Source organism: Oculina patagonica, chromosome 10 (genome assembly GCF_052425735.1).
Source record: "Oculina patagonica isolate OP01 chromosome 10, crgOcupat, whole genome shotgun sequence".
NCBI classification, from domain to species: Eukaryota; Metazoa; Cnidaria; class Anthozoa; order Scleractinia; family Oculinidae; genus Oculina; species Oculina patagonica.
The window spans coordinates 2,824,784-2,965,788 of NC_135767.1; the positions used below are offsets into that span (position 1 = coordinate 2,824,784).

The 141,005-nt window shown below is 38.6% G+C and overlaps 8 protein-coding genes across 21 annotated transcripts; 6 read left to right on the forward strand and 2 right to left on the reverse strand.

Annotated features, from left to right (window-relative positions):
* Positions 1-4,100: 4,100 nt before the first annotated feature.
* LOC144628035 (ras-related protein Rab-43-like) lies at positions 4,101-7,098 on the forward strand. Its single transcript, XM_078486088.1, has 3 exons — positions 4,101-4,335; positions 5,661-5,948; positions 6,930-7,098. The coding sequence occupies exons 1-3, from the start codon at positions 4,147-4,149 to the stop codon at positions 7,080-7,082; spliced, it is 630 nt and encodes a 209-aa protein (XP_078342214.1). The 5' UTR covers positions 4,101-4,146; the 3' UTR covers positions 7,083-7,098.
* Positions 7,099-10,129: 3,031 nt separating this feature from the next.
* On the reverse strand, positions 10,130-26,040 carry LOC144628590 (uncharacterized). The gene is made up of 12 exons (XM_078486707.1): positions 25,674-26,040; positions 23,812-23,906; positions 23,010-23,181; positions 22,355-22,466; positions 22,098-22,240; positions 15,857-15,921; positions 15,144-15,217; positions 13,717-13,775; positions 13,344-13,426; positions 12,954-13,059; positions 12,390-12,491; positions 10,130-11,779 (listed from the first exon to the last, which is right to left on the reverse strand). The coding sequence occupies exons 1-12, from the start codon at positions 25,861-25,863 to the stop codon at positions 10,131-10,133; spliced, it is 2,850 nt and encodes a 949-aa protein (XP_078342833.1). The 5' UTR covers positions 25,864-26,040; the 3' UTR covers position 10,130.
* Positions 26,041-27,672: 1,632 nt separating this feature from the next.
* On the forward strand, positions 27,673-44,057 carry LOC144628155 (potassium voltage-gated channel protein Shal-like). 4 transcript variants are annotated; one of them, XM_078486217.1, is made up of 4 exons: positions 27,673-27,726; positions 38,056-38,121; positions 41,609-42,790; positions 43,666-44,057. In XM_078486217.1, the coding sequence occupies exons 3-4, from the start codon at positions 41,658-41,660 to the stop codon at positions 43,886-43,888; spliced, it is 1,356 nt and encodes a 451-aa protein (XP_078342343.1). In that variant the 5' UTR covers positions 27,673-27,726; positions 38,056-38,121; positions 41,609-41,657; the 3' UTR covers positions 43,889-44,057. The 4 variants fall into 4 exon arrangements, with proteins under 4 accessions (XP_078342343.1, XP_078342340.1, XP_078342342.1 ...); XM_078486214.1 differs by lacking the exon at positions 27,673-27,726 and adding an exon at positions 28,537-28,750; XM_078486216.1 differs by lacking the exon at positions 27,673-27,726 and adding an exon at positions 30,712-31,019.
* A 3,622-nt stretch (positions 44,058-47,679) lies between these two features.
* On the forward strand, positions 47,680-90,479 carry LOC144628167 (potassium voltage-gated channel protein Shal-like). Of its 5 annotated transcripts, XM_078486231.1 has the most exons (4): positions 47,689-47,720; positions 50,336-50,455; positions 84,954-86,533; positions 88,871-90,479. In XM_078486231.1, the coding sequence occupies exons 3-4, from the start codon at positions 85,365-85,367 to the stop codon at positions 89,148-89,150; spliced, it is 1,449 nt and encodes a 482-aa protein (XP_078342357.1). In that variant the 5' UTR covers positions 47,689-47,720; positions 50,336-50,455; positions 84,954-85,364; the 3' UTR covers positions 89,151-90,479. The 5 variants fall into 5 exon arrangements, with proteins under 5 accessions (XP_078342360.1, XP_078342357.1, XP_078342361.1 ...); XM_078486234.1 differs by lacking the exon at positions 50,336-50,455 and having other exon boundaries at positions 47,680-47,720; XM_078486235.1 differs by lacking the exons at positions 47,689-47,720; positions 50,336-50,455 and adding an exon at positions 71,166-71,434.
* A 2,764-nt stretch (positions 90,480-93,243) lies between these two features.
* Positions 93,244-99,218, forward strand: LOC144667368 (potassium voltage-gated channel protein Shal-like). Of its 2 annotated transcripts, XM_078528755.1 has the most exons (3): positions 93,244-95,547; positions 97,852-98,029; positions 98,064-99,218. In XM_078528755.1, the coding sequence occupies exons 1-2, from the start codon at positions 94,292-94,294 to the stop codon at positions 97,979-97,981; spliced, it is 1,386 nt and encodes a 461-aa protein (XP_078384881.1). In that variant the 5' UTR covers positions 93,244-94,291; the 3' UTR covers positions 97,982-98,029; positions 98,064-99,218. The 2 variants fall into 2 exon arrangements, with proteins under 2 accessions (XP_078384881.1, XP_078384879.1); XM_078528753.1 differs by having other exon boundaries at positions 97,852-99,218.
* A 1,084-nt stretch (positions 99,219-100,302) lies between these two features.
* Positions 100,303-114,946, forward strand: LOC144667369 (A-type voltage-gated potassium channel KCND3-like). Of its 6 annotated transcripts, none has more exons than XM_078528761.1 (3): positions 100,303-100,388; positions 112,443-113,572; positions 114,745-114,946. In XM_078528761.1, exons 2-3 carry the CDS (start codon positions 112,518-112,520, stop codon positions 114,875-114,877), a joined length of 1,188 nt encoding a protein of 395 aa, XP_078384887.1. In that variant the 5' UTR covers positions 100,303-100,388; positions 112,443-112,517; the 3' UTR covers positions 114,878-114,946. The 6 variants fall into 6 exon arrangements, with proteins under 6 accessions (XP_078384887.1, XP_078384884.1, XP_078384882.1 ...); XM_078528758.1 differs by lacking the exon at positions 100,303-100,388 and adding an exon at positions 103,476-103,548; XM_078528756.1 differs by lacking the exon at positions 100,303-100,388 and adding an exon at positions 105,522-105,712.
* A 9,305-nt stretch (positions 114,947-124,251) lies between these two features.
* On the forward strand, positions 124,252-130,450 carry LOC144627929 (uncharacterized). The gene is made up of 3 exons (XM_078485953.1): positions 124,252-124,503; positions 124,610-124,791; positions 128,633-130,450. Exons 2-3 carry the CDS (start codon positions 124,655-124,657, stop codon positions 130,365-130,367), a joined length of 1,872 nt encoding a protein of 623 aa, XP_078342079.1. The 5' UTR covers positions 124,252-124,503; positions 124,610-124,654; the 3' UTR covers positions 130,368-130,450.
* Positions 130,451-132,761: 2,311 nt separating this feature from the next.
* LOC144628123 (uncharacterized) lies at positions 132,762-136,267 on the reverse strand. The gene is made up of 2 exons (XM_078486182.1): positions 135,587-136,267; positions 132,762-133,090 (listed from the first exon to the last, which is right to left on the reverse strand). Exons 1-2 carry the CDS (start codon positions 135,935-135,937, stop codon positions 133,016-133,018), a joined length of 426 nt encoding a protein of 141 aa, XP_078342308.1. The 5' UTR covers positions 135,938-136,267; the 3' UTR covers positions 132,762-133,015.
* Positions 136,268-141,005: the final 4,738 nt, after the last annotated feature.

The following is a 141,005-nucleotide window of genomic DNA, read 5'->3' on the forward strand; positions in this document are numbered from 1 at the left end:
TTTGGGGTCTGCGTTCCCTCCGCCACAACGTACCGGGGTCTTGGGTCACCTTTAGTGCCCCAGACTAGCTTCATGGCGCAATGTAATAGCCATCGCATGCGGATGTCAATAAGGTCAAGCTGGCGAACTTGGTCCTCAATATCATCCGGGGAACGTGTAACGCGTTCAAAATGCCTTAAAGCGGCACCGAGAATACCCTGGCTGCATCTCTTAAAGGCAGACTTTTTAGCCCGATCGTGGTCCTGTTTAGGGGTCACGAACGGAAAGTCTGCTAATGTACGTCCCTTCATGGCTAGACGATTGTACTTACCCATGGGTACCAAGTTTCGGGGTTGTGACTGTCCCCTGGTGGTTTCAGTCTGAGTGGAGATCGCTTGTTCTACGTATTGCGAATCGAAAGTAATGTTTGGTGAGGATTTTAAGTCCTGAGATCCTCAACTCAGTCGTTGTGCCATCTAAAAACAGATCCACATTCCGGTCCAGTCAAATTCCTTCCATGTAAATTCCTTCATAATCGTAGCCATTATCAGTCCAAGTCCGTTCCAAGTCACATTCTCAGTATCTAATCTAGGGGTTTGTCAGTAGTCATTACACGTCTAGTCGCTTTTGTGCTGGTTACTTTGCAGAGGGTGTTTACCATCCCCAGGTCCCGGATAACACCACGTGGAGGTGACCAGCAACCCATGGCAGGAACACGGTAAGCCAACGGAGCCTTGCACTTTATTCGATATCACTCAACTGGGATAGATTCCTCTTGCGTAAGATATTCCGACATTCATCATTGGGAAGAACTCCCTTAGATAACTCAGTTGACTCATAGTCACCTACAAGAGGGTCTAAACCCAGCTCACCCTATTGTCTTTGCAATGATAGGAAGAGCCGACATCGAAGGATCAAAAAGCAACGTCGCTATGAACGCTTGGCTGCCACAAGCCAGTTATCCCTGTGGTAACTTTTCTGACACCTCTAGCTTAAAACTCCCAAAGACTAAATGATCGATAGGCCACGCTTTCACGGTTTGTATTCGTACTGAAAATCAAAATCAAGTGAGCTTTTACCATTTTGTTCTACATGAGATTTCTGTTCTCATTGAGCTCACCTTATGACACCTGCGTTATCATTTGACAGATGTGCCGTCCCAGCCAAACTCCCAACCTGACGGTGTCTTGGACTCGGATCGCCACCCACGAGGGGCGGCTTAAGTCCAGAAAGTGAACCTTGCGGTTCGCCTCTGCTCCATCCAATAAGTAAAAAAAACGATAAGGGTAGTGGTATTTCACCGGCGCAGCGAACTGCCGGGGACCGGGGACTTCACTTGCTTTCACTTGCGAAAAAGGTGATTGCCCGGCCGCGGTCATGCCCGAGGGGTTGGGGAGGGGGAGGGGGATGCGGGTCTGGGGTTTCAAATAAAAGGTGCATATAATTTGACGGTAGGTAGATTATTAGGTCCCGATTGAACTTATCGGTCCAAAACTTGATTTTCCCTGGACAAAACTTTATTAGCCAAAGTTTATTAATTACAGTATTATAGTTTCGATCAGCTGAGAATTATATTGCTGCTTGCATGTCAATGTGAAATGGTATGTAATGTTAGCCGTGGGAACGGCCGAATGTCATTGGCTGCTCGATTTAATTTGATTACATCTGCTGATTTACAAGCAAGGTTGATCGTTTGAAGTCGATGGAAAACAGTAAAAGTTTACAGTATTGTATTTCCGATCAGCTGAGACAGTATTATATTTTCGATCAGTTTTCTGGGCAAAACTTGATTTGTCAAAGTTTACCGCAGTATTATATTTTCCATCAGCTGAGAATGGGAAACATTTGGTATGAAATGTTAGCCGTGGGAACAGCGGAATTTCATTGGCTGCTCGATTTAAATTGCTTCACAAGCTATTTTGTTGAAATCGACGGGAAACAGTACTCTATAACCAAGAAACGGCAATGCGGTAAACTGTCAGCGAAGGAAAAATATTTTTTTTAATCGAGCGGCGTGTGAAAAAGAAACACCTGAATAAAGGAAGACAGAGCTCCGATTTGGGATCCTTCTCGAGTGAAACTTGACTCGAAGTTGCCCTCACGAAATCAAGAGCAAAACTAGAATTTCCTCGAACAAGCCAGGTAAGTCACGTAGAAACTGCGACAAATTATTTTATTTTCGTAAAATGAGATTTAACTTTCAGTTTCAAGCGGGTATTTATAGTCACGATCATCGCAATCGACGCATTTTAACCGAGAAATATGAACATATAAACGGAGTGTGTTAAAGGGAGACTCGTACACGAAATGCGCCTAGAACATCAAGATAAAGAGATATAAAGTAAACTGAAGGAAGTGTTAGTTTTTAGCTGTTTTTCCAGGTCACAAGGGCAGAACTTGAAAAAGTCAGCCTAACGTTTTTAAGTTGAGATCTAAAGTTCCTGATGAAAGCACAACTATATATCACTTGTTTATAGCTTCAGTACACTGGCGGTAATTTTTTACAAAACTGTACCACTATTTATAGGTTTCCATCAGGTGTAAATAATAAGAAGTTGCATGTATATTCGTTCTTGAAAGTTGTTCCATACGTCTTTAGGCTCTTGAATTCTTGAAGTGAAGCTCGTGACGGTGTCCCTTTAACATGTGTGCATTGACGAAGTCTCCCGGGGGGGGGGGCACTCAAAAAAGTTTTATACGGGGAGGCTCCGCCCCAAGTTCTAACCCCTTACCCTTTTATATACCATTTTTGACAGAAATTGTACCCCTTTCGTATACCTTTAACTGAAAACAGGTACCCCTTTCATATACCTAAGAGACATGGCGTGGACTTAAAAATAGGACGTTTTCTTGTCATTTTGATGTAGCGCTTAATAAATGAAAATAATACAGCCATAAATTGCGTCTGTTCGAATTATTTTAATTAAAGGCCCTTTTAAAAAGCCAAATGACAGATTTCCCTACCCTTTCATATACTTAAACTCGTGAAATCCCTACCCTTTTATATACCTGAAGCGTGAAAAAGGTACCCCTTTCGGGTGGAGCCTCCCCGTATAGGCCATTATAGGGAGTACCCCCCCCCGGGGGGGGGTTGTTTGAACATTAACGGTGTGTGTTTTGTGAATTTCATTTCTGGGACTACAAACGCACTTGTTTCTAGTTTGACACAATGTTTGTACAACCGTTTTACTTCTGGTCGCTTTCTCAGTCGTTAGCAGTGAAAACATTTTCAGGAAGTTTGAATGCAATATTAGAAACTTTATGACTTGTGAGTTATTGGAAATAGAGAGGGGTCAATCAACGGCTGAACAATAGTCGATCGGCATTATCAATGTAAAATCGGATTTGAGTAGTATTTGTCATTTTAGGGCAGTCCAATGATTTGGGTAGTCTATGGACTAGGGGTTACCAATAACTGAAGGAGTCTTATAACGCACTCCTCTAATCTTTATGAGGTTTGAATTCCTAAACGGGGGAGGGGGAGTATAAAATCCCATGCATTTCCCAGCCCAAGGTTTACCCAAGTCCCATTTCCCAGCCTATTGTTTTCCCGATCGATTTTCCAAACCCCTGCCCAAGTACAGAATCTAATAGCTTCTATTGTTTATTTGTTTGTGGTTCCCAGTCCCAGTGACCCAAATCCCTCTTTCCCAGCAAAAATTTGCCCAAATCCCAGTTCCAATTTTACCTCTTCAGGCCCCTCTTTAATAACTGCTGTTAAATAAAATTATAAAAAAAGCTGGGACAGCTATAGTGAGAACTGTTAAAGTAGTATAATTGAATAGTGATTCTGTCAAAAAACAACTTTCTTCCTTCAGTGAACTGAAACACTTGAACAAAATACAAAAAAAAAAACGTGTTCATCGTGATAACGGGACAAAGTAGTCAAAAAGCAGTCAAAAGGTGCTGAAATACGCGCCAATTTTTTAACGCAACGTAGTTGCGTAAAAAAAATCATTACTGTGTTACGTTACGTGGTGAAATAAAGGCCATCTGCCCTTGGTGCTCAAGTCGTCCCTCAAGTCCCTTCCATTCCAGAGAGTTCCAAAGCACTTCCTTGCGTGGAGTCTGGGCACCAACAAAATATGTAAATCTGACGGTTTGTCGTCGATCGAGTTGTTCTTGTAGTCTAAAGCAGTTTTCTGCAAAAGAAATTCATCTCATGTGATGAAATCAGCCGAACTGGATGACTCATTCGACTATCTCTTCAAAATAGTTTTAATCGGCGACCCAGGAGTAGGAAAGACATGCATTGTACAGCGCTTCAAGAAAGGAACTTTCGTCGAGCGACATGGGAGTACAATCGGTGTTGATTTTACGATGAAAACACTGGTCGTCGACTCGAAAAAAATTAAGGTAAGGCCATGAGTGTATGAGTTTACAATCGCAGTTGTTGTGGGTTGAAAAAATTTGCAAAGCTGGAGGCTAAAAAACAGTGAATTTGGCGTTTGCAGTTTTATCATTTATTCATGATTCCTGGGCATAATTGAGACGTAAATTTCGTCGTTCGGTCGAGTCGTTTTCCATGAAAGACAATTAAACTTAAGCTTTTAAGCTCACTTATTGGTGCTACATTTGTTTCACGTTTTTGTTAATTAAAACCTGTTTACGTAATTCTGCGCCTTTGTTTTAAGTGAGTATTTTTTGCAAACTTGGATACTATTTTTAGTCAATCAATCGGTTTCCCGCCGCTCAAAAATGAACTTTAAAAGCTTGACTCAGCAACTGTTCCGGTTTGCTGCATTCAAGTGACAAATTTCTGTATAAAATTCAAGACAGCTTTTTGCATTTGATCGAAGTCAAAAAATTTACATGTAAGCTGATGAAAGCCCTACATGTAACAGTCATCACTTTTGTGTATGACGGTAATAAGTGGATTCGATTATTCGTCTTGTTTGTTTGTTTGTTGTTTCTGTTATTGTCGAATACAAAACTAGAACAAGAGGTTTATTTACAAAATGAGTCGTTCAGATACAAATAACAATACCTGTAGGTTACGTAACCATTTGTATACGACGTATTTTGAGACAATTGTGTTACTTTTGAATTCCCAAACAATATTTTGTGAACAGAACATGCAATAAAGCATGCATACAATATTATATAAGAATTGAAAAAAAAAAAAGAAATTTATACCTCTCAGCAAATTATTAACTAGTACAACTTTTGATAGAAAGGACCAGAACGGCTTAGCGTGAATATTTATGAACACTGTATGTGGAACGTAGCTCATTTGAAAAATGCCATCTGGAACATTTTAGTCTGCATTTCAGTAGTCTCTTCTGGTTGCTAAGTGAGCTCACTGTATGGTTTGGCAGCTATATAATTATTTGAATAAGACATCTTTTTCGAGAGTAAATTAGGATTTTTTGGCAACAATTTAATGTGTTGTTCCAGAAATTTTCTATACCCACCCCATGGAAGGTCATTGGAAATTCAGAGGGGGTGGGGTGTCTCGAAGGGGTGGGGGGTTTCAACCAAAAAACCTTCCGATGGAGGGGTATTGATATTTTCTGGAATTTTTAACCTTCATTTATTCATGTTATGGCAATATTTCACAAGTCAATTTTTAGCACAAAGTTTAAACCTCTCTCCCAAATTACAATATATGGCTTGGGCAAAAAAAAATCACCAGCAATAATATTAATGTTAAAATAGTACAATGTTATGTTTTATTCTAGTTACAAGTTTGGGACACAGCTGGACAAGAACGCTTTAGAACCATTACTCAGAGTTACTACAGAAGTGCTAATGCCGTGGTAATAACATATGATATTACAAAGAAAGACACTTTTAAGAATGTTGTAAGATGGACAGAAGATGTTAAAAAATATGCTCCTCCTAATGTAATTAAATTACTTGTTGGAAACAAGACTGATATTGCTGAAAACCGAGAAGTCAGTATTGAAGAGGCAAGGTCTTGTGCCGCACATTATGGTATGATTGATGCCTTGGAAGCTTCAGCTAAGGTGAGATATATGTTTCATAATAATAATAATAATAACAACTTTATTTAATGAGGGTTACACATTACAGTTAAAAACTGAAAAACCTGTGGCCCTCCCCTAGAATAAAAGTTAATACTACTACAAATATATTATCAATAAAAAAAAAAAAAAAAAAAAAATAAAAAAAAAGAAAACAGATAAAATAGATAAAAACTAGATAAAAATACAAACAATAATTTGGGTGTGACAGTATAAAAATTTAAAAATTATGACATGGGAAAGCTATCTAAGTCGGCATAACCTTCCTTAATAAAATTACTATAATTATGTTTAAAGGCCTTAATGCTAGTGCTAGTGTTCTTAATTAAGATACTCTGTAAAGCATTTTTTTAACTTTGGGAAAGCACAGGGGCACCCAAAGGCTTGAGCCGGAAAGGAAGGGGGAGGGGGGCACTCTGCAAAATGTTTAGCTAGGGGTTTGCTGCTGGGACACTGTGACCCTTAGCTTCTACTAGACCATGTTCAGCTGCAGTTCTCTATTTTCGAGAGCTAAACACCAAAATCCCTACCCTATCCTAGAGCCATTTAGCAGTGCTTTCTTTGTCATTAAATGTTAGGGGCCAGGGGTCAGTAAAGGTGGCATTTTTTAAATGCCATTTGCTGGCCAGGGATACTTAGTCTAGATTCAATTCTTCAAGTAACTGATTTGTTTCACAGAAAATGATACCACATTCGGACCAAAACTCTCTGATTACCATATCCCATATTCCAGACTAAACTGCCTAAAAATCATACCCTTCACAGCAGTGCCTACCTATATAGCTCATACATGTGACTTACAGTGTAAGCCCCCTTGGATCAAAAGAAAGTTAGCACAGTTCTGCACGCAATTTGTGCCTATTATGCTTAAGTTAATGTACTTTACTGAACAAATCATTGTTGAACCATACATACCACAGGCTTTGTAACAATTGAACAATTTCCTTTTTGTAAATTTAACAGGATGCAACAAATATCGAAAGTGCATTCATCCGTGTTGCAAGAGAATTGAAAAGTCGCTATGAGAATGGATCACATCTTCAAGCAAGCATCATGGATGGAGATCTAATTTTAGAGTCAAAAAGTGTACAGACTAAGTGGTGTGGTTGTGGATAGGCAAACACCAAAGTTACACAGACTGATTAGAAATGATTTAAGGTACATCATAGTTAAGGCATGGATAGTCGTACATCAGAGTACTGTTGAAAATGAGTCAGTCTTCAGTCTAACATTCAGTTTTCCGTGGAAATTCTCTTAGCAGAGGCCCTGCCAGGGGGCTGCCGGGGATCTATCCCGTGTCGCTTGTCTAAATTTAAAAATGTCCTGTGTCGCTGTTTTATGGTACTTCCCATTGCTGTCGGTAGTTGAATTGAAGGGAAATTACTTGTCCTTGTCGGAATTTAAGTTTTTCCAAAAGGGTAGTCGATTGTCGCGATTTTATTTTATGTGCTGTCGCTACTTTTTGCGCTGTGTCGCTTGTCGGAATTTATCCTGGCAGGGCCTCTTAGCAGGCTAAAATGGGTTAAAACATTTCCATAATAATTATTATTGGTGGATATGGGTCATACCCTTGGGACTAGGGTAGACAGTATGGTTGCGTAAGGTGGTAGAAAATGTCACATTGTAAACTAATACAGTAACGGTGCAAAACAATATTAATGGATAGATGCATAGACTACAAGCAGCTCCTATTTTTTCTTAGTCTGTTGAGCATGGAGCAATAAAAAGCACAAGCAGAAAAATGGCTGTGCCAAACCAAGGGTGTAGACTGCATCGATCCCTCAGATTTCTTGCAGTCATATTTCCATACTTGACGAACTAAGTAAAAAGAGGGACTGCTCTCGGTCTATTATGGACAGTGTTTATAAAATAATAATTATTAATACTGCGAAACATAAATCTGGTGTCAATCTTTTTACCCTATACCACACACAGAATTCACTGTTGCATTACAAAATTAAAGGCATAACCACCTTATGTTGTCTTGACAATGGTGATCATCATGATGAGTAAACATTAAAATTCCTGAGGACATTGCCTAACTGGCATTATAAGATTAAATTTTACCTGTAAAATTAAATCCTTTATCGTTTGTTGCTATTGATTTCTACATTGTAAAAATAGTAATTTATCCTCTAGTTGGAGTTGTACAAACTGGAGTTTTTTATTTAGGAATCCAAATTGCTTGGATTTTCATGTGCGCTGGAACAAAACTCTGAAGGAGCTAAATCTACCTTTAGTTGTTTAGTAAACAGGAAAAATAATTAGTTTTTAGACTTTGGGTTTTACATTTAGTAGTTTATTACAATTTATTTATTAATTCATAGTTATAAGCACCAAAGACTAGTCTTTGACTGTATGAAGGCAAATTTGCCGATTGGTTGCAAAGTTGCAGTTGAGATCAAGTTACAGTAACCGGTTTACTGTATTTGCTATAAATAATTCTAATAAATATTTATTCGAAAGAGGCCTTGATACATGTTAATTGATATCAAGGCATTGACACATGTGATCTGACCTGAGTGTGATTACAGTGCTATATACAGTCGAAGCTCTTGTAAGCGGACACCCTCGGGACGCGAAAAGTGTCTGTAACTGGAGCTGGCCGCTTACGAGAATGGTTCTTGTAAGCGGCCACTAGAGGTGTAGGGGATAAATGGCCGCTTAAGGGAGCTTGCCCAGCTAACAATAACCGGACGTAAAAAAAAGCACTGAAATGTGGTACTGTAATTACTGTAAAATCATTGTGACGAACAGCAATGTGAAGTTGATTGATAAAAACAAGATACAGAGGTTGTTAATAAGATTTTCTTTGGGGTTTCCGCTTACGGGAGCTTAAAAAGTCTAAGTTGTAATCTCTGAAAGTGTCCGCGGCCGCTGAGGGGAATGCCCGCTTACGAGAATGTAAAAATACAGAGTTTGTATGGGAGTTTAAACGGGGTTTTCAAACAAGGCGGCCGTAAGTAGAGCTGTCCGCTGACGAGAGTGTCCGTAAAGAGAGCTTCGACTGTAATAATTATTTTAAACTGTTGAAATGAAGAATTACAAGAATAATTCTTATTGATAGTTGTTGAACTGTTGTTGTTGTTGATGATGATTATGATCCACAAGGAGTTTTCTCAACAACATTAAAATGTTAGTTTTGAAAACTACTGGTACATCAATTCAATAGACAATCCAATAGACATCCTATCCCCTAGGCTCAAGTTGCGGGTTCTCTCATGCCTACAGTTCGCTTTTTTCCCCAAGGATTTGAGCACTTGTTTATTTCCCCAGGCATACCATAAATTAAAGCTCTTTTGAGCTTATTTCTTTTCAAGACTTTTTGAGGGGGTTTAAAATACAGTTTTGGGGGGGGGGGCTTATTAGAGACAGGGGGTGGGGCTTATTTCAAATCAAACACGTACAGCTGTGTATCAGTTAGGTACAGTAAGGTAAAGTCAGCGTTCGAGCCTGGTGGCCCATCAGGCCACCCCCTCCCCCCCTGGATGGGATGCTAGTCCATTGCAGGGTTACTCCCAGCAGTAAATTCGCCAGTACCCAATTATACACCTGCGTGGAGAGGTGCACTATGAGAGTACAGTGTCTTGCCCAAGAACACAATGTAGTGCCCCAGCCAGGGCTCAAACCTGGACCGCTTGATCCAGAGTACAGCCCACTAACCATTAGGCAACTGCACCTCCCACTGTATATCAGTTAGGGTACATATGAAAGAAATGAAGTGGATGTTTTCATGTTTAAGTACTGTTTGGTAACACATTTTCAGGAAATGTGGCAGATGAATACCTTTAAAGCTAAGTTGCCTTGTTTGTTTTTTTTGGTCATAAATTGTCATGATTTACCATCTAGTTTAAAACAGTGGGGCAGAGGGAGGGGGAGGGCTAATTAAAAAATGGAACTTCCAGATGGAAGGCTTATTTAGAGAAAGGGATTTAAAAGAGAGGGAGTTAGATTGTTTATGGTAGTTTCTGATCTCCAAATTGATGATCAAAATTTGTTATCTAATTCTTATCATTTCTTAGTACTTGACAATGCATTATTTATTGTATTTAGATGTGGAAAAATTAGGTGTTGACTACAACAGCTGGGTTTATCATATCATGGGTAATTACAGTGTATTTAACATTTTTAATTATTATTGTCACAGTGTTGTTATAATCGTAGTTATAATCTTGAAGACCTACTAAATGACACAAACTGCCTAATACAACTGGTTTGCCTCTGATAAGCATTATACCAGCTTGTATTCCATTGGTATTCCTGGTAACTTCCAATATCTCCATAGAATTGCCCCACACATTGTTGTGAACTTACAGAATCTGCTTGTCCTTGGGTATTAGTTGGCCAGTTAGCTGCGTAATTTCCATGATAAGGAGAATAATAATTATTATAGCCTTGATCACTGTAGTAGTTACAATAAGGGTTGTTATTTAATAAATAGTATCCATCCCAAAAGCCATTATAGAGATGATGGTTATCCCAGCTTCCATCAAAAAAAATATTATCATGATAATCAGCATCACATATTAAATTATCAGTTTGATTTTGTCCTTCATTGCACTGCCCATTGTAGTAACCAATACTGCGATCTTGGTGTGATATTTGATAGTATGTATCATGGAAGGTGTTAGGGTGTTGTGAGACCACATATGTTTCTGTAGGTGTTCCATCAAAGTCATCGTCTTTGGTATTGATACAATGTGATCTACGCTCAGAGTGGACGCTGTCATCATCTACTAAATCATCATCCGATAATTCACTTGTATGTGGAAGGTTTTCAACAAAATTGTCTTGAACATTAGAAACATTTGCCAAGAACTCCTCAAAGTCTTTTTCAAATTCTTCAACTGGCGGTAGAAAATGTCCTGTTCCAGTGGCTCTTTCAGAAGTGTCATGCCCATCGAAGTCCAGACCAGCAGAACTTTCTTCACTCTCGCTACTACTGTCAGAAGTACTCTCGTCTTCTGATTGAGATCCAGAGGAATTTGCTTCATCTGCAGATGTTGTAGCCAATTTGTGATCAACAGTTTTATCCTTGTTACTTGGCTGGGTATCATGTCTTCTTTCACAGGCTTCATTTACTAGGTCATTTGTTGTCTCCTTGAAGGAATGTGTTGATTCTGAGTGTGGACCTGCATGTAATCTACATAAACTGTCTTTGTGTACTGAGGAACTTTCTTCAGATGCAGCAAATAGAAGAGATGGTTTGTGATCTGTTTTTAATTCATTTTCTTTCACATCATGGCACAGTGAGTCCTCATGTGTATCTTTGAAATTTGGTGCAGCTATAACATCAGTTTCATTCTTTTGAGGTTGGCTTACTGTTACATCACAGTTCCTCCCAACATTTTGGAGTACTTTCTTTCCATTGATGTTCTCCTCTTCACAGTTTTGGCCAAGATGCAAGGAGGTTTGCAACCTTTCTTGAATGTTGGCCACTATTTCTTGCATTTCTGAATCAGCATTTTTTGGCGGACCAGCATTGCCTTCCATCAATAACTTCTTTGGCAGCTCCTTGTTTGACAGGAACTCAACATCAGCCTTTGGATATTCCTCTTCCGCCACGTCGGCAGTGCCACTTCTTTGATCTTCCATACAAACTATTTCACCAGTGTCATTTACTTCTTCTGAATTTCCTGTACAGTTTTGAATTGCATTCAAATGAGCGCTGGTTTGGTTCACATTGCCATTTGATTCTCTCTTGCTGTCACCTTTAAGTATATCAACTTCAATGGATGTTGTTTTGGGTTGCACTTTTGTAGAGTCCAGTTCAGCAGGTGTTCCACTTGTACATAAGGACTGAGGAATGGGATCTGAAAGAAATATCACACTTTATCATGTAATAATGGACCTAAAATGTTTCAGATGCAAATTAAATTCCCTCTTTGTCGATGTACTTTCTTAGCAAATACCTATTGTTAACAAAATTCCAAATTTCACTAAACAAAATCAGCCCCCTCCCAATCTCAAAACCAAATTCCTTAACCCCTTCCTACCTGCCTTTAGCTATCACCCACTCTCCATCCAACTGGAAAGCTGATTTTATGTTCACAGGGCCGTGCCTAGCTAAAGATTTTTTGTCTGCGGGGTCAAACTCCGCAAAACTCCGCTGCGGGGACAAACTCCGATATAGCTACAAGAAATAGCCCAGCAAAATCAAACACTATCAATGTTAGAAATTTAGTTTTCCTGGCGGGAGCAACTGCACCCCCCCCCCCCCCCTGCCCCTCCGCTAGGTACGGCCCTGGTTCATTTCACTGTGCTTAAAGTTAGAGAAGATTTTCTCTTGATGAACACTTTATCATATAATTTCCTCAGTACACTGTATATGTACCAAAATTTAATGTTTAGGAGCAAATTAAATTCCCCTTATCTTAGTAGCGATTACCTTTTGTAACAAAATTTGAAGAATGTTATTTCTACCTGGTAATACATGTATTGTTGTACCAATATTCTCTTCCATTCTCTTGAATAACTTTTCTTCTTCACCTTTGGCCACAAAGGTTACTGCAACTCCTTGCGTACCTACACGATGTAACAAAAAGATAAAGTCAATTTTATCCATCCTACACCATAACATTATTAATAACAAAATAAAATTTTATTAATGGCTTAATATTGGGCATGTGAAAGTTTGAACGTGGTCATATCCACATTATACATGACTGTAAGAACATGTGGTCAGCAGAATATCTCTAAATTTCTCTGTCTCAATTTCTGACCTTTTATGAAATGGTAATCTTACCATCTGCGGCAATGGGCAAACTCACATCTGTAGTAGGTGGCATGGTGGCTGAATGAAGGTCTGAAATTTCTTGGTTCACCATGCTGTATTTTTGGGCAAGATACTTTAAAACTCTTGCACCTTACTAGTGAGCTCCAAGTGGCTTAATAAAATCTTTACCAGTATGTCACAAAAAGCCCACACAGTCCTTTCTGAAAAAGCTTTACACTTTGACATCTACATGTATACCAAGTGTAGCTCACCAAATCTGCCAGCTCGCCCAATTCGGTGAAGATAAGTTTCTGAGTCTCTTGGTACATCCATGTTCACCACAAGATTGACGTTCTCTGCATCTATTCCACGAGATGTCTAGAAAATAAGAATGAAAAGGTTAAGCTGCTTACTCATTTAATCACCCTTTAATACTCTGTTTTGTGTCTGTAGGCTATGCTTATATTTGTATGACCTGCTAAAATTTTTAGCAGCTGCAACAATTCCTAAAATCTCCTTATTTTTGAGCAAAAAATCCAGGATAGTCTGCTTCTCTTAGAACCTGGTCATTGATCAGAAACAAAATTCTCTCAAAGCAAATATTGAAAATGTATCAAAACAGTGAGGGGAATTTTGATTTATCAAGAACATAGTTATCTTACCAGGTCAGTTGAAATGAGCACTCTACACTTGAACTGCTTGAGCCTCTCCATAGCCTTCAGTCGCTGGGACTGAGTTTGACTTCCTGAAAGAAGAAATTTAATATTTTCAGTAATCGGTGAACTCTGAAGTTGAAATCCCAAATTGCATTTTACACTCCAGACAATTAATTAAAAATATACATATCTAATGATAACCGACTGACCCTGAAAAACAAATGAAACAAAAGAAATAATACCTGCAACAAAAGTTTACACCCATACTATCAAAACAACAACTTGTTATCTGAAGTAAAAGGCTTGAGATTAAACAATAAACAATTTAAAATTAAAATATTATTAAAATTAAAAAGTATTGATACAATGTTGCACAGACCTGCAATGAAGACAGATGGCCATCCCTTTAAACGGAGGGTATCACAAAGACTCTGTGCTCTAAAGCGACGATAAAAAATGATAATAATCAGTTAAATAATATGGTTAGGCTTATTAATAAAATCTATTACTTCAGACAGTCCCAGAGATGTCAATCTAAAGAAAAACATGACATCCAGGGGATTGCCAATTTTACATTAAGGTAGCTCTGCTCAACCCTGAAAATCAGGAGTAGAACAATAGAGCTCTGCCAATTCAACCACAGAACACATCAAAAATTGCCCTCAATCTGCCAAAAATAATAAGTCTGAAAACCTGCATCTCAAGCACTTTCCTTCATGACAAAATAGATGAAATTATTTACTGGTAGCATGGCCAATAAAATAATAATTTTATTTACCTGTCATCTATTCCTTTATGGGAAAGATAGAACCCACACAAATGACCTGGCTCCCAATGTGTGGCTTCACAGCTCAGTTGGTAGAGCATTGCATGGAGTATCATGTATCATGGAGGTCAAAGGATTGAATCCCCTTGAAGCACTGAATTTTTTTCAGGCTTCTTTTCCCCAAATTCCTTTGCAATTTTGAAAAGGGTATTTACTATGATGCTGAAGCTTTTGGAAGCTTATTATGCCCCCCTCACAGAAATGCCTCGGAGGGAGGACATACCTTCGCCGTCAGAACTATTAAAGATTGGAACAGTTTACCCCGGTCTTTAAAAACAGAGAAGTCCGTTAAATCGTTTAAGGCTAAATTGTGTAATACTATTTTTAACTCTCAGAAAACTAATGGAATTTTTTAATTTTTTTTTTTTTTTTAATTTACTCTTATTATTCGTAGTATGTTTGTATTTGTAAGTCCAGTTTTATTATTTGTAACCATTTTTAATAGGAACTTAATTAAGTATTTTATTGTAAATAATATCGTATTTTTAGCATTTTATTGTAAATAATATATTTTTAGCATTCTAATTATTTTAAGCTGAGGGCCCCAAGTTTATCAGTAACTTAAGTTACTGTCACGGGTCACCCTCATAAAATAAAGTCTTTCACTTCACTTCACTTCACTTCAAATATTGCTCACTTTCCTTCATGTTCAGGAGATTTTGTGACCCATATGAGAGACCAGGAGATTTGGTAAACTTGTAGACCGGTGACTCCCAGATTATCTGGGAAAGATGGCATAGGTGCAGTCTATTCTCTCTCTAAACTTTTACATGGATTATCTTTAGATCTGCTTCCGGACTACTAGTGGATATGGCATGGATTTCTTACTAGTTTTCAGTGTGAAACAACAGTCAGTCTCTATTTTTTGGCAGATCTTTTAAATCCTTACACTCTGTTTCCATAATATGACACTGTATGACTGATAAACCTTGTAAAGATAATGATTTATAATTTTAATACAAAATTAAAGGACATCTGACCTGATCTGGTAGTTTGAGAACACAAGACATTGGTGAAATGGTACGCTTGAAAGAAGCTTCAACAGCTCAGTGACCTAAAGGAATGAATCCTAAGTCTAATTTAATATGAAATAACCTGCCACTATTGATTTCAAACTTAATGCTGCCTACTTCATGTACCAGGCTACAATCAAACTTACATTCATGTACTCATTGAACTGAACTGATTTTGTCACAGTAGAAGGAACAGTACGTGAAGTACAGAAGTTCAAAACAGGTCAATTCAGGTCAGGTCAATTGCTTGCCACCAGACAAATTCAGTGTTCAAAATTCCCTGACTTTTCCTGACTTCTAAATTTCCCTGCCAGAGAAACAGTGGCCTCCAGCCTCCACTTCCAATACAAAAACGTTGCTGAGATCACACTGACTTAAAATGTTACTTGCAGCCTTCAATGATGTTTTAATTTTTTTAACCCTGACTCGAAATAAAACTCTCTGACTTCCCAGACCTTCAAGAATTTTATTGTTCCCTGACTATTTCCTGACCTGTGGCAACGTTAACCCAGCTATTACAAAGTCTTGTGAATTGCTTTCTGAGCAACTTGATATTTGATAATCAAACAATCTGATCTAAATATTAATTTTTGAAAATTACTTGTAGATTATTAACTTATCATTGCAGTTTCATAACTGTCCTGTTACTAAACTAAATTAAAAATTTTACCATTACTTACCTTTTCCTGAAATGTTTTGTGTGGTAAAGGATGAAAAGGAACTGTTCGATAAAACTGCCTGATACCTAAAGGCAATAAATTAAAAATATCTAATAAATTATAAATCTGCTCCAAATGGGGTCACCACCTTATCGTGGTGGAGCGGTTTGTGTGTCTCAATGACCCCTAGAGCTATGTCGGCTGGAGTCTTGTACTCCTGGTAGGGCCACCCATGCCGAACAGGTCGAAGGGTAGAGACCAGACAAAGAGTGACCCCCTGGTCCTCCAGGTTGGGGGTTGGGCGTAGGGTTAACAACCCTACCCCATAAAAAAAACAGAAGTGTTACAGAAACCAGAAACGTGGACAATGATACAACACTAGCTGGGGGTATCACTGCTGGGGCTGCAATGATGCTCTTGGGTCAAAGCCAGCGGGAAGCCCAAAGGCCGATGGGCCCCATGGTAGCCCCCAAGCGACAGATGACCATTGGTTGCTGGAATGTGAGGACCATGGCAGAAACAACACGGGCAGGGCAGGTAGCCAAGGAGATGTTGGACTATGGAATTGAAGTGTTAGGGAAAAGTGAGGCCAGATGAAAAGGGATGGGATCAGTAACACTGCAGAGTGGTGAGACAGTGGTATACTCAGGAGATGACAAGGTGCACCTGGGAGGAGTAGTCATCATGATGAGTGCGAGAGCAAAGAGAGCCTTGATGGAATGGACGCCGATTAGCAAAAGAATCATCACAGCACGATTCTACTCAAAATAAAAAAAGCTGACAGTGATACAAGCTTATGTACCAACAAATGATGCGGTGGACGAGGAAAAAGATGAATTTTACAATCAGCTGCAGGACACTGTTTCAAGCTGAAATAGACATGATATGATTGTGGTGATGGGCGATATGAATGCTAAGGTGGGAGACAACAACACTAACAGGGAGGAGGTTATGGGGAAGTTTGGCATTGGAGTCATGAATGACTATGGGGAGAGGTTATGTGACTTTGGTAGTGCAAACGGATTAGTCATCACCGGTACAATATTCCCACACAAAGAGATCCATAAGTTGACCTGGAGGTCACCAGATGGGAAGACAGTAAACCAGATTGACCATGTCTTAGTGAATGGACGCATGAGAACATCAATCCTGGACACCAGAGTTAGGAGAGGAGCAGACGTATACAGTGACCACTACCTTGTGAGAACCAGAATAAGATTGAAGTTGGCAAGGATTAAAGGGAAAAAGATAGCAAGGGAAAGGTTTGACGTATGCAAGCTGCAGAGTGAAGAGATCAGGAGGAGATATAACATTGAGGTTTGAAGCCCTAGGAGATATAGAGGATCTGGAGGAAGAGCACGATCTGGTATTGGCAACGTATAGGGATGCTGCAAAGAAAAGCAGAGCAAACCATGGATAGGTGACAAAACGTGGGAAAAGATCAAGGAGAGGAAAGAGGCGAAACTGAAAATGGAGGGTGCTAGATCGGAACGACTAAAACAGAGAAGGAGAGAGGAATATGATGCAAAGAACAAGGAAGTGAAAAAGAATGCTAGGGAGGATAAGAGGAATTGGATAGAGAAGAGGGCTGCAGCAGCAGAAAAGGCCGCTGAGAATGGTAGAAATAAGGAACTATACAGCATAACCAAGACAATAGCTGGGGAACGGAGGAGACAAGAAGTAGGCGTGAAAGACAAACAGGGAGTGCTTAAGACAGAAATGCAAGAGAGGCTGCAGAGATGGGTAGAGCACTTTAGTGAAATATTAAACAGAGATGACCCAGTGAATCCTGTGGAAGAGGATGAGATAGAAGAACCGGAAGAGATCGGGGAAATAGATGTAGGAAGTTGGCGATTACAAGAGGTTAAGGACGCACTAAAGGGGACAAAGCCAGGGAAGGCGCCTGGTGTAGATGGAGTGAGCCCAGAGTTATTGAGAGCGGACATGGAAGTCACTGCACATAGGTTGACTAGATGTTATAACCGGCTTTGGGAGACCGACAGGTGGCTGGAAATCTGGAAGAAGGGACTGGTTGTTAAGATATTTAAGAAAGGTGATTTGCGGGACTGTAACAACTGGAGAGGAGTGACTTTACTACCCGTTATTAGTAAGATATTCGGTAGGATGCTGCTAGAGAGGATCAAGAGAGGTGTAGACAAGAAGCTTCGAAAGGAGCAGGCTGGGTTTAGATCAAAGAGAAGTACAACTGAACCGATCTTTATACTAAGAAACATCTTGGAGCAGACAAATGAGTGGAGGACGGGTCTGTACGTGCACTTTGTGGATTTTGAAAAAGCCTTTGATTCGGTGCACAGAGAAAGCCTATGGAACATCATGAAAAGCTATGGGATACCACGCAAGATGGTGAGAGTGATCGCAGGCATATACCAGGGCTTCGAGTGTGCAGTTGTTGATGGAAGTGAGGCATCAGAATGGTTTAAGATCAAGTCTGGAGTAAAGAAGGGGTGTGTGATGCCAGGATTCTTATTCTTACTGGCCTTAGATTGGACCATGAGAAAGGTAACAGTAGACAAGAGAAGAGGAATACGGTGGAATTTCACAACAGTGCTGGAGGACCTTGACTTTGCAGATGATATTGCACTACTGTCATCCAAGATTAGCGATTTGCAAGAAAAGACTGGGAGATTGGCAGAGGAAGCAGCCAGAGTAGGCCTCAAACTTAATGTAAGAAAGTGTAAGACACTGAGGACTGAGTTTGCTCATAGTTCAGAGGGCGTTGTGGTTAACGGTGAGGAGGTAGAAGATGTTGAGGAGTTTGTATACCTACACTGTAGGTGCTACGGCAAACAAAGAAGGAGGAGGCAGTAAAGATATTACGAACCGACTGCAGAAGGCACGTGGTGCATTTCAGAGACTAGGGAAGGTATGGGCAGCCAGAGGAATAGGAAGGAGAACCAAGATACGCCTATTCAAGACTTTAGTTCGACCAGTCCTACTATATGGCTGTGAAACATGGAAGATCACTAAAGCTGATGAACGAAAACTGAACAGTTTCCAATGCCAATGCCTGAGACGGATACTGAGAATTAGATAATAATAATAATAATAATAATAACAGTTCTTAGCACGCACTTTACAAACGTCTCAGTGCGTTTACATTTGAAAATTTAAAAGTAAAAATAAAAAAACCCGATTTAAATTACAATCAGATAAAAATACGCTAAGGATAACCTAATTTAATTACAATTGATAAAAAATAAAAATAAAAATGACAATAAAAACGTGGCGAACTTGTTAAAAATATATCGACCTAAATAAATATGTCTTTAAAAGTGTTTTAAAAGTGGAGACTAAAGGGGCAGTCTTTACTGTTGTTGGTAGTGTGTTCCAAAGTCTCGGCGCAGCAATGGAAAAGGCCCGATCTCCGTATGTAGAGGTGGCCGATCTTGGAAATTTAAGCAAATTTTGCGAGGCCGAGCATAGACAACGTGATGGCACGTATTGGTCAAGAAGATCTACAATGTATGACGGAGCATAGCCATTCATAGCTTTATAGGTAAACAACAAGATCTTAAACGAAATGCGTTCGCTAACAGGCAGCCAGTGTAATTGTTGTAGAATAGGGCTTATGTGATCCGTGCGCTTTGCCTTAACCACCAATCTCGCAGCAGTGTTCTGAATGCGTTGTAACTTTTGAAGTTCAGTAGAGGGCAAGCCGTACAATAGACTATTGCAATAGTCCAACTTGGATGTTATGAAAGCATGTACTAAGCGCTCGGTGCTGCTCTGGCTTATGTATTTCCTTACTCTACCAATGTTACGAAGCGCCAGGGATGCGTGACGGCAGATGTTGTTAATGTGGCTGGTCATGGTGAGGTGGCGATCAAAAACACAACCCAGATTACGAGCTTTGTTTGCGCAGGATACAATGTTTACGCCAAAAGAAATATTCGATAATGGAGGATGCCGAGTAAAGCGAGATGTAAGATGAAGAACTTCTGTCTTAGTCGGGTTGCAGACTAGCTTATTAGTAAGAAAGAATGCTTGGATATCATTAATACACAGCTCCAAATTGAGAAGCGCAGGCTGTCTTGCTGCAGGGTTCAAAATAATGTAGAGTTGTGAATCATCAGCGTACATCATACAGTCCAGTCCGTGAGCCTTGATGACGTCTTGTAGGGGTCCGAAGTATAGGGCAAATAACAGAGGACCCAAAACTGATCCCTGTGGGACACCCGGTGTGAGAGGCTGCGGTTTGGACTCAGTATTACCAATGACAACCTTTTGTGAACGATCATTAAGGTAGGACCTGAACCAATCGAGCATCGTCCCTGTGAAGCCGTACTGTGTTGAAAGCCTATTGATGAGAATGTCATGATCTAATGTATCGAATGCAGCTGAAAGGTCCAGCAACACCAATAGTACCTCATTTCCATTATCGATAGCACGTAAGATGTCATTTTGAACTCGTAAGAGCGCAGTTTCTGTGCTATGGAATTTACGATAAGCTGATTGTAGGCTGGGGTAGAGGTCATTCTCAGTGAGATAATCACGTATCTGGCTTGCAACAATCCTTTCCAAAGCTTTCGAAAGAAAAGGAAGATTAGTGATGGGACGATAGTTCGAGTATACCTCGGGATCGAGTGAGTGAAAGGAAGAACACGACCTTCCTTGAAGGCATTAGGAAAAACACCTCTACTCAGCGATGAGTTGATAATGTTGGTAACTGTCGGGAGCGTCTCATTAAGAGAAGCTTTCAATGTCCGTGTGGGGATAGGATCAGATGGACATGACTTGGAAGGTGCTTTCTGGATGGTCTTTGACACATATTCTAGTGATACCTCATTGAACTCGGCCATGGAGCAAGCGCAGAATGTGTCAATAGTAACTGACATTGTGGGAATCGTTGCTCTAGCTATACCTTGTCGCAGACCCTCTATCTTGTCGATGAAGTAGCAGCTGAACTTCTCAGTAAGTTGTTCAACATTATCATGGGAAGGGAAAATAGGTACCGGTTTTAAATGAAACATTCCGTCAATCAGACGGAACAGGTCCTTCTGATCTGCTTCCTCAATCTTTGACTTATAGTACTGAGCCTTCGTGTTTTCAAGTAACGTCGCGTAGCTGCGGCATTGTTCACGGTATATTTGCTCATGAACAACAAGACGAGATTTCCGATAAGCCCGTTCACATCGACGTCTCTTTCGCTTAGCATCTCGAAGTTCCGCGGTGAACCACGGAGCATGTGGGCGAAGGGTGATTGAGCGTGAAACCTCTGGAGCATGTTTGTCTATAGTAACACGTAGCACGTTGTTGTAAAGATCCACGAGTGTATTGGGATCAGATTCTTGCAAGTCATGCGTCTTAAGTAATTTGGCAATATCGTTTTTAAAGGCATCAATGTCCAAATCCCGCAGTCGGCGCTGACGAAAATGAGATTTGGAGGCTTTAGGTCTTGCAAAAGCGACAGAGCATATTACTGCACTGTGGTCAGATGGCAACTCCGATGATAGCGAAAAACATGATAAAACTCGATCTTCTTGGCGGTCAATTACGAGGTCTAAGGTGTGTCCGCTTCGGTGTGTAGGGCCTGTAACGTGCTGTTTCAAGCCAGATGATTCTAACAGGTCTCTGAAAGTAGCTGCATGACAGTTGTCGGGGGACTCAATGTGAAAATTAAAATCCCCAGCAAGCAGCAGGTAACCAGGAGACAAGGACACAAGTTCGAGGAGAGATGAAAATTCCCTGAAAAATGTGTCTGGTGTCGCGCGATTCTTTTTAGAATTAGGTGGTCTATAGATAGTAACGTTACTTGAAAACACGAAGGCTCAGTACTATAAGTCAAAGATGGCAGCAAAGAATTACAAACAAGAGAGTGGTTGAAATGGCAGAGGTCAATGACATAAGCTGCGAGGTACGACGAAGAAGGTGGAACTGGTTGGGACACATACTCAGGAGAGAAGGTGCGAATGACTGCTTCACAGCATTGGGATGGACACCAGAAGGCCGAAGAGCGAGAGGGAGGCCAAAGACAACTTGGAGAAGGACAGTGGAGAAGGAAAGAAACAAGGCAGGGTGGGCAAGCTGGGAAGTAGCCAAAGCAGTGGCACAAAACAGGGAGTGTTAAACAAAAAGCGTGATGGCCTTATGCGCCTACTGGCGTGAGGAGAATTGATGATGAATAAATTATAAATAAATGATATTTTTTGACAATGCTATTCAAAACAAAAATCAATTTCAATTTTTTTAACCTTAGTCCTGAGCCTTCAGGCGGTATTATCCTCTAAAGTAAAAAACTTACCTTGTAGGGTGGGGTCAGTGGCATTAAGTCGGACAAATGTTGGTTCTCTCATGTATCTTGTCAAATGCTTTGCAAGGTATTCTGGGTAGGTAGCGGAAAATGCCATCATTTGCTTGTTTGATGGTAATGATGAAAAAATCCAACTGCGAAGTGAGACAAAATACCGGTAAGTTAAGAATCATATAAGCAATCTGCAAGGGGTCTGCTTACAGAAAGTTAAACTGTATTAAATTTGATAATCTCAGCAGAATGCTTACTTGATTTGCTCTTGAAAATTGTCCTCCAGGAGTTTGTCTGCCTCATCCAGAATAAACAGCCTCACAGACTCAGTCTTCAAGAAATGGTTTTCGATCAGATACTTGACTCTTCCTAAAAATATAACCAGCAGAGCAAGTCAACATAAAAATTTACAAGTTTGTCTGGGGTGATCACCAAGGGGATCTACATGTAGTAGTCCTAAAATGGATGTTTTTTTGCTGACTGACATTTCAACAAGCTAAATAAAAGTGCGGTAATCTTCAGAGTCTAGTTAAAAGTTGCTTAATATCTGTTGCTGGAATTCTCCTGGTATTCAGTTTTCAGTGTTTTAAAAGAAATGTATGAAAATCAGTACTAAAGGACTAATTGCAAAATTATTTTACATTTTAAAACTGCTTTTAATAGTACAAACAGTGGTACCAAGACTTGCATGCACTTGCGTTGACTAGAATTCATGATGATGACGATGATGATGAAGTTAAAGATGATTGATGATGATGATGATAATGAAATTGATGATGATGATGATGATGATGATGGTGAAAGAAGGAAGGGAGAAGGAGGAAGAGGAGGACAACAATGATAGCAGACTGGTACATTTTCATAGTTTGCATTCTTGTCAGCAGGGCAGATTCTGATAAACAAATTATTAACCTGGAGTACCAACTGCAATGTGGCATGGTTTCTTGAGCAGTTTCTTGTTTTCGTCAACCGGCAGTCCACCTATGAACACATGGCAAGCCATGCTCTCCATCTGTGAACCAATCGCAGTTATAACATCTTTAATCTGGACAGCAATCTCCCTTGTTGGAGCTAAAATCAGCACCTGAAATAAGTTGAAATACAGACTGAATTCTTTCACTGAAACATCAGCCAAATACAGTGCACATAACATACCCGTAAGAGGAAACCAGGCTTTGGTTTCTGTAAAGGGCTGGCCAAATGGAGACGCAAGTACTGTAGATGCAAGTTTTCAACTTGTGGCCACTTGCGTCTCAGTTTGGCCAAGACTTGCATGCACTTGCGTTGACTAGAATTCACTTTGGTCGAGATCAAATTTGCAGGCAAGTCAATGCAAGTTTTTCACCATTTGGCCACCCAACGCAAGTCAATGCAAGTCTTGCTGTTTACTTCAAATATTGAATTGCACCGCACGGAGAAGCATTGGAATGGCTTTTTTACAACTTGCATGCACTTCCGAGTAAACTTGCGAGTTGTTTGGCCAGCCAATGTAAGTCTGTACACAAGTTCAACTTGTGATTACTTGCATCTGCTTGTGTTACTGTTTGGCCAGGGCTTTACTCCTAGTGTCTGCATGTTGGAGACGCGTGGGAGGAATGGAGACCTTGTGAGTTCTAGTGCTTATATTCTGAATTGAGTGGTCAATTTAATACCTCATTATGATATCAATGAGTATGTGTATGTGGGTTACTAGCTGGTTATAAAAACAGCTTACCTGGGTTGTATTACTGTCAGGAAGAACACTTTCCAGGGCAATGACACTGAACACACAGGTCTTGCCTGTACCAGACTTGGCTTGAGCTATCAAATCTAGAAGTTCAAAAATAAAATTGTCACTGTTACACTGTAGGTAAAAATAGTAAGTCTAGCATCCAATGTTTTGTTACAGATGCCCTTTAATTCTGGGAAGTGATCAAATTCTACAATTTCTTATGATTTGAATGAATAAAATATAATTGTTATTGTCAATTAGACAGGGAAAAAAAATCAAGAAAATTAATCTTGGCATTGCCTTGTATCACACAACCTGGGGAAGTGTGCTAAAAAATCGAGTGAGAGGTACTGTACAGTTGCCTATTGTCAGTGCACTGGACTACAGATAGAGGAAGTTTTTTTAGCCCAAGAGGGGGTCATTGTATTGTGTTCTTGGGCAATACATTTTCCTCTTTCTAGCCCTGGGCCCAGTTGTTCAAAGGGTAGATATAAATGCTATGCACCAGAAAAATCACTATTCAGTGGATTACTTATCCACATGATAGTGATCATGATTTATTCAGGGGATAGCATTATCCACCCTTTGAACAATGGGGCCCAGGCTGGTGTACAAACAGGGTACCGATGAATTAAACACTGGGGAGGAGGGTAGCCAGGTACGATGCGCCAGCATCAAATCCAGGGGGAGTAGAAATACTCTTAGTCACTTCATGCTGCTGAAAGGAGTGTGTACAAAATGCGACACAGTGAGGCATGTGAGCCATGCAAGCCATGTGGGCCAGAAATCCCAAATCCCAATAAAAGGCTAACTGCAAGCTACCTAAACTAAGGGCCCCTTCATAAATTATGATCCCGGCTGACCGGGCTGGCCCAGTTACCGAGATCTCGACTCACTCCTATTTTCTTTGTAAAATTTTGGATGTGTTCATATGAGAAGGTGGGCCAGCCCGGTTATCGATATCTCTGTTTCTGCTACCGAGATCTCGGCAACCGGGGAGAATATTTTCCCATATGAACACTCCAGCCTGGTCGCCGGGACGCAACTTTTTTTGAGAAAATAGCTTCCCTTTCGTAACTGGGTGGTCAAAATGGCTTAATTTTGCCTTGTATCTATTTCCACTTCAGAAATATGTGAATTAGCTTTATTAATAAAGTTACAAGGGTCAATAAAGCTACGATAGTCGCGAAAGATGCAACTTTATGTGTCGCCATTTTGGCTTCGTTTCTTGAATTTTATCCCCGTCAACCAGGCTAAAATTTTCCATATGAACAGACGTCAAAATCCGTCCTGGTAACTGAGACAGCCCATAAACCGGGCTCATGTGAAGAGGCCCTAACTGTGGGCTAACCAGAGTGTTATTTAGGCTAACCAATGTGTAACTGGAATGACTCACATGACTTGCGAGCCATGCCAGCCAGAAATCCCAAAGCCCAATATAAAGGCGCGCTAACTGCAAGCTACCTAAGCTAACTGTAGGCTAACCCGAGTGCTATTTACATGTAGGCTAACCAAAGTGTTATTTAGGCTAACTGAAATGGCTCGCATGACTCGCTGGCACGCACTTTGTTAAGACCCAGCGGAAACGGGAGATAAGCGGCGGTCAAACAGGCCACTAGGCTTCAACACAGACTTTTATAGCTTTGCCTGTTTATAAACAGACCTTGTCACGGTTTTCGATGCCATGTTGACAGGTAGGCAAATTGTCACGGCATAAGTTGTCCAGAATTCAATTTTTGTACAAGATATTTTGTGTCGGATTCCCATACAAACACTGTAATTTCTAACCGCGTTGCCAACAGCTGTACCCGTCAAGATGGCATCGAAAACCAAGATTATACACCAGATACATACACCAGACATACCCAAACCACATCTTCCCAAAGGAATGGCTTTCAGTTGGATGGGAGACGGTCTTTCAAATCCAGAGCTATTCAGTCCCTTTAGTACATCAGGGGAGAGTAAAAGAGACTTGAAATCCACCAATTCATCTGTCAAAACGTCACCAGTACGTTGCCTCTCGTTGAACTTATGAGCTGTGCGAATTCTTGGCATCTTTACTTGTCAAGACCGAGAAAGATCGCTGACTTCAACCCTTTAAATGATCTATCAACCCTTTCAGCATAAAAAGCATTGAAAAATTTCTGTGTAGAATCTCCTAGACGCGTGCTATGCACTTTTCACAATACCATATTGAAGACCTCGGGGTTTCGCGCCTGCCGCCATGTTGAATTTGCTCGATAAGAATCTGGGAACTATTCTTCTTCACTGACTTCCAGTCCTTTTCTCGGTCGGAACACAGGTATCCCACTTGATGAACCGAGTCAAAAATTACGCCGTTTTAGGTTATTTTAAAAACTTTTTAGTGCAAGTCATCATATATCATGTTCATTGGTTGCAATAACATAGGTAAATGTCGGATGTTGCTTTAATTGCAGCAGTTGATCAAAGCTAATTCTCTTTTTTCTACTACAGAAAACTCGGGAAGCCCAGGCGTAAAAGGGGGAGTTCATAACTGCATAAAATAGTGGTTATATTACACAGACGGTCAGGGCAGGTTTATGCCATTATGTCGCTTTTTGTCACTTGGAGGCCAGGTGTTCCAATATACAGAATAAATGGAACACCTCCAAGTGACAAAAAGCGACAAATTGGCATATAATTCCAGCGGGACAGACCACGAACACAATTGTTCATGACTGTTGCTCCAGCCACCCTAAGTAAGCTTTATTTCGTACATTTTATGTTTTTTTCTTAATGTTGGGACCGTTAAAAATTGCCCTGTGCAGCCCTGTGACCGCTTGTAAAAAAACTAGTATTTCATGGAGATATGAATTCGCTCAGTACGCCTGGGCTACCTGTGTTAGAAAACGCGCGTTCTAACTGGCTATTAGGAAGTGCTTTATCGAATAGTGTTTTTGTTAAGGTTGTGTTAAACGGGACAACTTGCAACAACGATTTTTCGCGCAGCACCGCGTCAACTTTTCGTGGTATGTTAAACGAGTCAACTTTTCACACAACATCGTACGAAATGTACTTGCCATGCCTGCCAACATGCATGTTACACGAGACGATTTTCAGCGTCACGTTGACTCGCAACATTTCGCGTATCCGAACAACGCGCGTCCAGGCCACGTTGAACTGAATTCGGGGAAGAGGTTGCTCAAAAAAAAAAAAACGGCGACCCTATTACACGAGCAAACTTTCTAATTAGTCGTCATCTTGGGTTGCGGGTCAAAAACTTGCAACGTGTTGCCGAGCTAAAAGGTGCGCGAAACATCGTCCCCGGTACCATGTTACACGGTTGCGCAAAAAGTCGTTGTAAATGCGGTGTTACACGGGACAACTCAAACACCGTGTAACATGGTATCGGGGACGATTTTTCGCGCAACTTTTTACCCAGCAACACATTTAACTCTAATCTGCAATCACACGGAAAGGTGTCTTTTTAATGAAAGAAATATGAATCATTCTGCACGTGTTTCTTTTCATTTAATTTCAGGAAATTCTGAACTGCTCACTCAAAACTACAGCGGAACTCTCCAGCATTTTATATTTACATTTTCACCTGCAGAAATAAGACACTTATAATACCCCTAAAACTCTATAGAAACGTAATGAAAATATTTTTCACTCATTCAATAGTAATTTTGTCACAAACGGCAAATAACGCGTTACACAGTGGGAACTAATGGAAGTTACAAGAAAGAGGGACATATTTTTGTATTTTGTGGGAATGTAAAGTGATAATTAATAAATTTAATCGTTCTCTTGGCAACCGCACCATATCAGCTGAATACAAACCTATTTTGCTGTCAAGGTCGACATCAGTTCAACTTATGTCAACTTATGCTCGGGAATAACACTACCAGTTTAATTCAGGAGCTCGTCTGAGACTTCTAATTCGCATAAATTAAGGTAAGAAGAAATTGGAATTTGATCAAGCTAATGCCGATTGCAAGGGAACGACGTTCATATATTTTCTGTTTTTTTCAAGTTCCGTTTCTTACTTTTATTTATCAGACCTTCAACTTTGAACTAGCAAATTATTATTCTTCCATAATATTCAAAGCAATAAGTTCTCTACATGATAAATAGGAAAAAAATACATTTTCAAATTAAATGTACATTTGCATACAAGTACTAAAGAACAAAATTTGAAAAGAGTGCCCACCATTTTACTACGAGAACTAAGCTCGGACGATAAGTTTTGAAGGTGTTTAGACGCTGTTGAATTGGTTAAAATCATTCTTTGTCATTTACTTGTATCGGTAGGATTGTACTGTAAAATCTTGTAAACGGATAGCTGAATTTAGCTTGGGTCAATATGAAGAGAATACAAAAAAATACACGAATTTTAAGTAACTTAAAGAACTGCAATTTATCTCTGTTCTTCAGCGACCCTAATTCCACTCGGGTAAGTAAAAATAATAAAAGAACAGAAATGTATTTTTTTCAGTAAGAACCTTAGTCCATCGAATTTTAACATTTTTTCTCTGCGCTATACGTGACAAATATTTGGAAATCTATGTATCAAACCTGTCAAAACATTAACCGACTACAATTTTCCCCGCAGTTTAAGTGTGAATTAGTAGATTTTCGAATTGTGGCCCCGGCGAGATCTAATTCGGCTAAACGAGCGAAACAAAAACTAAGAAGCTTTCACGGGCCTCTACAGAAAGTATTTGATAGCGAGAGTATTGACAACACGAATTATTACAAGTGTCTTCATTAACATGTTTATATTCCAGCTCTTCCAATTTATTATTTATTCATAGCTTTTGGTTCGCTATACAAGGACAAATCCATAAAGAATCGAGCTCTTTGTTCAAACAGCTGAAATCCATAACTTATGCGCATCAAACTTATGAAAATCGTTTCAACCATACCGCCTTATGTAGCAACATAGCTCAACCTGGCCCAGTTTCGTCGTCTCGCGGAGGTAGGCCGCTTTAAATTTTTTTAATTGACTGTGTAAAATATCATTTACTGTCCTAACCGCGGTAAAATACGCGTTCCATAAACTATTTTTTTGAAACAGTCTTATAACAATCGATTCTTGATCTATAGAAATTCGTTCCATCGAGTTTTTAAAACCTCTTTAGAAAAATGGGCGAAATAACACTAACTTTTAAGAGTAAGTGGATAATTTTGGAGAAAATTTTAGTTATTTTCCATCTTATTTATCCCAATGTAGTCAACAATTAGTTCGTAGTGGCTACATTCGCATAATTATTATTTTACTTGTCAAATATAAGATAGCGTTGTTTTGTAATATTCTGGCTTACTTTTCTCCAAACCGTAATTTCATACGCGAAGTCAGCAACACGTTTTTCTTTGGCAGTTCCGAAATATTTGCCGCCATGTTCAGGAATCGTTTGCGTAAACATTCACGCAACCCCTCGCTGGGCGATTGTTTTAGCGTAAGTTGAGCTTATAAAAAGTTTAATTTATCAGGTCTGTTTGTAAAATTGTGTACCAAGCTTTTCTCAAGAGTTCAAAGTACTTTTGCAGCGATACACTGAAATCGTTCGCCAATTGGACACTCTTTTTGCAATACGGTGGCAAAGAAATGATAATGATGCTTTTAAAGTTGGGAACAATGGATAGAAGATGTACGTCAGTACAGACGGTTTGTCTGAATGATCCGAAAAAACCACACCATTACGGATTGTTATGTGGTAACCACAACCCGCCTCATCCCCATTAACTTTAATTTTCGCGGATTAAGAACATTTACAATAACATTAGCACACGTTTTTATTTCTACTGAAAAATGAAAGTCGTTTCTAACTTTTTAAACTGTTTATGAGGACTTCGTGTTTCTGTGTGAGACGGTCCGTCTGCAATGTAAATTGGGTCACGTAAGAATTTAATTAAGGATGATGTTGCTTATGCAACAGCGCAACATTGTTCCGCGAAAAGTCAACATAGCTTAATACGACGCTCACGGGGCGATGTTTTAGCATAATATTTATTGTGGCAGCATTTCACAAACATTTTTAAACATTGTAGCTTAGTACGCTCCCCATCCTCGCGCAGAAAACAGGGAGACCCGGTTACGAGAAAAACTCTCGGTTGAGTTTTCCCAACAATTTTTCACTGGAAACGAGTCTTCCTCAGTCTTCCTCAACAGATAGTGAACGCCAGAAGTCTAGGCGCTAAGTAGTTTGCGTCCTAAAGAACCTAGAATAAAACTATTTAGCCCGGGCAAGACGAGGATGAGAGCTACTGAGAGTTGACTCTCATGAGAGTTTTCGTCAGCTCTCATTGACTATCATCAACTCGGGCCAAACGAGAAAAATCTCAAGGAAAATTTGATGACGTTCAAAGTCAATGAGAGCGCATGAGAGATCGACGAGAGAGTGCATGAGAGTCTCAGGCCAAACGAGAGCGATAGTTAGTCCTCTCATCCGCTTTGTTATCCTCCTTTCGTGACTTGTTTCATCGCAGCAAACTAACAAACCCCCGAATGAGGCTGACAATCGCACATGCGCACAAGCCTTTCAAAAAGTATCGAACTCGGATTTTACAAAGACGAAAGTGTGTTTGCATGTTTTTCTTCTCTAAATAAATAAAAAGAATAATTTCCATAAATAATCTAAATATTGCAAGCAAAAATTATTATCGCGCGATCCATCGAATTAAAGGGCGCACGTAAAACGCAGTGCACCATTTTCGATACAGTTTGAGGTTTTTTTGTTTAACCGTTTAAGGATTAAAATTTTGTAACTTTTATTTTTTGTAAAACTGTGAATAAGATTCGAGTACGTCTTAGTAAAAGTCGCTGAATTTGCCGCAGGTGTTAAGCGCGTATGTCACGTACCGAAAGTTATCAGCCCGGCCGGTCGACACTCATGTCAGTCAGACCTGTATGATGTGTGATAAGAACGAAGGTCTAAAGTGGCGTTTCGTGAAGGGATTACTTTCGTTCCGCGACAAACAATTTATTACTGCACTCTAAACAAATTCTGAAATATTTAAAACACATTTTCAAATTCAAACAATTCCGTCCCGGAAAATTAGTAAGTGTCAATCATTTTCCTCTTGTCATTGTCTGTCATTATCACTTCTCTGGGCGATAAAATTGATATCTGCCCGTTCAAACGTTGAAAAGCGGTAAAACTGCTTCGATATTAGGAAGATTCGGGTAGTTCTTGCGAAGTTCTGTAGAATCATCATCGACGCTGAAAGAATCATAAGAGACTGAGGTAATATGCATTTCTACGAAAGTCATTTATAGTATTCATCTTTCTTTAATTCGACAATTGTATCGGTGGATTGAAGCATGAAAAATACTAACAAAACATAGAGATGTAAGGTTGAATCGAAGTCTAAAGACACCACTCGATTAAGGTGTTTCTTTAGCGGGATGGTTTTTGAATTTTTTTTTACGGCGATGATAAGTTAAAAGGCAAAGAATTAAGATTCAAATTGATATAGCTTTAGAATGATCTCCCGTAGCGTTCTTCTAAGATTCATGCAGATCTAAAAATTCACAAGAAAGAGCGTCTTTATCTGGAGTGTGAAATTAGCCAATTTGTGTTCAACATCAAAAGGGATTTTATTGTTATCCTAGCGAGTTTAACCTATTTTGAAGCGATATGTTTTGCATTAAACCTACAAATCAGCTGCAGCCGAGAAATTAAATGATTTACTTTTAAGTTTGAGCTCCGTGCTGAGTAAAAAAGAATCTTTAGATGAGATTTATACAGCGTTTATCAAATCCCTTACAAGGATTGTATTGAAACCACCTATAGAAGCAACAAAAATCGACGAACAAAATAAGCCAGGGACAGCTTTTCTTTGTTACTCTTTGTTGCCAAAATAAACAATTTTTCAGCGCGGACTGAAAATTACTTTTGCCTCGGGGCAATTTTAAACGAAGTCACCGATTAAGATGGCTCCCCACAATGAACGCCGTCAAAAATCCCAAGTTAGTAACACGAAAGCTTCATATTTTGACTTCCTTATGAGATAAACTTTGAGAAATCTCATAAATTAAGCTGGAACCATTGGTACTTCGAAATTGGGGCGTGTGAGTGTTTTTGTGTCTTACTTAAAAGAGCTCACTTAGAATTTTAACGCACGGATGAGGTCTAACTTATTCAGTCCCTCAAGAATATAATTATTCACTGAGACTGTAAAAGAGACTGTTTTGTGCCACAACAGGTGAATATGCTATAGTTAAATACTGTTATATTTGTATTTTGCAAACGCAGTTAAAATTTTTACGTTGCGTACATATTACTTTAATTTAAGTTCGGTAGAGAAAAAGCTATTGATTTCTTTATATAGCAATGCGCTGGGAGAAAATATGAAGCCCACGGATTTTCACACCATACTGAATTTCGAAGCGAGTTTTGACGCAGATCATATATTATCTTATTTATACAGCCCAGCTCACACTCTTCATTCATCAATATAGTGTAACATCATGAATTTTACTGAGTCAAAATTTACTGTCGGCGTTAACGATTGCAACTTTAACACTTAATTCAAGATGGTGTTTTAATTTTCTTTTAATTTCCCTGTTGTTTTGAACTTCCGGTAAGCTTTTTTCCCGGTAAGCGGAAGGCCAAATAATTAAAGAGACGACAAATTTAGCTTTTGTCGACATTTGAGCGCCGTATGGTTTATGAGCCTTTCTAAAATGTAAATTTATTAACAGGTGAAAGGGTCTGTAGTCGATGTTTTCGTTCTGACCCGACTTTTCTGCGTTACGGTCGGTTGATGCCTCATGTATTTTGGCATGAAGTGTACATACATACATACATACATACATACATGGTTTATTTGATAAAGCAGGTTACAAAAATAATTGGCAAGACGTTGAGTCCTGATGTGGACCTGCACTATCTAAAATAATAAATTACAATAAGATCCTATATAATACATGATCCAAAATTTATTTACAATATCTGAATAAATAATGATAGGTAAAATAGATGAATTAATAACAATATACAGTAAAAAGATAAATAAATGAATAAATTAAAAATATATGAAGTCCAGAGATTTGTTAGAAACGCTGCAGGACGCTTTAGTGAAACTGATAGATTTTAAGAGACTCTTATTTGCCTTAAGTTTTTTCTTGAAAGAATCAAGGTTAGAGCAAGACTTGATGTCATCGGGAAGGAGATTCCAAGATAGTGCAGCACGATGTTTAAAAGAAGATCTTCCCACTTCTGTTCTTGGTCTATCAACCTCAACATTTAAGGATTTTCTAAAGTTATAAGTAGACTCGGGTTTCACTAGTAAGTCCTTTAGAGGATCGATGCTATTTCCATGGTAAATATTGTGCGTAATAACTAGAAGTCTCTTAATGTAAAATGAAACAATTGGGTTCCAATATGGAGCGTTCCTGATGTAATCACTATGGATGTAATGCGGTAGACTATTTATAATTCTTGTTGCTCTCAAATGAATTCGGTCTATATCATCTAACAAAGCTGGAGAACAAGATCCCCAGACTGCAATACCATATAGGACACTGGGGATGATTGTTTTATAATAAATAGTTTCCAAGACTGGTTTTGGTAGGAACTTTATCCGTTTTAAGACTGCGACCTTGTTGCTGAAGGACTTACAAACGTTCCCGATGTGTTCATACCATGATAGCTTGTTGTCGATTGTTAACCCAAGACATTTGGATGATTGTTTGTACTCAATAGTGCTACTGCCGTAAGTCAAACGTCGCAGGGGACCAATAAAGCTCTGTCTTGAAATTATCAGGGCTTCCGTCTTCGATTCGTGGGCTATTAATCTGTTAGACTGACACCAGGTGTATACCTGGTCTAAAATGGATTGCAGTGTCAGGATGATATTGTCGATGTCCTTGCCAATTGTGTAAATTGTGGTATCATCAGCAAACATGAATACATTACCACTTGTTATCGATTCAGGAAGGTCGTTTACGAAGATTGAAAATAATTTGGGCCCTAATATTGAGCCTTGGGGGACTCCAAACGTAATGGTTTTGGGCTCGGACTGATATTCTGATAATTGGACAAACTGCTTACGTGCAGACATATAATCATCAAGCCAGGAAAGCAGGTCACCTGATACACCAATGGCTTTTAGCTTTTCTTGTAGGATAGTATGGTTCACAGTGTCAAAAGCTTTCCGAAAATCGATAAAAAGGACACCCACTTTCTGGCCCTTGTCCAGTGCATTTCTCCAAGTCTCTGTTAAATGAAGTAAAAGGCTCTCAGTTGAATAATTTTTTCGAAATCCCCATTGGTTGTTGCATAATAAACCTTGTGTATCCATATGGTTGTTTAAGGTGTCGCTCACAATATCTTCCAAGATTTTTCCTGGGATACTGAGAAGGGAGATAGGTCTGTAATTGTTTGCGTCTGTTGGTGATCCTTTCTTAAATATGGGATTGACACGTGATAATTTCCAGCTGGAGGGGAAAGATGCATCTCTCACACTCTTCGTAAAAATCGGTAATAGACTGTGGATGACAGAGTCGCCAATTATAGAGAGGTCCCTTGGAGAAACATGGTCAGGACCGGTAGCCTTCTTGGGGTTAGCAGCCTTTATCAGTTTGTTTTTTACCAGTTCCCAGTTCAAGTAAGTATAGTCTCTGGTAGGTGTAATTCTAGTGATAAAGGTGTTTAGGGATGAGAGGTCCAAAGGATCGAGTTGCTTAGTGAGGTCTTCACTGACATTCACAAAGAAGTCATTGAAATACTCAGCCTTCTTTAGGTCATGGGTTAATATCACCCCGTCGTGGTTGCGATCGCAGATTGGACCGATGCTTTTGGCTTTGTGTTTTCTTAAAACTTGGTTAGTCAATTTCCAAAATTCATTAGGGTTGGTAGCTTCTTGAAATAAATTATGCCAGTAAGCAGCTTCAGCACTCTTTAATAGCTTTTTCACCTCTAGTCTCTTCTGCTTGTAGAGACTCCATAATTCAGGATTACCTGTTGACTTTGCCTTTATTAAGAGTTTGTATCTCATGTTCATTTCTTTTCTAATGGAGGTGTCAATCCATGGAAGAGATTTAACTCTTATCCGAACATCTCGTGGGGGTAGGTGGTGAAGTAGGATTTCATCGTATAAGTATTGCCAAGCATCCACGCTGTCATCAATATCATCGAATAATCCAGTTATATGCCATGGGGCCTGATCGAAGTCGCTCCTAAATTGCTTAGTGTCTAACGATTTATAGTTCTTGGTTGAGATAACTTTGGGTTTTGGATTACTCCTTGCAACTTTAAAGACAGCGAATATTAGGTGGTGATCGGAGATGCCCAAGTCGATGGAACCAGAGGTTTGGATTTTAGAAGGTTGACTTGTTATCACGAGGTCGATAAGCGACTTTGAGGTGGCAGTAATACGGGTTGGACTGTTGATGATGTTTTTTAAACCATAACTACATAGGATCCTTCGTAAGCGTTTTCCGTATTCGGACTCGGCGTTGCTGGGTTTGTGCAGCATATCACAGTTGAGGTCACCAACTAGGATTATATTTTTCCTCTTTAGCCAGATATTAGCAATCAAGTCCCTAAAAGGTTCAAAAAAGGAGGAGTCATTAGGTGGTCTGTAGACACAGCCAACAAGGAAGGATTGAGATCTCATGGTGACGTTTAGCCATGTTGCTTCCATGTTTGATCTTTCCCAAGAAGGAGCAGGGTGTACAGTAAGATCTTCTTTGAAATATATCAAAACACCACCTCCACAGGAATCACGGTCCCTCCTCACAAAGTTATATCCAGAAATTTTGATCCAGTCATCTGAAATACTCGAGTTTAGGTGAGTCTCAGTGATACCAAGAAGGTCAAACTTGACTACATACAAGAGGTGTTGGACCTCGCACAGCTTGTTCACAAGGCCATTGATGTTAAGATGACCAATCTTGAGATTTTTGTCGCCAACAGATTGTTTAAGGACGAGAAATGGATCCTCCCGGGATTCTGTAACCTCGGTGTTGTTATTCGTGGTAGCAGTTACAGCGGTGAGAATGGTCTCATTTCGGAAGGAATTCGCAATAATCTCAGTGGTCTGGAGGCAGCGAGGACAGGACCAATCAAAGGTCGTTAGGCGTTGTAAGTTTTTATAATCACTTGGTTTGACGTTTCCGCATCTAATATGGCACCACTTTTCACATTGGTCACAATTCAAGGCTCTGTGGTTACGAGCGACTGTTCCCGAACAAACAGAGCACTTTGGAGGATTACAGCACGGGCCAGGATTGAGGGCAACATCGCCGCTTGTAAGGAGACGACTACGCTGGAAGCTGCTGTCGGAGTTTGCATAGTAGCACGTCCTTGAGGCAAAATACCTTCTACCACGTGGAGCAGAAACAAGATGGCGGACGTATTTTGACGTGGAGCGAAGTTGATACCCCAGCGCAAGATTCGCACCAAGAGGGACAGAGTTTGCGAAAAGAAGAGCTGGAGGGGCTCAGCAAGAGCACGATAATTTTGACAACGGAGACGAAACACAGACGAGAAAACAGTCGGTATTTTACTGTGAGTTCGTTGGAGGTCGAAACGCGGCTTCTAAAAAGGGCTCTTGGATGAGCGGGCGGGGAAATCACGACGGGGATTGGGGAGAGCTCAAAACCCAAATCCTCAAGCGACTCGCTGAGCCCTCATCGGTTTTGAAACTGCAAGTCAACGAGCGATTTCGCTCGTTTGACGTGCATACTCTCGCATACTCTTAGCTTCTTGGGCCTCTCACTGATCACGATCCATTAGAGATGAAGAATTAGTCAAAACTATCTTTCAACTATCGATCATCAGCTATCGTCGATTTTCGTTGTCTTTTTGACCCAGCTTTTGCTGTCAAAATATTCTGCATTTTGTGTAAGTTCTTGAAAATCAACTGAATGGCCGTTGTTGGGTTATGATGTCATTAAAGAAAGTTGTGCATGGCTTGAAACTACATATTGTTCAAGGCAGATCAAACATTTTGGCTTGCCTTATTGTTATTGTGTTGTGTCAATTTAACACTATAGGAAAAGGGTCTAAATTGTTCTTGATTTCTTGGAAATTTGTGCAGAAAGCTTGCTTTTTGATGCGTTATTAAGTCGCTCTCAAGAACGTCACCGTAACTAAATAAATCCTAACGGCTTATTTTTTATCGCGAGTACGACTTTTCGTTTCAATTTGTAGATACATAAAAGCGTTTTTTAATTTGTTCCAAAATCATTCAGCTTAAAGCAACGCAACATTGTAAAAGCCTTGTTACTGTATTGGCATATGCATTTAGTGTTTTGTAACTATCGATAGCTATAAAAGAGTCTTCTATGATAACAATTATAATGATTTTATAAGTGAGGCGAACTAAAACTTACAATCTTGTAATTTTCCTCACAATTAATATTATCTTGAAAACCTGCACGATTCTAGAAGCAACTGGCTGAAGTTTTGCTTAAGCGCTCCGTTCATTTAATCTGTTAAAAATACTATAAATAAATTCTTTATTACATTCGTTCTGTCATTAAAATGACAGTCGATTTGGCATGTAATGTTCGCCTCGGTCCATTAAAACCCTATAATTAGAAACAGTAATGAAAACTGGCAAGTACCTACCATTATAATGAACTGTAGCATGCGTAAACAGCCGGCCGCTAAAAGAGCGATTTTTGAGCGGCTGGCTTCGTTGGCGAATTATCTCTGTGCGCATGCGTTGATCCGAAACTAAAATAAATGCAACAAGGTTTAAGTTTTACAAAGCGAAAAAGTATTTTTATTACACTGAGTAAGTTTCTTTCGATGAAGTTATTGTACTGTAAAACGTTTAACCGCAAAATGATTAATTAAAAGCTGTATACACCAGCGAGCCAATGGGACGTAATGTTTTTCGTCGCCACCAAACACTCCTAAGCTCTCAATTTGTCAACCAAAAAAATTTACATTTGATTTGTTTTAATAGAATGATCGATACCTGACCGCTACGCCAATTGTCGTATCTTAACAGCAAATTCATTCTGTCGGCTTCCCTGTTTAATAACAGGACAAAAACAATAAACCATGTTCTCTCAGTAAGATTACAAGCCATTGTTTGGGTACAATGGGGGACCGCTTAAAAGAAAACCGTACGCTTGAATATTTGTTTATGTATTATTTATTTGTGTTATTTCAAGGCGTACAGCGGAGGGAAATGTTCATCGTTTGCACTGTTTGCAGGTCTTTGTTACTGTCGTTGTTTTGTAAACGTCGTCTTAACTATGTATTTTGCGGGTCTAAAGTGGTGTATTTCTAAAGCATGACTTATTTCTTGATTTTACAGATGACAGATCTTTACAGCGGACTGTTGATGTAATATTTCTGGCGGTTTCTTGATGAAAATTGTTAGGTGAGTGGTACATTTCAGAAACCAAACAGAGTATTATGCGTAATCGCTTATAATCAAGATTGTCAACAACAGGGTTAACATGTACTTAAAATAATGTCTTCGGGATATCTATAATTACACTGTACTTTAAAGCTTATCTTCGCTTCCTCTTAGAATTAAGTGTTTAGAAAGACATGTTCTTGATATTTGCTTTTGTGCTGAAAGTTCTAAACATTTGCCTGAGGCAAAAGAAAGTGAAACCGAATATGCTTTCAACGCGTAGCACTAAACAAGCTGCAGAAACAAGCGTAACACTCGTTTCGGCTCGGGCGCTAAAATGCTATCGATTCCGTGAGTTGCTTGCGTAGAAAATAAACATTGTTTGAGGAACCATGCTGTTTATTAACGGCTAAGACGGTGTTATGGAGATCTAATTAGAGTTCTTGTAACCGAGAATGTAGAAACTGAGCTCGACACTAATATTTGGAAACCAGTTCAGAACAAGCGAACGAATTCGTTTTACAAATATAGCTTTTACCGACTTGCAATAAGCGACAGATTCCCATTATATTTGAGATTAATTCCCAAGTGCTGTACACGTTGTGAACAGGGATAATAATGCAAAACTAACCACACAAGAACGCCCCCCTAGAGAAGTCGGCCACTGTTAAAGTGTTTTAAGCCTAACATTAAAATACAGATTATAATAAATCACAACTGCTGGAGGCCATATTGCGTGTAAAAAAAGCGCGCTCGCGTTCGTTGATGAAATCTTTTCACCGACTGTTGCTAGGAACGCGAAGCAAAATTGGTTTAGAAGGCCTGGGAAATGGTCTATCAGCTGACTGTGCAAGAAATGGCGTTAAATTGTGAGTTTGAATGTTGTTTGATTTTAGGATTGTGAAAAATGCGTTTGTCGACATAAAAGAATAGAATCTGAAGTGCTGTGTAGAAGATGCAAACGAAATTTTGCTATTATATTACCGTTTTTTTTTTGTTTTTGCTTGTGAAAGCAATTCAATCGTCTTTTTGTGGATAGTGAAATAACGGCCGAGAATTGAATTGAAATCTGAAATTCCGGGTTTCTTTATTGCTCTCTGCGTTTCTTAAAGACATTACCTTACATTAAGTAAGCACTTCTACCTTCTATCGATAAAAAGTATTATTCTTACAATCGAAAAATCTTACAACGAGGATTTTTCAATCGATTCTGCATCCACTAATCGTGAACGGTCGAGCATCGAGCATCGAAAGTAAATCCCATTTGCTTGCTTTTGCATTGCCATGCTTAGTGATTAGTTTAAAAAACTCGCGCCCCTTTCTCGTTCCCTTTCTTGAGTAATTTTCCAGCCTAAGTTTATTCAAATATTTTCTGCGTGCCACTTATTTTACTTTACTGGACACTACCTATGATTTTGACATGCCCTGCACCTGGTTCCTCTTCCGTAACTGCCCTTGCCACCGCTCTTAATTTTTGTGACTAATATTATCTGTATGCTGTTTTCTAACTATAGCTATAAGTAATTAATTAGATTTTTTAACTATAATCTTTAACTATAAGTAATTAATTGGATTTATTGTATTTGATTTTTTTTTAAATTTAAGATTTTTATCACCATTTTTACTAGTTTTTAGGGTTGCACCTCACATGGGTAACATTATTTTCCCGTTCGCGCAATTCCTTTTTGGTCCTTTTCTTATTATTGTAAATTTTTGAGACCAATAAAGTTGATAGATTGAATAGGATCACTGAATTGTCTCCGATCACTAAACAGTGACCATTTAACAATATCATCCACAACCACAATCATATTTATGAATTATAGGCAAGCATTACATGCAGAGTGGCAGTGCGTGCAAATGGCTACCAGCAGCGAATACCATATCGTTGTGGCGCCCAAACAAAATCGTTAATATCGTAGGTACGCAATGTGTGCAAGGACAACTGCTTCACAGCTCTCTGCACACATTGCATTCCTATGATGATCGTTGCAGTAACAGTCAAAGGTCCGCAATGTGTGTTAAGGTCTGCAGCTAAATTACCCATTTGTGACCATATATATACGCGGGTGGGCGAAGAAGGGTACTATGAAAATAAGGTGTCTTGCCTGAGAACACAGCAACGCGAAACTAGTTACTGACAGTATGTTCGTTGTGTCAGAATATTTAGACAACAAATCTAAGTTGGAAAAAGTTATATTTCGGTATATGAACTATACCGTCATCAGAATAAAAAAAAATATGCATACAAGGAAGGCCTCAAATAGTGTATTAATAACAAGGCTTATAAGCAAGGGTTTTGATAGTAGGCAAGTAAAAATAAACGATAATAACGAACGACGTTTCGGAGTCGTCATGACTCCATTATCAAGTTAACAAAAATGAAAAGAATAAACTGTCAGAAAAAGTTCGCTTAAGATTAACATTATAAAATATGCAATGTCACGCAAATAGTTTGGCTCGGATTGAGTCTGATTGGACATTTAGAGATGGTGACAATTCTCTGATTACTAGCATTTCATGCACTAAACAATCAAACTTATTCTTGCACTTCTTGATGACATGAAACTGTTTGTCAAGGTCTTTTGGGACAATACAGTGTTTGTCTCTATAATGCTTGCCAATAGATGATGTTTTGTTCTTGTGCTCGTCCACGCGCTGATGTAAATGCCTCAGTGTATATCCTACATAACTTGCATCACACAAGTCGCATTGAAATCTGTATACAACACACTGCTGGTTTACAATAGGTGGTTTTTTCTCTTGTACTTTAAGCTTTTGTTCGATTTTGTTGCTAACAAAAACTGGTTGAATGACTGTGCGCGTTTTCTGGCTTAGGTCGTTGAGTTGTTTCCGTACAAAATCTGCAGAATCCTGATCTTTGAAGGGTAGTACTATTCGAACTGTTGGACTCTCGCCAGTGGCTGGCGAGGCGAAACAAAAAGTATACTCATGAGAAAATGCAAAGTTCTCTGCTGAATTTCAACCCATTGTTGAGAGAAGGTGTTAGGCGTTTGATGTAATATGCCTCTTTCTATAGGAAAAGAATTCAATTAAGACCTACAACCCCTGTCGCAAGTGTTGGGAAGTTTTGCACTTTTGTTCTCCCCCTCCCCTCCCCTATTCAATGTTGAGCTAATAGCAACCTTACACATACGAGATTGTAAGGCGAGGAGCCAACATTGATGGGAGAACAGGGGGGATCCTACAGCAGTATAGGAATGGGGATTGCTAAATTGAATTCGAAATTGTCTGTAATCGGGCACGTTTTTACAACCTCCCCAATTATTTTTGTCTGGGGTTGTACCTTGTATGCAAATTTTTCAATCTCATGATGGTATAGTCCAACCGAAATAGAACTTTTTCCAACTTAACTTTGTATTTTTTTGGACTAACAATTCTGACACAATGAACATACTCGCAGTGTCTTTCATTCTCTATGTATTGAAACTATCAGCAGGTACTGCGTTTACTAATATAAAAAGCACAATTACTCTTTTTATTCTAGGGCAATGAAGAAGACAGCTGCGTCGTAGGTCAGACGTTACCAAGACACAATGATTAGTAACATTGGTGCCATTCAAACGAAGCCAACACGCTGTAGGGAACGTAGGGCATCGACAGTACCTCGCCCAACAACTGGGTATCCTTGTCTCGATCGTCTGAAACGACGCCGTCCGGACGCTAAAGTTATCATTAACGTTGGAGGACGTAGATTCGTAACGTGGAAAAACACGCTGAAACGTTTCCCTCAAACGCTTTTGGGCTCCGAGGAATTAGCAGCGCGTTTTTATGACCAGGATAAAAAGGAGTATTTTATAGATCGCGACCCTCACTTATTTCGTTACATATTGAACTATTACAGATGCGGCAAACTCCATCGCTCATTCGAAGATTGTAACGCTTCGTTCGAAGAGGAGCTAATGTTCTATGGAATTATGCCACAAGAGGTTCACGACTGTTGCTTCGATGACGACAACGAAGACAATGATGCCGATGATAGTAAAAGCTCGGCATCCGAACCAATTTCTGTCAAACAAGAAGAACACCTAAGAACTCGAACCTGCATTGGACGCGCGCGAAATTGGATGTGGGTCTTACTCGAGGGTGAAGCTGAATCTGGTTTTAGAGCGTTTTTTGGCATGGTTATTATTTACATTGTAGGGCTTTTTATCATCCTTAGTATTTTTACCACCATTTACGAAACAGTTCCATGCGGAAGTGAGGAAAAAGTTTGCAACGAAAGAGTCAGAATTCTGGATCTTATAGACGTTATTTGTGTGGGTGTATTCTCAGTGGAGTTTTGCCTAAGACTACTAGTCTGTCCGAATGTTTTGGAATTCGCCAAGAACGCCATGAACATTATCGATTTTCTATCGATCATACCTTTTTACTTGACCCTGTTACTAGAATCTGTGGTTGGTTTGAACTTAGAGGCTTTCGTGGTTCTACGAGTTTTGAGAATATTTAGAGTTTTCAAGCTTTCAAGACATTCCAAGCGCCTACAAAGATTTGGAGCGGCTATGGTTAGCTGTGTGGGAGATCTGGCGTCGTTGATGTTTGTATTGATAATAGCGATCGTGGTGTTTTCAAGTATGATATACTTTATTGAGCGCAAAGCAGTGGAAGGAAAGTTTACCAGTATTCCTGATACTATGTGGTACACCATCGTCACTATGATTACATTAGGGTAAGTAATGACTAGATTATGGTAACATTACGGTGAATTACGACTAAATTATGATTACAAAACGGGGAATTTCGATAATTAATAGTGATGATAATTAAGGTAAATTATGATAGCATTAAGGTAAATTATAATTACGTTAGGATAATTTATGATCACATCATGGTGAGTTATGATTACATTAGAGTATAAGGCTATGACTTTAAAGCAGTACATTATGATGGCATCGAGTGAGTTGTGATTAGACTAAGATAAATTATTATTACAGTTAGGGTAAATTATGATTGCGTAATGCTGAGAAATGATTACAAAAGGATGTGTTATGACTACACTGGGGCGAGTTTTACTACATCGAGAGGACTAGTGATCACATTAAGGTGAATTAAGGTTACAATATCCAGTTATTATCAACTATATATAAGGACAAGCTATGATTACAAAGAATAAAATTTTATTCGACGAGAAATCAAAAATGAAATCTTTAATAATTCTGACATATGGTAATTTACTCGTGTTAAAGTAAATCAGTTCAATTTATTAGGTTGCTATAGAGCTGTTTTCACTTAAGTGTTGAAAGTAATTCGCGTTTGCATTGGTCTTGCTTTACTTCGCTTAGTGATTGTTTACAAAAACCCGGGCCACTTTCTCGACCGATCAGAAGTAAAACCAAAACCAATTGTGACTTGCTCGCGCACATTTTCCCGTGCTTCACGTCGGCTACATGCATTTGCTACAAGTTTTGATTGGTTCTCTGAATTGTCTGTGTCCATTGTGATTGGCCAGAGTGATTACTTTAGTTTTGGTTTTTCGACACTCAATCAAAAATCGTTTTATTCTTCTAGATTTGGCTAATTCTAACTTGGTGTTGTTTGTTTCAGGTACGGGGACATGGTCCCTTCCACGTTTCTGGGTCAGCTAGTCGGGGCTATATGCTGCGTCGCGGGTGTGATTCTCATTGCACTTCCTATCCCTATTATTCAAGAGAAAGACATATTCAAGAAACAAATGCTTAGTGTTTACAATGTCGATGATTTGCAGAAGAAAATTAAGCAGATGAAGAAGGGAGTGGACGGACCTGAACAGCGGAGAACCTCAACGTGACTTCCAAACCCTAACTCCTTATGTCAACATACAAATTCGTCTTGTAGGTTTCCATGCATTTCGTATAGTACTAGTTAGGCTAATTTGTTAAAATATCATTCATTTCTGTGCTTTCATCGCCTACGCCCTAAGCTTGAAAGAAAAATGGCATTCAAATCACTTTTCCAAAAAAAAAAACCGATTTATTTTTTTTAGCTAGGGAATCATAGCTGCTCTTCGTATGGCCCTTTTTTGTTTGTTGGTTGGTTTGTTGTTTATTTGTTGTTATTATGTCTCCAATGCATCTTGATTGTTTCTTACTCGGTGGTAGAAGAGTTTCGTATTTTGCTTTTCAAATCTGGAAATCAAATTAAATCAAATTGATACCTTTACAATTTTAAGTTCCTTATTGCAGTACTATTTTGATTTTGATCTGACACCAGTCCTTGATGATGTTCACTGCCTGACAGAGAACTGACTCCATCCTCGATGGCTGTTTCCCATTTGTCATCAGATATGTACCTAACTTCTTTGCTTGCGTGCACCATGTTGTGTGCACTTGGTTAGAGCGGTTTTCACTTGAGTGTCGAAAGTAAATTGCGTTTGCTTTGGTTTTGCATTACTACGCTTACTAATTGGCTTAAAAATCTCGCGCCACTTTCTCAGCCAATCAGAACCAAAACCAAAACCAATCGCGACTCGCTCGCGCACGTTTTCCCGCGCTTGGTGCCAGCTACATGTATTTGCTTCGAGTTTTGATTGGCTCACTGGATTGTCTGTGTCCTTTGTGATTGGCCAGGGTGATTACTTTGGTTTTGGTTTTACGACACTCAATTGAAAACTGCTCTATCATGTAGAAGTCCTGAAATATACTGTCTAACAAATTAACTATTGTCTGATTCACATTGTGCAAAGGAAAATGCGAACTGAAGCGTCTGAAATAAACAGTTTTTCATTTTCTTGTACAGTATTTGCGTTTGCATTCGCGTTTCTGAAATACCAGTTTTGTAAACGAAAATATCAGGCGAAAAATCACTAATTCAGTCCCGTCGGCCATCTTGAAAAATCACAGCAAATGCGCATGCGTGCATTGTGTTGCTTCAGTTTGGCTGTAAAGGCTATCGTTACATGTGTTTGCATTCTTTGTATTTGCGTTAAACTAAGTAAACCAGGCCAATGGAGTTTTGTTTATGTTGCTTGTCCAATCAAGTAACTTATTTGTCTTTGTAAGTTTGCGTGCTCTGGTTTTGACACTTCTTCTCTTCTGCTACAGTTTGGTTCATATTTAACCAAAACACAACAGAAGAGTTCATAACTAATTTATACACCTGGTGCTCAATATTTAATCAGCTGGTGTCTTAAGAGCTAGTCCATTAACTGTTTAAATATAAAACAACAGCTACAAAAAACGGCGGTTTAATTTATCTTAACTCCAAACTAATTCCTTGGTCGACTCAAATCTTGCAGTCCACTCCAGTATGACAAGTTGTGACTGTTCTTCCCATGCCCCCACAGTTACAACAATTACCTGTACAGTTGCTTTGAGTTGGTTTCAGTTGGTTTGCTACTGGGTTTTATAAAGTTTTTGTAATAAAATAATGTAATTTTATGCCACTGCTTTGTTGTGGTTTTTGTTGCTAAACGCAATACATTATATGCATTTTCATTCATAAACCAAATAAAATCTGAGGTTTTGAATCAGGTCATACAAGTTTAGCACCCTTCTGGATACTAACAGAATGCTAGTCCAGTCCCTGAACTCTCTCTTCCACGCGCCCTTTGGCTCAACCCAGGCGCGCGAAGAGAGAGTCCAGGATAACTTGCATGCGCATGCGCCAGTTTTCCCCCCAAAATTGGGGGAAAACCATATTTGGCAGCACTTTTGAAAACGCGCGCGCACAGATGACGAGTTCAACTACGTACGCGACCGTGTGCTAAAGCTGGATCACCGGAATAACTTTAAAAAGCCTAGCTTTCCAGTCAGTGTCTACTAAAAGCTAACGGCCAAAACACAAATCGCATCCGTCAACTTTTCCTAGTTTTGTAGCTGTTTACTGAATTGGTTTTGGATGCAATACCCGATTCCCTCTTTAGCGCGCGCCTGCAGGGAATCACGGTAGTTGTATTCATCAAACCCCGCGCGAGACTCAGCAACGCGCATCGTTGCTGAGTCTCGCGCAGGGTTTGATGAATACAACTACCGTGATTCCCTGCAAGCGCGCGCTATAGAGGGAATCGGGTATTGAGCACAGTTTTTTTTCTTGCATTTATTCGCGCTCTTGGTCGCGTAGTTGAATTCGTCATTTGAGCGAGCATTTTTAACCTAACGCGCGCGTCCCAAGCAAGTGACGCCACACTCCTCGCTTCTGATTGGTTCGTTCTTGGTCGCGTAGTTGAATTCGTCATTTGAGCGAGCATTTTTAACCTAACGCGCGCGTCCCAAGCAAGTGACGCCACACTCCTCGCTTCTGATTGGTTCGTTCTGAGCATGCGCATGCAAGTTATCCTGGACTCTCTCTTTGCGCGGTCACCGCGGTCAAACGACAGAAATATGTAAAAAATAAGAAAAGTACTGCAAAGATAAGGTTTTAATTTTCGCAGTTCAAAGTTCGATACATAACCGGTATCCTAAGGGTTTACTAAGTTTTTTGGAGCTTTACTAAAAAAGTTCTACGTGTTTGAAAATAGCGAAATGCGGACTTGTCGGCGCCATTTGTCAAAGCACCTTTGGTTCGGATGCGAAACATTTAAAAAGTAAAAACACTGGTTTACCTGAGGGAATGGGATTATGCTTTCACTCGGCAACTATTTTTATCTATCCTTGCTCGTAATCACTTCAATTTGAACAAAAAACGGCGAAATGGAAAGAAAACCTGCCTGAGACGTTTGACCGCGGTGAATTGCGCGCCTGGGTTCAACCCCTATAAAGGGCGCGCGGAAGGGAGAGTTCAGGGACTGGACTAACAGAATGCTTGCTAGGGAAACGGTGTCATTTTGTATCCCTATAAATTAGACTGAAATGTTTTTCGAAACTTCTCTGTGAAGTTTGGTTTAATTTTTACTGAATCAATCACCCATCGGATTTCCTTTCTTAGAAACTGGTTTCGGTCATGGCTTCCACGTGCTTCTGTCAACAGTAGCAACTATTCAGATCCCTCCAAGAGTCTCCTCGAGATCTACTGTTTTACGAGAGAATGATAATTTGAATGCTAGACTAAGACAGCTAAACAGCTGAGAGCCAATCAGAATACTTTATACTGCCGTTCCAATATTTTATAGTATTGGACCAGTTAAAGTTCTTATAGATTATCAGTCTTCGGTTCTTTCTTCTCCACGGACCTCGCTGCGTTTGATTCCTGGACTAGCCGAGAGTCGATACTATCCTACGGCCCTTACATTTGGTTAACAAGATATATAGACAGAGCTGAAGTAGACAGTAGGGGTTGTGAGCAAAAGAAACTATGAGTTTGCCTCAGAAAAAATCTTTTTCTCAAAGTGCTGATGAATAAATTACAGAAAAGGACATTTTCGACTTGTTACAATTCTAACTTGGTTGCTAGACTTGGATTAAAACCCAAAACAAAACACATTGAGGATGAGAGATTACTCCCGAGTAAATGATAAATTAGCCTTTAATGTTACGAACGTGTTGTTTTGATAACATGCAAACGAGGCAGCTGGGTAAAGTAATAAATGACCTGTCAAATTAATGCCACGCTTGCACGTTTTATGATTAAACAGGTAATTTAGCAAAGCTTCTAAGGAGCTGCGTTCAGTGCGTTAACACACGTTCTTGAAGTTAAGACGCAAAGAAAAGAATCCTATTACTCACGTTGTTCGCCGGGATTTTAAGGTCAGTTTTTGAATACGTTTAAAGCTTAAATACTTACTGTTCCACGGTTACTTGAATTTATCCGTGTAGATTGACAGATTAATGTAAAATGCGTAGTTGACTACACGAGGAAAACCCACAATTATGCAAATCTTCCCACGTCAATTTCAATTTTCTTTTAAAGCATCACTTCGGATACATTTTAACTATTAACATTTCGGTGATACTTTTCTTTCAGTTCAAAATCTGTAAATTGGTTTATTACCCACTCATATATCAAGTTGACCATATTGTAGAAAGGGGACGTCGACTAATTAATATTCTATTCGTCAAGCATTTTTAAAATAAGCAATGAACGTATTCGCACGAAATTAAAAGCCATCATTAGAACTACTTAGTACTTTGCACGTACAGAGCTTCAACGTAGATTGCTAAAAAAGTTTCAAAAAAAATACAGAAATAACTAACTATATTGATATAAAATAAAAACCAGCTAAGCAGAAATAAATTTGCCTCTTTGACATTTGAGCCACATAAAAAAATGGGTAAAAAACACTAGATTTATAAACAGTATTCATTTTTAACGCAAAAATACATTTAACAGATTACACGAATTTTTTTAATCGCTTTTTCCGCTTTTATGCTCTGTTTTCAGATGCGATTCTATCGTTAACATGTAATTTGCGTAAATTAAAAGTTAAACAATGACTGAATTCTGTAAGGAGTTTGTCACTTCAATCATATTTGATGTCAAATGAGTCAAAAACACATTTAAGCCAATGAAAAATGGCTTTTAATTAGCAAAGATTAGCCCTGCGCTTAAATGGAAATTTGTAACAAATTAAGATTTTTCAGTAATTCAAACTTTAAGACAAGCAGAGCGCAATTCTGTAACCCCATGGAGGTTTTCTTAGAGAAAACAAGGATATTATTGTGAACGTTAAAAAACCTTTTATCACAGGTAAGAGAATCGAAACGAAATGCTGCATTGTAATTATTAATCCATATTTTAGTTCGGCATTTTATTCCATTTTTCGAAATGTTTTATATTGATTGGTCTTCGGTTAGGTTCTAGCTAATTGCATTGCGTTTTTCCTTCTTCAAATTCTAAAATGCCAACTCAGAGTTTTGTTTCGTCTGCGGTTAAACATTATCAACTGATAAACAATCTCTTAGCCGTATATTTTTAAAGCTGGTACATGTCAGTTGCATTTCGTTAATTCGTTTTTCTCTTGCGTTTTCGATGTAACGGAAACGTGTTTCATTGCAAATTAGCCATTTAGCCCCGATTTAGCTTTGTAAATTACCGGATATTGTAAAAGGTATTATGTACGTTAAATCCGATTTAAATTTGCATCACTTGCCGGGGCTCTCAGTTTTCAAGCTAACCTGGTGAACAGGCAGTTTTTCATGACATTCGAAGCGTGACACATGAAGTGCGCGATTCACGAGTGTAAAAAGTAGCGTGACATGCGTTACGCGTTCTTCTCGCGCGCGCTCAACTTAGGGCTCAACAAATGTTCTTTAGATTAGAGAGGCTAAGCATGACGTTTACGGCAAACGGCAAACGGCAAAAATGAAACTTTTGCCGTCTCTCTTTTCAATTGTGTGTACAGCAGATTGAAACCATTTGTATTTTCAATGAATAGTGGGGTACGTTATTCCATTTTTGTGTGCTTTATTTACGGAATAGAAGAAAATAACTCAAAATCAGAAGTTGTCTTTGCCGTTTGCTGTCTGCCGTTAACGTCATACTTAACCTCTCTATTATCAGAGGAATAATGGGGGGAATAAGAGTAATGGATATTTTTGCTGTGGAATAATGGAATAATGGCTCGTGTTTTCGGGAATAATGGTTGGGCCATGAGAAACTTTTTCTAAAACATTGTAATCAAATTGGACTACTTTTTCTCGTTTCTTTGAGCGAATGTTTATTCCAAAATAATCTTTTGATCGATATCAACTGAGCTCGTCCAGTATTTTAATTTTGTGTTTTCGTAGCGAACTAGAGAAATTCTTTTGATTTCGGATTTATATTTTCTCTGCGTATTTTAATACGGGCGGTAAAATGTAACCGGGACTAAAAATATTAATTCGGGATTTATGAATCGGGAAATATTATCCTGAAAAACATATAGAGAAATAGTATTCTAAATCTGAATCCTTATTTAGGCAGTTGCCAGCAATGAACCAAAATTCCATTAAATTCATTATTTTTTCCCTCGCCTTCTAAAATTTGGCGCCATCGGTATTGCAAACATTCGGTCAGCGGTTTCTGACCGAGCCAAAAGCTACTCTATGTAAATTTTACACGAAACAACAAAGCTACTAAACCATTTTTAGAGTCACAGAAATGCAAAAAAAAGTTAACAAGGAATGAGGATTTGGCCTTGAAACATTTAACGCTAAATAGCTCTTATGGTAAGTGATTGGCATATAAACTCAACATACCCATATTCCAAAGATGGCGGCCGAAACCTTTCGTCCACGTGGCTGCATGTTTGTGATATTTTCATGGATCTGTCAATGGTAGGAATTGTAGCTTATACATTCTGAGAGGGCGAGAGACTGACAGCTATCTGTTGCGAGATTAGATGGAATGCAACTGCAAAAGAATTCTTTTGGGGTTGTTTCAGGATCTGCGGAACCTTTGACAGTTTCGAACCAGCGACAAATTGCAAGGCAACTCGATGTAAGATTCGGTACGATTCCTGGTTGGATATGAGCTGGATCAAATAATGATTACTTTGTTAATGGTATGTAAACATCAGTTTTTATATTCTTTTATTGTGAGCCTTTTTTGCGTGGTCTGTAAGGCCACAAAGATAGATTCTGTACGGCTTTTAACAGTTTCCTACAACACCAAATTCATCACAAATCCAGTATTGGGCAACATGTAATCAAGCTTACTTAATTATACTGGTGTAAAAAGAATTCTGATGTTTTCTAACATAACGATCTTTAAGTATAATTCTCGTATACTGGGTAAGATTAGATAACAGAGTAACTTTGTGGTAGTGAATTTTGTGATAACAGAATTTATATAATTTGGAAAATGCTGCTTGAAATGTAAATTTTGCTAAGGTATTAATTATAACTTACGTTCACTGTCAAAATGTACTATAACTATTAAATAGTGCCCGCCAATTTTATAGCATTTAAAAGCTTCAAAAAGAGTAACTGTTCATTTATAATATAAAAATTCTGCCGAAATTTGAAATTCCCAATTTGAAATTGTCTTAGAACAGCTTTGTGTGATTTTCAACCGTTTCAAAAATGCAACCCACTCGACAAAAGACATACAGTGCTCCAGGGGGGGGGGGGGGGGGCATGAAGAAAACTTGTAAATCTACATGGCTTGCAAAAAAAGAAAGACTGGTAGGGTCAGGCAAACTTTTGACTGATTTTCTGTGATTGAAGAATATTATTATAGAATGAGCTAGACAAAACTCACTTCTCATAAGGTTTAAATATTTTCCAAAGCTGTGCTTTTTACCACGTATTACCCGTGTTAAGGCCAAGTTTAGGTAAAAGCTGAGTGGAAGTAAAACAGATTCCCCAACAAGTAACTTAATATTAAATTTTGCGATAACAGAGAGAAGTTTGATTGTTTGATTTCAATTTTGCTTAATTAACAGTAAGTGCACTTTAAAAAAACCTTATAACATGACATTTCACTAAAGTTATATAAATTTGTGCTATTGACTATTCACAAATAAAATTCTGCCAATTGTGCCCACTGAACTGTCTCCTGACATGTCATGAGAATAACTTGCCATAATTCTGCAATCAAGATTAGTGAACTTTTCAGGTGAAAGCCCGAATCTAGAAAATTGCATTCAGTAAATTTGTCTTTCATACCTTAAACAGAGAGAAAACCTTACACAAAATAAAGATAATTATGGCAATAATGATTTTCTATGAGACAAGTATGTTGGTAATTAATGGCAGTGTTAAAATCACGTTTGTTGTCACTAGTGGAGCCAATCGTGATTTGAAGTTAGAGGCCTGGGCACAGACATGATTACTAAACTCGCAATCTTTTCCAGTTTAACAAAACATTCAAAACTGAGCCTTAAAACTCTCTTTCTAAAAGAGTATGTGGTCAAAATATGCCATTATGTGTTTATTTGAGAAGCCAAGGTTCGTTTTCTTGCATTATGACGAAGATGGCAAGCACAGGAAACAACAATATTCACGACAAACAGATGATATCAACTCAAAAGGCAATAGGAAATGTTTCCACTGCCAGACCCAAACAGAGCACACATGCACATTAGAACAAAAACACTTATTCTCGAGTTAAAATGGGAATCAGTCACATTTTTAGTTAAAGGGACACTGTCACGGGGATTTTAATGCTTTTCGGTAAAAAGTACTACAATTGGCAAATAGGCCTTCTCGTACATGAAATGCACCTAGTACATCAAGATGGAGATATAAAGTAAACTGTTGTTGAAGAAAGAAGGGATCGAGCTATAATAAATTTTTGGTGTTTTTCCAGTCCACAAGGACAAATCTTGAAAAAATCAGCCTGTTTTTTCAAGTTCAGATCTAAAATTCCTGATGGCATCACACATCAGTACACTTTTATGGTGATTTTTAACAAATTTGGACCACTATTCGTTGTTTCCATATGTCTTTAGTCTCTTGCGTTTTTGAAGTGAAACTGGTGACAGTGTCCCTTTAATCAGACATGTCCTTCCTGACAAACTAAAAATACATCACATTATAGTTTGCGACTTGCGGTATATGCAAAGACCAATTCTTCACTGTTCTCAATAAATAGCCTTACTAGTATTTGGGCAACCTCTGTAAAATCCGTTTGTCTATACAACCAATAGTAAAAAGGGATGGCCTAGTAACTAGTCTATGAAATAGAAACATAGTCACTCTCTATTTCGTCATACAAAATATCCGAGCCAGAGTCTTCAGACTCACTGGTCAGCAGAGTCATCTACATAGTGCTGGCTGAGCAGCCTAGAGGCTTTTGAGTCATAGATTGCCTCTTGGATTAGAAGGTGGCGCGATTCAATAGAACAACGTTTTAAAAAGCACTACCGTGGGACAGGAAATCGGTAAGTTATTGGCATTTTTTTTTTAAAAAGTAGGTCGTATAGTTGCCAAGTCGTTATTTATATTAATATAAAATGAATCTTCCATCTACTATTCTCCAATGTTTGTTGCAATTAGTCTTTAATGCCATAGACAAAGCAAGATTTGCGCAACGACGTAATTAATCAAAAGTCAATGTGAAAAAATACTGACTGAAAGATGAATAATATTCTGCACAGTACATTCAGAAACATCGAACAGTTTGAAGCCTTGCATGCAATAAGCGCGATAGCCTTTTGAAATACAGGCTCGTTTAACATTGATTCATATTCACCTCAAGGTCAATGCCAGATCATTAGACATATAATTCCCGTTGATTTCACTACTAATTCTGAGTTTGTAAAATCCAAACGTTTAGTTATAAGCTGGTAAAATGATTTCCCCATCTCCACCTCTTTCTATTATGATTAAAAACCAAAACACTCTAATTATAAGTGGAATACATACGGTGAAATCGATTTCTTTTTTCATTTAAATCTTTAAAATTAAACTGAGCATAACTCTTCAAGCTGTTTGAGGTCGATTTTCGTATTTTAATTTTCTATATACAAAGTGAAAAGCGAAGAACGCAAATTGATTTAAACAAAGGTGTGAAATTTTATTTTACACAATGCGCGCGCGGTATTTTGTTTTATTATTAATGTCTTAAAATGAATATATCAGTATCAAACATGAGCCATTGGCCCGATAACGAGAAAATTGAACAATTTTTAATTAACTATATTTAACTTTTTTCAGTTTGTGTCTGTTTTAAGCCTGAATAAGACAAAATAATTGCCCGAACTTTGAGTCGATTTAATAAAAAAAAATTATATAGAGTTCTAAATAACCTTTCAGAAAACAATACAGAAAAAATATATAAAATAAGCCAATAATTTCACCCAAATGAAGTACAATCTTTGAGAAAGTAGTTAAATATTCACATTTGTCGTTTTACATCGGTCAATATTGACCAGGATTTTAATAAGCGGTCTTTATAACATGGAAATTTTGCATGATAATTGACTACCGATTGATTATAAGAAATAGAAATAAGTCACTTTTGAACTGATATTTAAGGCAAGAAAATAAAGCGGGATGATCATGTTTTACTTATCGGGTCAAATATCATAATGATATATTTTAAGGTCCATAAAAACCATATTCATTAATATTCATCTTGAGAAGTGTGTTATTTCTCGTGTTCGTGTAATACGTGTGCCGTATCTGCATGCTCCCAATGTGAATTCCTGATTACAAATTCGTAACAATTAACTAGCTCCTTCGTGTCTATTGACCAGACACGCTAGAGTGCCGTCAATTTAATTTCTGTACTTTTAAAACTTAATATCAGCACGGGATATTAAAAGCAAGAAAAAATCTGCAACCTGAAGCATTTCCGCAGGGTGTAAAATTAGAAGGTTTAATGAAAGTTTTATCAACGGGCGTAAGTTATGACAAGTCTAAATGTCGCACCCTAACTACGGTAAATAACCTTGAATGATGATGTTTGAAACAGCGCCATTTGGAGTTGTGAGACTGTTTTGACGACGTAACCTTTGCGAGGAGAAAGGTCTTTTATAAGTAAGTTTCTTTTTTGTTTTCGATTCTTTTTGTTACGGTCTTTTGAGGTGGTTAAAATATGACAAATGTTTTAAGTTCGTGGGGTAATCAGTGTTAAAACGCTTTTCATTTCGAAATATGTTCGAAGACATTTGGCAAGCTGCATTTTCGATCACAAGATCATCGTCAGATTAATCTAAAACCGGCGGAATTGCGACGAAGCGGATCGAATTTTCCTGTTTTAGATAAAAAGAATCGCGTTTTCTCTAACGGGATCGGAAAATGAATCGAGTCAATAGATTACAGCAGAGATAGGAAAGGAAATGTTGCGATAAACATATAAATTTGCACGACTCGCGCCATTTTGTGGAGACAACTGTCGGTTTTCTTGGGAAAATACGGCTTTTATCACACGGGCTGGAAAGACATCTTATGCTTAACAAAAATCGAAACGAAAATTCATTTTTTTGGCGCCAAAATACTTCACTGCGGCTAAAAATATTGTGCATGCAGGCAATACTGAAACGGTCTTTAAAAAGGCGTATTTACTGTACCAATTCTTTGGACAATACAGAGCGTTACAGCGGGCGGTTAGTGAGCCTCTAGGGCAGACGACGTTTTTTCATGCAGCATATTGTTTTTAAAAGTTTCGTTCGCTTGTCAGATCCTCATGGGTCCCCTTAGGCAAAATGCGCCCACCTGCTATGCGGGTCCGTCACTCAAGATAGATACAACCAGTCGGGGGTCTCTTATATGCAGAAATAAAGTGATTGCTTTGACTAGAAGGGATTCGACGTCGTGCGGATATCAAAAGTTTTAATTATGTTTTGTCGTTCTGAACATAATTGCCAGGCTTGTGTTATCTAAAAGTTATCCTGCCGGAAAACAAGGTATGATTATAAATTTGAACGAAAACATTGCATCAAAAAGGTTGTTATGTCGAGCGATACAGTGTCATTTTTTAAAAAAAAACATTGCACAAAAAATGGTCTGTCAATAGCCAAGGCGGGATTTTAATTTTAAACAAAAACTTTGGAGAAAGCTAAAAAGAGGAAAAACTTCTACAACAATAGTATGCCAACAATTAAATATCAAAATAGGACGTTCTTTGGAAGAAGTTAATTATGCAAATTCATGAAGGAATTTTGATGAGTTTTGACTGTTCCAAGCAGTAGTAATAGGGGAGTCAAATGAATAACACCTCTGAATTAACCGCTTTTATCGCAGCTGGAGTTCGTTTTTTTGGCAAGTTTTTTAATGAGTCACGGTAAATTCCCCCGACTTTGTTTACCCACGCGGAAAAAACAAAATTTGCATACCATGTTTATGGGGGCGCATTTTTTTTTCGACAACCAATTTTTCGACAACCATTTTTAGAGAAAGGACACATCTTAATTGAGCGATCGGCAGCCAATTCTTCTCGAAGCGAGCGGCGGAATGTTAGCCGTCATGCAAGTGACATCATAAAGTATTTTTAGTGGCAATGAGTCATAATTGATATCACGTGCATTAAATCAAAAGAACAATAGTTGTGCACGTGTAAAACAATAGATTTTTCATTCCAGAGTGCTTAGAACTCAGATTTTAGCACACAGGAATGAAAACAACTTACTAACGTCTAAAAATATCATTCGGGTAAACCCCCGACACCCACGCACAAATTTGCATGCCGCTCGCGGCTTCATGTCAATTGAACATTTGCGGACATTGAAATATACACAAATATGGGCAGAGGAAGAAGCGGAGTTTGCAACTTAAGTGGAAAAAAAAACTTGAAAAGGTTTATTGGAACCCCTTCAAAAGTCTTTAAAAACGAAAAAGTTTCAAAAGAAAACAATCAAACAGTGATTTTATTGTCAGAAGAGGCGATCGCGCAGTTGAAAACTTTTGACAAAGGGCTTGTCGCAAACCTCTTGACAGGAAATTGACTCTTTTGTACGTCTTAATATTTACTAGAAATTATTAAATTTAACAAACCTGTTTTTGTATTTATTGCTCCGTTTCTATTTGCAATTGCGGCCAAAATTTTGTCTCCTTTTGATGCTTCTAATGAAACGTCCTGTTTTTGGAAATTAGACTCGGTTAGACTGACTGTGGCTGACCCCCTTCCACCATCTTTTTTTTGAACCTTAATAAACACCTGTACTTCATCATTTACAATATTATCATCTTTTTTACTTTCAATAAAAAACTGCCATTCTTCAATTATTCCATCAACGGGCATAATGAAGTAATTTAAATTAAAATTAAATTTAACCAAATAAAAAACAACAGAACTTGAGCCAAAACCACCTCCAAGAGTAGTTGTACCATCTGTTCCATCATAAAAACCGTTTATGACAAAATTTTTGTCTTTTTTTAGAAAATAGTTTTTTAACTCGTATCCATTCAGATCAAGATTTGTTTCTAACAAAAGGTCTCCACCTGAAAAAGTAAAAGGCTTTTCAAAAACATCGCTTGGCACATCTGACTGATAACCTTTTACACCATAAGCAATTAAATAAGCTTGCTCATTTGCTTTTGACCCAAAGTAACCAGGATTTGTGATGTCAAGAAAAATTTTGTCGTCTAACCAAGACGGATCTTTTTGTGAATGAATAATTGTTCGCATATATTTTGGACTGTGATTGTTAAAGCGTTTTGTATGATAATTAACAGTGTTTCCCCCAAAAGGTGACGAAGCACTTAAACTCCAGTTAAGATCACTTTCAGGAAAGAAAAATTCAACGCAAAGAGTGTAATCACCAGGGAACAAGCCAGTGAGGCCGATTTTAAATCTTGAATTAAAACTGTCTCCAGATTTTAGTAAATTAAAACGAAAAGCGCTTCTGTTAACTAAGTGAACACCCGAGTTAAAATTGTTAACAGTTGTTAATGAGTCAAAATTTGTAACTCCTGTAAAAGAAGATGCTGAAAAAAACAAATGAGAAAACAGATTTTCTTTTGTTCCTGAAGAAATTGTGTGAGTTCCAACATATTTTTTCATTGATGTTAAGTTTACAGCGTCTTGGTCACCAACAGGATTTGCGAGCTGTTTGATTGAATGGTCGTTCATTACCAAATTTTGATTAACAACACCCATTTGTCCAGGGTCACCTTTTAGGCCAGCGGGACCTTGTGGACCAGCAGGGCAAGTTGGTCCAGCATCTCCTTTTGGCCCTTTTGTTCCAGCAGGGCCAGTATGCCCAGCAGGCCCTGTGGCACCAGCGGGGCCAGTTGGACCTGTTTCTCCTTTTGGACCAGCAGGGCCAGTAGGACCAGTCGCACCTACGGGGCCAGCAGAGCCAGTTGCACCTTGGGGCCCTTGAGGACCAGCAGGGCCAGTAGAGCCAGTTGGACCGCTGTCACCTTTATCACCTTTTTGACCAACGAAACCTCTTGAGCCAGTTGGGCCTTGGGGGCCTTGTGGACCAGTGTCGCCTTTTGGGCCAGCGGGTCCAGTAGGACCGCGAGAACCTTGAGGACCAGCAGGACCAGTAGGACCTTGTGGACCTTGGGGACCAGTGTCGCCTTTATGACCAGCGGGGCCGGGCGAACCTCTTGGACCAGGGGGCCCGGGAGGGCCAGTTGTTGGTGAGCTGTCTGAAGGATGTCCGGTGTCTCCGTTGAAAGCACCCATTATATATATTTGTCAAAAAAAATTTTTTTGACGTTTTTTTTTGGTTTGCCGTGATACAAGAAAGAGAATTTATTAATATGTTGGTTTTGAACCATAACCCTTTGACAATATCCATGAATTGTAGCTTTTGGTGCCTCCCTTACGTTTATAAGCCTCGTATTCACGTTTGTACCTTGCAACCATTTGTTTGGCAGTTTCATAAGATACAGGAGCGGGTTTAAATGCATCTGTAAGCAATTCATACCCTTTTTTCCAATCGACAATCCACGGTACTTTATTTTTTTTTACGGCGTCATAGGTTTCTTTAGGGTTTAAATGCTTTAGGAAATCAAATAAATTACCCCCTTCTTGCGCTTTGACGAATTTTGTTTTCATTGCGCCGCATTCGGCACAAATGCATTTTAGCATTAGGCGTTTATTTTTGGTTTGTACAATTTGTTCGCTGTTGGGTATGCATTTGGTCATTTTTTTTTGTTTGACGCAATAACTTGTAGCCATTTATATACATTCGTCAAAATTTTTTGTTGTTGTTTTTTTTGGCCTGTCGTGATACAAAAAAGAGAATTTTGTTTTTGTTGCAAGATCAAGCAGATTTCTGTTTATTCCAAGCTCATCCGCAATACGGTTATTTTCTCTTGGAAGAAATGAAAAAATGCAAAAATGGCTGCAATTATCACGAATATTTTTTGGCACTTTGAAAAAACATTGTGAAAGATAAATGACGCTGCATTGCCGATGCCTTCCGTTTATGAAGTAATTGATAATTTCGTTTTGATTGCTTTCACAAACCATGTCGTCAAATATGACAATTTTTTGGTTGTCATCTGTTAGCTCTTCAAGCAGAGGAACGTCTTTTGTTGCTTCAATGACTTCATAACCTGTTTCTGGATTGACTCTTTTTTCAAAATCGTCAAGAATCAACTGGTACTTTTCTTGATGAAGGTTTTTTGCGCAAAGATAAATCTTGTCGTAAACTAAAAGCTCATAAAGCATGTAAAAGAATGTTTGTTTTTCCAGAGTTGCTCGGGCCACAAATAAGCATGCGAAAGGTGTCAGAGGGCATGCTTGGATGCCCTTGTTTGAAAGCACTTTGCGAATAAAACTCAGGATCGTAATTTGGAATCTTCATTTTTTTAGTTGTTTATATATATACGCAAAAAGATGTCGATGAAAAAATGGCAAACACTTGCTGAAAAAAAGGCCGCTGTTGAGCAGCAAAATGAAAAAATACTTACTGCAATGAAAAACAAAGCGATTGAAAAAGAATTTGGACAGCTTTCAGGTGAGGAGGTATTTAAACCGCTAACACGAAGGCTTGACCGCGCCTTTACCGCGCAAATGAAAACTGATGCTGAAGAAGGCCCAAACTATACCATGGATGAGTTTGATCTTTACAACCCATTTGGTGAAGATTTCAGGCCAGATGGAGAAACGCCCCCACCAACTCCGCCGCCGTCACCAGAAGTGCCTGACTATTCGATGGCTGAATCTGACCAAGATTTCGAAGAGGAAACTCCAACATCATCACCACCATTAACATCATCACCAGCCCCACCTCTTGCGGAAAAGGAAGAAGATGATGATGATGATGATGATGATGATGATGATGCAGAAGGTGATGATGTTGCAGAAGGGGGTGATGCAGCAGAAGGTGATGATGCAGCAATGCCGCCGCTTGACTTGTCTCAGTCGGTTGAACGAGCCAAATGGGGAACACCACAAATACCAGGAATTGAGGGATCAGAATCAACTGACCTGCAGGTGCTAAACACCATGTTAACGAAAAATAAAGAAAATCCCAGCTATGTTGTGAAAAGTCCGAAATCAAAATTTTACGGTTATACTCTTTCAGACATAAAAAAAGCGCGAGACGAAATTTTAGAAAGAAGGGGAGAAAAGAAAGCAAAATCTTCTTTATTTTTTGAAAAAGAACCCCCGGATCAAGAGGGGAGCGGTGTTGTTGATGTGAACGATCTTGTTGACAGACTTTATATAAGCATCGGTTCCATTAAGGCAGGTAACACTTCAAAAAAGTTGCAAAGACAAGTAGCGATATTGTTACAAATGTTAACAAAACAAAAAGTACTGACAACAGAAGAATCAAAAAAAATTTTTCATAATTATATAAGATGAAACATTATAACCTTTTGCTCAACTCCTCGATTGCAAAAAAGAAAGATGCAAGAAATGAACCTCACGACTTTCAAATCTACTTTGATCCACCAATCAATTTAGACTCTTCAAAAAGGTACAAAGCTGCTCTGAACGAGCTTGTAACAATGAGCTATTCTTGGTATAATGTTTCAGAAAAATATAACAACAAATTTAAATGGAAGAAGAAAAGTGACTCAGAGTGGAACACTGTCACCATTCCTGACGGAATGTATGATTACAAAGACCTAAACGACACTTTCCAATCTCATACAGGAAAAACGGATGATTCAAAAAACATTTTCGAACTTTATTTTTATACTACGACATACAGGGTGACAATTCTGATTGCAATCGATTACGAGCTTGATTTAAGCGAAGGTGGTTTTTCAGATCTTATCGGTTTTGACAAAACAATTTTAAATGACACAACCAACGTTGGCGTTCGTGTTCCGGACTTGACAAGAGGGGTTGACTGGATTTATATTCATTGCGACCTTATTTCAAGAGCTGTTGACAATATTGCAGACGATGTTTTGTACACGTTGTCAACATCGACTCTCGATGTCTCTTTCCCGTTTTCGAAAGAGCCTTACCGACTCTTGTGGCATCCGGTTAACAAATACCGAATTAACTCGATAAGAATCAGAATTAGTGATGGGCAAGGAAATGACCTTTTTCTGAACGATCAACCTGTCGCTTTGAGCATTTTTATTGAAGAGGAAGAATGATTTTTTGAAAAAAGTATAGGATGAACCACCCAAGCGAGTGGACGCGATTTTACGACAGAGGTCGATACAGATATCGGCACAAAGGAACAGGGGTCGTAAGAGATACTTTAATGGCTATCGGAAAACGATTCCCAAAAAGCGGAAAAAAAGGCAGAAGAGGCTGCCAAAAAAGCAGCTGAAAAAGCAGCTGAAAAAGCAGCTGAAAAAGCTATTGAAAAAACGGCCAAAAACCACCAAAAAAGTTGCTGAGCGTGGCGCGGAAAAAATTCAGCAAGTTTTAAAAAGAAAAAAAAGTCTCTTACCTGAGTCACAAAAAAAGCTTGAAGAGTTGATGGAAAAAAAAGGACTCAACCAAACGTCGAGACAAAAGCTTGAAAATATTTTAAGAAGAAAAGAAGCAAGGTTGAAGGTAAACCAAATTGTCTCAGAAAATTAAAATTTTTTTGCGGATAAATATATACCTGGCTTTGGGAGAGCGATGTTCAGAAGCGGAAAGTTTTTGGAAAAAACTGAGTTTGTGCGGATTGGTCTTTCCACGCCAATCACCCTTCCAGGAAACGCTCAGCACCAGACAAAAACTGGCTACAAATTTTCTGTAACCAACAGAAACAACTGGTACGACTGGTACAACGCTTACATTCGAGCAGATTTTACTTTTGAAGCGACCGCAGATGGGGCAGCGGTTGCAGGAGACACTCGTTCCGCTCCTATCAATGGATCTTTTTCTTTGTTAAATAAACTTGTGGTAAAATCTGGGGGAAAACCTCTCTATAACGTTGACAACATTCACAAGCTGATATTTATCAAAAACTTGTTGGATTATTCTGATGACTTCTCCAGAAGTGTGGCAAAAAGCCAGTTTTGGTATCTTGACACGGATGACAGTAATGTTACAACAGATGCTGCAACAAACCTTGGAATTCGACAAAGGGGGTTGTTAGCCCACGCGGGTGCAACGGTCAACACTATTATTCCTCTGAACAGGTACTCTTTTTTTGAAGAGCTCAGTGACAAGCTATTGCCACCAATGAAGCTTGAGCTTGAAATAGAACTTCAGTCTGACGCAGAAATGATTTGGCAGAACGACGGCACAAACAGGCGAATTGTTGTAAGAACCCTTGAGCTGTGGGTTCCAATGCTTCGGTTCACGAGCGAAGGGCAAGTGCTTGCGAATGAAGACTTTTTAAAACCAAGAAAGTGGACTTACATGAGAGAAATGGTGCAGCCCAGCAGCAGCCGACGTGATGCTTTCGGAACTTGGCAGATAAATCCTGGAATTAAAGACGCAAAGCACGTCTTCATCTTCATCCAGCAGACCCGAAAAGTAAACGCTCTTACCCAGAACCCGTACTTTTTTGACACTTTTGACGTTGACGGAGATGACTCAGCAAAGCTCGCCACTTGCAGGCTGGAGTACGGTGAATCCCAGTTTTATCCTGATCTGGAGTATGACGAAAATTTCAAGCTGCGAATCCTCAACGACGTAATGAATTACCGTTACCGAAAAAATGATTACAATACAGGAGTTCAGCTGCAAACAAGCAACTTTAGCACACTTTACCCTTTTCTTTACTTCGACCTTCGAGAAAACAAAAATAACTTGACAAACGATCCAAAGCAGATGGTTTTTCACTACAGACTTAATGAAGCAGCAAATGCCCAGGATTACACGATATTCGCCGCTATTCTGTACGAAAGCGAAATGGTTCTGAGGGAGGTGGGTAACGAACTGGTTGTGGTTTAAATTTTTTTCACAAAATATATACAAGATGACTTCTTACTACCCGCGTAAGGTTGTGCTTTCTGATGGACAAAAAGAAAGCCTTGCCAAGGCGTTTTCGAACAAAACGGCGATTACACTAAGGCTGAAGTACGAAGACATTGCAGGGGGGGATGGAAACACTTTACATCTAACAGCTCGTCAAATCAAAAAAATAAAGCAAGCCGTTAGCGACCAAAGGGGCGTAGATCTGAAAATGAGCAAAACACAGATCAGAAACTCACTCAAGCTTGTCAAGGCCGCGGTTCTTGGTAAAGGGTTGCAGGTAAAACCAAAAGGTGGCAATGGCATGAGGGTCCGTCCTGCAGACGTGATGCGGCGGCCGCCCCCATTTATTGGAACTTGGGGAGAAAAAAAATGAATTTTGAGGACGTTCCTTTAACTGATTTTGACCTGCTTGCCTGGTGCGATTATCTAAAAATACCGATAAAAGGCGTTTTTTCAAGAAACGAATTTTTACCAAAAAATCACTCCCCTTGCATAATTAACCTGGGCGACTTGGGTGGCCCCGGCACCCATTGGGTATGTTGCTTTAAAGAAAGAGAAAGCTACGAGTACTTTGACTCTTTCGGTTTGCCGCCCCCCACGGAATGGGAAAATGATCTTGTTCTTAAGGGAAAAAAGAGCTTTTTGCGAAACGACAACCAGCTTCAGTGGGAACAAAGCGTACGCTGTGGCTACTACTGTTTGCTTTTTTTAAACGAACGAAACAAAGGAAGGTCGTTCGAAAAAATTCTTGAAATGTTTTCTGACGATTTGTTGAAAAACGAGGCTGTGGTCAAAAGGTATTTTTTGCATCAAGTATAGAATGGAGGTGTATTGCGTAAAGGAAAGGCAGTTCACTCCCAATGTGCCGGGAAGCGAAAGGGTGGAAACCACAAAAAACGGCCGAAAAATGTTGAAAGTCAAATGCGCCAGTTGCGGTATCACAAAGACGAGGTTCGTCAAAACTCAAGGTGCTGGAATTGACATTCACAAAGCAATCGGCAAGCTTCCGAAACCAAAAAAAGGGTGGACACTTCCAGGACACAATTACACTGGGCCCTATAATCCTCTTGAAAAGCAGCTAACATACGACCCTAAAACCGGAAAGATTTTGAAAATCAAACAGCAACCGACGGGGGCGACAGACGCGGTCGCAATGCAACACGACGTCGATTACGCTGTCTGTGCTGGTAAAAAAGATGAAAAAAGTTGTAAACACGCTGCAGACAAAAAAATGGTAAAAGCGCTTGACGCAGTTCCCAAAAACAAGCGCCAGTGGGGGCACACTTTGGCAAGAAACGTAATTGCATCAAAGCAGAAGGTTGGCTTAGGGGTTGGAGAAACCGTAAACAAAAAAATCGGAGAAAAAATTCCTGGTTTTCAGCAGGCGCAAGATCTTGCTATGATGATTACAGGAGCCGTTGGCGGAGATAAAAAACTTCTTGAAAAATATTGGTCAGGAGACATAGCCAAGGGCGCTTTTAACACCAAAACAGGTTTGTTCAGCAAAAAGTTTTGGACTCACCCTTCAGAAAACCAAGACCCTTCTTGCTCAGCCACAGTTTATAACAAAAAAACAGGAAAATGGGTTAACCATTATTGCGATTAAATCTGAAAATTTTTGCCCTCAAGTATAATGGCGACCGCTACCCAATACAGACGAGCCGAAATCAAGGCAATGAAACTGACCTTGGAAAATCAGCAGGCCCACTACGAAAAGACTTCCGCCAAATTCAAGCGCTGGCATACTCGCTGTCAGACAGCTTGCGCTTTAACGGGCGGTGCCGCGACGATTCTTTCTGGCTCCGGTCTCGCGGCTTCTCTTTCCGCTGTTGGCATTGTCGTTGGAGGGCCTTTGATTGCGACAGCAACCGTTCTTTCTCTCGCGGCAACTTCTTTGAGCGTAACTGTCAAGTTTTTCTTGCAAAAAGCAAAAAAACACAAAAAAATACTTTTACTTGCTGAAGAAACTCTATTAGCAATCAACTCTCTCACGTCAGCCGCCTTGGAATACGGCAAAATTTCTGACGACGAATATCAAGAGATCGTCGGAAAGTACAGTGCCTTCTCTACGAAAAAAACGAAACTGCGTTACTCAAATCACACTGACGGCGCGCGCTCCCACCAATCTTGAAAACTTTTCTCGGCAGCTTTTTTCGTTTTTTTACTTTTCGTCAGGTTTTTTGCCAGCTTTTCGATTATTTCTTCTTTTTTTGGCCAAGAATCGGGTAGCTTTTTGAAATAAAAATACAAAAAACAGACGTAGTTAACGTTTTTTGCATGCCTTTTGTATTCTTTTAACACATTTGCCAAAGAACGCAGCCTTGCCGGCTCAAAATCCTGCCAAGAAATGCCGTTTTTTTTCAAAACTGTTTTCAAATATGACAAGTTCGCCACCGGCGGAATCGATCTTTTTTCTGTCTCTTCCTGTTCTTTGAAATCTTGGCATTCTTGAAAAACAATTGGTTCAAAAGTTTTCTTTTTCGCAACAAAAACCAAAAAGAAATTTTGGATATCTTTTTTTGTTAATTTAACGCCCAGACCATAAGGGTCATCGCCAAATTTTTTTTTGTCTTTTAGCCACTTGAGTCTTAAAGATTCAACAAAGTTATAATAAATCGTGATCATATTATCACTAAAGCCTGCAAGGAAAGAAGGGTCCTCGCCAAAATATTTTTTTTCTTCCATGTTATATTAAGTCTTTTAAGTTCAAATGGAAAATAATAAATTGGAGTCACGTTACTACAGCCCTCAGGGCTACTGGAAAGGTATTTCTGCGATAAAAAAATTAGCTGAAGCCGCAAAGGTTTCTCAAGTTGTTGCAAAAGAATGGCTTACCAAGCAAGCTTTTTGGCAAATTTACCTTCCAGCACCACGATACGTTCCTCGCCCAAAATTCGATGTTTCTACTCCTAACGCGGTCCACCAGGCGGACCTTCTTTTTCTTCCTCATGACAGATTGCCGCGAGGGCGAAAAGTTTACAAATACGCGTTGACTGTTGTTGACGTTGCCAGCCGTTACAAAGAGGCCGAGCCTTTGACCTCCAAAGATTCAACTGAGGTTGCAAAAGGTTTTCAGGCAATTTACAGGCGTAGTGCACTGAAATGGCCACAGATGCTGCAAGTTGACCCCGGGCGCGAATTCATGGGCGCTGTTACCAAAGAAATGGAAAATCGAAAAACAGCTATTCGACGCGGGCGTGTTAACATTCACAGAGATCAGGCCATTGTTGAACGTTTCAACCGCACACTGGCAGAGCGCCTGTTTGGTTATCAGTACAGTGTCGAGTTGACCCTGCCATCTGGCCAGCGGTCGACAGCGTGGGTTAAGAGGCTACCCGAAGTTATTGCCGCTCTGAACGACGAAGTTACACGGCTGACGGGCAAAAAACCCTCAGAAGCTATTAAATTAAAAGCCGTTGCTGCCAAGCCGTCGACTCCTTATTTGAGGCCTGTTGGTAAGAGCGAAAAAAAGCTCCCCTCCTCCGTGAATGTAAGATATTTGTACCAGCCGGGTGAGTTGGAAGGGGGCGGAAAACGCGCCACCGATCCAATCTGGTCTTTGAAAGTCTTTTCGCTTGAAAGAGCTGTAATGAAACCGAACGAACCTGTTTTGTATTACTTGCAAGACGGCCCCAAGCGCGGCCTTGTGCGCGAGGAGCTGCTCGTCGTACCTCCTGATACCTCCCTTCCACCAGTCAATGCCAGCTAAAGGTGATATTCAATCGGTTCGGTATGTATTCCATCTTCAAGCACCCAACGTTTGTCGTAATAGGCGCTCAAACCCAGTTTTTCCTGCTCGTAAGTTACCATTTTTCCTTCCTTCATACGGAAGCCTCTGTTATTTGCTTTATCAACGCTGCCTTCAAGAGCTGCCTTGAAACGCTGCCAAGTTACTTCGTTTTGCGTCTTTGACATACCCTTGGTGCTAAACTTCTTTTTTTCACCCTCTTGTTCCTCGATGAAATAACACTTTGAGCAAAGCGCAATCATCCGGCTGCCCGTACACTCAAGCTTAAAGAGACCAGGGGTGCGGCCGCTCCACTTGTCCCAAGCCAGCCATTGTTTTTTTTGGGACTCGAATTCAAGTTTCAGCGAGGGTTTTACAATGTCTTCAAGCTTTTGTGCCGAAATACCCATGTAACAGCTGTCTGTGTCCATCTGAATGAGCTCAAAGTCTTTTCGATCAAAATACTTGTCTAAAAAGTCATAGTAAAACTTGAGCATGCGCAGCTTTGCTAACTGGTAAACCGCGATCCCAACTTGAAAAGGCCTGCTAATAGTTATCCGGGGCTTGCGGCTTTCCAACTCGTACGCTTGCCCGATTTCATCTAAGTCGCTGAAATACGCGCTTCGCAGGGCTCGGTCAACCACTTTTTCGTCTTTTGTATAAATTACGTTTGTTTGCCTTTCTAGAGCCTCGATCAGCTTCCCCTAAGCACTGTTTCCTAACAGCTTAAACACGTCAGCCAGCAAGGCCTTGCTCTTATCAACATCGCCTGTTCTCCGCGCCTCTGTCACTTGTTCCACAAACCATGGGAAGATCTTTTTCGGTTGGTAGTTAATCCTCCGGTAAACAGCTTTTATCACTGCTCCGTGTTTTACATACCAGCGCAAAAGTGGTGCATACAAAAGAATCATTTTGGCAGAAAGAGCACCGACTAACTTTTTTCCGTCACCTCGATTTCTTTTTGTTTTTTGCAAGTATTCAAGCATGTGGTTTGGAACGGCTTCACCTGGTACCTCTTTGTTATAAAAGAAAGGCGGCATCTCTTCAAACTTTTTCCATAATTTTTCTGGAATCTCAATATCCACTTCAGCAAAGCCAAACCAGCTCCGAGCGCCTTTCAGGTCTCTTGTAAGTAAAACAGCCTCTTCTTCTTCATGTCCAAAAAAGTGGAGGACTTCTTCATTTCCGCAAGGCATTTCTTCTAACATTGTTGATAAATAAAGAGCGTTTGCGTCGTAACCAACTATGTTTTTACAAAGCTTCGGGTTTTCAATCTGGTGGTCTCTTATCTTTGAAACAAAAGCTTCGTGGTATCTTGTAAAAACAATGCTTGGCCCTCCAACGACCGCCCCTTTCAACATATCATAAGCCTCTTTACTCGGAGAATACAAATCTGCTCCTCTCTCGATCGATCCTCGCATCAGGTAATGCAAGCTAACACCTGGAATGCTTACGGCATCTTTAAAAATGTCGATACCCTTTTCTGTATAAAAGGCTTTCATCTTTTCTAACGCTTCCAGGCCTGGTGCAACATCAAGGTTGTTGTAATAGCGCAGCCAGTCTGCAAATGTTTTCATTTTCTTTTCTTCAAAGATTCTATTACACACTTCTAACTCTGCCTTTGTAAGTACAAAAGCGTTTTTTAGTTTTGAAAACCATGCCTGGTAGTCAGGCAAGCCTGGGTAGTCCAGCTTTTCAGACGAGTCAAACCACTCGTAGGGAAACCAAGATTTTTTTAATTCGCAGCCGTAGGCCTTCACCCACTTTTCATAGCTCGTACCTGGCCCAAGGTAGTTTATAATGTCAAGAAAACGGAATTCTGGGGTAAGCAAAAACATTGTTTTGTTTCCGTTTTTTGCGACCCGGACTTTGTCTGTTATTTCAGCAAGCTTCTCAACAAAATGTTTTTTTATAAGGTTAAGGTCGTAAGTGCCTGAGTTAAAACCAACCACAGGAACCTAGCTACACCATTCGTCGATTTTTTTCTTTTGAGCTTTTGGAAGCATAAAGAAAGTTTCTAAGTCAGGCATAAATGCAGCTCTTACTTCCGCGCGGATAATTTTCGCTCGAAACCTAAGCTCTGTAATGAATTTTCGAACAAGCAACTCGGGGTTTTTTCACAGATATGTGTTGGTTCTCTGTTTAACGTGTCGCCCAAGCTAACAGAAATAGGAACGTGCTCGTTTTCTATTGTAAACATTTCTGTTGGCTCATGCCTCTGCTTTTTGTCTCCATACGACTCAAAATCGAAAAATATTGCATGTGGGTAAGTTTTTGTAAAAGTTTGCAAAGATTTACCGTTAATTTTTTTTGCTTCACAAGCCCAAATCTCGACAACGTTGTAACCTTTCTGTCTCAAAAAACTTGTTCGTTCAAGGGTTGCTTTCAAACGGTCGTCTCGGGTTTGGTCAAAGCGAAATATTTTTTTGTCACGTTCTGTTGGAAAACATTTTAAACACCCATGCCAGTGACAGCCGTGGTATTGAAACACTGTTTTTGAAATGGGGTCGTAACCATCAACAGGAGCTTTTTCAATCCATGGTTCGCCACCGTGTCCACACATTGCGTGATGAATGTGAATTTTCCGCCGCTTGGCTTCTTGGTCAAGCCACCGAAGCGATTCTTTGGAAGCTTGATGGCTTGGATAGAAAGCCTTCTCAAAGCTTGTCTGCGGTTCCTCCCCCTTTTTGCCCGGGCAATCGATTATTGTTTTTCCTTGGCTGCAAGTTTGGGTATGCCATTTAAGGTTACAAACTTTTGTAAATCTCGCGTTGCAATGGGTGCAAGAAAAGATTTTTGCCAACTTTTCAATATCTTTTATAACAAAAGCGTGACCTTCGTAAGTTCCGATTGTAAGCACATTATTTATCTTTTCAGGCGAGTTTCTTTTTAGGTGCCATATTAATTCTCTTTTTTCTTTCATCTCATTGTCAATTCCACTTATATTTACAGGCACATATGTACAGATAACCTCTGGCTCATATACACGAATGCCAAGCCAATCAGAAAAAGGTAAACCTTTGTTAAGATGCCTTTCAACTTTATCTAATTCATCAAGAGATGTTTTTGGACAGTCGGTCGGCTCAGTTGCGAGTTTAAAAAACCTCTTTGCGAGACCACGAGCTGCTGCTGTGCTTCGATGTGGGAGTGCTCCTTGATGCACAGCAATGCAACGCCATAGACACAAATTATCTTGATAGGTATCTAGCGCAACCATTGGACCCGCACGCCCACGCGCAAGATTGCGCAGCCAGTCTGGTAAGGGGCCTGTACCTAACAGCGGTTGACGGTCAAGCACAACCTTTACATCAACATTAAAAAAGCTTACAAACTTCCACTTTGTAGAAGGTCTTTTGACATTGTCAGGAGCCAGGCGTTTTGTCTCCTGTTCGCTCAACCATTTTTCCGCTGCAGAAAGCTTATTAACCCAAGGTGAGCCTTTGTTAAAGTAGTAGACAATGACCGTATCATCATCAATGTTGCGCAACCGATACGAGTAAGCATGCCTGATATAAAACGCTGTGTTTACATTTTCTCGAATTTTTTCCATAAAGTTTGGTGTAAGGTCTTTTTCCAGACCTCTGATGAAGCGCCATCGAATAAAACGCCGTCCACTATTTTCCTCCCCCTCGTATTCCGCGACATCAAGAAGGTTTAAAATCTCATTCTGATAATTTGTTACCACCCGATTTTCGTGTGGTACAAAAGGATCAAATTCATTTTGAATGTTCTTCCTTTTTTGCTCCTTCTTTTTCTTGCGACGAAGTCGCTGGGGGGTTTTGGGTGATACTTTTGTGAAAGCAACGGTTTCAGCAAACGCTCTTGCACTTCAAGAGGGATCGGCTCATCCAGTATATTACGGACAACTTCACGAAGTGGGCCCGACATTTGAGTCATTCGCTCAATTTGTTGCTCAACAAACTCGTCAAATTTACTTGCTTTGTTCGCGGTCAACAAGGTCTTGCTGAAAGCCATGTACCTAAAAAGCGCAAATGTTCAATTGACATGAAGCCGCGAGCGGCATGCAAATTTGTGCGTGGGTGTCGGGGGTTTACCCGAATGATATTTTTAGACGTTAGTAAGTTGTTTTCATTCCTGTGTGCTAAAATCTGAGTTCTAAGCACTCTGGAATGAAAAATCTATTGTTTTACACGTGCACAACTATTGTTCTTTTGATTTAATGCACGTGATATCAATTATGACTCATTGCCACTAAAAATACTTTATGATGTCACTTGCATGACGGCTAACATTCCGCCGCTCGCTTCGAGAAGAATTGGCTGCCGATCGCTCAATTAAGATGTGTCCTTTCTCTAAAAATGGTTGTCGAAAAATTGGTTGTCGAAAAAAAAATGCGCCCCCATAAACATGGTATGCAAATTTTGTTTTTTTCCGCGTGGGTAAACAAAGTCGGGGGAATTTACCGTGACTCATTAAAAAACTTGCCAAAAAAACGAACTCCAGCTGCGATAAAAGCGGTTAATTCAGAGGTGTTATTCATTTGACTCCCCTATTACTACTCAAGCACTGTTTAAAAACACTCTTTATTTAGAATAATAAACAAAACATAAAAAAAAACTTCTACAAACATCAACACAGGACGTTTTTTGGCAGAAGTTAATTATGCAAATCCAGGTAGGGATTCTGATGATGTTTGAGAGTTCCAAGCACTGTATACAAACACTCTTTATTTGGAATAATAAACAGAACGTTCTTGTCAGACTGTGCCATATGTCCGAGATCGTCGTGATAATTTTTTTCATTTATTATCATCACCAAAATACTTGTTTCGTAATCGATTCAACGAGTAAGAAGCCTGCTGCAGTAATTGCTGTTGTGTGTAAACGAAGCATACAAACGAGACTCGGAATTGCCACGTTTACACGTCACTTTATATGTTTAAGCCGCCTGGAGCGGAAATATATTGGCCAAGAATATCTGTATTGTTCATATTGTGAAGTCACCGTACATGTGTGTTGTCGGTTTTTTGCCGTCGAGTTGCCTCGTCCAAAAAGAAATAATATTTCTATGTTCTCTCTATTCTCGCCTGTCAAGCAAAATTATATGGAAGAATTTAAAAAGGTAAGATGTTGAGAAAGATGTTAAGCAGTTAGTATCAAAGCGACCTGGAAAAAAATCGGAGCTCATCCAACTGGAGTCAGGCCGGTGACCCTCTGCACACAGGTCGAACGCTGTACTCGATACTGAGGAGATTCGAGACAGCTGGTCCATATAACTAACTACACTGCAGGTTCAAATGTGAGATCGTTTCACCTTATTATGGCAAGACTAGGTTAAAGTGTCTTTTAAAACCCTGGTGGCCATTTTCACTCTATTAATCGACTGAACAGATGAGACAAAATGGCGCGCCTTCAATGATGATGTAGCTAACTTTTGTGAGCTTGACCTACTAAAATGCACCCTTAAGGCTTCCAGTGATCAAAGAAAATTCTTCCCAAAACTTTCTGGTCGAGTTGTCGGCATTCTAGTTATTGAGGTTAAGACAAGTTTAAATCTTCTCACAGAAATCGTGTCATTTAACAGTGGAAAGTTTGCAGTTTGTCAATTTCTAGTAGCCAAGTATCACAGTTTCAACTGACATATCGGTCGTTTCTCAGTGGACAGCCAAAATGTAAATTCACCATTATTTCTTAGCTTTATTTCTAAAGTTTAGGCTCTTCTCAGTAGTAGCTTAAAATTTTGGTTATTTCTCAGCCGTCGGCCAATTTTGTTTGGTCATTTCTTTGTTGTAAGGTTAACTCTTGGCCATCAGTTCCCAGTTGTAAATAATAGTCTTGGTCATTTCACAGCTGTCAGCTAAAATTTTGGCCATTTATATTTTTTGTAAGTTAAAACTTAGGCTATTTCTCAAATACAAGTTAAAATTAAGGCTATTTCACAAATAAAAGTTAAAATTAAGGCTATTTCTCAAATGTAGGTAAAAAATTAACGATATCTCGCTAATTTAAGTTAAAAGTTTGGCCACTTTAATTTCAGCAGTCATCTAAAATGTTGGTCATTTGGATTCTTAGTTGTCAAGTTAACCTTGGTCTTTTCTCAGTTGCAAATACTTTTTTGCCTTTTCTCAGCTGTAAGTTAAATTTTTGACCTTTACTAGGCTGTCAGATAAAATTTTAATCATTTGACAGTAGTAAGTTAGACTTTCCGTTGCTTATTTTCAAATTGTAGTATGGTTTCTTAGGCTTCAGTTAAAATTTTAAGTTATGAAAATTATAGTTGTCGATGAAAAAAATTTAGAAATTTCTAATTTATTTTTTTGTCGTTCCAAATGGCTATCTAATATTTTCACTTGAAGTTAACTTCAGTTTGCATACAGTAACAGAATAAACGGAAAGCAGCCCCAAAAACATAACGTTCCCAGGCCCCCGCGTTTTCAGAAAAACGTTTGCTCTGGGCACCACTATCACTTCTGTTTTGCTCTCGTGTTTTTTTAACCTTATTCAGAAAAGGCCACCTGCAGGTAGTTAGGCAAATAAATAAGTTTTAAAGGATATTTTTTATATACGGTCTTATATTCGAGTCCTACATTGTGGTATTTCCTGTTGACAGCTTATGTAAGGCGTGAATAATCTTGTTAAAGTACCAATGAGATGAGACTTAGCACGGTTAATTCTGCAATTTTTTGGACTGACGACATTACAAGCATCGAAAGATGAAACGGGTTTTGTGTCGTTGATAAATAAAATGTTAGTCGATGACAACTTTGTAAAGCACATATTATCCATCAAGCAAATTGCAGCCCTTTGAAACGGGTACCGGTATCTTTGGCGGATACGAAATTTCAAAAAAAATTGGACAAGGGACGCAAGATCAAACACGTTCCGCGCTGTTTAAAAATGCGTTACTTTATTAACTTTATCTTCAAATTCAAGCAAGGCATTAATAACCTTCTAATGTTGGGGTTCTATAGATTTTAAGGTCTCCTTGAATGTGAATGGTTTTCTTGTCCACCCAAGTGTTAAAAATGCGCAACAAGCTTTTGGTCCCCTAGCTAGTCTGCGTGACAATGTTCGTGCAAACAATATTCCGCCAGAAGCCATAATTTACATATTTTGGCAGCGCGGTGATCGTGGCACGTTTTAGTCAAAATGGACAACCTTAAGGCTTGATGAATGACACTCGCACAGAAAGCGCTTTCGGGAATATATTATTAAAAACCTTAAAAGCCATCAGGGGAAGGTTGGATATTTTAACCGCGCGGTGGTTGCTGCACGTTTTAGCCGAAATGGCCAACTTTAAGGCTTGATCAATGGAACACTTGCACATAGAGCATTTTAGGGAGCATATTATTAAAAACCTAAAACCCTGTCAGGGAAAGGTTGGAATTTTATAATATTGAATAAATTAAAGGTCGACACTTTCTTTCCAAAGGCACTTTTAATTAATGAAGGTTTTGCATTTTCCTATGTATGCATCAAACATTAAGTTTAGCCTTCTTTTGAGCCATATAAAAATGCATGTAATTTTAAAAATAAATTTTTCGAGAAACTAGAGCGTTTAGAAAGAAAACTCGTTTTTATATTGTTTTGGCAAAATTTAAAATGGCTTATACTAAATAACATCCTGTCACCTTTTCATACAAATGCAAAGAAGCTTTATTAAAATACAGGTGGTTCTAAAGAGGCCTTGGGAAGCGACGTTAAGTAAAATATAAAAAGCATAGTTAGTAGATGCGTAGATGCGTATAGTCAGATGCGTATATTGTTCATAATTTTGCACAGAAATACTTGCGTTGTTGATGGAAACCATAACAAAAGGTAAATTTGCCAAGCAAATTGCGTAACTAATGCAGTAAGCCCTTAAGTAGACTTGGCCCAGTAAGTCATTAAATGCATTGGGAAGCTGTTTTTCATACAATAATTTACGTATGTTAACTACCCGTTGTATTTCAAACGCTAATTACATAATTGACCAATGGAATCACAATGGATTTGCACTTTATCAGCCAAATTACGATCGCAAAATTGTGTTGATTATGCGACCGGCGTTTGTATACAAAAAAAATCGGGCTACTTTATTGCGCTCGAAAGGGTTATATTTTTCTTCCGGAATTATTTATCAAATGTGCGATAGCGGATCAAAGACTTCACGCTGTTTCAATTGAGTTCAAGAAAAAGGCGAGTCGCGCAACGTGAAAAATGCAAATTATTCAAATTTAATAACAAGGATAGCAAATATCGGTTTTACATAGTTAAACCACAAAACAACACAGAACAAGCATTAAGCAAAGGTAAGAGTCTTTTCTAATAAAACCTTTTTTTTCTAATACGCTCCTTGCGGATGCCGTCGCTTAAGCGATGGTTTACGTGCAATTTACCATTCAATTGGGGAATATTTTCAAAATTTTTACTTTGTGCGTGTTAAAAAATTAGGTGGCAACGGTTGTAAAGATATTCTCATTACGCTTTTATTGCGACTGTTTTGGTGTTAAACGAGAAAGTCGCAAAATTACAAAATGTGCGCTTGTTCATTTGGGTCAGCGAGCAGTTTCTTGTTTTAACACTGAAATACAGTGTCTTCTAAAGTACTGTGCGTGCGATGTGTGGAAAATTGAATATGCTTTCTTTGCAGGGATGAAGTTATTTATAGATTAGTTCAAAAATTGAAATAACTAATTGTACTTTTTGTTCATGTCTTCAGATGAAATGTTTGTATGTTTGTGGGATTATGGTCCATAGCTTGTGAACTCTACAGTTCGAGGATAGTTTTCATATTAGTTTAAAAAAATGCCTCACCCTCCTTTGTGCAAAGGGTGCCCGTTTACTTAACGCAAATATCTCAGTGATGTATTTTCTTTGTGTTTCGTGTATAATGAAAATCGTTGTGCTCACATAAACAATATCGAACAACTCATATTCGACGAAATCTGAGCTTACTACTTCGAGTGTTTAAATGTTTTTCTTGAGTTTCTTATCCAAAATGAAATATACGAAAGCTGTCAACACCAGTTCTCAAATGCAAGAAAATTAACATCACTTAAAAGTGTTCTGATTATAAAGAATTATAGCAACAGAAAATATCTGTAAAATTCAAAGTGCAGTGATGTTTAACGAGAAATGATATTTGAGTTTACAACAGAAACAGAGATGTAAAACCACATTATCGAAAAACTGAGCTTTCGAATCGTTTTGTCAAAAACAAACGTGCTTTATTTTTGCTTCAAGCGTGTTCAGTTGGCGTCGCTTGCTGATGGGCTTTTAGCAGTACAAGATTGTTATCTTGAAGTACTCGTAAAAATGTCACTGCTGCCATCTGCTCGCTTATATTTTCAACCAGAGGCCATATTCGCCCTTTTCCTGCAACAAAAACAAACAATTTAAAAAGGAAGCACATTTTAAATAATAAAATTAACAAAGGAACCATATTCAAAGCGACTGGCTCATTTTGTAGAACTAAAATGGTCGGCGAGCTTTTAAGCTATTGTCTGTTTTGAGCAGGGAAAGTTGCATTCTCTATAAACATCTTGAAAAATTTGGCAAATTACGAAAATACACTCATCGGATCACGGAACGTTAAAAACATTTTTACAGTTTACTGAATCAAAATTGCACGTACGTGTAAGAGCAAAAAGAAGCTAATGCGAGAAATGCTCAATTTGAATATCAATTCAGAGTGTGGATTCAGAAAACAGGAACTCGTTACAAACGACTAGAATGAAAAACAACCTAATGTACTTGTACATCTTAAGCCCACAAAAATGATAGATATGCTTTTTAACCCTTTTAGTTCCCACTTGTCATAAACATACATTTATCCTTACTTATCCTTACAATATCAAAACATTTATCGACTGAACACGTATTTCACAAATTGTCAAAACTAACATTTTAATGTTACAATGTTGGTTAAAAACAAAGACATTATAGTAACTACAATTTAAAATACTGAAATGTACTAATGTCAGTTGCAAACTTTCTCATCAGAACATGAAATTTATTTGACATCAGCTGATGACAGTGAAAAATTGTAATTTAAAGCTGGGGATCAAATGATCTTAATCTTAAGCCAGTGTTAAAATGATAGGACGGAATTTTAATTGGGTGCAATACAAATTATAATCCATGCATTTTCTTCGTCATGTTTGATTAAAACTATAACAGTAAAACGTGACTTTGGAATTTTTATTTTGTATCTGCTAATCTTTAGGAAAGTTGACACAAAACGCGGTGAGGATTTCTTTTTTTTTAAAACTTCAAGCAATACAAATCTGACATTTGATCCGTTGATTAAGCACGTCTCAACTTGTCTTATTAATCGATAACAAATTAAAATTCAGTAAGAAATTGTTATCTTTTATTGACACAATTCGACACGTATTCGCGATGAAGATTTTCGTTTTAACTCCTGACAATAACTCGTTGATTTTGGACCTCTCACTGATTATATTTAATTAATTTCATCAGTAGCAACATTTCAAGAAAGGATTATTATGCATGAATATTATTAGTTTTGTTTTAATCTTCTGGAAAGATACTTTGAACAAAAACATTAGGAGGAGGATAATAATAATAATGTACAATAATAATGTTTTCATTTTGCTCGTCTCATTTAATTAAATCTACAAATTTGTATACGCGAGCAACAGATTAAATGGTCTTTTCAACGAAAAGAGTAATTGATGAAGAACACGACCATGATGTAAAAGTATCAATTTTGGAAGCGATTTTGGGAAGAAAAGAATCATTTCTGTAGAGAGGGCGAGCGAAATTGTTAAAAAAACTGTTTCTCAAGTTTAGTGGTTGCAGTTTTTAGCGACCGATCAATTGCAAGGTATGTTTGTTTAGTAGCGCTTTAGATTTTTGTTGAGCTGCACTAAAGCTGCTTTAATTTACGCCTTAGCTTTATTTCCACTAATTTTCAAGAAATGGAGTTCATAATGATAACTGTCCCCCGTAAATATTGAACAAGGCTAAATTTTGTGAAAATCTAGTCAGAAATTTATATTTATTTTCGTATATTTCTATAACTAACAGTGGTTTGACTGAGTGTCCTAGAGGTGAGTTTCGACAAAATATGTAACACAATTGTTTCTTTTGATAAGAAGAACGTCAGTGAATTTTTGCAAGAAGTTTTTCTTCTTTCTCTTGTCAGGTGTGTTTTGCGCGCGGTTTGTTTCAATGTTGTAAAGTAGATTAGCTTATAACTGCCTCTTTTCTGTCGAAAAATCTTTGATGATAAAAAGACTTTGTAAGACCACGTAAGCAGACAAGTATTATAAATAAATGAAAATGTTATGTCCAGGTTGCGTGGGCGAAAAAACAACTTTTTAGAGAACAAAAAAGACGTAACGCTATTTCACAGGGTAGCAAATTCTAATCTTTGACTAGAAAGGGGAATTTACTCACTCATCCAGAGTCGCACGAGAAGCTGTGACTGTTTATTCGTTTCCAAGACGTTTTATATCTTTATTTGCTTCTCAACAACACCTGCTGGTTGCTAGCTTTGTTTTCTTCCTTCGTTGCTTTCCACATTTTTAACTCGACCAATTAGATGAAAAAGTCATTTATTGACTGCAAAGTTCTCAGGTGATGACGGAGTTCCCGTTCAGTTGAAAAGTGAAAAGCATGTTCAGGTTAACAGAAAAGCATAGGAGGTATATTTGTACTTTTTTAATCTGCACGTATAACAGCTGGGTATGAGGAGCTGATAGCTTGGTTGACATGGTGTCAGACAGACGGCGCTAACATTTCAAATGCTGATTTCAGATCATGATAAACTAAAGGTCGATAAGTTAACATCTCTGTTTTAAAGAAAGAACACGGAAAACGCAAGAACACTCTGTTTGAGTCTAAAAGATAGTTTAAAATTAAAAATTTAAAGAGACTTCAATAGGATCATTGATTATACCATATTTTTAGATGGTCGTCTCAGTTGAAAAGGTCTCAGTTTTCAAGTTGTGTTCAGATGACTGAAATTTGTATTCTAAGACTCGACAAGACACTTTGACAGTCATTTTTACCGTGAAAAGACCACATGCAGGACTTTTAATGAAGGGATTTTTATTAAAAAATAGCAGTAAGACCGGAAATTTTAATCAGTGACATTCTTTTGTACAATATATCCTTCATCAAATATTTACATGGAAGTAAGATTTTTAACCGGATCTGTACAATTTCGTTTTCCGCCCATGTATACAACAGTCACTTGATGGCATGTTCACAGTATTTCCTTAAAGCTTTTTGCACCATCGAAGGTTTTTGCGGTATAATACCTGCTCAAAATGGTAGTATGTACATTTTACTACGATGTTGCCCAATTTTCTTCTACATGAAAAAAGAACAAAAAGTGTAATACACTTTCTCGAACCTTAGTTCCATGTTACGACACACTTTTCATGCTTTATGATAAAATTTTTTCTGTTTAGGAAAAAATGAAAAAAAAACTGTTAAATAAATTGATAAATTTTGGTATACTATGAAAGAGCAGTTGCCGATTTTTTATCAATCCGAGAAATTGCTGCACAAACGTAGAAAATTAACATCTCAAGTTAATTCGAGAAAGGAAGCTTCAGTTGTAAATTAAAATAAGAGAATATGTTACAAGTATGCGCAGAAGTAAGGTGGGAGAGGTGAGGCACGGTGGATGGGTGAGTGTGTGGGGTGGGGTCGTGGCCCGTGCGGTTGTGTGGACTGTTTGGGGCGCGTGCGGGTGACCTAGTTTCACTTGATCACCGGGGGTCGGCGGGCGGGAGGCGTGACAGAGGGAACGACAGCGGGGGCGGGCAGGGGGGAGCCGGACCATGTTCCGCGCGCCAAAGTATGAAGTCATTATATCTTCCTTTAGATGTTAAAAGATAATATTTTCCATGGGTTAAGTTTGCCTAACGCTAATTTTAGAACAGTTTAGAAAAATCTCCAAAAATCCTGTGACGTAGCTCCTTTAATACCTGCGTAAAATAGAAATAGAAAAATTGCATGGGCGGTTTGCGGAAAAAAATTGAATGTTGTTCAACTTCAGTTCCGAAGACGCAAATCATCTATACGTTTTCCCTATGTTATTTTGCGCACGGAAATGTAATTAAATTTGACGCCCGTCAAAGTACGTCAAATAACATGACGGACAAAATCCATCTTTTGTATTTTGAGCCTCGAGAGAATGTGTACTGTATGTATAAATACCCGGTGCCCTCTTTAGTGCCCATGAATGAGGAATGGCAAATTTCCGTTCTGAGGAGTTAGTTTCATACAGGAGCCACTAAAATGTTTGTTTGAAAAGAGAAACTGCTCTTTTGAATTAATAACTTTCTACATGTCATTACCGAGAAACGGCTCAAGACATCTATCTAGGCAGCGGTTGACGCCGATACGAATCGAAAGAAATGTGCAGCATTCGAATCGAAAAACCAGTCAAAAAGAGGATTAGCAGCCAGTCGATTTGTTCAATTAGAAGCGCGTACACGACGAAATACAAGTAGCACTTGGCGATGGGAAAAGCAAATAATGAAAAAATGAAATGCAAGCTGTTGCACCATATGCGTAAGTCTGTAATGGAGTTTTACACTTTCTTTATTTTATGAAATATGTTTAATGGTTCCTTTGTCTTTTGAGTGTTCACATGGATCAGTCTTAAGCTTATATATAGCGAACTATTTTGAAACCGCAGTGGATGCGTATGCTATCATAATACTGTGTGAACTAAGGAAGCGTTTACTTATGCGACGTCAAGTCTAAAAAGCCGTGTTTGAAAGAGGAAATTAATCCATTTGCTTTCGAAGACAGCTCACCACACTGTTCCGCTGATAAAAAAGATGTTCTCCGCCTTTTGAAATCAGCAAACGCTATTTGTTTTTAGGTTTTTGACCACGTGTAATTTTATTTCATTTTTCTTTAGAAAAAAAATGAATGTTCTAAATAGAAATCGAGCGCCTGTATTATTCATCCTATATCGAATTGAATAATTATGCAGATCTTGTCGCATCAAAAGCAATAACATAATCATTTTTCACTGTCAACATAACGATCTTAAATGGCTTTTTATTTTTCTTGCGATAATGGGGCGCCAAAAGCAATAAGCTTTTAGAACTTCATGCATTAACAAATTTAGAAAAACATATATTTTTTCACTCTTACTTGCTAGTTAAATCAAAATAGTTGAATCGCAGGCAAACTGATGGAAATAGGAGCAAAACAATTACGCCACATCAACAATCTATATTCCCCACAGAGAATTTTATAGCTTCAAAACGTCGATTTCCTTTCCCAGGTTCTGTTTCTAAAATTAACTGTTATCAAATAACAGAAGAACGTGAAAAACGTTAACGTTTTATTGTTGTATTGCCACCAGTCAATATCTCTTATGAGTCATGATATGCGTATTAGATAAATGACTTGTCAGACTGCCAATCAGTTATGTATGTTCAATCATTAACATGCAAGGGAAAATTAACTGTGTTTGCAATACAAAGCGAAAAGGTAATATCAAGATCGTTTGGACTTTTGGAAACAAAAATTTCGACGTAAGACTGAATATTGTGTCTTGGCACGACAATAAAACAAAACCAATATTGTTGATGTGTCAAATGCGGAAAATCTTAAACGGTGGAAGAAAATTAATGAATTTGTCAATTTTTATCGTGAATAATAATTTATGTATTAAAAAACGGACTCCCTTTATCATGACAGCTAATTTATGTGTGTGAAATTATAAACAATACATGCAAAGAAAATGGAAAAGCTAATTTTTACAGTCGGTTAAATATTCCGAGTTTAATTTGCGAATTTTTATCGATTTTATTATATTGTGATTTTAGTGATGTTTTTTTTTTTTTTTTAAAATTTTTTTTTTATATAAAATTTTTTTATCCCCGGGCGGGCCGGGGGGGGCCAAAAAAATTTTTTTTTTTTTTTTTTTTTTTTTTTTTTTTTTTTTTTTTTTTTTATCATGTTTCACGAATATTTTTATTGAAGAAAACGAACAACAGTATAACTTAAACTCTTACACTGCCTCTTTTCTCTCTTATTATTCGTTTTTTTTTTTGTATTTCTTTCGATTATTATGCCTTTATCACCCGGGTCCCTCTGGATACCAGCCATTTCGCTCAGTGGGCCGCCCTGGCTTACTATGTAAAAATGACTTCGGGGTTTAATTTCTGAGGAAAGGAATTATTCTTAAAATTAAAGTTTGGTATTTGCAGAATACCTCTCTAAAAAGATTTAAAAATATTCAATGAGGCAAAAAAAAAAAAAATAGAATGCTAAGGTGCTGTAAATTCTGTTAAAATGCACAGACACCCAAGTGAATTTTCGATTTATCTTGAAGCATTTATTACAGGTCATATTGATAAGCACTTTATGTTTGACATTCAAACGCATCAGATAGATCACAGGGCACCCACACGGCCGTAAGCCATTATGATCACAATGGCGATAAATAAATTTAAAGCGAGACGTTCCCTCCGGAGGGGGGGGGGGAGGAGATTAACAGTTAATATATATAAAATAGTAGACATAACTAAAGTGTTCAGTTACTTACGCCTTTAGCCGCCTGATGAAAAGGCTTTGTCCTGGTGCAAAGCCTTTCTAAGGGCCTGTAATGGAGTAGAGTGTCCCTGGGGAGAGTACCCTCTCCCCCGCGTACACCGAGCGAAGAGAAAGGTCCCTGTGACCGAGCCAAACGGCCCTGTCGGCCAAACCGGCGAGAGAGAATCATATGGCGGCCCCAGGAGGCGACAGACGAGACCATGGACACAACCGCCGACCGATGTTGGGCCGATGCAGCTGCGCATGCTCCGCATGTGCCTGTCCCTGGAGGCGAGGCAAAAAACCAACTGAATGGAAAAGTGGCCGCCCCCAGGGTCACCCACCCAAAGCGAGTGACCCTCCACCCAGGGTCACCCGCCCCCGAGCCACTGCTCTCAAACAGTCACAGCAAAAGAACGGGCCCCGCCCGGGGGGCCGGATGGAGGGAACCCTCCTACCAGGGACAACTCTCCTCCATATAAACAGGCCCTAAAACGTGTGTGAAAAGACCCCCAAACGAAGGTAAATTTATCTTATTATTTATAGCAGGGGAGCGTGTGGGTTACCTGTCGATAATTGAACAATTTCGCTTTGGAGCCGTTCTTGTGCCGACGTTAAACAGAAAAGAAAGCTTTGTTGTCGAGAACGCAGCCTTGAGATCTGTCTGGTCACACGTGTTGACTCTTCGCTAAGAGGAGGTGTGAAATATTGATAACTTCGGAAGCAAAACTCAAAATATGCTGACGGTATACCTCCTTCGAACGAATTTATAGTGTATATGGATCGAAACGAACCGGCCGTAGTCTATTGCGAATCCGCCCACGTGATTGGCTGCGATTATTGACTATTCGCCGTCAGTCAACACATCATACTTCTCAAACAAGCCCTGTATATCGTACTGTCGAATTGAACTCTTTTACAAGATAGGTGAATGCCTGAGAAATTTGACAGTTGCTGAAAAAAAAATTCAGGAGAAGCATAATTTCATTGATTTGTGACCGCCGGCAAATAAGCCTGATCCAGTTTTTTTGTTTTGTTTTCAAACGGATGGAAAAAGCTAGACATTGTAGTACAACGCTTTACCGAGATATTCTTTATCTTTACAAACACCATGACCGGAAAAAAACTTTTCTAATAAAGAAAAAAAAAAAGAGAAAAACTCGTACTTGTGAAAAATTATACCGCTCTATATTATGACTACAAAGACACGGTGTTTAACAAGGTCAAATATTTTATGCACTATGTCACACTTAACAAAGTCTCGAATGGTTTAGACGGTCAATTTAAAAATTTTAAAATGAAAAAAGCTTGGGCACCAATCGGCAAATGCGCAATTACATTCGGTATTAAGCATTTCATCCACTATAAAAGAAGGATGATCTTTCCTCTCATGCTTGCGAGCACGATATATCTGCTAATTAACGTTTCGTGGTTTTACCCGCCGAAGATTAATTATGTTCCAAGAAACATGTAATTTACGTGGGGGTGCCGGATTTTATTTGTGATTTTTGCCTCCGAATGACATTTGTTTTCGGCATTGTCAATCGGAACACAAGCGTCAAATTATACCAAAAACGGAAATTGTGAACACGTTTCGGAAGCTGACCGGAATTTACGATGTTTTAATCCGATACAAAATGAAAGAAGGATCTAAACTAAAGGAAAAACAACTTTTGGTGATTTCTAACTTTTTATCTGTCATATGTGGCGCATTGCTGTTTAGGAATATTCTAACTGTTATATTAACCAGAGCGGTCAATCTAACACTTATGAATGCACAGCCAAATGGAAAAAGGAGAATACTGCATGTTATCTACTAGGAAATATTTTCTTGGCGTACTACCAAAACTTTCAAAAACTAACATTTAATGTCAGTATGGTATATATGAAATATTAAATCAATACTTCAACCATCTTAGATTTGTTTTTTAGTCAAAAGTATATAAATTGGATTAAAAAGGTGTAAAAGACAACGAAAAAAAAATCCCCCAATTTTTAAATCTAGCATTTTCGACTTCGAACAATTTCCATCCTCGCAATCTTTCGTCTTTCTTACTTCTTAATAGGTTCCTGTCATCTGTCGAGTGCTGTTCTACAAAATCCAACCTTTATTGTTTTTAACCCAATTATTTGCTTTAAAGATATTTAATAGCGCCCAGAAAAGTATAAATAAAGGGACTCATTTCAAAGGCTTATCGTTTGACTACAAAACAAACGACTGTAAAGTAATTATAAAAAAAATAGATTGAACTGAATGTCAGATCGACCTACCGCGACGAAAAATCTGACTTACAAAAAGGACGAACTGACGTATTTTTTATGCCTTGTTTTTCGTTGTTATTTAAACGATAAAAACAACAAGAAAGTACATATTTTGTTGTTGGTATTAAAATCAGTCCATATTCATTTGTCACCCAAATTTTGCACCTCCTATCTAGGTATTGTTTTTTTGACTCGCTTAATAAAATTTTAATTTTAAAGTGTAACTCATATTGCAGTTTCTTTTCAGCTGGGAAGCGGTAAACAACTCTCCCGGAGATTTATTATAGTTGTGAGCTTAGGGGGTGATTGTGCTGTCATATGAAAATTGTTTTGGAGTATCTTAAACTTTGCTTTAGGCTTTCATTCAAGAGACGTCTTAATTTCACTTAAGAGGTGGCGAAACCACATGGAATTAGGAAAACCCCTAAAGTTAAATGCATCATTGAAATATAACATAAATTATTACGAGCTTGTTTGGGATTTTGTTGTAAGAAAATTAGCTGAAAAGTACAAACGGAAAGAAAACTATTGTACTTTATAAAACACTTTTCCTCTGCTTGTTGGTATATCTTCCCCTATGGCAGGAGAAAGATGCCAAATGTAACCCCGGAATATTTAACTGCATATTGTGTTGTAAATTTTGGGGATTATTTTAAAAACAAAAATAACATAACAGCAAGTGTTGAGCAAACAATTCATAAATTTAAGATATTCAATACACGTCTTATAATTAGCGGTTGTATGGACGTGTTTCAAGAATATCGCCTGACACACTTGATTTTAGCATGATAAAAAGTTATAATGAAAATTCGTTTCGCGACGCTCAAGCTAACCTTGTGGTATATTTCTTAAATCTACAGGAAGACTGTGGTGAGCTGATAAGTGAGGCGTAAAAGGCAAATCTGCGATATCAACGGCCAATGAAAATCTCTTCCAACAGAGAAAAGAGAAATCTCCCTTGAAGCGAACCGTATGGTAATTTTTACTATTTGTTGTACTGTTTTCAATGCAATCGTTTGTATGCCGGAACACGTGGCTTCGTTTTATCTTATTGATCAACGTGAAGCTTGTTTGAAGAAGAATCGAACATAAAAACACCTAGTCTCTGCCCTCCAGCAGAAAAGGTCATAACAATCTCAACACCGCCTTTAGGAAAACATAAACAAAGAACCTGGGAGTGATCCGTCGCTCAAGGGGAAAACACGACAGGATTTTAAACTGGCTTTCACAAAGACAAAGGGTAACCGTGATTCTGGTGTGGAAATCGCCAAATGTTTCACACAAGCATTTCAGGCGTATTACTAAAGAAACATCAGAGCTCTAACAATAACAGGTCGCAACGAAAATCACTTCTCGAGTACCCCAGGGCTTCAATTGGCTCGGCTCTAAGCGGAAGGCGTGTGACGGCGGAGTCATTTGGATCGACTAACGACCGACGTTTAACGATCAACGTCAGTGGGATAAAATTTCAAACGTGGGAGAGCACGCTTTTGCGCTTTCCGGATTCTTTGCTCGGAAGTAGCGAAACGATGAAGCAATTTTACGACGACCGTCGGAAGGAGTACTTTCTCGATCGAGACCCGTATCTATTCAAGTTTGTTTTGAATTATTACCGCTACGGAAAGTTACACTGTTCACAGGAAGACTGCCCCGCAGCGTTCGAAGAGGAATTGCAATTTTATGGCTTTTCGATTTACGATGTCGACAACTGTTGCTGGGATTACTGCAGCGCTAAAGAGAAATCTGTACTTGTTGAAGGCGACGAGGACGAACTCAAAGGAGAATCTATCAATTGCTATGGAAATTTATGCGACTTGCATTGTGAGCCAAAACTTTCTTTGCGGCAGAAGATTTGGAGGACTATAGGTCCTTCAAAGACAACAAAAACTGGAGTGATATTTCATTTAATATACGGGTTTTTCATATTCGTCAGCGTATTGATAGCCTCACTGGAAACATTACAGTGCGGCGAGAATTCAACATGCGGCGAAGTGTACCACAAAATATTCTTCACGGTAGAGTCAATCTGCGTTATTATATTTACAGTGGAACTTTTGGTTCGGTTTTACGTTTGCCCCCAGAAAAAGAAATTTATGTTGGACGCCATGAATGTAATTGATACATTAGCCATCCTTCCTTATTATATAACGTTGATTGTTACAAGCTTTGGAGTAGAGCAGACCAGCTTTCTTCAAATTCTCAAGGTGTTGAGAGTGATTCGGATTCTAAAGCTCACAAGAAATTCACGTAGACTTCGTTGTTTACTGTTGACTCTACGTCGATGTGCGGTCGACATTGTTTTCCTTTACTGCATCTGCTTCTTAGCAATTATCCTTTTCGGAACAGCAATTTTTTATTTGGAACTCGTGGAAGGCGACCCGAAGTTTTCCAGCATTCCAGAATCGTTTTGGTACATTTGTGTGACTCTTATGACTGTTGGGTAAGTATGATTTATTTATATTATCTTTTAAACTCGAAGTATCGAAATCGATGTTTAAATGTTGAATTTGCGTTAGTCAGCCTCATTAGTCTAAAGGCCGGCTGAAAGAGTTCATTTTCTTAAAGATATCACTCTCACTTTCTTTAATAAAAAATTTAAATTTTCTTCTAATTTTATCGGACGATACACTTCCACAAATTATGGATCGTTAATTTTAAGCATTTCGATTCCTGAGCGATTTTGATGCTAAAAAAGTACAAAAATTATTCTTAAAGAATAATTGCAACTTTTGTTTCAATTTTGTGACAAAACAATTTATTCAAGACTTCATTTTGGTCATAACAACCTCCACTTTAAAGCTTTTTATAGTTCGGCGACTTCTTATCGTTTGAATTAATTATGTGTTGGGTTGTGTTGAAATTAAAGCAACTAGTTTGAGGCTGTTCGCGGGCGCCCTTCCTTTATCAAAGACAATACGGTAAAAGTTTCAAATTTCCATATCGATCTGGTCGTTATAAAGTCATAAATTTGTCACACATAAATGCAATCAGACAAAACTAAGATTTCAACGTTCGACATAATTTGTCTCTTGACTTGCTGCGCCCTTGATTCGAGTTTAATCAATCTAACCAATAACATGCTTGCTTTATTACTGTATCTTAAGTCCTGTTGTCAGTTTTGGTTTGCTTAAAAGCCTTTCTTATCGCCTATTCATATTTGGTAGGAAATAGGCACGCTATGATGTTTTAAAAAATAATTGACGTTTTCAACCACCCGTGGTAGTCGTCTGTTTGTCTTAAGTGTCTGGAGCTCTTTGCATAAGAAACAACAATGTATGCTATTTGCATGAGGGTTCAATGCGTTGAAAGAGCATCAAAAGAAAGTGCCCTTAACTGTAACTGTCAATCAACAAAGGAGAGTACTTGTTATTGTCAACTTGAGGGTCAAATTATGAACTGGTGTTTCAGTGGGTTTCAAAAGGTGCATTAAAGGGTAAATGACCTAAATTGTAACAATTGATCCGGCGATAAAAGTGGGTACAATTTACCGCCAGGTGGAGGCTTAAGTAAATTGACTTGTGTTTGAGTGGGTTTAAAATCCTATAAATAGCCTGACAAATTGCCTAAATTTTAAAAACCGTCAACGAACAAATGAAGGTTTAGTTTTTACTGACTGTCGACCCATAATCAATAAAGCCCTCAATCGTATTATAAAGGTTAATGGATGAAAATGAAACCCTCACAAGACAAAATAAGGTTCTTTTTACCAGTGAACCTAACCTGTTGAAAATTTGAGGAATCGATTCGTGGACGTTACTAAAAATAACAAACAAAATATTAAATAATTAAACATTCTGAAAGAGAGAATTTTTGATGTTTTACAAATATCTACATTATCTTCGTTACCAAAATTTCTTTCTTGTAGATTTTCTTTTCAGTTTGCTTTCCCGAATGTTGAACTTTTCAGGTTCGATTGTGTGGGTATATATTTCATGCTTACTCGGTTTACTCGGTCCTATAGATTTGATTTTTTATAAGCTTTTATTATTTTTTATCATCGCGTAAGAAACTTATGCTGGTTTTCTATTGTCTTTTTTTTTTTTTGTGTTTTTATTTTTTTTTTTTTTTTTTTTTTTTTTTTTTTTTTTTTTTTTTTTTTTAAAATAAATTACAGTAACGATTAATTCTAAATAAAACACACGTTCGTATTTTATAAAAAAAAAAAAAACAAAAAACAAAAAACAAAAATATGGTGTTTCCTCTCCCCTCAAAACTCCAGTAAGTCTATATTACGCTAAACCAATCGGCTCTAGAACACAATAATTGGAAGGATAGTAAACTTAGTACAGGACATGAGTAAACTAAGGTGTGAACAGGGCCAGTTTCAATGCCTTTTCGTTTTGCAAGTTAAATATACGCCTCTTGAGAACATGCATTCAGCATGCATTCAACACTAACACTAGTTTTGCAAGTTACACCAATAAAATATTTGATCTTTGAAAAGAGAATTTTTATGTCTTTCCTCTGCGTTAATTTTATTCTCATTACAGGTATACCCCCTCTTACCTTGCACGGGGTCATGTGACTATTGAAACCATGTGCCCGTCATTTGTCTCGCGCCGAGGATAAAAACGGGTTTGGTTTTTAAAATCGGAGACAAGGCAGCTAAATGTTGGCGGTCAATATTTGAAGGGTGAAAGAGGAAAGGACCGCCATAAACTATTCGTGGGTCTATGAAATGATCACTTGAAAGCAAAATGTTTCACTCCGACCAAGTCCACCATTGTGGGTACAACAGGAGGCTTAACATATTTCTTGTTGTTTTCTTATCGTGTAGCTATGGTGACGTGGTACCTTCGTCTGTTCTTGGTAAGATCGTTGGATCCGTTTGTTGCGTTTCTGGTGTTGTGTTACTTGCATTACCGATTCCTATACTGCAAGAAAAACAAGTTCCCTGTACTCTGGAATCTGTGACGTCACGAAAGCGTCGGAGACCAGAAAAGACTATTAACGAGTGCGCATCCTGTTTAGAAGAGAACCGCTGTTCATTAGCACAGATCGTTACTAAAGGTGGAGTCAATGGAGAAAGCTCAAGGTTAATGGCGAACCACAGTTGAGGAATAAAACTTCAGAAATTGCATGCATATCTTTAAGAAATAATCGCAACCCTTTTAGTCCCGAACGTAAGTCACGGATTTGTTTTCCTTTTCTTTTATCCTGAAAATAATTAACATGTTGGGTTTAATTTTCTTCTGACACTCATGAACCTTACAAATATGCACTACCAAATTCACCGATCTCAAAAGTTCTCTCATCGTGTTACTACTCGCTTATAGCTATCGCCCTCGTTGACTATTCTCTCATAGAAATCATGTGCTCATTGCTGGTCTTATTACTTTTCCTAATAAGCAATACACTAGGGTTTCATCCACAGACTTAAAAGTTAGAACCACATTGTACTTACAGAATAATTAACAATACCCCATGAAAGAATTGCTCAATAGCTTTTATTTGAATAGTCACACAATAGTGTTTCATCCACAGACTTAAAAGTTAGAACCTCCTTCTACAGCATAATAAACAGTACCTAAAAGTACTGCTCAATAGCTGTCATTTGAATGGTCACATTAGAGCTTCATCCACAGACTAAATGTGAGAACCACGTTGTTTAGTGACAGTATGCCTTTATTCTCGCACCTGACTACGTAAAAGACATTAATATTATTGGAGAAATTAGATTTTGATGAACAACGGACTAAAGGGGCTCTGCACATCTATCATAACGATCACGATATACCAATATCCTTAAAGAGATTATCGTTAGAGTTGTTACTATTTTTCAGAAAAAAATCACTAATTTCATAAGAGAAAAATAAACTAGCATTATTGAGCTTCAAACCAGAGCTTAAATGAAACTCTTTGACATAGATAGGTTAACAGAAAAAAATCTATGTCAAAAATACCTCATAATATTTTGTTATGTAGCTGCATAGGATAAATTAGACTAATCATACAAGGCGCGCTTTTATTGTCTTAGTTTTGCATAAGACTTTGCTTTCAGCTATGGCTTATAACAACAGTTATTGATCAAGGAAAAAACAAAGAGTTTAATTTTAGTTTCGATTGAAAAGTTTCATCAAACACGAGAGTGTTTTATCACATTTCCAATCACCTCGAAGTTCAAGTACGCGTCCTATTATCAACTCTCTTCTCGAAGTTTGGAAAGGTGATGAAGCACTCTCTCTCTCGTGTTTAATATGTTACTTGCATTTTGTTGGCTTGATGTTATAAAAGAAAGAGAAAATGCAAACATTCGGACAGTACTCATGTAAGGTCGTGCAATCATCCCAAATATTGTCGACTTTTTGCATTAGGCTATCCAAACGCGTCGTTTCAGCGAGCACTGAATAACCTCGTTTCATGAACTAACGCGAGATAACAATTAGAGATTAGAGCAGTTTTCAATTGAGTGTCGTAAAACCAAACCAAAGTAATCACCAGCCAACACAAAGGACACAGACAACCCAGTAAACCATCAAAACTCGAAGCAACATGAGCCGGCACGAGCGGGACGGGCGAGCGAGGGGGATGACCGATTGGATGAGAAAGTGGCGAGAGAAACCAATCACTGAGCGAGTAAGCAAAACCAATGCAAACGCGAATTACCGACACTGAAGTGAAAACCGCTCTATCGTGTTAGTAAGGGTAATTAACTGGCGACGAGTAAAATTAGCAAATAATGATACAGTCGAACCTCTTTTCTACACGGACACCAAAGGGACAGACCTTAGTGTCCATATTATGGAAGTGTTATTATTACAGAGGTAGAAATTATGTGACCTCTTGTTTCTCTAGGACTCAGTTAGCTGTTCGTATTTATAAAGGGGTCCGTAAGGAGAGGTTCAACTGTGATCCGCCTTCTTGACTTCCTTCTGGAGTCGCGACTGATTTCTATAACACTTTCTTTAAATTTAATTTGTCAATAAGATTTTTATACTAGATTATAAAAGAAAATATGACCCATACGTAAATCCAGTTCGGTAATAGTCATAACCATATTAGAAAAGCATATAACAGTAATTATAATATAAGCTTGGAACGATAATAATACATTAATTAAGTATCAAAATCAAAGCAGCAAAATCTGCCCAAGGTGTATTATTTCAGAATAAGTTAGACTAACATGCGTTACATGTAGATCAAATATAAATATTACAAGGCTCGCGACTTAATCAGATGTTTTAAATAAAAAGAAATAGATTATGTTTGTACTGATAAAATGTCTTCGAAGTTATTACTTTATCCAATATAAACGAAAGTATTATATCATTTTGATATGGAAGTGGCCTTTGAGCGCAATGCCTTCTTTAGCAGGGGGAAACTGACCAATTGGTTTCAAGGAACAGACACTTCAAACCAATTGACTGACAAACAACTCCGTATGCTGTTTCTATTTTCTACCGTTATTTTTTTTTTTTTTTTTTTTTCAGCCTTTTTTTTTATTTTTTTTTTTTTTTTTTTTTTTTCCACTTTTTTTTTTTTTTCCCTAATGTAGGTTGTTTTTTTTCAACCGAAATATTGGGCCAAAAAAAATTTTTTTAATCTCTTTTCCCCTCTCTTTTTATTTTTTTTTTTTTTTCTTTTTCTTTTCTCCCCCACTTCCCCTTTCTTTTTTTTTCCTTTTTTCTAGGGGCCCGGCCCTTCCAAATGAAGTCAACTTTCCACTTGCAGCACTTCTGAAGATGACTTCCGCTCAAGTTGTTGAAACGTCAGTCACCGATTTAAGGACCGCCCTCACCCGGAAGATCACACTAAACAAACTACTGATTCTCCTGGCTTCAAACCATCATTCATTGTCTACTTTATGTTATCTTATCAGTTCTTTCATGGAATCTCGATCTAAGAATAGCCGACTGATAAGCTGGATTGGCCTCTTTCCAACTCAAACCGGTAGACTCACTTCACCTAATGGGTTTCGGGCCGATGAGGTATAAATACCAACAACACATGAATTTAAACATAAATTTGTTGGCAGTGTGCAAGATTTTTTGTTGTGGCAAACCATAAAATAATATTACTTATCAAGACGTTACTGCTAATGAGAGCGGGCGAACGGATTATCATCTTCTTAAAATATATTTTATGATGGCTATCACTCATCGCCTTTTTTCGAGTTTGCTAATAGCTATCGATCAAAATTTGATGCCGAATATAAGCAAACGTGCACAAAAAGGGGCTTAAGGTAGTAAGCTAGTGGCTTAAATTTTTTGCAAACTGTTTATTTCTCGTTAAAATTCGCGTGCAGGCACAAAAAAAATAGCAAAATACAGTTGTTAAAATGTCTTTGGCTCTCTTTATCACGCCCGGAAACTGAATCAGTAAGCGCGTTCTTTAGGTCTATTATAAATTCATTTTACCAAAGCGATTCGACTTTACCAAGCATCTACCTGCAAATTGTTCATGTGGACAAGCGGTCTTCAGTCAAGTTATCTCCATGAGGAAAACATCTTGTATTTTGTCGAAACTTCGCTTTGTATTTCAAAGAAATTCCTTCCACATAGTCTAAAATCCTTGGTTACCAGCGCAGCACAAGAATAGAAACCTTTTGACACAAATAGGGTTATTGTTATTTTGTTTTGGTTGTAAGATGGCCAAAGAAATTTAAATTTAAAGACGAGACGCTTTACAACACTTCGGCTATCAGCGGCTGTGTTCACCTGTTCATTGACATACAAAATACTATTTATATATTTGTGATGAATGATAGAGGCGTTGTGTAGTTTTAAGCTACGAACTACAACCATCATATTATCCTTAAAAATAAAACAACCCTTAAAAAATAGAAGAAAACATAGACACTTAAGTATGAAATTTGCCATACAAAACGCGCCAATTCGCCTGCATAATTGGATTCTAATTGTAAAGACGTCAATGGTTAAAGTAAAACTTTTGATATTATGGCTGACAAAGGCACGTAGTAAAGAGCATAAAAGCGAATTAATAATAGCTCATTTGAAAACATCTGCACTGTTTTCAATTCAAACAATGCCTAGCAGGTTACACTATTGTTCTTCCCCATATAAAGAACCCCTCCATGCGACAGGTCCCTTTGTGTGTAAAGAGAATTTCTCTTTGAATCTCATTATTTACAATCTGCTTTGATAACATCTAGTGACATCGCATTGATGTCTGTAACTTCGCTGAAAAGTAGAGGTCGCCAAAACAGTTCTGACGGGAGATGGTGTTGATTTTAGCTAATGATCTTTCGCCTAGTAGCAAATTTAAGGTATATTTGGAAATCGTTATAATTGGTGAAAGACGCCACAAACTTATGCGTTGTAAAAGCGTCATAAAACGATTTTAATTCTTTACAGAGGAGTCAGAAATTTAAAAAAAAATCTTGATTATTTTCTATTCACATTGTTTAGGGCTTGTCGGTGTTCCCGCAAATTGTTACAAATTTTCTGTGCTCTTAAAGCGCTTTTTCTCCGCAAGACAACAGAAACCCGCTGCGTTTTACAGTGTTTTCTCTCACCGTGATTGCCCTGTTTTCCTATTAGTAATTTAAATTCAAAACTCACGCCAATTTCCTTCTTTTAACAAGGGAGAAACTCCGCTTTCGCTCTGCGTTAAACGGCGCGGAGTAGGGATAGCTTTTTGGAGCGTTGTCCGCTGAGGTTTAAATTTTGAGCTATCCAACAAATCTGAGTTTACAAGTTGAGGGAAGGTATGGCATAGTGTGAAATGACGCACGTTTGGATAGAAAACGTGTAAAACTCGATTACAAGCATGCTGACTGTTTGACGGACAATACAAAACGCTGGAAATTAACATGCACAGTTGAGCAAATACGAAATTCTATATGGTCTGTCAAGCCTGAGTTGATTTACATATCCGATTCGCTTGGCTTGACTGCAACATTAAATGTTTCAAAAAGGAATTAATCTTCCGGAGCACGCTTCTACTGGTCAATTTTGGCACACTCATTCGTTGGAGGTGGTTGAACGACTATTAAACTCCAAAACAACCCGATCTTTACACGGACGTAAACTAATGCATTGGTATTATTTGGGCCAACAAGTTGCACGTAATCCGTTTGGTAAAGTCGTCGATAGTGGACCATTCTGTTGAAATCATTTTGCAGTGACTTCGTTTTGAGGATCCGCAGCACATAAGAGCCAAAACCTGATGCGAGAGTTGAGGAAATTTGGCATGGAGTCAAAAACAACTCGAGTTGGCGCGAGAGAGTTTTAACTAGATGGCGAAACGTGTCCACTTTAGAACTCCCGAATTTAACAAGCATCGCCGAATTGTGTTAAATGTAAGCGGGCAACGGTTCATGACGGATAAAAAATATTTACAGAGACATCCGCACACTCTTCTTGGAAGTGAGATGCTCGGCCGTTTTTTTGACGCGTCCAAGCAGGAATATTTTTTCGACAGGGATCCCTATTTATTTCGTTACATATTGAATTTCTACCAATGCGGGAAGCTGCATTCATCGCCGGACGACTGTCCCGTTGCTTTTAAGGACGAGCTCGACTATTTTGGGATTCCGATTTGCGAACTCGAGGATTGCTGCTGGGATACAGCTAACACAGATGATAAAGAAAAACACCCCGTCCACTATGCCGTGCGGAAAGCGAGCATGAAGCCGGTCCACACCGCGACCCGAGCTAATTATCTTGACTGGAGTCGACGCGAGAGTAACTCCGGGACGAAAACACGGAAGGGGTTACGAGAAGGAAATACGAAAAAGTTAACGCACTCTGACAGTAAACGCAATCATTTGCCCATGACCAGGACAAGACAGGACAAAACAAGGAGAAAGCGGGACAATTGTGTTGAATTAACTAGCGCAAAACACTCGGATGAGAGTGAAAGAACAATAAGGGTTTGCGCAAATAGACGCAAATGTGAAATAAATTGCAGATGTGGACCACCGAAGTCCAAATTCGTGCACCAAGCGTTTAATATTTTGTACGGATTGTTCATAATTCTTAGCGTGGTAACTACAACAGTTGAAACCATTGATTGCGAAGAAGGAATCAAATGCTTAGTACTACACGCTGGATTGTTTTCGATTCTAGATGCGACATTTGTGGCCGTTTTTACTCTTGAATTTCTCATACGTTTTGGTTTGGCGAAGAAACGTTGCATGTTTATGAAAGATTTCTTCAACGTGATCGACCTACTAGCGATACTACCGTATTATATCTCACTTATAGCCTCGAAATTTGTCAATACAGACAGCGTTACCCTGCTTATTACCCTCAGGGTTCTACGAGTAGCCAGGATAATGAAGCTGACCAGGGGATCTTCGAGACTGCAGTCCCTGCTGTACACGCTTAGAAACTGCTCAACTGATTTGCTCTTTTTATACTTCACGTTCACACTAGGAATATTGCTATTCGCCAGCGTTTTGTACTATGTGGAGCGAGTAGACAACCCTGCGAACTTCAAAAGTATCCCACACTCATTGTGGTACACGTGCGTTACTATGATGACAACAGGGTAAGGAAAATAATATTTCCGTTTTTTTTATTATTCAACGATCATGTCCATCTGCCATTAACAAGCTGGCGGCCTTTGTTATGACGCAGAAGACAAAGATCACCAGCTAAGCAGACTAAGCTATTCCTTAATGTAATTTTGTCCTTGTTGCATATGATCATGACTCATCAAGGGTAAATGGTATACATCTGCTCCATTTTACATGCTGCGTTTATTGATAGGGAATACACAGCCCCACAAGCTTCTTGCTTTAAATGCAACCGTGTATATATAAAGGGAAATTAATTTGTTATTTTTTAATTGCGTCGAGCCGGGATGCTTCCAAAAAAAGGCCATGAAGTCACGTAACATGTTCTGAGCCCGCGATTTGGTTTAAAATCGGTTGCTAAGTTACATCACGTATCGTAAGCTGACATGTTAACGTGACAACTTTCGATTTGATTGCGAGTACACGTGTAAGTTTTTGATTGGCCAATAACATGGAATTCATGTAATGTGAATTCAACATTTATGTGAAATAATAAAAAATCTGAAAAAAATTATCATCGAGTATCAGTTTTCGAACTTCCACGCGATCGAACGTTTCACAAAAAATGAATTGAAATCATCCATTTGGGATTTAAGACAGTTTTTACTAGATCGATAGTAAAGTGGTGTTACAAGATGTTACAAGATAACCGAAGTGGAATTTTCAAGTACGACTTTGTGTAAAAATAGATCCATTATCTTTTCAAGACTAACTGAATGCCGTTCGTAGAGCTCAGTGCAAATACATCTTTAAACCTCTCAAGATTACGATTTCGATTCATCTTCCTGTTACTTTTTCTTGACCTTCAATGTACTCTAAAAGATTCACGTGAGTTTTATGTGTTTTGCTTGTACGTATCACACATTTATCCTTCGTTTTACTGAACACCTGGGACACAACATTTGTACGTACAATAACATTTACATTTCCGTTAAAGATATGTCCATTTGGCCTGCCAATTTGAAAGACGCCATCTTAAAGGGTCATTGCCATCAATTTGTCAAGAAAAAAGCTCAAAATATAAAGATTGAAGAAAGGCCATGGTTTGCTTTTCTAGACAGGTATTCGACAAAGTAAACAACATTTCGACAAACCATTAGGGAATGAAATGACTGACAGTGGCGAAGATAAAAATAGATCACAAAATGGACAAAGCTAAAAATAAAATGTTACTTTGGCGAGGATGAAATAGATCTGACAAAAGTGACCAACTTCAAAATACGACCCTGACGGTCAAGTCAGGGTCGGGGTTCTTACGAGGAATCGAATAAAAGTTTTCTTTCTAAGAATCAGGAATCTAAAGACCTGCTTTTAAAAGGATAATATTAGAGGCTGTTTTAAGAAATTAAAAGCGGCATCCGTGTTTTCCCAAGTTCGGGAGAACGAGAAAAGCTAAGGAACTCCCCTACAACTCGTCTTTTTACATGTGCTTCGACATTTTCCCAAACGTTTATGCTTTTTTAGGAAACAAACAAAGTTTATAAAAGTCATAAATGATCGAGGAACCAAAAGCAATGGAAAGAAGCGAAAAAACGGGCGGGAGAAGCCTGAAGCCTCCAGCGCGGACGACTATCACTTTCAAACCGCAGTTCAAATGAATCATTTCAATACGTTACATCAAACAAAGTTTAATTGCCGAGGTCAATTTCGTTAATAAAAAAAAACCTCGAAAAAGGTTTCTATATTTTCAAAAAATGACGATAAATGGCGTTTAACCAAAACGTAGTATATCGCTTGTTTTATAGAAGTAATTGAAAGGCCATGGATAGCTCCTTTATTCTGCAATACACTGGACACTGACCCCTGTGCTATTCCAATAGAAGGGGACAAAATCAGCCATTGCCAGCCTCTTGTATAAGTAGCCGTTAGGCGTGAAAGTTGACGCGTATTCATGGTGACTAACATAATGGTTTCATCAGTCAAATGTTTTTCAAAGAGGAGACAGTCAAACGCCGTTTTTTCCGCCCGATCGCACTTCAAGAAGCCATCAAGGTTCCAACAAATAGTGAAGCACTCCTGTGACCGTGTATATAAGCCTTGATTGTGCATTTGAGTGGTCACTGATGAAAAAGCAAAATAAATGTAGACTAAAATCGACAGTTCCTATTCTTCTTCTGTCAGTGTCCAATCACAAATAGAGCCATCATTCGGTCGCGGGTACTTCGAAAGTTGTCACATCTGCATCATGATGGCGCTGTAATGACCGCCACTTCGCCTAGCAACGCGTTGTAAATCTGGATAAGTTTTATGACTCTTTTCCCTTTTTTGTTCTTTAGGTATGGTGATGTCGTACCTCTTACAACATGGGGGAAGATAATTGGTGGACTGTGCTGCGTTTGTGGCGTAGTCATCATGTCGCTTCCAATTCCTATTATGCAGGACAAGAAAGTTGTGGTGCAGAGATGATAACAGTTCACTCGCCTCTACTATTCAGATACAAGCTTTAGGGGAAAACTTCACTATCACGACACGAGCTTAGGGTTACTACCATTCTGCTCTAGATTGGCATGAAATGAGGCTTACAGTCCTACAGTCCATAAGTCTGCAGTTCTGCAGGTTTGTACTGCAGGAGTCCTGTAGATCTGGAAACTTGCAGTACTGCAATTCTACCGACGTGTGGCTTGCAGACCTTGCATACATCAGATCTAAGGCTTGCAGACCAACGGTTGCAATGCTGCAATTCTACAGACAAGCATGTTTGCAGACCTGTAGACCACAGGCGTCAGCCCTGCAGACCTGCAGTCTTTTTTTAGACTTACAGTCCGTGCAGACCTGCCGAGCTGCAGACCTATCGTAATGACATCAGCAGAATTTTAGAATTTCAGAGTTGTAAACCTGTATACTACAGACCTGCAGATTTGCAGACCTGTATACTTGCAGACCTGCAAACCAACATCTTTGCAGAGTTACAGACCTGCTGGCTTGCAGACTTGCCGCCTGCAGACCTGCTTTTTTGCAGAGCTGCAGACTAGCAACTTGCAGACCTGCAGGCCTATGGACTTGCAGACTTTCAGAACCCGCAGACTTGTAAGCCTACAAAACTGCCTTCTGCAGAATCACATCTTAAATGCAGCAATAGGCCATTGAAAGTCCAGTTCGTAAGCCATCTGCCGAACTGGCCCCGGTTGTTCAAAGGGTGGATGACACTATCCACCAGATAAGTCGCTATCCAGTGGATAAGTGTTGACAAATCATACTACGCCATCAACCAAATAGTGATTTATCCAATGGATGGCGTTATCCACCCTTCGAACAACTGTTTCGAATCGCTACTTCCTCGTCTGAACTTTCTGGCCAACTTACACACATACTATGCTAGAGAAATCTAAGTGGCATTGCCGGTAGCTTCTTAGTAGGTGCGTATAAATTGATAATATTTTTATTTGCTTTGTATAGCGAAATAATACCACGAGCTAAACGTACCAAGATCAATACAAAGACAATTGGCTTCAGAATACGGCAAAATGAACTTATATACCATGCTTCTGAGTATATTTATTTATTGAAACTATTAAGCGAAATTAAATTTATAAAGTTTCACAATTTCAAAAGCAGTGAAAACTAGTCAACAGATAATTGCTGGGTACTCTGTTACAGGCTGTTGTCGTTGAAAAAGCACAATAAAATATTTTAAGAACAGAAAGTTATTCAGTGTAATCAGTTTATTGGTGAGACAGTTTACAGGCGATCGGTAATTATACAATGAATCTTGAAAGATAAAATCAGATGTTAACCCCACACTCTCAATCAATCAGATTGCAAAGACTCAGATAACCACCGGATTACGTCATTAGGCATAACTGTGCAGACAGTATTGTTTCGATTTAAGTGTTTAATTTGTCTGGTTTGCTAAGAGCCCATTAAACCGAGATTCCCGAGATAATGCAACTTAAAATTTCAGTATTTTGAATGGTTTACGAAAATAGATATTATTATATGATACGATAGCTAATTTCTGATTATGCTTCACCAGAATATCTTTTTTGATTAATTTAGTATATAACCACAATTTCATTAATGAAAACCCTGAATATGGTTGCTTGCTATTTAGGCTAATTGTAACACAGAATTACTGAAATAGGATATAGGTCTTGGACTGTTCAAAGATAAATTAACTTTGTAGCGTTTCTAAACTCAGTTTTGTCCACGAATGTATTCAAAAACTGGACCTAAAATGATAAAATTTTCATGAAAAAGGGACTTATAATTATTCAGTGAATCTCAGAAACAAATTTACTAATTGCAAGTTTCACAATGCTCTGTTTAGCTTTTAATCGCTAACACTTAACAGACGTTGAACGCATTTTTGCGTACTTCAATACAAATTCACTCAATTTAAAAGAAGAAAATACCAAAATCAAACTTGAAGATTTTGCGTAGAAAATATCCAAACATTATATGTAAATTTGCCATATTCGCCCTTTACTCGCTGTTTTTCTTGATTCAGATTTAGATTCCTTTTTACAGCTCTCAATAGGGAACACCAGCTGACTTTATAATTCACCAATCACATGGAAGCCACGCACTGATTAAAGTTAATTAAGCGCAAGCAAATGTTATTTTTTAACGTATATTTTCATTACGTCTTTATGATGTTGCATATCTAAACTTGTTTTGAATTCGCTCGCTGGGAAGATTTGAAAAGGTTACGAGTCAATGACTGTTCATATAATCGTTCCCATGGAAGTAAAGATAGTGCAATTCGTTTAAGATGAATCTTAATCGGAGGATGAGTTCTTGTCAAGCTAAAAAGCTGCGAAATCCGCCTGGACTTGGTATTAGCAATAGAAAGCCAAAGTTGCTGTAACACAAGGTAAAAGAAATATATAAGTATTTTATACTATAAAAGTACTTTATAATGATGGATGGTTACTGTTAAACTGTAAGAAATCGATCATACTACCATATAAGCTGACACCAAATCAAACTAAAAAAAACCCCGAGCTAAATCATATTTTGTCATACCTATTTTTCGGCTGTATCGATATTATGTATGTAAGAACGCCGATGTTTACTCGGCGTTATCAGCTGCTCAAACAAATAAGCCACTTGGGTATAACAGTTTCATTTTTTTGCGCTTAAGTTATTGAACAAAATGTAACCGATGAATAATTTTGAAGATTCAAATACTGATATTATTGTATTATGAAACACTAAAACCAAAGCTTTCTCATTGAATTTCAACGCTTCTTATGCAAATTTACGCAGCAAAAGTGTTACTTTTTTATGACTTCTATTTTTACAACAACGCTAAGACGATTTAGCATTTGTCAGCTTCTGTTAAAACAATTTCTAAATATAAATTATCTTTAATAATTGATTGTCATGTAGGTCTTTTAATTTAAATGTTAGTCCTGGGACCTCAGTAGTATGTTATATTATAACATCCCTTGCATGTTCAAAACGATACATCTTCATATCATATCATAAATGCCTAATAGTGTGATGCGGCACGGTGTATCGGAAATAACATGTAGTTGATCCTTGCTGGGAATTTAATAAAACAACAAGAAGAAGAAGCAAGATTAAGAATAAGCTTTTGAAGATTAACATTTAAGCTTAATTTACTCGAAAATGTGCAATTCGCACTAGTAAAAACTATATCGTTTGTAATAATTTATGCAACGAAACTCACTGAACGCAATACTCCTGAGTTTCTAGTTTCCGCCAATTGGCCCGCGAGAAATAAGGAATAAAGGTGGCTTACAGTATCTTAACCTTACCGTATTTGCCATTCTGTTACAACTAGTCCTACGACGTGGACGAAGGACTGCACGATTATTTCATAAACCTGTAAAACATATCATTGAATAGACTTACACTCACGACTTTAAATTTTGTTGCCATTGAAAAATCAAAGGTGTCAAACATACCATATTTTGAAATTTGAGGTTAATAATTTTAAAAGTACTCGATTGATTTTTTTCCTGTTGATTGATTTTGTTTACTCGACAAAACATACTTTTTTGCATAATCAACAATTTTCTCCATGGGGTTCAGAGGCGCCATATTTTTCTTAAATTTAAGTAAAGTTATGGTGGCTCCGGAGAAAATGGACACATTATTTTCCTTCGAGGAACAAGTTTAACAGAACAAATTGTCATTTTACGATATTTGTTTCTTTGTTTTATTTATTTACACTGTCCTCAATTAGCATAGTACTGCTAAATACTCAGACGCTTAATCAGTTAAAGTGATTTATTTGGTTCTGATTTTTATTTGTTTCCATTTGATTTTTTTTTTTTGGACGGATCAAAAAGTAAATTGACGAGTTTTCGAGTTTCCTAAAAAATAACATGCCCGTTACACTACACTCGTGACGATTTCAAAAGGTGCCTGGTTCCCAAGCATACGGAAACTGCCATTGAAAACATGCCAGGGCCATAACCAGACATTTGCCATAGACGAGGCAGGATCTTGATAGGGGGTTTCTGGGGGATGCCCTTCAGAAAATTTTGAAATCTAGAAGCTCTTAAACTCTGTCTAAGGTATTTCTTGGAAAATAAAACTTTTTTGTTATTTTCCCAAAAAAACGTATATATTTGTATTTTGATTTTGGGTTAAAATCTAGACGAGGAAAGTGCCTCGTCTTGCCTATTGCTAGTTACGGCCCTGAGATGCATTCAGTTTATAATGACATGGTTTTTAGTATAACAATGGAGCAGTTATGAACTTTTAACACTAATCACTGTGTATTTGTATACGTATTTGTCAACAAATTCGCAAATGGAGGTCTCGTGACCGATTGACACGAAACGCACTGACAAATTTTAAATCCTAAAAATCCGGATTTTCCCTGGATTTTTCCAAAGAAATTCCCCCTAATCCCCCAATCAAAATCTTTCGTTTACTAATCCTTAAATACTATTGTTTGTCAAAGAGCGAATTGTAGCTTTTTGCTGTTCCATCATAGATAATTTTAATTTTGTCATCTTCCATTAAGATATTACTATTTGAAACTTCATGTAATTCTCACAATAAGGCATTACACGATATAACGCGAAAAGTGCTAGCCTAAATATATGGTATTGGCTCCGCTTCATTGGTATTTTTGTAAGTGAACCTGTGTAACAATTTAGGAGAAAGCTTTCTTTGTAGTTTAAGCCTATCTAGCAGTGACCTTTACATTTTAGAGTAAGCAGAACTTTCTGTTGTTGCTTGGAGAAGATTGACATTTAGAAAAACTTTAGCAGCTCGCTACGTGTATGTATTTTTATAAGTGCGCCTCATTTCATTTGAGCGACGAATGTGGATGAATCCTCAACATCATTGAGAAAATTTTGGCAGGTGAAAATCAATTGTTATAGCGACACCAGACGGTCACAGCAAAAGGGAAATTGATTTTCAGTCAGTTTGTAATCAACATATTCGTATTGCAGGTCTTAAGGTAAAGAAACAATTTGTCGCTCTCCTTGACATGTTATCAATAAGAATTTTTGTTTCCTCATAACTTACATACTGATATTAATGTATAGCCTTATTTTTAAGCTTACTGCGTGTTTATGAAGTTTAATTTTAAACATCCATCGTCGGTTTAAAAATAATCTTTCCTTGTAATTAAATTGCGTGCGTTCTGGCTTTACGGTTGGTTTTAAGACAAGTTGTCATAATTACATTCGCTCACAGATCGGCATAAATTTACTGCAAGAAGAATATTGAACAATAACTTTGGGCAAACAGTAAAACTCTTCACGGCTTGAACCGTCACTGGCGTTCAAACCATTATGTAAACTTCTCACCAATGCTTTATTGCATTCTCGACATCAGTTTTCTTTTCGAGTATTGAACAGGTTTCGTATCACAACAGTAGCCAATGGGAAGGTTTGTTTTGATCTAAGATATGCAGAAAAGCTCAAGTCATTCTGCTTAATCTGTTTGCTTTCAATAAGGCTTTCAACTTCTCGACTCTGCCAGATGATCATAACCCTTCAGAAAATGGTTAGCTGTACGAACTAACAAGTCTTTTCTCTGAGGTAAGCGACTGCTTGTATAGTCAAAGAAATATCCTTAGAAACCGCACAATCTTTTATGTTTTAGTTGAGCACATGAATTGCCCTCTTTCTGTCAAAACTGGTCTAATTACAAGAAAATAAGACCACTACAATTTTGCCATAGTTCGATGCTACCTAGAGATAGGCAAGGAGAGATATCAATTACCAAATCATATTTTTTACAGCTTCGAAAACTCATAACAGTATTTTTTATATTTTAATTTAAGCCAGGAGTATTCGGTAAGAGCAATTATATTAATTCTAGCAAAATGTTGTCACAATTCGTAGCTTTTACTTTCGAAATTAATATTTTTTGCCTAGCCATAAAATTTAATCTCGTTAGCCAAAGGTTAATACTCGGTTTTAAATTTTATTTTTTTTAAAAGAAAGATGTTAGGTATAGGAAAACGCTGAACAAGATATGGGGAAATAAAATCAGCCATTGAACAAAGAAGGATTACCGTATTCATATTTTTGACAGCGACAAAGAATACAAACTAATAAGAAATACTACACGGAATTATATGTACAGCAGGTCTGCCATCAATATCAAAGAAATTTATTAATTTTACTTAGAAATAAAAAAACTTTAATTCAAAATATTTTTCACTTCAGATAGGAATAAGGACGTCTTCGTTACTTGCACAATTCAAAATATAACAAGAATAATGCATACAAACATGTTGGATAAGTATTTCATTCTCATCTTTAAAAAATAGAATTTGCATATCTTCTGCTGTACTATAAGTGACACTTTCTCTTATAGCGTCGCTTATATAAGGTGGGATTTTAAAACTAATTAAGTAGGGAAATGTCAAGTAAACACAAAAAAGACATATCTTAGACATAATATCAACGTCATTTGGTTAACCTTCGAAAAACTTCATGTTTTTCATAAATGTTTAAGTCGTACAACCAGGTATAACTGACAAGGAAAGTAATTAAAGGATTTCTGGATCGAAACAGTCGGTAAAATTTCATATCTAGTGCAGAAAAAAGGACAATGTTTTTACATTTAGTTTTTAATTATTTCATCATTTCTCTGGTGTTTTCCATATCCTTAATTGCATATGATGATTCAATATCAATTTCATTGTTCACTTCTGTTGTTAAGAATAAGCAAATGTGTTGCTTGTTAGTGGGGAATCCAATTAAAATCGCCTTTTAAACGTGTCTAATCTGCGAAGTAGTTTTTGGTAGCAGAAACAACAGCCATATTTAATAAAACATTCAGGAAAAACGCCACCAAAAGAAAATCTTTTTGGCATTTTTGTAAAATCGTTGTAGTGCATATAAGTAAATTTTACCTCTTACTTGAAGCAAACAAATCATTGAGCGAATCGTAATTATCAAAAACGATATTGCCCGCTAAAGCGGCCCCCAACGTTTTAAATATATTTGCTTATATTTATTTCTTCTGTATGTGTGTTTATCCAACGTCTCTAGTTACTATCAACTTAAGTTGTTTACACAGAACGTTATTTCTTGATATGCAGAGTAAATTGAACAAAAAGTGGACTTCTCGTCCAAAGCAAAACGTTGTATTTGAGCTCGTTGTAAATTTGACAGCTTATGTTCATTTCCATGCCGAGATAAACATATTCACAATGGAAAGTTTACTTTAGACCCAAAACCGTGGGTGTTGTGATTTCCTGTTGCTTAATTCTGAAGACGTTATTATGTTTCCTGTATATCCGACAAGGATAGAAAAATAAGACAAATTATTATGCATGTTCTGAGTAGTTTGGACATACTAAAAGCAATAATTGTTTCCATAGATATGGTAATTTAAATGTGGAAATTTAAATCTGCGTTCAGGTGAAAGGCTCGCAAAAGGTACGCTGCGTTATGAATCTGGTACGACGTGATGAATGCCATGATTGATGCCCTTTCGGCTGCACAAACAACCGCTTTCGTTTCACTGTATGACAGTACAGCAAAAAAAAAAAAAAAAAATACTCCGCTTCGTTTATCACAAACAAAAGAATTGCCCATTTGCAGCCACAATATAACAAGAACTGACGATATTGGCAAGCTATTTCACGAGTGATAATAGAAAGCTGAAGAATTGAAGAAACCTAAAATTGCACTGGTACAAACGGCAACCATTCCAACCGAACAAGAAGGACGAGTCTGCCAATAACAGGTATTTTTGTTAGCTACATGTTGTGGTTTTTGAACAGTTGATTTAGCAAGTTTATTATACAAATTTTCCTCGCCACATGAGGGACAAACTGATGTACGTGTTAATGATGCAGTCTAAATTGCTCTTACTGTACATGTACTGTACTATAACGCCAAATTGGCTACCATACATTTTCAGTTATTGTTTACTGTAAGCAGGCAGCTCGAGCATTATGTTCTTTTTTTAATCTCAAAATGTTTGCGTTTTATCGATGTCAATGGCTTTAGAATCACAGAAGTCAATTCGACAGTTAAGTTCGTGATCAAAAACGAAAGTCAAAAAGTCGAGGAATTACCGGTATAGTCCGGCTTCATAACAACAAAACCCTTACGCATAATGCTACCATAACACGTAAGGCAATATACGGTATTTAATTTCCCGCTTTCTCTCAGCGATAGCGCAGATCCAGTTTCTTATATGTCAATGCAATAAACAACATAGGTAAATCATTTTTAGTGTGATAGGAAAAAAAAAGAAAATCACTCTGTTCATTTGGAGGCGAGAAAAATTAGCTCAACAACCGACTGGAATTAATGATTTTTCTTTATATATTATAATATTATTATTGCTCGTTTCGGTATACGAAAACAAGGAAAGTGGCAAAATTTACAAATTGGTATTGAGCTGTTTTTTGTGGGTGGATAAATCATTATATTTTCCCTTAAAATTGGAAATAGAGATAACCAAAAGATTGAACGCAACAGTAAGAAAAATTTACATGTAATTTGAATCTGTTCGTGTAATAATTGTAATCAAGAAATGCGGCAGTTGTCGGTCAGTTTTGACGCTAATTTTAACGCGGTCGAATCAAAACGCGAGCTAGCAAAAGGCTCAGTTTGAAGAAAACTGTAAATTAAGAGTTCAAAAACAGGTGCGACCTGCTTTCAATTTTACACTCAAACAGTCTTTCAGTGTTCGCAATGCAATAAATGACAGTTTATGTCGATTGGGTTGGTTTTCAAGATGGACAACCCGTGCAGGAGGTATTAAATTAGCTTTTATTAAAAATCTTATCAGGTTTTGTGGGTATTTTTTTTTATTACTGTTGATTTATTATTTGGTGACTAATTGTTATATTTCGCTGAACCAAGAGAAATTATTTTCTCTTGAGAGAACGAGATCAAGAAGGTAATAGTATTTGGAAGAAAACCTGTGCAGGAGTCACCAAACTGAGATGTTGAGCAATATAGTATGGACAACTGAAAAAAGAAAAGAAAAAGTAAAAACGCGAACACTAATCTGCATCAAATTTACCCTTGAAAACGTTTTGAAGTTGCGATACTCTGTACAGCGGAATATCCCAATACAAGGGTTCTGACATTGAGAACTTGATTTTGAAATTCCTTGGCAACGTTATCCTATTAAGCATGCGTAGAGTAACGGGCTCTGGTAAGTTTTGGACACTTGACGAGTCAATTTGAAAAGTCACCTTAATTAAGAACTCGCACGCTAGTTCAAGGAGACAAGGATTTTTGCTTGTTTTTTTGACATATTATGAAAACTTTTCAAATAAAACGTGCTCATGCGTAATTAGCTAATTACCAATTTTTCCTTGACGAATTTGTTCTTCGTTAAATATAAACATGTTAGCTTTTCGACAACCAGGAATAAAGTTGTCAAGGCGAAAATTGTCATATCTTCCGGAACTGACGAGGGCTAAAATAAAACGAAAATGTTACCTAAGGACATTGAAATTATTAATCCCTACACACGGACATATTCTTTATATCAAGCAGTAAAATGTGCGTCAGGGTTAACTACCAAAAATGAAGAACCGAATTTTTCCAATCTTAATATATCAGGCAGACAGGTGGTAAGGAGAGGAGACTGATTTGAAATGTAAAAATAGGAACTCGGATTTGCCGCCTATTTTTCACTAGGAAAATGGTATTTGGGTCACTGAGACTGCGAATCACAAAAAAAATGGTAATGGGAATGGAATTTGGGCAAAAGACAGGCTATAGGAAATGAGATTAATGGATTTGGGCTGGGAAATCGGATTTATATCCTCCCCCCCCTTCAGGACCCTCAAAGCATAAAAGAAATCATTAACGGATACCGTAAATTGGTTATCCCCTCCCTCCCCCTTTTTTTTTGGATATTGTCTTGATGTACCACCAATTCTCAGAACTTACATTAGAAGAAATGTATGGGAGTCAGTAAGGAGAATCAGTATTTTGACCTTGGCAATCAACGTTGAATGTCATCCTGAACATTTAATTTCCTTTAGCCTCATACAAAAACGTTTTGTGAAAACAACGAATAGTATTGAGCATTAATGAAGAAAAATCAATTAAAAAGAGTACCAATATACTAAAATGGATAATTTCACTCGATAGATTAACCAAAATTTTTTTTGTAAATGAACCTATATAGTATAAATTTATTTAATTCATGAACTTCCCTTTTAACTCACCGGTAGCCATTGAATATATATTTGCCTTATAACCGAGAGGTTTTTAGGTTTGGATTATGCATATTATAGAATTTTATTACTCCTAACATTCTGTTTTTATTTCAAATAAAAGTCGGGTGCAATAGAGGCTTCACTTTTTGGGTATATTAGCTTATATTTAACTTAAATTTGTGTTCCATTGACCATCGATGATTACAAACGAGAACATTAATAAAAACAATTTTATTTTTAGGTTGAAACGCAGACACAATAACTTACCAAAATTATGCAAACCTAGCACAAATAAACATTTTCAGCTGGTGAATCTTCTGTAGAGTCATCTGTTATTAAGGGCCTTAGCACTTCAACACATTTGTTCGGTGAAACGTTTTAGGCACCTTAAATTCATCTTCTCAGCAGGTGCGTACTTTGAAGCCATAGAAAGGTCAGTTGCTTTCACTATTTTTCCTAAGAGTGTACGATCAAATTTCAATTTATTCTTACAGCTTCCTCTCCATTGTAAAACAGACAGGTGAAGAGGAAGAAGGAAGTTGTTCACCAAGAGTTGTTGTCTTGATATATCATTAAATTCTCAAAACCAAAATTCAAAGAAATGTATGGAATCTATAAGGAGAACTTCTCTATCGCAACAGGGGTGGAATGATCCACTTTTAGCTCAAATGACAAATTACTTCAGTTTTTTGATCGACTCTCAAATAAACAATACCGGGTTATTCTTTCATTCACATATCATGTTTTACTACGGTGCTATTCAGATCTGTACAATATGCCTGGTGCCGAATATAGTGTTTGTGACATCTCGTGCTCGTAAACAAAACTCGGTGAACGAACAGATTTCCCGTCGCTAGCATTAAGCCGTAATGTTTCTTTAACGAGTGATTGTCGTTTCTTATAGTTTAAAATCTGAGAATATTTTTCGTATTATACACAGTGCAGATAAATTTACGAGTTTTGTAGTATTTGTAGTGAAAAATGGGAGAAAGTAGTGAAATGTCTGCTAGTATTATCTGTTAAAAAAATCGAACAAGGGATTTATTATTCCACGACATTTTTCTTGTTATTAAACCCCAAAATGGAACACTTCAGTGCTATACGGAAAAATAAGTTACGGTCCATATTTTGTATGTTCTTTTGACTTTATATTGCCAGAAATTAAATTTGTAACTTGTAATAGTGGTATAATTATTTTCGCGATCAGTTTTGTCTATTTTTATTTTTTATTTTTGGGAATTTGCTGACAAATTTAGAGAAACACATTACGTAGATGACTATTTTCTGGTTTCATCAGTCTTGCCACCCATCTACTTTACAAATTACTGAACTCCCTAGGTGGTTGGATAAATTACCGATGACGGTCACTTTGTGGAAATTAGGCGGATAAGTCAAATTACTGAGTACTCTTGAGGGCAAAAGTACTTTTTGTTACATTTATCCTTGTGAATTTTAAGTACTAGTGTTCGTGAAAATCGTTCGTGATAACCTAGAAACAGTTTCTTTTTTGCCGAATAGATTGTGAAACAGCCATTCGCCGGTTGAAGTGGTTGAAGCGAAATGATACTAAAGCGTTGAACCTGCTTTTTTGAGAATAACAGTAAAAGAATGTTAAGTATATTTTTAATGTTCTAATTAAATATAATGAATATCGCCTTTAATGGATAATTTGTGAGGAGTAAAGTATTCCACATTAACCCCCACTGGCCGTAGTTCTAGTCGATATCTTGACAAACTTAATTGGCAAGACTATTAGTGGATCAGGAAGGCGGGATAGCCTTGAAAAAAAGAAAACGGCTAAAAAAATCATATAGACAAAAGATGGTTTAGTTTTAGCAACTTGACGGTCTTTAAAAAACGTTTTTGAGTCCGTTAAATGTATTTTTTGGGTATGACAACCAATATTTTAGTTCTGAGATAGCTCTTCATAACTTCAAATTCTGAACGTATTTTACATGTGTTAGCTTGTTTTAACACTTAGGAAAAAATTAATGCAAAGGAAATTGATTAACAACAAGAAGTAAGCCATCAAATGTCCTAAATGGTGATTTCTGTTCGGAAGTTGAATAATTAAAAACAATTAGAATAAGTGCCGTTTATGTGACTCAGATAATGATATGCTGTTAAATATAAACAAAAGAAGATAGATATTTCGAACTGTTTGGCCACTAATAGCTTTAACTTCCCTGATAGCGGTTGAAGGTAAAATTTACCCTTGTTTGACGGCTAGATGCTAATCCATTTACCTAAAGTTAGGGAACAGTGGCATGGTAGGTTTGCCACGATTTTAAAGATACGAATCAAAGATAGAAATAACGGCTGCCGGTTTGACGAATCAGAAAAATGGAGATATTACTTGTTTTCGGTCTAGTGATATTACTGGGACTACAGGCCCGTGTTTTCTATTTCTCGTAGAAAACCAGGGGAGCAGGGAAGGGGGGTTGGGGGGGGGGGGGTAGTCTAATTGTTTTATACTAGGCGCTATAAACGAATGCAGTTCAAAACCTACAATTTCAATTTTGGTGTTTTTCTAAGCGAATCATCAAGAACAAATTTCCCAGTTAATAGCAACAAGCGCGCTATCGTGTTCTATCTAGCGATAGACTACAGTGGAACCAATCAGATACACGAATTTCCGAAAGAACACGGCTGTTTGTTTACAAAATGGATATATAATTAAGGCAAAGGAAAGGAGAGTCAGAATTGATCACGTCTAATTTTTGACAAATTTGGATATTCTCTGACCTTTTATTTAGATCTAAAGCTCTTTATGTGCAAATGTTAAATTTTGGAAAATTGTTTTGTAGATTGTTTGGCATTCATGTCACGGTTTGTTGGGAACCACGGATGTTTGAGGAATGAACATCCGCTTTCCACCCTTTTGCCAAACTCGAAAGCTGATTGGTTACATGTATTGCAAATTACCCATGCTACATTGCAAAGCGAGTGGGACCCAAATGTTCTCGACTAGAAACCCCTTGGGTCTTTGACCAAATGATCCCAAATTTGTTTTTTGATGTTTGAATGGTTAAACAGGAAGCGTTCGTGTTAGTTCAAGACGAAACAACAGTAAGGCTAAGCGCACCAAGTCAACAGTCTATAGAAACACTTTGAAAATATCTCTCTTATTGATTCTTACAGGTAACAAACATTGAATGGGTTTGCTTTATACTTCTCGTAAAAGAACAGTTAATATAATTCGTTGTAAAACAGTTTTAAGCGCACGATCGCGAATTTCCGCATTGTATCACTGTGATATGCATGTGTAAGATATTAAAATTTTACTAAGAATTAATGGACAAGGGATATATATAGTTCGACTTCGCAGGAGGCGCCACCAGCTAGCGGGATGGTATATCACTTGTAGATGTAATGCACAGTAAATGAGCTTGATCTAGGGACTTATTTTGGAACTGTGGAAAAACAGTGAAGCGATAAGAAGATCGTTCGCGATAGGGTTTATATAATAGCGGTATTAGTCGTTACACTTTGCGAACAGGTGAAAGCAGGTGGGACATTTTCCTGCGCAAACCAAGGGCGATCATGCAAAAGGAAATATATACATGTACGAACAGAAGAAAAATGTCCCCTGCTAGTCCCACGCAAATATAATCTTAGTTTAAATATAATTAAACCAAACTATATATAGCGAGGGTACGTTAATTGGCGAAGGAAATGAAAACGAGATCCAAATTTAACTGAGTTTTAAAACAATATATGGAAAGTGCCTTTTCGCACGTTTATCGGACAAAACTGACACGTCTTTTGCCAAATGCGTGGACAATTTGACAGGTAAGGTAAGATAATACCTGATAAATAACAAAAGTGCAGGTTTTGTTTATCTATTAGCCACAAGAAAACACGTTTATTTAAATGGACAAAGTCAACGGGAACAAGAATGAATATTTGTCCCTGTTGTGCTCCTAAAGTGCACACGTACGTATACGTGAAACAATCGATTTTGATGATTTGACACTGACAACGTAATTTGATGTTGTTTCTTTTTTATTTTCTCCCATGCCAATTTCTCTGTCAAGGGCTTTAGAAAGACTGGCACAATGGTTTACTGTTACGCAACGGGGACAAAATGGAATATTTGTACCTGTTGTGCACTTAAAGTGAGCACGTACGTATACGTGAAAGGGATCGATTTTGATACTGAGATGTTGACACAACGTAGTTAGATCATTTTTTTTTATCCTCGCTGGCCATTTTTTTTGCCAAGGGCTTTACAACGTCTGGCAAAATGGTTTACTGTTGACTGTTTTGTTTGCTTTTTCGCAGGGTAACGGCTTGAAAAGGTCCATGAGACACATTAAACAGAGAGAGCCAACAGGAAGTTGTCAGAAGGCTTGGTGAATGACACTACATCAGTCAAAAACAAGAAGCGGCAAACTAAGAACAGAGAAAGTCGACAAACGAATCACAATAAATGTCAGCGGACGAAGGTTCTGCACGTGGGATAGCACGCTGAAGAAATACCCGAACACGTTGTTGGGCAGCGAAGCGATCAAGCTTTATTTTGACGATGAAAAGAAGGAATACTTCCTTGATCGAGATCCACACATTTTTAGATACATTCTCAATTTCTATCGCGATGGAAAGTTGCATTATTCCTACGAAGATTGTCTCGGAGCTTTTCACGAAGAGCTTCGTTTCTACGGAATTGACTTGAATAACTTGAACGATTGCTGTTGGGAGGAATGTTATAATCTTTCTAAGAAAATTTCCCCCAAAAATGACCAACATGCAAAGTGCGCCTGCAGTGAGACGCGAGTAGATAAATCATTTCTTCGTAAATGGTTCTGGAATCTTCTGGAAAATACTGAAACAAACCGTTTGGGAAAATGCGTTCAGAGCTTCATCGCCGTTCTTATATACCTCAGTGTTGTGTGTACCATTATTGAGACAGAGCGATGTTGCAAGGATAAAACCTGCGAGGAGAAACACCCTCAGCTATTTTTCGTCCTCGACTCTTTTTGCATGAGCGTCTTCACAGCTGAATATATTCTTAGACTCTACGCGGCTGATCACCGTTGGAAATTTATCGTTAACAAAATGAACATTGTGGATTTAATGGCGGTTGCTCCTTTTTATGTAATTCTTCTATTTAAACATTTCTCTCCAACATCTTCGTCCGCTGTGGAAAACGCCAGCGGTTTGATGGTCTTACGCATGCTCAGAGTGTTTCGGATTTTCAAGCTTTCGCGTCACTCCAAGCACATGAGACAAATGGGGAGAGCTTTGAAGCGCGCTATTGTCGATCTGGGGTTCTTGTTCTTTGCATTTCTGTTGACAAATATAGTGTTTTCAAGCGTTTTGTATTACATTGAACAAATGAAGGCCGAGGAGACCGAGTTCAAGAGTATTCCTGACAGCATGTGGTACACAATTATCACCATGATGACCGTGGGGTAAGTCTGTTCTAAACAAAGTTTAAAATGTATATTCTCATAACTTATTTTCATAGATTTCTTTTAATGTTAGTTCTGGGTACTTAGTGGTTCATCAAGACAAGATCCAGAAGTTCCCACTTTACTTTATCCTCAACAATGAGCAATTTTGTAAGAGGGTTGGGGGGGGGGTTACAAGTTGGGTCTGCGCAGGGAACGAACACTAATTAGAAGCGTAAAGGTAGGATGTTTTGGAAAATGAGTCTAAAGCTTAAGAAAGCTTAATCTGAAAGCGTCTCCGCCAAATAAACGAAATAAACTTTCTCCCACTTCCCCTTCAATTCTTGAAATAGCCAGTTACTGAAGGAAGTAGATTTTGCCTGCCTTAAAAGTTCTCCTAAACTCTGACTCGATTTTCTCACCATTCCCCATTATTGAGTCATTTTGCTTATTGCTCTTGTACTTTCTGCCACAATTTCAGGTGATTTTCCTCTCTAAGGTTCTCCCTTTTCATACCCTGCCAATTAGGGGCGTTACCTCCAACAAACTGTAATGTATGGTCTTGCCTTTCTTCAATTACGAGAAAGCTCACTAAAATTCTTCTTTGAACTTCTTCGAAATTTTCACATTACATTCTTAACCGTCTTACAATAATCGCTATTACCACAACTCGTTCACTTACAAGTTAACGCACTTATGGAATCAGCTCTCTCCTTACATCATATTTCGTCTACTTGAGAGACATTGGAAAAATATGAAAGCATTTGACTTTTTACTTAGACCAGCTGCAAGTGTCATTATTGTGTATAGGGAAGCACTAGTATATTGCCACTTTTAAGATTTTATCCAGAGTGTATTAATAGCTTTAGTGTGCGGATGCACATTTTAATTTTTACTCATATAATCGTTTTACTTTTTGATTTTAATTTTTATTACCTATATTAGTTCCCTTTGTTTACTTATTTAATTACTGTCACGCCTTTATACATGAGCCCTGGCCGATAGGGAGGACATCCTCATCCCGCGTTTGACTCTATAAATTGATTGATTGATTGACTGACTGACTGACTGATTGATTGACTGATTATGAACTGTTTAGTTGAATTTGTTAACATAAAAAGGAATAATGATCTATAGTTATTTACTTAATCATTTTACTAATTACTATCTCCATTTTGTGCTTGTCTCCTTAGTTATGGTGACATGATTCCCATCACAGCTCTGGGCAAGATTCTAGGCTCTCTGTGCTGTCTCTCAGGGATTATCATGCTTGCTCTCCCCATACCGATTATACAGGAGGGGAACTTGGAAACCAGGGAATCATAAGTGTAAACAACAACAACAACAACAAGTTAAAGGATTCAAGGCTTCTTGTGCTGTCTTTCAGGGATTATCATGCTCACCTCCCCATAACGATTATACAGGAGGGCACTTGGAAACAGGGAATCATAAGTGTAAACAACAACAACAACAACAACAAGTGTTAAAGGATTCAAGGCTCTGTGCTGTCTCAGGGATTATCATGCTCGCTCTCCCCATACCGATATACAGGAGGGGAACTTGGAAACCAGGGAATCATAAGTGTAAACAACAACAACAACAAGTTAAAAGATTCTAGGCTTCTTGTGCTGTCTCTTAGGAATTATCATCCTCGCTTGGAAATGTGGGAGTTTCAAGTGTAAACAACAACAACAACAAGAGCAGCAAGCTAAAAAGATTTTAGTCTCCTTATGGTGTTTGCCGGAAATTATTATCCCTATACCAATTACAATGATGGAAAAAGAACGAAAACTACAACTGAAGAAAAACAAGCCAATTTCCAGTCAATGATATTTAAGAGACGCTTACATTAACTAAATTACATTTAGTTAAAGGATTTTAGGAGACGCTTACGTTTAACTAAATTACATTTAATAAAATAAACAAATAAACACACTCTTACGACAAAATGTAAATGAATAACAACTAAGATGAAATGTCCTCTTCACGACCGATGGAAAAGATGAGTTAGTTTTCTAAGTAAAAATAAAGCTAATATCGTTTTTTTTTTCCATGCGTTCACAAGGAACACGAAATATCTTTTATGTTGAAATGCTGCCCTGTATATCTTTCTAATAAAATGCAGCTAATGTCAGTGGCGGATCTAGGGGGGGGGCGGGCCACCTCCTTATTATTTTTGGTAAAAGACATTTTTTTTAATCACTCCCCCAGCTAAAAATGTTTGGGTGTAACACAAAAAAAGGGGAGCCCCTCCCTTAGTTCAAGGTCTGGATCTGTTACTAAATGTAATTCCAGTCGGCCACAGTGTGTGCTGTATTAGCCCTTGATAAAATAATTAATAGTAGTTTTTTAATTCTTGAAGTAAGTAATGAACATTTTTATAAAATACAGATACGACAATTTTAAACGTTTGTTAAAAGTGAAGTTGAGAAGACGGTTTAGCATTAAATGATTAGCTCCATGGGAAAGAGTGAGTTTGTTTTTTGAGATATTCTCAATGCATGGTGTCCAAGGCTGATACCAATGACACTATAAGTACGAAGGGGAAACAAAACTTGCTGTTTCCGTGAGGAAAGTTATAGTGTTACGTTGTAGCCCGCAAAAATAGGTAATTCAAATTTACTACAATATCATTCTGGAAAACGCAATGGGCACACAAATTTACCGCGCTCTCAAGACGCACGACCTGATCACGTGCAACTCCAATGTTAAAACAGTCGTTTCTCTAGACCCTCACTAGGGTTGTGCAGTTTAATTTGTTTCCTTTACAGCAATGTTAAGAGAGTCATGATATTGTAAAGCGTGTCACGTGATATGCTCTCGACCTATTGAACAAAGCGTTTCAGTTGTGAGGTATAGTATTGATAAATTTTATTTTAATATTCATTCCGATTAAAATAAAATCTGCTCCTGTTTGATCAAAAATCAAGCGTCTTTGTTTAGAACCATACCAGCGTATAAACAGCTGCTAACTGTAACAAGTCCCGTCAGAAAATAAAGGCCTTTTTACATTTTAAACTGTCCTAACTGGCCAATCAGATCTAAGAAAAAACTACAGAAGGATTAACAAAGCAGAAATACCAACTTTACCACCCTTTGCAACTGATGTAAATTCCAACCCGAAGAAAATTGTTTCAGAAGAGGTTTAACACTTTTCCTTTTCTTTTCCTGTGCTGTATAAAAAAGTATTGATCGTGTCGATGCTCTTGCGCGCAAGTAGATCTCGAAGCTCAGTATCGATCATGAAGGAGGATAGCAAGCCACTGATATTTCCTTCAAGCGTAAACGAAGACACTCAAGAAGAGGAAGCAGATACCTCTCAGCGGTGGGAACGCTTTAAAAATTGGGCATTTCTAATTATAGCAGTTGTGGTTGGCCTTTTTGACGTTGTCACAGACTGGCAGAATTTTATAAAATACGTTTCCAAGCCTGAAGATTTGAAGGAGTTCGTATTGACCGTGGCAGTGTTTTATTTTCTATTTTGCTGCTTTATTGGAACAGGTGTTTATTTATGGGAAGTATGGCTGGCTTACCGTGAATTCAAGGGTTACTTTGAAGAAGAAGTGCTAAGCCGCGATTTGAAATTACGAGACCACGTTTACAAAGAGAAAATGTATCTTTCACTTGTGACAATACTGCTAGAAGATTTTCCTTGTTTCTTGCTGAATTTTTACATCATTTACTGCGATTCTCCTGAAGATGTCGAGAAACCAATGTTCCACCTTGCTTCTTGGCAAACGCTGGCTCTCATATCCTCTCTCGTGAGTGTTGTGTTTTCGTTCGCAAGGTTGCTTTGGCTAAATTATCGCTACTGTAAGATTTTCGGTTGCGCGCCTAAAGGCGACATGCTTTCCTCTTGTTGCGTTTGTGCAAACTCGCTGCTCGCGTATTTAGCTCTGGCGGCCATGTTGTATTTTTTCTTTGGTCAGTTTGTCCCGCAGATCTTGTCGTTTTCTGCACGTCAAGCTAAGCTTTCGCAGGGTAGGAGCTACAAAATTGTACCCGTTTCGAAAGCAATTACATTTGAAATCCACGATGTCTATCATTATGCTGACAGGAAAGAGTTCAGGACACGAAAAGTGAGCCAGAACCTGTTCCATGGAGTCTACTCGAACGAACTCAGAACAATGGAAAACGAAGGGATCTGGTTAAAGCAGAACAAGAGGTGTTCTGAAATCTTCTACCACGTAAAACCACGGATTTTAATAAACCACGCATGGAATCCCAAGAAAAGCAAATTTGAAATTTCCACAGCGGAGTATTATTGGAGATGGGAAGGTAGAAATTGCTCGGCCATAAAAAATAACAATGGTACAGTATCAATGTCTTCTTGTCAACCGTTATGGTTTGAAATCGAACCGGTTTGGTGTAATTTTACTTATAGAATTGTCTATGACCACAAGAACTTTACTACGCTTTATAATGTAGCAAACATGACCAATGAAGCTTGTACGCCCGTGCGTAAAAGTTGGATCACTACTGTCCTAAAGGAAGATAGCACAGGAGCGAAGCGTTGGAGCTACTGTGAAAAGGCGGTAAGAAAATGGACGCCTGTTTGGGATCCAGAAATGAAAGTGTGCCAGCCTTGAGTCGGGGGAACAAATGCCAGATGATGGCGACATCACTTCTCCGAGAAGTGACTGAGCCCGCAGTTTTCGTCCCAGAAGTTGCTAAGCAACATGACGTATACGCGCGAACACGCCGGACGGCTTTCGGAGTACTCGTGATTGGATACAATAATTCGGAAATTCTTCGAGTTCACAAAAGACGAACAAAAGAAGTATGGTATGTTGAAATCTATGAGAGTTATGAATAAGCTCTGAAAATTACATTACTAAATGAATCTCGTTCTAAGTATTTTAATAAAGGTGATTTAAATGTTAATCAACTCGTGTGTGGTGTCTTTCGCGCTCTTGGGCCGTATAAAGCGTTTTTGTCCTATGTTACGTTAGGGCGGAGGCCGGTAAGAGGCCTTCGTCTGAACGTAACATAGAGCGGAACATAGGACAAAAACGCTTAACACGGCCCAGGAGCGCGAAAAAAAAACACCACACACGAGTTGATTAACATTTAATTCAACTTAATTGAAATACTGCTTAGTACGAGATTCATTTAGAAATGTAATTTTCAGAGCTTTATTCATAACTCTCATAGATTTCAACATACCGTATTTCTTTTGTACGTCTTATGTGAACAATTATTAACCACGAACACGTAGGGTGGTCTGCCTGTGATATAGCCAACTGGTCTGCCTCCTGCTAGCTAGTTGGGATTTATTACTATGCCATGTTCATTCAAAATATTTATTTCCTTTGTTTCAGTGGCTTACCTGTAAACTAGCTATCTTAAAAAGATATGAAGCTAAGTGCATGACCACTATAAACAACATTTACATTTTACATTTACGTCATTACATTAACATTAATACAGCCACAGGCAGACAAGTCTCTGTGTTTGAGGCCGCGTGACGTAAGCGTCACGGTATGTGCTATTTGATCCCATACATTCACTGTAATTTGTAACGATTGACCTCCGCTTGTGTCAACTGATCGTAAGAAATGCTCCATAAAATACTGAACTTCGCATCTTTCCATCCCAAACTTTGATCTACTGTAAGCTAGATAAATAAAGTTCACTTACCTTTCATCTTTTGTGCGATATTTGTGTTTTTATGGGGTTTTGAGACCGGAATAATTCCTCGACAGTCGTCATCGCCCCCTTACAGTAGATCAAAGTTTGGGATGAAAAGATGCGAAATTCAGTATTTTATGGAGCATTTCTTACGATCATTTGACTCAAGCGGAAAAGCGGAGGTCAATCGTTACAATACAGTGAATGTATGGGATCAAATAGCGCATTCCGTGACGCTTACGTCACACGGCCTCAAACACAGAACTTGTCTGCCTGTGGTACAGCTGAGCGAAGAGATGGACTGTGAGTGTAACTAAATAGTCTTACTGCCGTGATCAAATACAGATCGCAGCGAACCAAAGCGCTTTATAGCCATATTATAACAATATAATTATGAATGAGTTACCTGTGTCTCAATGTCTTTCCGTAGTCCATTTGGAACTGAAGGGATTTGCATCGGCAGAGCGAGCGCGCCATCGATCTCAAAGTATTATCGTTTGAAGCGCGTCTGAAACTGGATTCCAGATTAATATCTCGAGTTTCACATATTAATTGTTAACTCTCCCTAGGAGCAAGTCTCGGTTTTCAATTAAAATCAAATTTTAACAAAAACTTAATAATACTTTACACTCGAGACGTTCGTCTAGATTCTAGTTTCCGGCGCGCTTGAAACAACTGCAAGGGAAATGCGTAGAGGAACCTAGGCCTTTTCGTACTGATGCAAATCCAAAAAACACTGAGACGCGTAAATCATTTTGAATTTGTTATGTTATTAATATACTGTAAAATTTTGAAAATAAGCCAGAAAAACCCTGGGCTTATAGACTCCTTATACTTTGCTCAAGTTCCCTTTTAGGTGGGCTTATTTCTGTTTCTATTTGGACTGAACACTGAGACAGAAATCTTTTGGCGCATACAAGAATATAACATAAAGAAAAAATGGCTTAACATAACGATAAAAACTCCAAATCGCTCCGAGCATTCTGGGATCCATTTACAGCCACCGCACTGGCTAGCTCCAGGGATAATTCAAAAGGCAGGCAAGAGAATATGAATCAATTATTAGGCTGACTAGGTTAACAAAGATGTTATAATTTGTTAAAGTTAGATGCAAATACGCTACGAGACATGCATTGACAAACTAAACATTCAGCTGAGATTACCCTGACGGTCTACCCTGCAGAATGTAGAGAGGAACGTCAAATGCGGTGGTGATTTCAGGTTTACCGTAGTTATAAGTCGGAAAAAAAAATGAGGAGCCAGTCAGACATCCGGGAAAAAACAACAGTGAACATGTGAAACTGAAGTATGGGTATCGAAGAAAAAAAAATCCGGCGAGCGGTGCAAGCCGAGCGCAGCCTGGGTCGAAAGCTCGTCTTTCCAAATTTGTTAGATTAGATTGACGTACTCTGCTCGTGCGAATGTATACAGTCAACTCTCTCTAAGACGGACACCGTCGGGACCTGCCCCAACTGTCCGTCTTAGAGAGGTGTCCGCCTTATAGAGAGTCGAGGTAACCTGACACCAGAAATTTTGAGATGATAAAGCTTAACGGCTATGCACAACGGATACACGTCTGTTTTAAGTCGCTTACTTTAGCAAAACCTAAAAAGTGGAACAAAAATAATATCAGAATTCGACTCATTTGCTCATTACAAACGGTAATACTGTAAGTATAAAACTACCTCTTTGGTGCCCATGCGCAGAGAAGTAGTACGTTATAGTGGATTGTTTTTGGTAAGTTTGGTATTCTATGATATATTTATAAAATAATTAAGATAGTACGCGCGCTCTCATTGGTCGATAGGTGAGTTTAGATGAGAGTATGTAAACACGGTTGTGACGTCACGCTTTCTGTGTTTTTCGGCAGTGCCGGCACAATTTAAAGTCATAATAAAACTGCCAAAAAGACTTGTAAAGTAATGTCAAGTATAAATATTAAAGAAATTGAAAACAATACCAAATTTTGATATGTGTTCCGGCCTTCTCTTCCTACGTTAGCCAGAGGAAAAAAAGCAAAAGAAAGAAGAACCACAGCGCTTTGCCTGCTTCAATGATCGTGAGCGCTAGACGAGCTCGTGGAGGGAGCTCAAGCGAACGACAAAATATCCAACAAAATACGCAGTAAACATTTTTCAAATACATTTTTGCATTTAAGTACTACAATAAAATTCCCTATAAGACATTCTTTAGTAGAGAAAAATTATAGGTCAAAGCAAACGAAGCTATATGCTACAAATTAATTAATCTTAAATTCAAACTTTGCGCCGCCGATCGGTTGCCGTCTTTTTGCCGTCAAATCTGCTTAAAATGCGATTAAAATGACGCTTAAAATGTATTTTCTCTGAGACTTTCTCAGCGTAAAAATTCTACTGTTACATTGGCAATAATAGTCGTGAACTTCTTTCATTCAAAATGGGCTTGGGGGAGAGAAAAGAATGGAGATATTTGTCAGAGAACCCAAAGCAGAATTTGATGTCAATTTGAGGTTTATTCTACGCTTGAAGCACATTACAAGACGGAGGAAACGACAGTAGAAGAAACCGGACTCGTTTAGATCGCTATCTTAACAATTTACCGTACAATAAATGCATACCATTGCTACCGACCTCGCTAGATCCGCTGCTTGTGCTATGATTCCTAATTATCCTGCAAAACTTCACAAGGCATGTTGAGACTTTTCAACGGTGTTATCGGGCTGCCAAATCATTCAGGCAAGTTCACTTCACTTTCAAGAGCGATCAAGCACAGTGACATTCATTTCCAGCTTAAATAAACTCCTCATCTCGAAGTTCTTTCCTTACAGAGCCGTATTTTTTAGCATTTCTTTTAGTTTTTGCCAAACTTTCCGTATTTTTCTGCAAGATTTACGTGGAATCGCTTTCGTCGACACGGCGCTACTTGCCACAAATTTGAGTGAACTCTTATAACACGAATTTTGATTGGTTCATGTGTTGTCAAAAGCGCGTTTTGAGAAAATCTATTTCAATCAAGAAGTAAATAAACCAAATTCCCTTCATTTGCCGAATTATTTTTAAAAAAATACTTTATAAAAGCAATAGAGGACTTTTTTCCGTGTTTACATAGCCTCATCGAAACACTCGGGTGGTTGGGTGGTTGTCTCGAATTCTCCCAACCCCCCTCGTGTTTAGATGAGGCTATGTAAACACGGGAAAAGTCCTCTATTGCTTAAGTCGATACCATGTTTTGAAGCATTATTCACTAAAAAATAACTTTTTGTGCGTGTCCGTTACCGGTTTCAAAGTGTCCGTTGTCCGTCTTAGAGAGGTGTCCGTCTTACAGAGAGTTTTGGGAGGGGTATAATTGGGAGAAGTCGTCGCATTTTTTAGAAAAATCCCTAAAAGACACCAGAAACTAGTTTTTTGACGTGTCTCAAGAAGTCTATAAGGTTACTTTTTACCTCTGAGAGGTACAAATGCAGATTATTATTTTTTCTTATGAGTGATAGGTGATATTCTCCGGCCAAATAGCCACGTCCTACTGAGATTTTGATGTTATTTCAATTATCACATCTTATGAAATTATTACATCTCAGTATCAGTGCTTGGTAACTGCAAGTTCCTGTTTACCTTGTGGGGGGCTCGTTTTGCTTAAACAGTATTAATTTCGCGGTAACGTTCTTTTCATTCATCTCCCGAAGAAAGGTAGGCGTGCACTAGACGTCACTCAAAGTTTAGAACAAACCACTAAAATTGCAGGGCTAGTATCATTAAAGGTAGCAACTAGTATTTTATAGGAAGACTTTCTAGAGACAACTACATGCGCATGTAAAAATGGAGTCAATGTTTAGAGAAACGCGTGACGAGCCCAAAGAACGTCTGCGAAGGAGGCTATGCAGCTCATTTGCGATTGTCGGACAATCGGATTTAAGGTTACACAATACCTTCAGATTTTTTTGACTAAAATAAACGGTTTACTATAACTGGCTAACGTTTCCCCAAAAATAAAAGTAAAAGCTTAAAAACGTACGCGAGTTATTTCGAAACTGTGTGAACGAGATTGAGATCTGGTAAGAAATGCCCCCTTTTGGCTTGCGCGTAAACACGATCGCTGGTACCACTGCCTAAACGTGATTTCAAGTCTCAACACCATAAAAGGTATCACAAGCACAGCGTCACCAGACAATCGTCCCCTCACCCCTTGATCTTTAGTTGTTTATTTAATATTACAAACCCAGGAAAGAGTTTCATTTTTGAGTTCATAGTCTTTTGCTGACTTCCAGTTCGTAAGATTTTGGCTACATTAACAGCTAGCAGGATCTTGGTACGACTCTCAGGGCCTTAGGCTTCCTTGTGGCTTTTACCAGCAATCGTAATTAAGAGGGAACAGCAACGAGACTGACGAAAGCTCCGGTAGGAATAATGTCAATTCAGAAGCAATATAAATATATTGGTGTATTATCTATCGAAATCGATCATATAGTTGCTGTAGTACAAGTCTTTATTGAATTTACTACCATGGTCGTAGTAGAGGTGAAACCCGCTTAGGTTTCGAATTTTCAGATGCGTTTCTTCGATTACTTTCTCTTGATGTCTCGAAGAGCCGAAGATAAACGAAGTATATACTGCCGACGTAAGCTCGATCAGATACAGCTCCATTTAAGCTGGTTTTAGCGGAAAAGTTAGAGCAGCACGAAATAGACTGTGTGAGGCTTGTGCTTACACAGAGGCTGGAGATTACCCCTTGAAACAGTGGCCACATCAAATTTTAGCTATTGACACTGAAAATTGCTTTCTTTTCTTCGTAATTTAGCAGCGGCAACTCGTAAATATAAATCCTGTGTTTACAAGGGTGGAAAAAGAACCTCGAAGTCAGGTCAGTCAATTCATAAACAAAAGGCCTTTATCAAACAATAGAAAAGCAAAGAGCGCTTTGATTGGTTGAATATTGACAGCTGTCAATAAAATGCAACCAATATCTGGCGCGAGTACGAGTCATGTGCACCCAACCGGAAAACTTTCATTGTTCTATTTGATTGACAGCTGCGCGAATGAAAGAAACGTTGGCCGCTGAACAAAAATGCAAATTGCATTTTGGCGGATTTTCGAGCAAGTCGGAATGAGAAGAGCTGAGGCGTTGTATCATAAAACTGCCCTGGTTACACCAAAAGCCCGTTGTTGTTGTCGACATAATTATCCTGGACCAAGCTAAGCTTTTAAGAGATGAAATGTCGGCAATTTGAGAGCCAGACGTCTGCGAAGCGGCTCAGTTTGCATCGTGTTGTTCTTGTTGTTTATCGCTCCGCGTGCAGTTGAAGAAAAACTTGCTTGATTTCTTCGCGTTGTGAACAGATATTTACGGTAAAGTTTGACTTGTAAAACAACACAGCGTTTCGCAACGAAGAGAGAAAGCCTGACTGAGTTTCTCACGACAAGTATTTGTGATACCCGTGTTTTATTTTCGTAGGTAAGTCTTGAATCAAGCGAGCCAAGTTTACCGCGCGCCGAATCAATGGAAATTGAGAACTCGTCTGGAAAGTTCGCAGCCTCCAAGAAGACTCCAGTAATAATATCTTTAAGATCCATGAATGAAGATTTGACGGGGAAGACAAGAGAAGAAAATATTTCCTTGGCTAATGTGCAATCAAGGTAGGAACACGATCTGACGTCGATTCATTTCTTTTACCGTACAATTGACTACGACATGTGTTGATTTGGTTTGTAAAACTAACTTCTCAATGAATGTCTTTTCAAATTTGTGAGTAAAACGTTTCCGGGCGCTCATTCACAAATTCTACAAGAATTAGTGGATAATAGAAATATAGAAGCATAAAATATAGTTGTGTAATTCTATCGTAGTGGCCGACTTGAGTATAAATTTCTGCTGTTAATATTAAAGAGTTTGAGTTTCAACGGGTTGGGGCGAACAAAAACAAAATCAATTATATTTCCTGACGTAGTAATCAGAATTTCTCACAAGTACAGTGCATGTCCTAGGTTTTAAAAGCCGAACTACACTTCAGCGAAAAGCCGCAAAGCTTTCAGCAAATTAAAGAAACGAAACTACCTATACATTAGAGCTTATGAACGTCGGAAAAAATGTAAATAAACATTCAGCCGCCGAAGAGATTTAAATCCCGACCTCTTTAATTACATGGCGTACAGAAAGTTCTATTTAAAGGCAACTGGTGGATCATCGTCGGAATGTTTTATAATTCAAGCCGCTAGCATTCCAAAGTCGCAAAACAAGTAAGACATTTCGTTTCATCAAGCGAGCGTGCATATTGTCTCGAAGTTGTATCCGGTGTATCCCATAATATGATGTCATACGAACATGCGTACTTCAAGCCTTTTAAACCTTGTTTACAAAGGGAGTTGCATGGTGTTAAAGGCCTGCTATATAGTGGTAGAAATATTAACTCTTATTTTCTTTGCGTTCCTATGTAATATCTTCAGTATTACACGGTTGAATGCTTGCCAATAAGTCTGAAAAAAAGAACTGTTAACTATTACTGAGTAAATTTGGATGTTACCGCTGGTTATTCAACAGTTCACTTAATGTAGTTTTGAGTTTTAATAAAGCTGACTCAAGTGAATTATTCAAAAATCAATTGTTCCAATATATTTTCCCATTGTTATGTCTCGTGATTGAATAGGAAATTTTAACCATGTGACGTCACACTATGTTATAGTGGCTTTCTCCGATCTACAAATTTACCTTTAAATCTAAATACAACTCAAAATAATAGTTATCTAAGGTAGGAAAACACCAGAGAAGTGTTTAATAAACCAAAAGGAAAAAATGATCTCTAAGATTAGAAAGAACATGTATTTCGCCTGTTTTACTTCTTTGATACTCACTATCTGTGACGTATTTACATCGAGGGGTACATTATCATTTGTAATATTCCACCCCTACATCCGGTACATTAGTCACGCTCAGATAAAGTCACATGAATTTTAATCATGGATTGAGTGACTAAACCGCCGATTACGTAATAAAGGGAATGTTTTTCTATACTCGATCAAGTACAGATGTAGATGAAACTATCGACAGCCAAAGAGAAGCCTATAAAAGCAGCGTTTAGTGTGATGCGTCAAATACCCAATTAAAATTTAACCGACAGCCTACAAAAATTAATTCTTATTCCTTAGCTGTTGCCCCTTTGTATTACGTAAGAGGCAAGCGGTGAAAAAAATGAAACCTTTGATACAGGTGCTTGTTTACTTTGTTGCTTGGCAACGTACTACGTCCACAAGAAATGTTGAAATTTGATATGTAAATAATTAACGTTTAACTGTGCGGAGGCGAAATTCGCATTAGAAAACGCTAAAAAAAATTCTCTCTTGAAAGGCACCTAAACAACAGTTTCACTCAAGACTCACGTAAACTACATTTTAAAAGAATCACGTCCTAGAACGAAAACTATAGAAATACAGTGCAATCCCGATTTCTGGAGCCGTCAATTTCTCGAACTAAGTGGTTTCCCTTTCTTCATTCAAACACTGCAGTTAGACCCGCGATTTTTCGAACTCCCGATTCCTCAAAACCAATTTTCGTTTCCCTTGGAGGTTCGGGAAAATCGGGATTCCGCCGAAGTAAAGGGAAATAAAAAGAAAATCACATGAAAGTACTTAAAGTAGAACCAGGTTAAATATAATGAATAAATTATAAACTATCTTAATAAACTAATTAAGCTTAATAAAATAGAGCAACAAAATTGACAAAACCATTATTCTACTCGCGCTTGATAGGTATGAGGTGATTGCCGCCAACGAAACGCACCATTTCATATGTTTCGTCTATCGAACTCGCGCTGTTGCTGAGTGAAACACACACAGTTGCCAGGTCACTGAGCCTGTAAGTGGATCTCATTCTTGGGAATAAATCATTTCGTGACTGTCTCGAGGTGTCTCGAAATATTGGATAGATCCGTTAGCGTGACGTCCACTAACCTCAGGTCCCGTCCACAGTTCTTCGCTTTTGTTTAAAAACGCAAACCGTCTGACGTGTTTTGGTCTATCATCCACACTTGAACAATCAAAACGAAACGCTTTCAAACGCGGATATAAAACGTCACGCTTGTATTATGTACGGTTGAAAACTGAAACTTGAACACCCGGAAGTGTGCTTTGAGCCTTATAAACGATAAATCCTCTTGCTGAAATGTTCTTGCGATAAGTTTTAAAAAGGCTGGTGTTCTGCGTCCGATGACAAACGGTTAACGCTGAAAACGACAGCTTTCCTTTGTGGCTTTAAAAATGTACCCAACCAACTTGAAATTGTTGAAATGACCTCTTTCCGCTCATCCCTATCCCGACAATTTTTCTTTAATTTGGTTTATTTAGTCTTTCCCTCCAATCTGATTGGCTTAGAGACCACTAATGGTAAAAAAAATTCCAGTTGATGCGTGACACTTTAAAAATAGTACTATAAACCAAAAAAAAATGGTGTAAAAAGAGTCATTTTGTGTACACAAACACAAACGTTTCGGGCATAGCACTTCTTCAGTGTGGAACCGTTACCAAGAAATCACTACGTCACCGACAAATAACTACTGTTAAGAAATAACTACCTGCAAATACTGATAAACTTGTGCCCCTTCCCATTACAGCAAAAAAAAAAAAATTCGCGTGCAGTAGGCAAACAATAATAACTCTTGATCTCGTCAGTGACAAATCCCGATATTTTGCGCGAACCCTGTCCATTGCTTGCTTGTTAATTCTATGACGTTGCTTAGAACAGTTTGGCGAGAAGTAACATACTACAACGTCAAAATAGTGAAATGTAAATCTAAACCCTTTAAGTCTTTAATTATTCATTGAGAACAGCGGGAATATTTTTAAGGTAACTGTGATATTTACTTTAATAATTAAAGTAGGAAGCACTAGATTGTACGGGATTCGATTACCCCCTATTGAATTAAGAAATGACCAGGGTTTTTTTCTTCACTCCATTTTTAAACGAAACATTGGGAATAGCCCAATTTCGATATTTTAAAATTCAGCCTAAAACAATAGACATCACTACGAGAGCTCCGGGGAATAAAACCCACAAACTCTATAGTTTGGTCCCCGGAGCCTCGTCCTGAGGTCTATTGTTTTAGGCTGAATTTTAATATATCGAAATTGGGCTATTATAACTTCGAATGAGGACTAACCTTTATTGGGGACCAAGTCAATCCAGCTTTGAAAGACGGACCGCTTAGAATCTTAGAAGAATTGTTGTTGTTGTTTTGTTATTGTAGTACTGGCATATCAACAACAAGGCATAATTCAAATGTGTGGGGTTGGGGTTGGGGGGGGGGGGGGGAAATCTTGGAAATCCCGCTTCTCGCCCAATCCACTCCCGCCTACAGAAGTCCCCCTCCCTCTATTGCAATAATGTATAATTAACTATTCTATAAGTAAAATATCAATTCTTCTTTTGAAGACTGAGGTGAGCATGAGAAGCAAAATTGGTTCTAACTGAACGTCGTCTCCCTTACAGTCCACAGGGGATGGTTACCAAGTCAGCTTCCAATGGCGATGTGCCAATAAATGGCCAATTCAAAGATAACCAATCAGGTGCGCCCGCAGCTGGGCCAGCAGCTTGTCAAGCACCCCTCATAGACGACAGCCTCATCGCGGATGATGATGGGGGACTCCCTTTGATTTCTGCTGTGTATTCCCTAGCAACGAACGGCAACCAACAAAATGGCGAGGACTCTTCGAGCGCGGGCATAACAATTACTTCAAAGGCAGGCTCACCACAGATAATCAATATTGGGAAGGCTGTGACTCTAAGTCCAAGCGCTCTTGCCAAAGATGGGAACTTAGTCGGCGGTGATTCGGTGAGATTAAAACTATCCAGTGGAATTCCAACGAGTGCAATTCAGAACAGTTTAAGTCCACCTTCGAACAGCGTCGGTAGCAACTCGTTGCAAAATACTTTAGTTAAGACACGAGGCGAGACAACGAGGTCAGAAGGCACACTTAATTTAGACTCGCCCGACAGAAAGACAAGTCCGCACGCTTCTGACACAAGAGTAAGAACACAATTTACCGTGACAACTGCTGCGTCAGATCTTCAGTCTTCAGGCGTTTCACAACTAGTCAAGCTAGTTGACAGCGTTCCAAAGCAACCGCCACAGTCTGTTCCGCTGTTGACAGCTTCAACTGCTGTCAATAGCCAATCACCATCGCTGGCGCCGCCAACCGCCTTGACTGGTAATAGTCCAGTTAAACAAGGGGCACATTTACCGAGACAGATTGCAATGAAGCAGCCTGGCACTACCACGTCCATTGTCTTGAATCTTAAACCAGGCGAACCATTACCGAAGGCGATTAATTTGCTCGGCCCAGACGGAAAATCAGTCGTATTTTTGTCGTTAACCGACGGTGGAAAACCGCTTCCTTCACATCTCGTGCAGACTGGCGGGAAGATTTTGATTCCAATTTCGTCTTCGATAGGATCATCCCTTGCGTCGAAACAGATCACTTTTGTTAACAAGGTTGCAAATGGTCCTAGCGGACAAGTGCCCATTGCACCACACCCTGGTAGAACAACTGTATTGTCGCCGACGGCAATTTCTTCGCCAGTGCGGTTTTCTTTATCAGACTCATCGGCCTTACAGAAACCACTGGTGGCTAGTACTATAGTCGGTGCCACAGGGACATCTCTTTCCAGGGGCATTTCGAACGCGCCTGAAACTACGCGTCTTCCTGTAACAGTCGAAAGTCCGAATGTTGCAAGTACGACGCCGGGAGGCGGTGACAGCTTATCCACAAGTAGCGCAGCGTTCTCCACAAACACCACTTCTCCCGAAGCAAAGCCATCAACATCAAGCGGCGATAAGAAAACAGGGCTTTCTCCTCAGGAGGCAAGAATTCAAAGACTAAAAGAACTTATTAAAACACAAGAAGACGCTGTAAACAAGCTCCGTGAAAAGAGGCGTTTAGAAATCGAGAGGATCAGAGACCCATCATTAATTTCGAAACCGGACAACGAGGACAACGAGTTTAAACCTGAAAGACCTCCACTTACGGAGCAAAAGAGATCTTCGAGCCCTTTCGCGGTGCCTCTTCCTCCCAAGAAGAGAATTAAAGAACAAGACACAAGCTTTAAGACCAAGGTTCCCAAGACAACAGACTCGTCGGGAGAGGGTGCTTTTATCCCAAACGGCGATGACAAATCTTTCGTCCAGTTGGTCGGACTCGAAAACGTTGTTAACAATATAAAATGACGCAACGTTTGACTCAACGTGCAATCCCCTTATGAGTCTCTGACTGCCCCCCCCCCCCCCAGTTCGAGGCCCATAAAAAATTTTTTTCCAGTTATAATCTCCAAATATCCCCCCGCCCCCCTTTTCATCCTTAACAACCCCCTTACCAATCTCTTTGTTTTAAAAATAGAATGTCAGGCGAAATCGGTGTGGAGGGCGAGGAGAGCACTGAAAGAAGTTTTATCGTTATACTTTTAAGTAATAGCCACCTTACCCTCCCTTCCCCTCTCCACTGCACCGTATAAAGAACCCCTCGCAAAGTGGTATAACTTTAGGGCCTTATTTAAGGGGATTGACAAAATTAGTACTATCAAGAAAATTTTTTCATTTAGCCGAGTTCATTTTCACGTTAAAAATATGCATCGCGTAGGCATTTTTAAAATTCCTTTTTATCGCGCTTATTCGATTAACAAAGCCGAAACGTCACATTATCAATTTGGGTCGTGGTGAGAGCCATTTGAAATCAGTCTGCAAGTCGTAAATATGAAGGGTATTGAAACCTACTAAAAGACGATACTATCGGTTTTAAACTACTAAAATCTCACAACACCATTAACCTAACTGAAATGTGTTGCTTACAGGATACTAACGGTTCGTATTGTTTTTACGTGCCAGGGAACTGTAATAGTAGAGAAAGCCGTACGAGAAAGTCATGTACGCTTTGAGCTGCTGGAAAGTTCTATTCTGGCGCATTCTCGAACCCTCGTTGGTTTGAAAATGCTTTTGAAGGCTCCTCGCTTCGAAAAGCACGTTTTATCCAAGAATTTAATAATGTTATCAAGTTAGCGCTGTAAATTTTAAGGTTAAGGAAAAGCACCTGGTACCAGAAGGGGAAACTTGACGCAAGTTGTGTCCAAAATTGTCAATTCAGATGCAGTTACATATTTTGTGTTTCTACTGAAGATTGTGTTATTGTAATGTCATGTTTATCGTAGCCCAGCTATATTTTAACTGACATCCACCCATTCCTTTTAGTGTAAGTTCTGAGAATTTGGTAGTAAATAAGGGCAAAATCCCATTACAAGTTGAATATTTTTGTTGTCACTGTCATTATCCTGCTTGAGAATGAACGTATTGTATCTTGAGACTTTTAAATCAGCCCATATTTAACCTGACCCTCGTCTTAAAAAGACCAAGACTTGGTGCGATAAAGTGTAACGGCGCCGTGTATGTGCATTTGGCGACTTAACCTTCGATTTTTCCGCACCAGTCTCCACACGAGAGAAGTCGCAACAGGCGAGAGTCTTAAATATAATGGAAAGAAACCCAAAAACGAGCCTTTAAACCAGGAATTATATGCAATGGTTGCGCGTTTGAAGTGCACGTAACTGACAAGTTGAACTCAATGGTGTTGACACGGGCGGAAACACTTGGGAAGTAAGCGAGAAGTGAACTTTTTCACTGCAGGTATTCAACTAACACAAATGCGAAGTTTAGATATAAAAGTAATTCCCAGCTCAATTTTCTTTCTTTCTATTGCTGGTTAACCTTCGGTCTTATCTTTAGAAAGCACATCAGTCTCCCAGCGCACTCCGTTCCCCGTGAGAAAGATAACTTACTGACCGCGTGACCATGACTGGGTTTCACGTCACGCAATCACCTACAATCGGATGGAATTGTACGCGCGTGTTCTTCCGCGCGCGACAGATGTCCTACTGTGTGCGTGACACAACCGCGCCTGCTATTCCATCGACCGACACCAATACAAGCTAATACACAGGAGTAATGCGAGGGGGTTGAATTTCTTCTTGTAACTTGTGAAAAGAAAAAAGATCTCTCTCTTATGCATTGCACATTCTTTTTCAGCCCCCGCGAGAGATGTGTGGAACATTGAAGATAAAACCGAGGATGGAGCACTACTTTGCTGGCTGTTGTAAGCGCGCGAAAAGGAATGGCTCGTGTGTTTCGGCAGATTAGTAATTTGAAAAATAGTTTGAAGCTTCTGTTTCAGTTACGCAATTGAAACGCCGCTGCAGCTTCGTCTTACTTTTGCAGATCGAAACTCTGATCATTTTGGTGCTTTGACAGTTGTAACTAAACAAACAACACAAGACCTGTAAAAATGCAGAAATGTAACATACACTGCCTCGGTCATTGTTTGCAAAGTGAATTGGGGTTTACTGAAAGAGTCTGTGTATGGAATAGTCGCTCAAAAAGGCTGGTGCAAGACTTCAGTTGCCAAAGCGACATGGAGCGCCGTTACTTTCTTTGAACAGGATGCTAAAAAGGCCGAGTGAGCATCGGATTAGTAGAGCTCGTGTGGAGCCGACCACAGGAGGAAGTTTGGGACGAAAATCGGGTCTAAGATCAGTATTGAAACAACTACACAGTTTTTAACAGAATTTATTGAGAATTTCTTTTACTTATGCCACAGCAAATAACCCATTGTTGTGAGGAATAGAGATTGCGGAGAACTGAAATTATAACACCTGTGATAAGAGTAGATTTGCATTTTATGCTTCTAGAATACGTTGGTGTTCACGGTCCGTGAATAAGAGAGTCCTTCACATCTTGGCTATTACTATCAAGTTGAGGGGCTACAAGCCACAAGGATGTAAATTAAATTTACATCGGTGAATGTAACGGCTAACCGGTTAAATACTGTTTAACTAAACTCCAGGTAACTGAACTTGCTCTGAAGAAACGTATGGATGGTCACAGGAAGCACCTGGGTGCAAAAATATCTGCAAAATAAGAATATTAAAAAAGGTATATAATGTGTTATTGAGAATGGGAGATTTTTAGAGATAACCCGGTTGCCGCAAATGATGAAGCCAACGCAGACTAACTTAAGGTGGATTTCCACTGACGCGTAATTTTTAACGTGCGTTTACGTGCGTAAAAAAATTAGAGACAGAGTATGAACGACTTGCGTCAACGTGTACGCAAGTCGTTCATACATTGTCTCGCTCGTAAACGCTGTTTTGCATTAGGCTGTTTTTCACTAGCGACGAAGTTTTAAGAGCGCTCGCGACCTAGTGAAAATCGCGCTCGAAGGAATCTCGGAGTCGAAAGAATCAGAACGTTTCCATTTTCCCTGATTCCGCTTATGACTCTCAATCAGACCCTCTAGATTGTCGGAGTCGCAAGTAGAAGCGGAAGAACAAACCAATCAGGATGTTAGTTCCCACACCCTGCAAGTACTTTCTTTCTGCATGCAAGTCCGTCAATTTAGTTTTCACTAGATCATAAGCGACGGAGTCATAAGCGGATTCGGAATTTCTGTTTACGTCTCCGTCGCAGATTGCATCTCACTAGATCGTAACACTATGCTCTTCTGATTACAACTCCGACTGCGTCGCTAGTGTAAACCAGCCTTTAAAGTTCATTCGAACACACTTGAAATAATTGGACAACAATTCAGTGCCTCTCGCAGATGTTAACCTCGTCTTAAATTCACACGAACAGCCTTGAATTCGATGTAAACAGACCTCACTTATTGTGGTCAACCATAACGGTAATCTATCGAAATTTCGCGAATAATTTGCATATCTGAACGACTACATTATTACGTCAGATCCAATACCTCTGCTGGGTTTATATATTGAATAGAGGTCATTAGCTCAATACTGCCGAATACTGCAGTAAATTAATGAAATTGGCATTGTTGCTATTTTGATGATGTGAGGCAATCTACCTGACATTCTGGCACAAGCGGCAGGTAGACAAAACCAAACTAAGGTATAAATTTTAGCCCCCGGCGGTAGATTGTCTTTTAAGGCTACCGTGACAGAGACTAATACTGTCTATCGATGTGTAGTGGCAATCTTAGCTGTCGTGACATCATGCCGAGTAGAACCGCTAATGATCAGTAGCGCTGACAATGAGCATACGTCGTCACTTAGCAACCACACTGAGTTATCCTTTATTGTGGGCTCATCCATTTTTTTGTCGCAGAATTGGGATTTCGAAATAAAGCGATCAATATCTTTAAGTGTCTCTCCAAGATCGAAAATAAATACAGGTAAACTAATATCTCGGGGATTAATCTCAAAAAGAAATTGTTGCTCTGTGTCAGAAGGCAATTGGGATTTCGAAATACAGTGATCTTTATCTGAAAGTGCCTCTTCTTTTGTTACTTTTTTCGGGGCAGATCGGAAAAATGATCACATATAAACTAATATCACGGGGATTAGTCTCAAAAAGAAATTGTTGCTCCACGTCAGAAGGCAATTGGGATTTCGAAATACAGCGATCACTAGTCTGAAAGTGTCTCTGGTCCAGATCGGAAAAATGATCACATATAAACTAATATCACGGGGATTAGTCTCAAAAAGAATTTGCTACGTTGCGTCTGGATGCAAATGAAGACTCTTATTTACAATCAACTTGAAGGAGTGAAAAGTTGAATTATTGCCTTTATCAGCATTAAGAAGCCTTGAAACCCAGACAGTCTGGTTTTGATTATGAATTTATTGGCTGTTTATAAATTGGCAATAAATTACTATAAGATGCCAATCAGTCTCGAAATCTATTTCTAAGCGATATTAGGGCAATTTTGTGGGTCAGTTAAGTTGAAATCACAGCAAAAACTGTAATTATTGGATGATTCTTGTGTTCTTTGTGCAAAGTTGAATGTCTCGATTTCCCTGAATCCATTCTTTACCTCAAATTCAAGTTTTACGAGTCAGACTTGCCGGGAAAAGTTTCCGGAATCCTTTCACACTCGTAAAGAAAATTTCTATTTGCAAAATAAAAAAAAATTAGGGCCACACGAAAGTACTTCGCAATAGCTTTCATTAAATGACGGGTCATGAACCAAGCTTTCATGCACAGACTTGAGCTAGGACCACCTCCTTAAGCACCACATGAAAATACTTCGTAACAGAAGAACAGAAATACTTCGAAACAAAAAGGCTTAGAGTACATTCAGGTTTTAGAACAAACACGAGGTATTAAACTTCCCAGCGAAAAGAAAAATTTGAATGGTCACTCACTAACGTTTTATCAATAGGCTTAAAGTTAGAACCACTTTGCTAAACGTACAGTCTCAGATAAAAGTTCCACCTAGTAGCTTTGTTTAGGGTTTCGTCCACAGGCTGTAAGTGAAAACCACCTTACGTAGCACACTTAAGAGTACAACAAGAAAGTACTACACAATAGTTTTCGTTTATATGATCACACTTTGGGGTCTAATCAACAGATTTGGAAGATAGAGCAACCTTATTTAACATGCTTACCTCTTGTAGGCGTTGAAAGTCGACATCATAAAGGTCCCAGCCATCTTTTTCGGTCACCCATGCGCTATCATGATTCCTGTTGATATCTTTAAGTTCACACACGTTTACGTCGTCGCTGTCTTTTTTGTGTATAAAATTGAACGATTTGCACCTCGCATCTCTCAAACATGCATCAGCACACTGATATGGCGAGAGAACACCAGGTATGGTATTTATTTCATGATTCCAGAGCTTCCTATTCATTGTTTGATAGTCATTCAGAGTTGTTCGATTCGGGCAACTTGCGCGGATTTCATTGACGCAGGATAACACGAGGCAAATAAAAGAAACCAAGATTGGCACGTGCTGCATTACAATGGCTTCCTTTTTGATTGTCCAATAGAGTCCAATTTTGATATTGTCTTTTTCCCGTGAACTTCACTTAGGCTAGCCACATCTTTAAGATCGCTTGCATCGATTCCCCAAGACGAACTCCATCGCCTATGCAAGGGCTGCCTCTTTCGTTGTCAATACTTGAAATCTAATTTCCTTCGCATTTAATTGCATTTGAATAAGATGGAGACGTTTTATGACTGGAGTGTAAAGCTGTATTTACAGCATCTTAATTAAAATTCGCTTCAATAAAAGACAGGTAATAAAAAGAGCGATAAGAACGCGAAACAAAAGGCTTAGAGTACATTCAGGTTTTAGAACAAACACGAGGTATTAAACTTCCCAGCGAAAAGAAAAATTTTAAAAGGCTTATAATTTAACATGAAATCAGTATCAGATTTCTGTTCTTTTTCCTGTGGACGTCTTCAAATGTTACAGTTTACAGTCATGTTATATTTGGCGGTGTAGGTTTACACGATTTTGATTGGCAGCTTTGTGGTTCGCATGTCATTTAACGTCATTTGTTCTGTACAAATGGATCAAAGCCGGAAAAAGCTATTTGTTTAGTGACGTCGAAATGACGCCATTTTATTGTTTCGGATAGGTCAGGTTCTATGAAAAACACACAAACGTTGAAGAAAACTGACCAAGTAGACAACACTGCGACAGCGGAGAAGAATCTCGAAACACTTAAAGACGAAATTGTAATATAATATGACACCCCATTCGTTGGATGTTCCTTATCACAATACATGACCCTCGAAGTTGGCTATTAACTTGCAATTTTCCGTGATTTGTTAGTCCATTAATATACGTGAGCACTTTGCCGCTGTCAAAGAAATGCAAAAATGCTTGCCAAATTCATGAAGGCACATTGTCATAGCATATTTGTTCAAAGTGTAATAGATGTAATAGGTTCTGGAAGGTGCTCCCTTCGGTTATACAATAATGAAAGAAGTAAAGTAATTATGATCTAAACGTATAATATCGTCTTTATGGAATTCAACGTTGTTGCTATTTCTTGGGAAGATACAAAAGGAAACTGCGCAAACTAGCATAATAATTTTTTTTTTTTTTTTTTTTTTGCCCGAAAAATAAACTCCAACAGGTCTAATATTCTGTGTGCGTAGGTGTCTTCCAGAAATCGATTTTATTCTTTTTATTTCGCATAAAGTCCATTCCAGATAAATCCTCCTAGTTTCATTTACATAGTCATATAGTTATTAAGGTCTTTGCTTCTTCGATCTCCAGTTTAGTTTATTAGATAAAGCTTGGACTGGATTTATTGACCGAAGACTGAATAATGTTGGGGGCTGAAGACGAATAATGAATATCAAATATTGGATGAAAATCGTAAAGGAGAATTGAATATCCACTAATATCGACTGAGGAGGAGTTAAAGAAAGCTAACATCAGCTGGAACGCAGCAGAGAAGGCGGCAGCAAATAGAGTTCGGTGGCGAAGCATTTGCTCCACCAGGAGCCTAAAGGAATAAGTCAAGTAAGTCAATATCGTAAAGGATTTGAAAACTAAAAAAAAAAAAAAAAAAAAAAAAAAGGATTTGAAAACTAAATACAGTAGAAACCCGTCTCCTCTCCGTTCTCAGATTGTTACGGGAACTTTCTGTTGGCCTGGAGAAAGACTCAATACCGATCGATCGCCAGGTTAGTTCACGACTAATACTTTCGTTGCCCCATTGGTATATGGATGTATGGGATTTCACCGTAGATCAGTTTGGCACAGAAAAAATGGCTAATGAATATCAACCCAAAATATGACCAATAAATAATCCTCGTAGAAAAAGAGTTAGGCATGAATTACACTGAAATGATTATAAAATATACCGTCTTATCCTCTAAACAAATGACCTGACAAATCGTGCCTACACTCAGTCAACCTTTTTCTCGTAATGTTGACTTTTGGATGACATGTTGCGCAATAAATCAAACCTTTCCGGTTTTTAACCGGTTTGTAGCCGCCATTTACCTTTCAGCAGTTCCATTTATACGTATTCTCATTCATAATTATGACGCGGAATTCACAAGTGCGTGGATTACATAACCCTGTTTGTTTATAGATAGTTGTATTATATAATGCCTAATCAGCATGTGCACAATCGCGGTATTTAAAGATCTCTTTGCTTAGTTTCGGGACATTTCGAAAGAGATACGCAAGCCGGGAAGTCCGGACGAGTTTTCTTATACTCTCGCCGTACGTCGCCGAAGCCCAAGCAAGTAAATGGCTGTACCTACCCTGCTGCTGCTATAAAAACTACAGGACTTACACTGTATTTCAGCTTATATCCAGTCTCTGCCGCTTTTCCAGTTCCACAGCATTCCGGAGAAGCGGGACAACGTATACAACAATTACTCGGTATTTTAAAACATCTATATGCTTTCTTTTTCGCTTGCTATCTCGTTTGTTTATCGCGTAGTGTGCTTTATATCTAGTTCTGTTTATGGCAATTTATTAGCGGACCCCGTTTATTACGGCTTTAGTAGCTTACGTTCGCTCGTGTGTCGAGCAGAGATTGGCAGACGCCGTGTGTTGGCTGTAGTAGCTTACGTTCGCTCGTGTGTCGAGCAGAAATTGGCAGATGCCGTTTGTCGGCTGTAATAGCTAAAACGTTCCGTCGCTCGTGTGTCGAGCAGAGATTGGCAGACGCCGTGTGTCGGCTGTAATAGCTAAAACGTTCCGTCGCTCGTGTGTCGAGCAGAGATTGGCAGACGCCGTGTGTCGGCTGTTATAGCTAAAACGTTCGCTCGTATGTCGAGCAGAGATTGGCAGATGCTGTCTGTTGGTTGTAGCTAAAACGTTCGCTCGTGTGTCGAGTAGAAATTGGAACATGCCGTGTGTCGGCTATAGCTATGTTCGCTCCTTTGTTGAGCACAATTTGTTTCACGACGTGTTACGGTTTTGGTCTCAAGTGTGCTCGTGTGTCGAGCTAAGTTGTACCCTGGGTGCCAGAGGGTTTTTTCTTTTTTGCAGGAAAGACACTATGAGAGCGGCGAAGCCGCGATCGTAGCTAGCGAAAAAAACCCTCTGGTCACGGCGGTTGAGAACCTCACTTCCATGCTATTTCGAAATGCGATAGCTCGCCAAACCAGTTTTGTGCGGGGTCTGTTTGCTTTAAATTTGTAATTTGACAGATCTACACGTGTACCGATGCGTGAATTCTCGAGTTGCGGAATAGTGAATTCGTCAGTAGCCTCATGATCCAGAACTCCGGTGAAAGACGGTTTCTGAAAATAGTATCAATAGTTTTTGTAGAGTATGCTATTTAATTTTGTTAATTCTGGATCTGGAAGGTCCAATTTTCTCGGTGTTTGTGCGAAAGAGAAACACACAGACGTGAGGTATCCCCTTGGGATTTCCTACTGGGATTTCCTGTAAACAAGCAGATCGCTGTGTTATTTTTGTACGTGAAACGTCGAAGAAATATGGACATTAAAATTCGAAAATCTCTTTGAGAGTCAGAGTTTTTCCCAACAAAAAGCTAATGGAACCTAAGCAGACGCTAAAGTGCCACAGGAACTGAACGAGCGTAGAAATATTCGGCGGAAAAGATTAGGTGTCATAGTTGCCGACCCGTTGCCGACTCCATCCCGCAGTGAAGTCTTCTTCTTGCGTTCGGCCGAAATCGCTATCAACGCAAAGCTGCCATCTTACGTCTTTGATATGTGAATCAATCAGCTACTAAGATGGTAGCTTTAAGCGTACTCTGCTGCACCCCGAAAGGTTCTCTTCAATTCGCTGCCTACAGTGTAGTTCTACCCGCAATTTTCTTTGTTTACAGATTCTTCGAGTACAAAAAAACCGGTTCTTGCCGCTCCTGGGGTGCATTGCAGTGGTTCAACCAATGAGAGTAAGAGTTAGATCATTATCACTGGGAAAGGACTGGCACTAAGAAAGGAAACCAATCAGCGATCGAGTTCAAATTCTGTACTCATGGAAGTGAGGTTCTCAACCGCCGTGACCAGAGGGTTTTTTTTCGCTCGTTCGATCGTGGCTTCGCCAGTCTATCAACGATCGCGGCTTCGCCGCTCTTTGTCGCCGCAAAAAAAAAAACCCTCTGGAACCCAGGGTAGCTAAGTTGGCAAGAGCCATGCGTCGTCTTTGTTTAAAGTTTGAATTGGGTATCGAGGGTATTTGGCAACAGTCATGTGTCGGTCCTTTTAAGTGTTGGTGTGTTAGGTGCTTTGTTATGGTTTATCGGTCTGGAATTGATAAGCTTTCATGTCAAGAAAAATACAGTAGTTGTGTGGACTTTTGTTTAAGAGCTTACTGCTGTTTGAGTGTTAATGAGCTTAGGTTAAAGTGTTAACACGTTGGGCTAACGTAAGGTTTGTTACCTAACACATCCCAGTGCGGAACTTTAAATAGACAATTGTATATTTCTGTAGGTTTAGTTTGTAATTATCAAAAGCTCGCCGGTCGGCCGTTTTTATCCACGGAGTTAAGCATTTTATCCACGTTTAGACGCTACAACCTGGGTTATACGGGAGTTATGTTTATCCTTCACTTCTCCCCTAGCTAGAATTTTAACAATTCAAAATATTATGTCATTTTAAAATAATAAAAAATAGTCAGTCCACCCCCTCCACTGGCCTTGTCGCGATCAGAAGGGTATTCTAATTTACACCCTATAATCCGTTTACGACGGATTCCTGGTCCGGCTTGGCTAGTGGGGTTTTTCCCTTTTGTTCTTTTTTCGTTTTTGTCTTACGTTTTCCTTTCTCGGCAGACATCACTGGTGTTATTCTGTCCGCCTTAGGTCTTGGCGTTTTCTTTACTCTTAACTTCACTCTCATTATAAGCCACGATCTAATACATGCTATGATATGGTATAGGGAAGTAACCCCACTAGCTGGGTTGGGCCTCTCTCGTGGTTGGATATACCGGTTGGGGTTTGAGGGGTTTTCTGAGTTTTGGGGAGAAGGTGTTTTTTGTGGATTATTTCCTGTAAATGCGGAGATCTTTTGGCGTTTATACTGAAGCAGCAAGGTGCGTGAGCAGCCGTAGGCCACAATCTTTTCCCATATCTTAT

What these genes read in the sequence shown, in the direction of transcription:
- LOC144628590 (XM_078486707.1), bottom strand. Translation starts at nt 25,863, where the DNA reads ATGCCAAGAATTCGCACAGCTCATAAGTTCAACGAGAGGCAACGTACT. An exon ending in TTCTCAAACTACCAGATCAG is followed by an intron (nt 13,776 to 15,143) that starts GTCAGATGTCCT and finishes TCGTCGCTTTAG; the next exon opens with AGCACAGAGTCTTTGTGATA. An exon ending in TGGGCGAGCTGGCAGATTTG is followed by an intron (nt 12,492 to 12,953) that starts GTGAGCTACACT and finishes TACATCGTGTAG; the next exon opens with GTACGCAAGGAGTTGCAGTA.
- LOC144628123 (XM_078486182.1), bottom strand. Translation starts at nt 135,937, where the DNA reads ATGCAGCACGTGCCAATCTTGGTTTCTTTTATTTGCCTCGTGTTATCC. An exon ending in ACTTTCAACGCCTACAAGAG is followed by an intron (nt 133,091 to 135,586) that starts GTAAGCATGTTA and finishes CTTATTTTGCAG; the next exon opens with ATATTTTTGCACCCAGGTGC.
- LOC144667369 (XM_078528761.1), top strand. Translation starts at nt 112,518, where the DNA reads ATGACACTACATCAGTCAAAAACAAGAAGCGGCAAACTAAGAACAGAG. An exon ending in ATCACCATGATGACCGTGGG is followed by an intron (nt 113,573 to 114,744) that starts GTAAGTCTGTTC and finishes TTGTCTCCTTAG; the next exon opens with TTATGGTGACATGATTCCCA.
- LOC144628155 (XM_078486217.1), top strand. Translation starts at nt 41,658, where the DNA reads ATGATTAGTAACATTGGTGCCATTCAAACGAAGCCAACACGCTGTAGG. An exon ending in GTCACTATGATTACATTAGG is followed by an intron (nt 42,791 to 43,665) that starts GTAAGTAATGAC and finishes TGTTTGTTTCAG; the next exon opens with GTACGGGGACATGGTCCCTT.
- LOC144628167 (XM_078486234.1), top strand. Translation starts at nt 85,365, where the DNA reads ATGTTTCACACAAGCATTTCAGGCGTATTACTAAAGAAACATCAGAGC. An exon ending in GTGACTCTTATGACTGTTGG is followed by an intron (nt 86,534 to 88,870) that starts GTAAGTATGATT and finishes CTTATCGTGTAG; the next exon opens with CTATGGTGACGTGGTACCTT.
- LOC144667368 (XM_078528753.1), top strand. Translation starts at nt 94,292, where the DNA reads ATGGCGAAACGTGTCCACTTTAGAACTCCCGAATTTAACAAGCATCGC. An exon ending in GTTACTATGATGACAACAGG is followed by an intron (nt 95,548 to 97,851) that starts GTAAGGAAAATA and finishes TTTGTTCTTTAG; the next exon opens with GTATGGTGATGTCGTACCTC.
- LOC144628035 (XM_078486088.1), top strand. Translation starts at nt 4,147, where the DNA reads ATGAAATCAGCCGAACTGGATGACTCATTCGACTATCTCTTCAAAATA. An exon ending in TCGACTCGAAAAAAATTAAG is followed by an intron (nt 4,336 to 5,660) that starts GTAAGGCCATGA and finishes GTTTTATTCTAG; the next exon opens with TTACAAGTTTGGGACACAGC. An exon ending in CCTTGGAAGCTTCAGCTAAG is followed by an intron (nt 5,949 to 6,929) that starts GTGAGATATATG and finishes TAAATTTAACAG; the next exon opens with GATGCAACAAATATCGAAAG.
- LOC144627929 (XM_078485953.1), top strand. Translation starts at nt 124,655, where the DNA reads ATGGAAATTGAGAACTCGTCTGGAAAGTTCGCAGCCTCCAAGAAGACT. An exon ending in TTGGCTAATGTGCAATCAAG is followed by an intron (nt 124,792 to 128,632) that starts GTAGGAACACGA and finishes TCTCCCTTACAG; the next exon opens with TCCACAGGGGATGGTTACCA.